At 43.6% G+C, this 144,179-nt stretch overlaps 1 protein-coding gene across 3 annotated transcripts; it reads right to left on the reverse strand.

The window, feature by feature from the left end:
- Positions 1-9,812: 9,812 nt before the first annotated feature.
- VLDLR (very low density lipoprotein receptor) lies at positions 9,813-106,927 on the reverse strand. Of its 3 annotated transcripts, XM_068235773.1 has the most exons (19): positions 106,282-106,927; positions 76,939-77,058; positions 69,959-70,081; positions 61,278-61,400; positions 52,198-52,566; positions 46,854-46,976; positions 46,622-46,744; positions 45,332-45,451; positions 44,358-44,483; positions 39,673-39,844; positions 33,045-33,269; positions 31,578-31,696; positions 30,129-30,268; positions 26,575-26,716; positions 18,379-18,525; positions 16,350-16,415; positions 12,712-12,792; positions 12,373-12,542; positions 9,813-10,516 (listed from the first exon to the last, which is right to left on the reverse strand). In XM_068235773.1, the coding sequence occupies exons 1-19, from the start codon at positions 106,361-106,363 to the stop codon at positions 10,481-10,483; spliced, it is 2,607 nt and encodes an 868-aa protein (XP_068091874.1). In that variant the 5' UTR covers positions 106,364-106,927; the 3' UTR covers positions 9,813-10,480. The 3 variants fall into 3 exon arrangements, with proteins under 3 accessions (XP_068091874.1, XP_068091892.1, XP_068091882.1); XM_068235791.1 differs by lacking the exon at positions 69,959-70,081; XM_068235781.1 differs by lacking the exon at positions 16,350-16,415.
- Positions 106,928-144,179: the final 37,252 nt, after the last annotated feature.

Consider the following 144,179-nt stretch of genomic DNA (forward strand, 5'->3'; position numbering starts at 1 on the left):
TCAATGTTTAATATGCAGCATTTGTGGTACTGCGATAAAAGGAGAATCTTTTTCAGACACCTATACTGGGGGGTGCTGTTGCAGTTTGCATAGGAGTCATTTCTTTTGACTAAGCGTTGGTTACAATAGTGTGGCTTTGTTGGGGAGGTAAGTCCATCCTTAAAGTGACTCTGTAACAAAAATTACAACGTTTTTTCTACCATCCTATAAGTTCCTAAACCTATTCTAATGTGTTCTGGCTCACTGCAGCACTTTGTACTATCACGGTCTCTGTAATAAATCAATGTATCTTTCCCCTGTCAGACTTGTCGGCCTGTGTCTGGAAGGCTGCCAACTCTTCCGTGCTGGTCTGTTCCTCTATGCACACTCCAGTGTGTGTTTTATTTACATAAGCCAGCAGCTTCTCTGCTATCTTATCAGTGATAGAAGAGCTGGATAAAAATCCTCTGTAATGCTGGGAATACACGTTACGTTTTTACTTTAGATAGATGGGTTCGATAGATAAATTCCAACCTGTTGGATCTGGTCGATTCTACTTTCGTTTCGATTCTCCTCATTCAAGTGAATGTAATTGATAAGAAAAGATAAGGAATCGAGAGGGGAATCGAGCAGTGAATCGAGAGTAGAATCGATCGAAAGCGACGGCAAAAACGAACGCAAAAACGCATCGTGTATTCCCAGCATTAGGCTGTGAAAGTAGCTGGCTGACACATACTGAGGGATTACAAACACAGGCACAAGCAGAGCTGTCTGCAGGAAGCCTGTAATGTTCAGTGCATGAGAGAAGAAGGGGACAGAAGGTAAACACACAAATGATCTTTTGAGATTCAAAAGGAAAGCTGTATATAGCCTGCTTGTGTATGGATGTATTTTCTATATGTGGACATATTGTACATCAATCTACTTCCTGTTTTGGTGGCCATTTTGTTTGTTTATAAACAAACTTTTTAAAACTGTTTTTGACTACTTTTAATGCGGCGGGGAGCGGCGAAATTGTGACAGAGGGTAATAGGAGATGTCCCCTAACACACTGGTATGTTTACTTTTGTGCAATTTTAACAATACAGATTCTCTTTAAAGTGCAACTAAACAGAGGGATATGGCTGTTTCCTTTTAAATAATACCAGTAGCCTGGCAGTCCTGCTGATCTTTGGCTGCAGTAGTGGCTGAATCACACCTGAAATAAGCACGCAGCTAATCCAGTCTGACTTCAGTCAGAGCACCTGATCTGCATGCTTGTTGAGGAGCTGTGGCTAAAAGTATTAGAGACAGGATCAGCAGGAGAGTCAGGCAACTGGTAATATTTAAAAGGAAAAATACATATCCTCAGTTCACTTTAAAGAGACACTGTAGTGATCTATAGTAAAATTGCAGAAAATAAGGATACCCCAGCACCACACAATATGTTGGCACTTTATAAGTCCAAAGTTAGACTTACCGGTAACTATTTCCATGTAGTACCACATGATGGGGGGCTGCAGATTACTTCCCCTTCCTGAAAGGCACAGGAAATGCAGTAAGGCTTTAAAAGCAGGTCACACCATGCAGACCTCAGTGCTTTCCCTGTCCCTCTTGGGATAAGGAGGCAGTAAGGCCAACTCCATCAGTGAGCTGAGGTCTGCATGGTGTGACGTGCTTTTAAAGCCTTACTGCATTTCCTGTCCCTTTCAGGAAGGGGAAGTAATCTCCAGCCTCAATCATGTGGGACTAATGGAAATCAATACTACCAATACCCACTTTAAACAGAAATTTTCCTGGTTTCAGCATCAGAAACCCTTCCTATATCTATTACTGTATAATGTTACACAACCTCAACCTCCCAGTGATGCTTAACCACTTCACCACTGAGGGGTTTTACCCCGAGCACCAGAGCAATTTTCACCTTTCAGCGCTCCTTCCATTCATTCGTCTATAACTTTATCAGTACTTATCGCAATGAAATGAACTATATCTTGTTTTTTCCACCACCAATTAGGCTTTTAGGTGGGACATTATGCCAAGAATTATTTTATTCTAAATGTGTTTTAATGGTAAAATAGGAAAAATGTGGGGAAAAAAAATAATTTCAATTTTCGGCCATTATAGTTTTTAAATAATGCATGCTACTGTGATTAAAACCCATGAAATTTTCCCTTTTGTCCCGGTTATAAAACTGTTTAAATTATGTCCCTATCACAATGTTTGGCGCCAATATTTTATTTGGAAATAAAGGTGCATTTTTTTCAGTTTTGCGTCCATCCCCAATTACAAGCCCATAGTTTATAAAGTAACAGTGTTATACCCTCTTGACATAAATATTTAAAAAGTTCAGTCCCTAAGGTAAAAATATTTAAAAAGTTCAGTCCCTAAGGTAACTATTTACGTATTTTTTTTAATTGTAAATTTTTTTATTTTTTTTTAATTACAAAAAAAAAAAATGGAGAGTGTGGGAGGTAATGAGTTATTTTGTGTTATCCTCATTTCTATGTGAAAAATGCTTAGGGTGTAGTTTTACTATTTGGCCACAAGATGGCAACAGTAACTGTATTGCGACCTGCGAGCGTCCTTCCGGACGCTCGCAGGAAGTATAAGGAGGCTGTGAGAGTTATTTTTCATAATGATCGCGCTGCCCATTGGAGAGCAGCGGATCATTGCGGGGCTTAGATCAACGAACGGGAATGGATTTTCCCGTTCATTGATCTCCGGGTGAGTGGCGGCGTGTTTACGAGCAGGAGAGCGGACAGCGTCGGGAACGCGGAAAGTACGGATTTCTCCGTCCCTGGGGATTAAAGGATGGAAAAAGGGACAGAGAAATCCGTACGGGCGGGGGTAAAGTGGTTAAGCCTGGTACAAACTTTCAATTAGGATTGGCCAAACAGTGACCAATTTTACCACCTTTTTGCAATGAGGGTTTACCTACACAATCTGACAACAGTATTCAATATCTGTTGACCCTCATACTATACGGAGGTCGTAACTTGGCCATTTATAATTGAATGTGTACCAGGCTTTAGTCTAGGCTGTTGAGATATGCAGAATTCTCCCAGAGCATTCTGGGAGACCAGGTATTGGTACTCTGTAAACAAACATTCTGCAGCGATCACCTGTGATTAAGTGTCAGAAAGTAAATTGGGATGTGGAAAGATTTTACACTGGGAAAAAACTGACATATAAAATGGATAAAAAAGGGCACTTTTAATCAAGTTATTTTCACCACAGTTCCTCTAGCTATCAGAAGCTTGCAGAAAAGTGGGAGTTAGACTGGAGTAGCGTACAGGTGGTGAATTCCTCTAATGGCCAGGCACCTGCTAGTGCTTAGAAAGTGCAGTAGACAAGCAGCAAGCCCCCCCCCTATAGAAGTTGCATCTGAGAATCGCAACTGAATGGTGCATGTGGCCAGCCGCCGATCTGCTCCTCCAGCCCCATCCGCCTGGATTGCTCCCACAGCTTCGGGAACCAGGTCCCGTCACATCATCACAGCCAGCCTACGCAGGAGACGTGCGCCCTCTACACATCTCCACAGCAGCTGCTGGAGGGATACGCAAACAGCGCACTTCTCTTACATTACACTGGCTCCGACTGATGGACGTGCGATGACCCAGTACCAGAGCTGCAGACAGGACGTCCAGGCGGATATGGTAGTGATCCAGGCAGATGGGGCTGGAGGAAGCCCCAGGTATGTATAATATTTTTCAGCTCTTGAGCACCTTAACAAATAAGCAGTTCAGTGGTCCCTGGGGGAGAAGAAAAAAAAAAAAACACACATGGATGGTTGTTCCCTAACCAAACTGATCTGTGTGCACAAATCCTGAAAGCTGAGCACACAAAGTAACCATTAAGTGAGTCACTTGGTGCGCACTACCTGCTCACTTGGTGTGCTCAACTCACTTGCTTTAGTGTAGCCCATCAACTGCCCTCTTAGGGCTTGTTCACATTACAAGAGTAAGCACTAGAGATTTTGAAAATCTCTTTATAATGCAACACTATGGGGATTTTTACTACATCACATTACTCCAGTGAGAACACACAGGATAACATTGGCAAGAGCTATAAAACGCAAATCGCTTAGAAAAGCTCTTGTGTGAACAAGCCTTTAGTGCGCATGGGGTGTGCACTTGGTGCACTCAACATGTTTATGTGCTTAACTTGGTGAGCACTTGATACTTTCAACTTGCTTAGTGCGCATGGGATATGCTTACTTGGCACACTGCTCAACCAATTTGGATTCTAAGGCCACATACAAACCTCAGACTATAGTCTTTGGAAAATGAAAGATCACAGACCAATCTTACCACCCTTACTGTAGAATAAGAGCCATACTCTACACAGTCTTTTCTATGGAGCTGAACTCCACATCAGGGAAAAAATCTTTGCAAGATGCTGCACACAGATGCTATACAGACACAAAAGATCAGTATCTGCAAAAGATCTGTTCCTGCCAAAAATCCATTCCTGCAAATTGCAATGATAGTCTATGAGATCTGCAGATCATCATACACATGATTTAACTGACAGTCATCTGCAGAGTGTAGCCACCAGGATGGATTTTCAGATCCACCAGGATGGATTTTCAGATCTGCAGATGAATGTCAGTTAAACCGTGTGTGATGATCTGCAGATCTCATAGACCATCATTGCAATTTGCAGGAATGGATTTTTGGCAGGAACAGATCTTTTGCAGATACTGATCTTTTGTGTCTGTACAGCATCTGTGTGTGCAGCATCTTGTCAAGATTTTTTCCTGATGTGGAGTTCAGCTCCATAGAAAAGACTGTGTAGAGTATGGCTCTTATACTACAGGAAGGGTGGTAAGATTGGTCTGTAATCTTTCATTTTCCAAAGACTATGGTCTGATGTCTGTGTGGCCTTATACTGAAAGTTTTAGAAGCCACTTGACTGCCATTGACAACCATTTAAAATTTATTACCAACCCTCTTGTAATAAATTTCAAATTTCTCACCTAAAACAAGAATGCAGATAAAGCATGATCATTAATTTCGAATGTTCTGCATTATTATAGCAGGCAACTCAACATTGCTGCTTGCCTTACTTCAAGAGCTAAACAGACTACAGAGGCCGTATCAAGGTTGAGTTAACCTTCCTGCCACGATCAGCTGTGCTTAAAATTCTTGTTCCAAATCATTCAGCACAGTGTTCCAATATGGAACCCTTATGCCTATTCCCAGGTACTCTGATCTACTAAAACTTGTGTTCATACCATTTGCCTTGCTGCCTACCCAGTCCCTCCTAAAGCCCCGTTCACATGCATGGCCATCTGCGTTTGTGATGTGAACGCACGCCATCCGCGTTTGTGTGCGTTGCGTGGCTGATCCCATCACTGAAAAGTGAATGGGACAGCCACGCGTTTTTTGCAAAAATGTATGCAGCATACGTTCCCAGACCACAGGTCCGGAACGCATGCAGTGTGAACATCAGACAGTGCACTCTATGCACTGTCTGATGTCGTATGTGTCGGCCTCCTGCACTAGTTTCCAAAACGCAGCTGGAAACACGTGCAGTGTGAACAGGGCCTAATAGTTATCCACAGGCTTCTATTGCAGCATTTGTAGTAATCAAGCCAGAGTACCTGAGAACATTCCAGAGGTTTCCCCATTGTCTATAGTGGAGTGAATCTGCCAAGAACACAGCTAACCCACACAGACCTTTACAGAATTTTCCTAACTCAAGACGCATGTGCCTCAGACTAGAACACTTACCTGGCCTACCTCCCCAATTAGTAGGATACTTTTAATGGCACTTTCAAGTACTGCAGTCTTGTGATATTTGACTTTGTGGACTGCATTATTCTGACATCAAGTTTTATCCAAGTTTCTTCTGCTAGGCAATACATGTGCCACTAAAGCAAGAAAATAAATAAAAATGTGACCTACCTCTCTGCTCAGCATCATGGCCAGATTTGTACTTTCCAGTACCCAAGGCTGTTGTCACCACTACATTCTGCATAACACCCTGACTAGTGATCACTGGTTTGAATGTGCTCCCCTCAGTTTTGCTGTTCTGCCCTCCTTTCAACAAAGCCATAAATGCTCTGTCCACATGTGCTCTCCCTGTAATTTTGCACCCTCGCCTGGATGTGCATAGCAGCCCATAGTGTTCTGGGCATGCATACTTGACAAGTGCTGCTAGTACATGAGCATAATGTCTTAAGTATGCAGTCATAATACTCCTGCCTGAATGTGAACAGCAGCCAAGGTAAGGAGTGTGAAACTACAGGGGGTGCAAGTGGACAGTGCAGCAAGTTGGGACAAAGAAGCTGTACATGCTGTCAGAGCCAAGACAGTAGCACATCCAAAACTGATAACAGTTAAGTAGAAGACTCCCAAACTACACATGCTGCCTAGATGAGTCAGCTGAGGTGTCCTTTAACCACTTCACATCCAGACTTTTTCCCCTTGTGGACCAGAGCAGTTTTGACACTCATGCCTGTTTAAATGGGGACAAGGCTAAACTTCATCCCTACTCACAACACCTAAATCAGTGTTTCTCAACAATTTATTGGTATGTACCCCTTTGAAAACCCTATACTTACCAAGTACTCCCTAATATAGTAATCACAAGTACCCATTGACAAATATATATTTAATCGTAGTACATAATTGGTTCTAAATTTCGAAGCATTGACTCTTTTAATTAGCTAAAACACCCAATTTAGAGTTTTTTTAGAAAATGATACATCTCATTTAAACACCAAATTTGTTATACTTGGTTAAGTATATCAAGCCTGAGTACCCCCTGGGGTATGCGTACCACACGTTGAGAACCTAGGACCTAAATGATCTAGGTATAGTTTTTTCAGGACATACTAGACTTTCATAGGGGGTATTTAGACCCAAGAAAAAAAAAAAAAATTCTATGCATTACTTCACCCCCACGGTACAGATTTCTCCGTCACTTTTTCCACCCTGTTACCACCAAGGGACGGAGAAATCCGTACCTGACGCCGCTCCCCAAACCCCCACGCACGCTGCCGCCTGCCCGGAGATCAATGAATGGGAAAAACCTTTCCTGTTTGTTGATCTAAGCCCCCTGCAATGATCAGCTGCTTCTACGAGAAGCAGTGCGATCATTGTGAAAAAAAATAAAAGTTGCCCAGCCTCCCTGAACTTCCTGCAAGTGTACTTCCTGTACGCTTGCAGGTCGCATAAACAAAAACTCACTGGGCAAATAGTAAAACACCCTAAAGAATTTTTCATATACAAATACATTAAACATTAAAAATTAACTCATTACCTCCCACACCAATTTTTTGTAATTAAAAACAATTAAAAAATTCCCCAAGGTCCCCATTTATGTCAAGAGGGCATAACACTTTATAAACTATGGGCTTGTAATTAGGGATGGACACAATTGAAAAAATGCACCTTTATTTCCAAATAGAATATTTGCGCCAAACATTGCGGTAGGGACATAATTTAAATGGTTTTATAACTGGGACAAAAGGGCAAATCAATTTCATGGGTTTTAATTACAGTAGCATGCATTATTTAAAAACCATAAAGGCCAAAGACAGGAAAAAATGTGGGAAATTTTTCAATTTTCCCATTAAAACAAATTTAGAATAAAATTGGCATAATGTCCCACCTAAAGAAAGCCTAATTGGTGGCGAAAAAAACAAGATCTAGTTCATTTAATTGCGATAAGGAATGATAAAGTTAGACGAATGAATGGAAGGAGCGCTGAAAGGTGAAAATTGCTCTGGTGCTCAAGCAGTAAATCCCCTCAGTGGTGAAGTGGTTAATGGGAAAAATGAAATATGCATTAAGCCTCAGGTTACACCAATTCTAGAAAAAAAAAAGCTACAGTAGATGCCACCCGTATTACATCCCCCAAGGATAGCCAGGCGTGTCCCCCAATATCAACCCCCCAGTATAGCCTGATCTGTCCCCCCCTATTTACTAGCCCCCTATAGACAGATGCACCCCCGGAACAGGGCCCATCATAGCAAGATGTGTCCCCAGGATCGATGTGTCCCATTGTAACCAGATGTGCCCCCAGGATTAGCGCTCCTCCCCACTATAGCCAAATGTACCCTGAGTATTAGGTTATGGCCTCCAGGACCATCAGATGTGCCCCCATTATTAATTCCCCACCCCATTACCTAGATGTGCCCCAAAATACATTTCAACCCCCTTTCAGAGCTCTGCCCCCCACCCCCTCTTATGGCTAGCCAGATGTGCCTGCCCCTTACCACTCAGCCCCCTCAGTGGCCAGATCGATAAAAAAGTGCCCCTGCAAGCAGAATCTCTCACCTTACCTGGTTCCTGCAATCATCCTTCAGCCCTAGCTTCCATTCACCACAGTGCACGCAGCCCTGCGATAACATCCAGGTCCCGGCTTGATGTAAAAAAAAAAAAAAAAAAAAAAAGCCAATCTGTCCCTTGCCAACCGCTGCTGCCTGGATCTTCTGATATTGGTCCCAGTAATTGCGGTAGTCAGGGCAGAGTGCATTGGACTGCACCTGTGCCCACTGGCCAAATTACCAAGATCAATAGAAGAAAATCCAGGTGGCGAATGATGGCAAGGGAGAGCTTAGCCTGAAGGGGGCTGGAGGGAGCCCCAGGTAGGGTTTTTTTTTTTAATTTAATATACTTCTCAGGTACACTTTAAATGGTCTGATACACACCCCACTAGGACAGTTTTGTAGATTTAAATAAAGGTCATTCAGATGTCATCTTGTTTCAAAACCTCCTTCCAATTATGGCCAACAGTACAATGCTCTACAGCTACTAAAATTAGTAAGGCAAGAGTTAAAATGTAGCAGAGAATTCTGCAGTCGTTTGATAGGGGGTGGGGAAAAAAAAGCTAGCCATAGATCAGGCCTGGGCAAACGACGCAGTCTGGACTGCATTCCTAGCAGCCTCCTTTCTCCCCCCTCCTTCTCTGCAGAGTTGCGGGCAGTTGGCAGGGGTTAACCCACCTACATAGCGCCTCCTGCGTCGCATCTCCATAGTAACAGGCAATCACTTGACGCACCAGCGTACCACATGCTGTTACGCGTGTATTATGCTGGCGTGTCACGTGACAGCCTTTAACTATAAAGACGCGACGCAGGAAGCGCTATGTTGGAGTTAACCCCCAATAATTGCAGGGAGGGAAGAGGAATCTGGACATCTGTGGGCTGGATGTACAGCGCACACAGGCCATAGTTTGCCCAGCGCTGGGTTAGCTAGATAAAGGATTCGATTCTTAGCAGTGTTGACTAGTAATGAACTGACAGCAGTGAGGGGGGAGAGAACTTAAATCAGACATTTTCTGTCAGTCAATGTGTACATAAAAACTCATGAGTTCTGTTCTTTACTGTACAACCCCTGGCACGTCTCACAGCAGCCTGTAAGTCTAACTCCTATGTGTTACTCCTATAGAGGACGGGATCATCAAGTGACAGCAGATGCTGTCTCCTCACACCAGGAAGGGCAATGCATGGAAACTGAAATTCAAGCAGCAGAGCAAAGCAGGGCAGCTGCAGACCAGGAGAGAGGGTTTACTTGGAGAGGCAAGCGGTTATGTCAAAGCCCTGTTATCCTGATTTACCTCCCAAAGCCATGGCCTTTTCTAGAAATCTGGCCTTGCTTAGTATTGACACCACATCACATGCTTAACCAAAAAGCTTTGCATTTAGAGCAACACAGGTAGACAATTTTGGATGGACACCTTTATACAGTATCTGAGCAAACAAAGGCCATCAGGGAATCTCCCATTCTAACTCATCAATACAACCAGTTTTGTTATGAGCAGAACAATCAAATCCTCAGGATTATTGCAGGGTATTCCATAATAAGGAGACTGAGGCAGAGATTCAGATTTTTTTTTTTATTCTGAAAAAATCTCCAGTGGTTCATTGACAGGGAATTCACCCCTCTGCATACTTTTAGAAAAAAGGGTCAGTCAAGACAAATTTACAGCTGCATTCACATATACAAAATTTCATAAGGTTAAGAAATTTGGCAATTTGGTATTAACCCGTTTTGTTTTCCAGTCTATTGTCATCGCCCCAACCATTTCAAAATAAACCCAGTGTACAGAAAAATATTTACAAAATCAACAAGAGATTTCAAAGTGCTTCAGAATAGTGATTGTGTTTTCCAAGATTATGTACAACTGTCTATACACAAGTATGTACATGTGAATTCACTATACATATATAGCACAAGGTTTCATTGCTTGGGTATGGCTTTTTATGGAAAGTGCTTTACAGTACTTGACCAGTGGGAGTGTAGTTTTCTAATACTGACAACAGAAAAGAAAAATAGAGTATAAATGGTAACCAAACCAAGAGCTGAACAAGCTTATTATGAAATATATACAATAGGTTTCCGTTTCATTGTCCTATAAAAAGTGGCATCACGCATACAAAATCTTTACACACAAGGGGCAGGAGGTGTTCAGCTGCTGGTATGGTTGCCATCCACAACTCAAAGCAATCCAGTTGAAGCAGTGTAGACTGAAGGGGATGGTGAATGCCAGCCATGTCAAGAAATATTTAGGATAGGTCGTCTTCTGTATTTACAACAGAGATCTGAAAAAAAAAAAAAACAAACAGTCATACAATCAGCTGACTAAACAAGACACGCTAAGCTAGAGGAGGAGTTCATCCAGTTAAACGGCAAGGTACACAGTGTGTACTAAGGAATGCGGTAAGGCTTAGTGAATTGAGCTCTAAGTGTCTTGCCAAAGTCAGTCTACATTACATTAGTCAGCAGGGATTGCAATATAATTTGAAAGTGAGAATTCTGCCAGTTATACTAGTTTTGAGAATAAAATTTTTCATATTTTGCAGTGATTGATCCATTTTCAAGATGCAAAGATTTGCAGTAACATTGGCATCAACTTGGAAAGGTTTTCATATCTCAAGTAGAAAATTGGCACAGAAAAAAAAACCAATTGGTTTGCCACACCACATGGCAAACCAAGGGCTATTGCAACAAGCTGTATTGCTACTTGAAAACTCGCAACTACTTTCAGATTAAGCCCTGAGGTACTGGCTGCTGCAACAGTTGTGTCCTGTGTTTTTGCATATCCAGGTGGGAGATTTGAAGTTATTATATCCTTTGAGACACTAGTCTACACTGCAAGTTTCCTTCAGACATCGGCCTGGTGCACACCAGAGGAGTTTAGCAGCAGATTTTAAAAACTCAAATGCGCAATGTTACCCTAGGTGTCTGTGCACACTGGAGCAATGAGGTTAACATTAGCAGCAGATTTAAAAACTCAAAACGCTCAGAAAAAACTCCTCTGGTGTGCACCAGGCCATAGTGGAGAGCTGTAGAGATGAAACCAATACTGATATGTAGCTCCATTGACAGTACTAATAAGTGTGTAAATTGTGGCGCTTCTGCTAAAATGCCACAACATTCTAGGCAGGCAACTTTAGTATAGCGTACAGGGAGCATCTGTATAAAATTAAAATCCTAGAAAGGATTGTGGCCTCATTTATCTTCCTCTCCTGGGGCTTATTCTTCAAGATAATCTTTTACTGTGACCCAGTTAGCTTGCTATAACCGGACATTTAATCTTTCAAGAATCTGTTGGTTGGGGCACACTATGGATTTTTGATAGAGCAACTGAAATAGATAAACATTCATTCTGAAACCTGGCTGAAATGGCTATGTTTCAGTGCAATTTTGATAAACTGAAGAACAGTTAAAGCGGAACCCAGGATTGAACTTTATCCCAATCCGTTGCCGATACCCACTTTTCCACGAGAAAGCTTTACCTTTCCTGAAATAGAACAGGGACATCTGTATGACTGATACTGCAGGTGAAACCCCTCCCATAGAGTGATGTCAGTTTGCTGTCTGTGTACCTCGTATTGTGGAAAAATTACAGCTTTTTTCAACTGCCAAGCAATAAATCTCCCTTTGTATATAACTTTTGGAAACTTTCCGCAAAGATCACCTGGCAGAACTAAAGCTGTCCCCACCAGTGATTATTTTCAGAATGTAAATCAGGGAGAGGCAATGGGCAAACATTGAATGTATAAATATAGTAAATAGTCATTTTCACTACATTCCCCTTTAAAGGCCAGTTCACACAGATGTTTACTGTCAGCTGCGGTGCTCGTCATTTGCGTTAAGAGTTTCAATGCAATCCAGATTTTTGTACGTAGGTTCAGCAGACTCTGGAAACATGCTGCTTCCAGAATCACTTACTACATTTTCATCTCATCTCCATTTGCACCTTGTTAAACATCCCTAGCATTTACTTACTGCATTTGGAAAGCTCTGGAGTCCTATCAGTAAGCCACACAGAGCAAGACTCCAAGCCTTACAGCTTTATATATGGCAGCTTAAAAATGTGTGCATGTTAACTGTTTACTACATTTTGTATACTCCTACATGATTTGATCATAAACAGTCTAGATGAAATACTCACTGCAGGGTATGTATGTCCCACATTGGCACCATGGCGTCCTATATCTATTGTTAGGTCCTCCTCCGTAGTTTTCAAGTAGACAGGATTATCAAAATTCATGCTCTTCATGTTTTTCCTCTGCCAGTTTCGCCACATTAAGTAAGCTCCCATAGCAACCATTACTAGTAGTACTGGTACAAAAACCAAACAAAAATTTCTAGTGAGCATCATTCTATATGGATTTAAAAGCTAGTGAAACTCCATAACACCAACTTCTGCTACAAGTGCAACATAAAACAATGGTTTTTACTTCAGACAACTAATTGTGAAGGGGATGCAAATTTCCCGAGTCATACTTACTAAGAGGAAGAATTGCCCATGCTGCAGATGAGCCTTTTGCAGGAGGAGCTGCTTCATGAATAGATGTATTACCATTCCCTTCTAGAAAGAAAAAGGAAAAGAACCCCATTGAGAAAATCTTTAGTAGCCAGTTCAGCCACAGAAGTGAATCTTCCAAATTTTACTTTTTAAACACTGCTCAAATTGGTACTTGTGTTGCACTTGTTTTGGAATTGTGCAGAGTCATATGGAACAGCATTAGGGGATAAAACAAAGCCTTCACCACAAGATACATTAGAAAGTAGTGTCAGAAAGAAAGGTTTAAATGAAACAAGCTAAAAATAAATGAAAATGCAAAAGCTTTTGTTGCACAGGTGTGCAGGTGCCAAAATGTACACAATTCCCAGAGCCCTGCAAAAGCCTAGAGTATAGAATTATCTGCAGGGGGAATAGCACAGAGGGGCCTTATATTTTGAATGGGACCAGACTACAAGCAACAGAATTTGCTTCTGAGGCATCGGAGCATTTTGAGAGCAATCAAGTCTGCTACAATATTCAAACTGCACAGGAGTCAGTAAAATTCAAATGCATGCATATAGTGCAATTTAGAGCATGTAAAACAAGTCCAAAATGCAGCAAGCTATAGCTAGTGTTTTTGTATCCTCCACAGACACCACTGCACTGAAGTTGGTATGTGAAAGAATCTGAGTCAGTTGCTGTCAGTTATAATGCAATGGATAAGACATGCAGTACATGTGCAGGAATTTTCCACATTCCCCCATGGGTCAGTTTACATCTATACATTAGAACTGAGCTTTTTCACAGCACACTGCATGTAGCATGTTTGTGTGCGCTGTGGACCCAATACATACAAAAGTGGATAAAAAAACCCCACAGCAACTGAAAAAGTAAAGTACCTCAAATTACCCTTCCACTATATACACATTTGGAAACATTTTTTTTACAGTTAAGGCTGTATCATTATTGGGTACCTTAAGACCATACAGATTGCCAGACTACTTCTGCAAACTACTCACTAAAGCCTAGAGCTACAAGACAAATTCTTAAAATCCCAGTTTACAAGAGCATCCAGTGAACTGAAGAAAATGGCTAAAGTGCAAGTTAGCTGATGATAAAAACACCATGCACAAAATGTCAGCAGTGGAAAGAATTTGTGAAAAGCTTCCGATTTACAGAGATTTGTATATACCCAGCAGCTGGACAGCAATTCACAAGCCTTGTTGGGCATCTTATAAGAATTTATGTTCAACACTATCATATTTTACTGTAAGGTAAAAGTTCAAAGTTCATTATCTAGATTAAAAACTCTTAATGTCAATAGTTTCAGTTTAACCCACACAGACATTAAAGATGTACATATAGTTACAGATGGGATACAGACAATGGGCTCTATTCACAAAACTTCTTATAAATGAAATGTATGGATCACCTAAATGAGTGATTTTTGCTTGTAAATATGCCAAAAGGTTATTTTTATGAAAGTATGTTCCTTGTTAACTTTATTTCAATATTACTTTTACCTTAATTACATTTTCAAGCTCTCCAAGAGCTACAATATATAACATTGATAAAGTGAAAACAAAGCTTTGTGAATCATGCCAATTGTGATGATGAACACTCAACTGCTCATTCATACATACATATATACAAGACCACGATAGGAGCAGCAAAACTGATGCTAGAAGACAGGCCAAAAACATTCCAACATTATTCAAACAAGCAGCTACAACATGCCTTTTCCAAATGGTTTATTAGATTATGTTGTTAAGAGACATTGAAGCGAAAAAACAATTATGATATTGTGATTTGTATGTGTAGTACAGCTAAGAAATAAAAACATTAAGATCAGATGCATCAGTCTAATTGTTTCCAGTACAGGAAGAGTTAAGAAACTACAGTTATCTCTATGCAATAAAGCCATTAAACTCTACGACTTTCAAAGTTGTGGAGAGGGCTGTTTTCTGACTTATTACCTCAAGTGTTAGTTAACCATTTACTTTTTCTCTGCCAGAGAGGAGAGGTCATTAGTTCAGACTGCTCTGAAAGAATCATTTTGAATGCTGTGTTGTGTAATCTGCACATATTAGAGAATGATGCAATGTTAGAAAAAAAAACACTATATACCTGAAAAAAAATATGAGAACATTTTCTTTGCTGCTAATCTAGTAATTATTCATAGTACACAACCAATCCATCATATTTATTTTTGCTTCAGTGTCTCTTTAAGAGGCAAGTGATCCAAAACCTGTCTGCCAAATACTTTGCTTTTATCGGCTGTAAACTAATCGAACTTCAGTACATTTGCCACCATTTCCAATCACTACCATCCACCATGCAGCATTTCCCTCTTTTCTGTACAAGCTGAAGTGGGAGGGGGCTCCAACTTGTTGCTGTACCTAGTGTTTGGCAATGGGGCAGCAAACTAAATCCACAAAATAGGGATTCAAGGAGGAAGAGGTAAATTCTCCAAAGGGAGAAAGCAATAAAACCCATGTAGGCATTTTGGAATGTGGGAAGGATCCTGGCGCAATAACTCACTTGACTACACAGTTATTTAGCAAGCCTTGCAATTGTATACCATGAATGTCAGTAGTGTACAGTACACACTTGCCAAGCTACAGTTTTTGCATGCATTTGTTAAATTAGATCAATGCAACCTCTGCTTGACCATTGCTTTTCATGTGGCCTTTACAACTTACCACCACAAACTGTTTAAACCATTTGGTAATTGCCAGGAGATTACGAGGCTACATCAGGCCAGTCAGGAAAAGAAAAACCATGCAACCCACCCCAAAAAGATATGCTGATCAAGCCTTAACCCTGAGTGGGACATGTGCTGCACTGGTTCCTTGTACAAACTCCAGTGGCAGCATTGTGAACTGGTTAAAATGTTTGCAGCAAGATAAGTATCAGTTCACTGGTTAAAGGCAAGCACAAAATTAGATCCAGTAAACCATTGATATCTACCCAGTTTAGAGTGTTGCAAGGTGAACTTACACAAAAAAAAACCCCAAGACCTCATCTGCAATGCTCAAGCGATGCAGCACTCAAGAACTCAAACTCAGGGAAGCCTTTCCTGATCTAACACTGATCAAGAGAGGCTTAAAGCCCCATACACATGCTAGATTAAATACTTGGCCAAGGTAGTTAACGACCGTCTCTGCCAAGAATCCAGCATGTGTACAGCAGCCTCTGACCCATCTTGGCCAGTGATCTGCCGGGCAGATTGCTTTGGGCAACTGACAGCCGAGAGCATGGCTTTCTCCACTTACCCCACCCACTGCTACCCCTGAGCCAATCTGCCCCTGCTACAGAAGTAGTTAGCCTGTAGGCCAACATGTGTCAGCTTTGACCAAACCATGTTGCAGGTCAGGTACTGATCAGAAATGCAACATGCCCTTTTTTAATCTATGTTGAAGCCATTCGTGCAAGCAGCAAGAGATCACTTCAAAGCATTGAACCTGCACACTCCCACAGATCACATTAAGCACAAAGTATTGAAATGGCTTAGGTTATATTTAGGGAGCGTTATTCCAATTTAGACATCAAACTACTGTCAGTTTATTTGGATTTAGCACCTAAAAGAACCAAACTATGACCTCAAAATGCTTATATACATACGCATTCCAAGCGCTTACCCCCTGGTAGTGGTTTTTCAGGATGTAACTCTGGTATAACGGGAGTAGATTCTTCAGCTGTACTACCTTGAAACAAACACAATATTTCTTTAAGTTTTCGCTGCAGATATTTTGTAATTCTGGGGCGCCAATTTTGCAATGAATGGCAGGATACTGAAGAGAACCTCCACTTTTTTAAACAGAAATAATCCATGCTTAGGACAATGAGAACATGGAAATCAGACAAATTACAACCTCTCAAACAAACAAAAATGAAAAAAGGGTTACATTACAGCTGATTGACCCGTTTATAAAGAGACAACATTCTTGGTAGTAAAGATGTACAATCATATGTAGAACATAGCCTGAACAAGGAATCTGCTGGCAAGCAGGACTGAGGAGCTGTGGTCCTGAATTTTCTGCAGCCAAGTACCTGTACCACTTAATAGGTGCTATGAGAACACTAACAGAAATACTAGTTTTTAAGTGGGCCAGATAGATACAGGAACAACTTTCCTATAAGGACCCCTTGTTCTACTAAATAACTCCTTGTGCACATGAATGGTCATCCATTGCACAAGCCCAGGTTCTGTCCTAGTATTTACTAACATGCTCTAATTTGCTGCACATCAGGAAGGTAGTTGCTGGCAAAGCGTCCGTTCATTAGAATGGAGGCCTCTGCTACAGGTGATCATTCCAGTTGCACAGGAAAAGTTAAAAATGGCAATTTTTTATGTGGGCTTAATCCAATTACCGGTTTTGAAATCCTGGAAAGGTTCACATTATGACCATTAAGACATATGACCTTTGGTTTAAATACTTTGTGTTCCACTCTAACAGCGATTTATGTAGGGATTCAAGTTAGTGAGGCAAGAGTGATATGGAGGCTTCCAAATTTATCTCATTTTAAAACAATATGAGTTGCCTGGCAGCCCAGATCCATTCGGTTCACTTTCATGTAGTGACAGGATCAGCCAAAAACTCTGCAGCTACACTAGAAATGGTTCAACTGGATTTAAACCGCATGCTAGGATTGTTCTAATTTTGTAGAGCAGTATGTTCCAACTGGCAAAGTAATGCTGTACAGTGAACCACACTTGGGCTTTCTCTCCTGTGTTTGTCCTAACTTGGGGGGATACTCAACTGTGGGAACATGTGATCATATGAGGCTAGGACAGGAAAGCCTGTACATGTTAGGAGAATTGGGATTTAATACATACTAAAAACTTTGTATAAGTGTTCTTGCAGAGTGTACCTTTGATTGGTTGAGCAGATTTCTCCTGGTTCCCTACATGAAGCACTGCATGGTCTTAAGTTTGTGAAATGGTTACTCAAATTACAGGCAGTCTTGCACAGCTCTGAATAGAGCACAAGCCTGATGCCTTAACCCATTTCCAAACCTATGTCGGACTACATCCAGCATTGGCATTTTCTTCCACAGGAAGAACAGTCTGCCACTAGATGGCGATGTTGCCAGATAAATCCGGCACGGCACAGCATCAGCCCCTCTAGATTAATATTTTGGATGAAGTCTGACATACATGGAGGATGGGACTGGCGGCAACCTAATTACATGGGCACATTTGGGCTGATCACTAAGGACGTGACTGCTGGATCCATTTTGATTCACATAGGACACTGCCAAATTTTGAGCCTCTCCAGCAACATGTAGCATCACACCAACAACATTACAGTGGCATGAGTGCAAGGTGGGAAGAAGTACAGCATGTGAGTTGGCCCCGCCGCTGAGGTTGGATCACCTTGCTCTACTGTGAGGAGATAGACCCTCTGGATCTCTGCCACACATCCCAGTCACCCACATGCAAGATTGATTTTTTGCACTGGCATTTAAAGTTAGTCATTATGCATCATGGAAGATTCAGAATAGCGTCCCCTTGTCATGACTCAGCCTTCCAACCTTTGCAGAATGCAGTCAATGCAGTCTGGATATTTAGCACAAACTACCTCTGAACTAAAAAAAAAAAAAAAAAAAAAAAAAAAAAAATTTTTCAAAAAAACACGACAAGTTACATGTGTATTAATACCTTACCTTTTCTGCAGTTTCTGTCATCATAAAGCTCCAAGCCAGCAGGGCATGTGCAAGTATACTTTGGCGAGCGCTCATTTATCTGTGGAGCTGGTAAACACAGATGCTGGCAGCCTCCATTTATTAGTCTCTCATGACACCAGTTCTTTCCTGTTAGCAAGATTAGTTTGCATTACATTAAGAAAAGCCAAACCACAATCTAGTCATGTTTCAGAGCATTATAATCACAAGATTCAAGTGCTACAAAAAAAAAAAAAAAAAAAAAAAAAAAAAAAAAAAAATTCACCTAGTCAGCAGCATCATCACAACCAAGTCAATGACATGCATACAGCCAATGAAATCCCAAGATTGACAAAGGACTATCCAAGAACCATTACAGCAAGAGAAGAAAAGAAAATTGCTTGGCAAGGAGCAACTACCACACTGCCTCTATTACTGTTGTGACAGGGAAACAAAGTTTAGACTAGTCCCTATGCTACAGCACATTTACATCCTTTGTGCCACTAGTGTTGAATGGAGTACTGGTTAAGGGCTCTGCCTTTGACATGGGAGACCAGGGTTCGAATCCTGTCTAGGGTCAGTACCTATTCAGGAAGGAGTTCAAAGCAAGACTCCCTAACACTGCAGGGTGGCCTCCTGAGCACGTCCCAGTGGCTGCAGCTCTTGATCGCTTTGAGTCCGACAGGAGAAAAGCGATATATAAATGTTCGATTATAGTGTTGGCACAAGGACAGATCTTTGCACACTAGCCAGGTAAACTATCTGGAGTCAGATACCCTACTCTGCAGAGCTCAGCAACCAAAGTAGGATTCCTGTGAGGACATCCAGGTCCCTAGACTAGCAGAGAAATCCCCAACAAGAAAGGACCACTAGGCCAAACTAAAGGGGAACCAGAATATATGAGCAGGCACTTCAGGCTTTGAAGTTTAAAGTGACACTGAAGCAGAAAGCCCAAAATTACTTACGGTAATTTCTTTTCCAGAAGTCGGAAGGACAGCAACCCTGAGACATGTCTCCCTCCACATTCACTGGACAGGAACTAGATTAAACAATTTGCAAAATTAGGTAGGCAGGGCACACACATGTATATATATATCGTTATGTCCTTACCCCCTCAGTTAATAAAAAAGACTCCGCACATAATGATGCTTCCAATAACTTTTAATAAGAATAGCGGTGGGTAGTAAGGGTGCTGTCCTTCCGACTTCTGGAAAAGAAATTACCGTAAGTAATTTTGGGCTTTCCCAGAACGTCTCAGGACAGCAACCCTGAGATGAAAAACAAGAAATAATATTTAGGGAGGGATTACAGCCTGCAACACTTTTCTGCCGAACGTTAAGTCGGCACTAGACAATACATCTAGCCTATAATGTCTCACAAAGGTGTTCTGACTTGACCAGGTGGCTGCCTTGCAAATTTGCTCAACTGATGCTCCTGCCCTCTCTGCCCAGGAAGTTGATACTGCTCTGGTAGAATGAGCCCTGACCGCCGAAGTCAGCTGTTTGCCTTGTTGAGCATAAGATAGAGATATAGCCTGCTTGATCCATCTGGCTATGGTTGATTTTGAGGCCTGTTTACCCCTGAACTTTCCGGCAAATAATACTAATAATGCATTCGAAGTCCTCCAGGACTTAGTGCGCTGAAGATACTCCAGAACACATCTTCTAACATCTAGGCAATGTAACTTCTGTTCCTTCTGATTGGAAGGGTTATTACAAAAGGAAGGCAGAAAAATTTCTTGAGATCTGTGGAATTTCGAAACAACCTTAGGTAGGAAGGAGGTATCTAGACGAAGTGTAATTCTGTCGTCACTTATAACACAATATGGTTCGAGAATTGACAATGCCTGCAATTCCCCCACTCTTCTGGCTGACGTTATTGCTAGAAGAAAAGCAGTTTTGATAGTTAAAAGTTTATCAGAACTATCCACTAATGGTTCAAAGGGTGGCTCACATAGCCCCTGTAGCACAGTGTTCAGATCCCAAGATGGCACTCTACTATGGATTGTAGGTCGAATCCTCCTGAGTGCTTTGAAGAATCTGATGATATCTTCTTCCTCTGCCAATTTTCTGTCAAGAAAGACTGTTAATGCTGAAACTTGTACCTTCAATGTACTACTACTTAGACCTTTCTGGAATCCATCTTGAAGAAATTCTAAAACTGAATTGGAATGACCAGTATCTCTAGAATTCGCCTCACACCAATTGTTGTATACCCTCCAGGCTTTAGAGTATATTTGGCGCGTCACCTTCTTCCTGCTTTGTAACAGTGTTTCCGATAACCTATTAGAAAATCCCTTACTTTTCAGTATTCGCCATTCAGGCTCCATGCTGAAAGATGAAGAAGGCTCAGATTGGGATGCACCGCTGGTCCCTGAGTTAACAGGTCCTCTTGATCTGGAAGGATCAGATGATCCGTAGCTAATCGTTGTAGCAGAGCAAACCACGGTCTTTTTGGCCAAAACGGGACAATCAAGATTGCTTCCGCCTGGTCTCGATAGATTTTGTTCAGTACTCTGGAAATCAAATGTAGAGGCGGAAAAATGTACATTCTGTGATGGCTCCAGCTGATCGAGAAGGCATCTACTACCCATGGTTCGTCTTGGGGACAAAGAGAGCAAAACATCCGGCATTTCGCATTGCTCTTTCTGGCGAATAAATCCACTTGAGGAACAATCCAGTGTTCTGTCAACTGATGAAACACCCGGTCGTTGAGACTCCATTCGTCCTGGGACAGACTGCATCTGCTCAGGTAATCTGCTAGGCAATTTAGTGTCCCCTTCAGGTGAACCGCTTTTATAGACTTGAGACTGCGCTCTGCCCAATGCAGAATCCTTGATGCCTGCTGTTGCAGTGACTTGCTTCTTGTGCCTCCCTGGTGATTTATGTATGCCACCACTGTACTGTTGTCTGTACGTATCGTCACGTGGGTTTTCCATATCTGTATCTTGAATGCTAGTATGGCTTCCCAGACTGCTTGCAGCTCTCTGCTGTTCGAAGACCTGTTGCTGATCCGGCTTGACCATTGTCCCTGAGCTGTCAGAGAGTCCAGATGCGCTCCCCATCCCCAAGAGCTCGCATCCGTTGTTATGATGTACTGGGTTGGAAACTCCCAAAGATTCCCTGTTGACAGATGTTGTGGCTCCGTCCACCACAGTAGTGACTGCTTGACACTCCAAGGAATCATCACTCTCTTGTCCAGGGAGGAGAGATGCTTGTCCCACTTTGATAGGATCCAACTCTGGAGACTTCTGGAGTGGAGTTGACCCCACTGTATTGCAGGGAAAGATGAGGTTATTGTGCCCAATAAGGCCATCGCTTTCCTCAAGGATATTGTTTTCAGACTCTGAAAAGAGAAAACAGACTTTAACAACAAGGAAGATTTTTTGTCAGGTAGAAAAAGTCTCTTATTTGTAGTACATATCTCAAACCCCAAAAATTCCATCTTTTGGAGAGGCTGAAAGGACGATTTTTCCCAATTAATTAACCACCCCAATGTCTGAAGGAAGTCTATGGTGGACTGAGTCTGGGATCCCACTAACTCAACAGAAGGTCCCCAGATAAGTAAATCATCCAGGTAAGATATTACTTGAACAGACTGAAGCCTAAGCCCTGCCAAGACTTCTGCCATGATTTTTGTGAATAGCCATGGAGCCGATGATAACCCAAAGGGAAGGGCGACAAACTGAAAGTGTCTTACCTCTCCTAACACCACCGCAAATCTCAGGAACTGTTGTGATTCCAGATGAATCGGCACATGCAAATACGCATCTTTTAGATCCAATGATGTCAGATAGGAGCTGTCTTGTAGTAGGTTCAATACTGAGCGGATGTTGTCCATCCGAAACTTTCTGTATCTTACTGCGGTGTTTAGCCTTTTTAGGTTTAAGATGAACCTGTAACTCCCTTGAGGTTTCTTTATTAGAAAGACTGGGGAGTAAAACCCCAGTGTTTCTTGACATTTTGGGACTCTCCGTATAACCCTTTTTTCCAATAGTAAGCTTACTTCTGACTGGAGGGCCTGGGCCTGAACTGGAGCTCTTGGGGAAGGGGTCACCCAGAATTGAGATGGTGGTGGGGCTATAAACTCTATCTTGTACCCCTGGAGAATAATGTTCAGTAACCACTTGTTTTCGAACTTTAACTGCCACTGTTCGAAAAAATGAGCTAGTCTGCCCCCCACTGGAATTCTGGCGTCATTGTTTTGTTGGTTGACCTGTAGAGGTATATGGAGTACTGGGTTTGGAACGCTGGGACTTGTTGGGAATCCATCTTCTTCTCTGGTTCCCCTTGTTTTCCTGTTCGCTTTTCCCTGAAACACGAAAGGAACGGTTAGGGCGGAAAATCTTTCTTTTATATGGGAAATTTTTCTTTTTATCAGCGGACCTCTCAAGTGTTTCTTCTAACTTGGTTCCAAATAACAAGCCCCCTTCACATGGAATACTACACAATTTTGATTTAGATGAGGTATCTCCCTGCCATGTTTTCACCCAGATTCCTCTTCTGGCAGAATTAACTAGGGCTGTGGTTCTTGCTGTGAGTCTGACTGAATCATCAGCTGCATCTGATAGATAGTTTGTTGCATGTAAAATTTTTGGGAAAAAATTCAAAAGTTCCTCCCTAGATACCCCTGAGGCTATCTGAGACTGGACTTCTACTAACCAAATTTTTAAAGATCTTGCTACCGCTGTAGATGCAATAGAGGGTTTGAAATTTAAAGATGCTGCTTCCCATGCCCTCCGCAAAATATTGTCCATTTTCTTATCGATAGGGTCTTTTAAACTACCAAAATCTTCGAATTGAAGATCTGATCTCCTGGATACTTTAGAAAGAGATGGGTCTAGTTTGGGTGCAGTCCCCCAAAACCTTTGGTCTTCAGGGCTATAAGGATATCTTTTATTTAGTGATTTAGGCCAGAAAGCCCTCCTATCTGGATTATCCCACTCTTTCCTGATAATCCCCTTAAGACTACTATGCACTGGGATGAAAGTCACTTGGGGTTCTGACAATGTTTCATACATCTGATCTAATGGAGATAAAGTCTTTTGCTCTATAGTAATACCCATGGCTTCATGCATGGCTGCCAATAACTCCTTCATAAAGTCAGTGGAAAAAGCAAATTTCTGATTCTTTACAGTTTTTTCAGCAGATTTTTCAGTCTGAGGGTATCTCTTCCAGAGATGAAATATCCAATTCCCCTTCTGACATTTCTGAATCTTCAGAATCGTCATCTTTCCTTTTCCTTTTTAAAGTAGGGTCCCCTATGGGAACTGAACCTGAAGGACCTGGGATATCTGATACTGCCGGGGCTGCAGAGACTGCTGCAGGCACTGAAGGCATTTGTACATTAGATACTGCAACCTCTGGAACCTTGATAGTCTGCACAGCAGACGAAATTTCAGATCTAATCCATCCTTTTAATTCCTTTAACATAGTGGGGGTTTCTTCTCTAACCACCTTTTTAGTACAATCTTGGCATACTACTTTTGAAGAGGATGACATATAATTTCCACATATAGCACATTTTTTCCCCGATTTATGTGTTGCTTTAGAACCAGCATGTGGTGTAGTCTTGTCAGTTTTATCAGGTTTATCAGGCTTGTCAGGCTTATCAGCTTTGTCTTGTCTTGACCCAGATTTGGAATCTGATCTTTCCATTTTAGGCTGTAATAAAACAAATAAATACCAGCCATTAGCTCAGCCAAGCCTAATAACCCTCCTAAGGGATATGTAAACAATTACCACAATGTTACATACCAGAGAGGGTACGGAACTTGTCTCCACAGAGCCCTGGGAGGAAGATCCACCGGCAGCCTCCATAGTCAAACACAAAGTGAGACTAGGACATCAGCTTAATAGCTGATTTAAATAATTGCTTAATGCCCAACCCTTCTTGCATTATGCAAACGTTAATTCCTACCTGCTGTAGTAATCCCCTTAGCGTTCCTCCAGGCAATCCCCTGCAGCTGAGTGTGATGTGTCAGCAGACGCTGACTTCCATGCTGCAATGGCCGCTGGAACGCACGCCGGGTCAGGAACTTCCTGCTTCCGGCTTTCCGACTTCCGGTCACGTGAGGCGCCAGTCACGTGACCCTGGGGCGGGCAACTTCCGGATTCAGACGCCGCTTGTCCTCCGAACACAGCACAGGGGGAGAGGCCAGTGCGTGTAGCATGACCCCGCGCTGAGACAACTAGCCAGCGCCGACAAAGGGGATCACACCAGCCGCGGCTCCTGTGGACTCACATGGGTGGCCAGCCTTACCCCCTACATCTAGCATCCTGCTGGACAGGAAAACAACTGAGGGGGTAAGGACATAACGATATATATATACATGTGTGTGCCCTGCCTACCTAATTATGCAAATTGTTTAATCTAGTTCCTGTCCAGTGAATGTGGAGGGAGACATGTCTCAGGGTTGCTGTCCTGAGACGTTCTGGGAAAGATAAGTTTTTATCTTTGCTATGAATGTTATATCATTTTCAGGTACAGTATATAGTTTTTAGAATTGTAGGGATAGAACACAGCATTTCAAACTGCAAATATTACAGAATGATGCAGAGTCTAGTATGTAAACTATGAAACAGCAGAGCTAATGACCCATTGAACTTATGTGCAGTAAAATCTTTTCTGAAGTGGTCTTTCAGTGTTTTATTCAGAGCAGTGCTATTCTCTGAAGCACTTCTACATCAATTAGTCGGAGAGCTCAGAGACGCTTTCTGCATAGATAACTGAAGTTCAACTATTCCTATAATGGAAGCTATATACGAGACTTAGACCATTAGTATCAACGGTATATTTTAGCGGTACTACACATACAATTCTTTATATAATACATTTTTCACTTCAGACCTTTAAGTCTGTAGCGCCTACTCACATTGGATTTTATGTTATTCAGGAGCTGAAGTGGAGGTTAACCATGAGGATTGCACACCAGCAACCTTTTTTTCCCACCCGAACTAGGAAGAGTGGCTGCATTGATACCTTTGGTTTATTGAATGAGAACTAATATCAGAATACTGTAGGGAGTTCCACTACATGGGGACAGCACAGTTGCAATCATAAGAGGGGCACAACTTAGGCCCCACTGTAGAGATTCTTCACTATAGAGGGTCATTAAAGTGAAATAAAATATAGATGTGCAACAGGAACATAGGGGCCATTATAGGGGAGGTGCAATAGTAATTATAAATAGTATGGTTTAACCATGCCCCCCCAAATAGAACTTACCAATGGCCTCAAACCTCACACCAATTTCACCATTCAAATATGCTCACAGTTCAAGGTGAAAGTGCACACAAACCAGTAAGCCTCCCAGTCTACTAGATTTTACTTCTATTGCACTTTTCAGCTGTGCCACACAAAAACCTAGGTCCTATATTTGTCCCAACCTGCTGCAACAGCAGACCATATGATTGAGGCCTTGTTCACACAAGTCACCAGTGCAATTGCAAACATTGAGCGATTTATGGAGGGCTTTTCAAAGGGCTTTTCTAAGTATTTGTGCAGCTTTTCTCACTTCCTGATGTCAGGAAGCGAACTCCTCTCCCCAGAAATGAATACATGTATTCATTAAACGCGCTCGGGAAATCACTTTTCAAAGCGCTTAGCGATTTCCCAAGCCTTTCTATTGAAGCGCACACGCTTTGAAAATAGTGCAGGAGCAGGAGCAGTGTTTATAGAAAGTGCATAGCTTATGTGAGAAAACTCACATAAGCGAACATTACACAAGCCCTTTTAAAAAGGAGATTTTTTTTAAAATCACCAGCGCTAAAACAAACAAAAACGCCCCTAATGTGAACAAGCCCTTATACTGAAACTTTAAGCCTTCCATGTCTGAGTTAATTTTAACATTTTAGTCAAAATCCCTAAAGCCCAAATGCCATGTACATCATGTCAGTAGATGCTACTGTTAATTTCAGGAGTCTGTGCATAATAGCACTGTAAAGACATGCTGTTTGGCTTCCATCAGAATGGAGATTTTTGCTCAGTGGAGAAGGTAGGGCAGACAAGCAAGTATTGCCTCTTGTGCTGCAGTCATACCTTTTCTCATAGCAACAGTATGCATCACTCAGCTGAGGCAGCAGGACATGTCTGAGTTTGTGGCCAGAACACCCTAGGGATAGCATCTCAATCCCTACAGGCCAGTTTATAGAGAGTATATGTAACTCAAGGTCTACAATTAAACACATTTCAAACTACCTGTAGGCTGTACAAGTTCATGATAGACTATAATATCCTGAGCATCATTTAAGTTGTTGACAACAGTTTCCAGGTCCTGTCCAGTAAACTTGTCCGCACCATAGATTGCTTCATTTTCACCATCGACCCAATAAACACGATCCTAGAAAAATAGAAAAAGGTTTCTAGTAGGCCATTCAATTTTAAGTATGCAACATTGTCTCATTGCATGCAAAGTATCTAAGGTGTAAACCATGGTTTATTGTGCATTATGAGCACTAGAGCTGACCAGCACTCCTGTTTGACGTAAAGAGTGGTATGTGCTGAAGATTAAAGTTATTGCAGTACAAGATGTGGCTAGGTTTTGTAAACAAAGCAAATTAAGGTGAGCCTACAGTCACAGCCCCCCAAAAAGTTTTGAGAAGGCACAAATCCTGTTTTTAAAGTCTGCTGCTTCAGTTTTTTATAATGGCAATTTGAAATTCATCTGATTCTTCATAACATGCTAGCATTAATGAAAAGGTTTTTGCCATGAAAATTAACTTAAGGGTGATTCTTCCTCTGTTCATCCTCTGTTACTCATGCTTGCCTGCAAGGAAATATGTGCAGTCATTGAACCATATATAAGGAAGAAAAAAAAAAAAAAAAAAAAAAAAAAAGCCTTGGCAGGCAAGGATATTGCTACTACCAAGTCCGCACCTGAGTCAACCACTTATCTGATCAAAAACTTCAAGAGGAGTTCAACAGGAGGCAGTATAATGAGTGGCAGTGTAATAGGAGATGGTGAAATTAGCAGCCTAACCTATTTAAAGACCATGCCTCCTGAAAACCATAGGGGTTCCTCAAGATCCAATATTTACAGGGTTCCTCCAAGGTAAAAAGGTCGAGAAAGACTGTACTAACCTCACCCTCCGTTCCTCAGAAGCTCACCATTTTCTTACAGTAATCCCTTCCACTTCTGACAATATTTTGTTATAACTGAGATATACCAGTTGCTGTCAGTTACAATTGAATGCGAAGTCCATGTTACAGTTTAACAGTGTGCTGAACAGGAAGCGGTTATGGGGTAATGGCCATTTTTAAAATGAAGGATGGTGAATTCCATTGATCAGTGGACAAATGGACACAGGAGAGGATAAAGATTGAGTAGTAGACTACACAGGAGGCAATTATAACCTGTGTACGGCTATTTTGACTTTATTTTCAGTTCAGACAGTTAACTCTGCAACAGTAGTTTCCTTCACACATTGCACTAACATATCTGCTGTATTGACACTAGCAGGCTCTGAGTGATTCAGCAGGTGGGGAGGAGCCCGTCACAAATCATGTCTAGCCTGAACTGCTGTATTCTATGTAGAACTGTTATTTATCTGCAGCTGTTTAGGAATTAATTTGCAACTTAACTAGTGCAGTTCTAGAAATTCATGTTAAAAAAACTGTCACAATTTGGATTGAAGATGTTTTACCATGCAGAACCCCCTGCAGGCTAGAACGGTTTAAAGGATACCCGAAGTGACATGTGACAGTATGTACAGTGCCTAGCACACCAACTATGCAGTGTTCCTTTTTTCCCTTTCTCTGCCTGAAAGTTAAATATCAGGTATGCAAGTGGCTGACTCAGTCAGGCAGTGACTACAGTGTGACCCTCACTGATCAGAAATTCCAACTATAAAACCCTTTCCTAGCAGAAAATGGCTTCTGAGAGCAAGAAAGAGGTAAAAATGGAAATTTGTCAGTGAGGGTCACACTGTAGCTACTTCCTGTCTGAGTCAGGACTGAACAACTTACATACCTGATATTTAACTCTTTCAGGCAGAGAAAGAAAAAAAAAAAGGAACGGCATAGTTATTTGTGTGCTAGGCACTGTACATACACGTCTATCTCATGTCACTTCGGGTATCCTTTAAGAACAAACAGTTGGTAATGCCTTGCTAAATCTGGCCCAAAGTCTTATTCTCTAATGCAGCCCCTTTCCAAATGTTTTGTGCATCTAGCAAAAGTATTGTCCAGTGAAGAAAAAAAGTGAGCACCATCAGTCCTGTCTTATGCCAACAGTAAAGCATCCTGAGACCATTCATCTGTGGGGTGGTTCCTCATCCGAGGGAGTGGACCAAGAACAAATTTTTGGGTACTATTCTCTATTAAGGGCTGACAGTAACTTCCAACCAGTCAAGAACAGTTCGGTGAACAACAAGCCATGATGGAGCACTGTGCCATTAGGCCAATGCGAGTCCATGGTCAGAAAGCTGCCCAGACTTTAAACCAATTGGAGGACTGGTAAAAAAAAAAAAAATTTGCAAAGACTGTACACACTTTTGGCAAGTAAAAAAGGAGAACAGCTCAATATAGTGTAGTAATTGACAATTGAATATGGTGAAACGAGTACAAGTTTTTTACTCACAAGCCAGGGTTACACCTTCAGGCAACCACTGTATAAGCAGGTGGGGAGATTAACCTGTCCCCACTCAGGATTAAGAAGTCACTCTGTAGAAAGAAGGGGTATACCCCTCCACCAGGGGTGGATATCAATTGTAACGTAATGTCAAACAGAGGTGCCAAGAGGATAAAACCGTTCTTAAGTTTTAAAGTTTAAGTGCTTAGGAGGCAGTGGTGGACTTCCCGCCTGCAAGCAGACACAAACCATGTATTCAAAACAAATTAAATTGGCAAACTCCAGGCTTTTGTTTTTTTTTTAAAGTGGTTCTGTGGGGGTTTCTGAGGAGAAAAACTGCCACTTACCTGGGGCTTCTATCAGCCCCCTTCAGCGGTAATGTCCCACACCGTCCTGCTCCCATCCGCCGTTCCCCGCAGCCGGCACCGGGCTATTATTAGTCTGTCACACAGATGACTAATGTGCGCCGCCGCTCCTCCGCTCGCAGGCGGAAGCGAGCGGGTGCGCGGCCACTGTAGCGCAGCCGCAGTTGGATCCCATGCCGCGCTAGACCGGGGCCGGAGAACAGCAGATGGGACGCCGTGGGACATTACCGCTGCAGAAGGCTGATAGAAGCCCAAGGTAAGTGTCTGTTTTTCTCCTAAGAATCCCCCCACAGAACTCCTTTGAGAAAAACCCCTGGAGTGTACCAATAAATTTAATTTGTTTTGAATACACGTTATTGTGTCTGCTTGCCGGAGGCAAATCCACCACTGCCTCCTAAGCACTTTTTAAGAACTGTTTTTATCCTTTTGGCGCCCCTGTTCGACATTACGTTACACTTTTGGCAAGGACTGTACAGAACAATTTCAAATCTCTGAAGATCTGGAAAGCTTAATCTCAGAATAAACTTGTTTGCAGGGCCGTTTTTTTGGTCTACTTGATATAAAGTAGTATTAGAAAAGCAATGTTAAAAACTGACTGTTGCAACCCCTGCACTTAAAAGGGGTGTAAACACTGGTACACATTAGTCACCCCAAATCATGCTACCTTACTGTTGGAAGCACTAGTAAAACTGCAATTTTACTGTAGGCATGTGCATGCAACCCAAAGTCTCATAGTACAAGTATAGCATATGTAGCTTTTTAGCACTGACAATGAACTAGTTCTATTCATGCATACTGAAGAAAAAAATAATGGATACCTGGAAAATTGTAAGAGCAAGAGGATAAGCCAAGAACTGTGGCGATTTTAGGATGATCCGACGATCCAGACCATTTAGGTCTGCACTATTAAGCTGGTGCAGCTTCACATCAAGCCAGTAGAGGCGACTTTTTACCAAGTCTACAATGAAAAAAAAAAATAAAAGAAGAAAACCATAAGCACATTGTGTGTGAGGCATCACCATTACCACATGCCAACAGGTGGTGAAATTCAGCACCACTGAGTTCTATATACAGTAATAGTTTCCACTGTTGAAAGCTGTCCCCAAATCCAAAAGCCTCCTGTCACTATGCTACTCAGGCTTCAGTACAAATCCACTCAGTGGCTGGGCACTTCTCAAGCTGCTTCCTGAAGCCGGATGTACAGAGCAGCTAACGAACTCAAACCACTGGATTCCAGATGTACAAGCATTCACTTATGCATATAGATCTGGCAGCAGTATGGAGCTGCTTATGACCTACTGCAATACATCCAATAGAGTGTCAGATGGTACCTGGCAGCTTGGCAAGTCACGTACTAAAGTTTGAAACCACAACAAGTTCACGTAGATGTCTCCTGCATGGAATTCAGTGGAAACTGCATTGCTTAAAGGACATCCGATGTGAAAAACTAATGAGAAAAAAAATTGCATCTATCCTCAGTCTCTTAAAAATTACTTTAGATATTGCAGTTTTATTTTAGATTTAAATTCAGTTAAGTTAATTTTCATAGTTTTTGCTCAAGGAGACCTTCAATGAAGTATGTCAGAGCTCAAATCTATGAATTGACCCTTTTATCCTTTTCCTGCTCAGAAGCCATTCATTGACAGGAAAGAGTTTTATGGCTGTAATTATCAGTGAGGGTTATGCTATAGTCTGACACAGCCCCACCCTAAGCAGAAACTAACTTGCATACCTGATTAACTTTCAGGCAGAAAAAAAATAAAATAAAATAACTGAATGTTATTTGTGTGCTTTGCACTGAACATACATGTCTATCTCATGTCACGTCAGTTGTCCTTTAAAGAGAGCTGTTGGGAGTAATTAAAGAGCGCATATTAAAAATTGCCTCGTCTTTAAAATTTAATGCATACTATATGCAGCTTTGTGTTGGGCCAAAGTCAGAACTGACAGCTCATTGAGTAGCTGAATTTGTAATTGAATTGTTCTTAACCATAAGAAAGTAATGTTACACATTTTGAATGAATAAGAGTGCAGCTGTTCAAAGGTTAATGAGCAGTAGAAATGTATACTTTTGATTTGAAAGTTACAATTATGCGAGATTGGTCAGGTGACTCAACTTGGAACTACAGCAGTCTTTTGGCTTTTTCAATAGTTCTCGGAATAGTGTGGTAGGATCTGAACTCTAAAGCTAAAGCTGAATAGTGAAAGCAGCAGGTCTCATGTGTAAGCACATTCTTGCACATTAAGTACTTCTATGCAACACAAACCTAAATAAATTCCACTTGGTCGCTGGATATCAGTTGTTACCAGTTGCTGTCTGTTCATTCCATTCATTCCAGCCTTCTCAATTTTAGCACTGTTTCCCCAGTCAGACCAATACATAAATCTGAAAAATATGAGTGAAGACTTAAGTACAAAACCAAACATACAGATTTAAATATCTAGGTGTAGTGACAAATCATTGTGTCCCCAGCAAATCTTTGTCAGGGTCCCTTAATATTCATAACCCTTCCTTTGGGGCCCCATAAAGCAAGTGTGGCCATCAGAACCTTCACACTCATAGCATGTGTAGCCACAAGTAGCAGAGAAAGGGAAGATGGGTTGGGTGGCCCCCCTCCCTCTAGTTGCACCACTGCATCTAGCTCAGTCAGGTGGTGCCTTAGTTTGTAAGTTGTCAAAATGTTAGAGTATTGGTCACAGAAGTCTAATTTCATTCATTGTATACCTGTATACAAGGATTTAGACTGCAAGGAGACAGTCCTTGTTCTAGGCTGCAGGGAGGGGTACTTTGCTTTGAAGTCAAATACCTTAGCTTCTACACATTTTGCATCTAATATAGTCTTTGCTCATGGTAAGCTGTGATCGAGGCATAAATGAGTTTATGCAAGTTATTGTAATTCCATGCAAGTTTTTAGGGCTTGTTTCCACTATTGCGGTGCGGAATCGCCTAAGATTCCACCGCTGATGAAATCGCACGCGGATGCGATTCCGCATGTGTTTTTTGCTGCGAATTTGCATAGGTGAGGGTATTTGCGATTTTAACCATGTCACTGCCTGTGTGAACTAACATTAGTACCTATGCGAATTCGCGGCAAAAACCGCATGGGGAACACGCAATTTCCCTAATACATTGTGTGCGATTCGCCTGCATTCCACATGCAGGCAAATTCTGAGGGCTCTGCCGTGCAGAAAAATCCTGCACAGAAAACTGTACAGCAAAACTAACAAGTGGAAACAGGCCCATCCACTTGTATTGGCTGTGTGAATCTGCATGCAGGAAACGCATGCAGATTCGCGATAGTGGAAACGGGCCCTTACAGCTCATAACAGGAGCAATCAAATGCAGTAGCTGACAATTGAACACTGGTCCACTTGTAAGCTGCATACAATTACATTTTTCATAAACAACTTGTCTCATTAACCATCTCTAGACCACAGCCAATGCAGTTTGTCCCCCTTTAGGCCACATTCCCAGTGCCACATTGCCGCAGACTGTATAAGCCAAGTTGGTACATTGCTTTAGCCCAAAATCAGGCATTGGCAAAAAAAAAAAAAAAACGACATTTTGCTTGATAAGCAAACTCCTCAAACCCAAAACCCAAGGCAAAAGCCACAAGTCACACAAGTTTGTTAACTTGATAAAGCACATCCCAGGTATCCATCCAGTCCAGCTGTTCACACCATTGGAATCACAGCATTAGGTTGCCCATTTAACATAAGACATGACAAATTACCCAGATATTGGATCAACCGCTATAGATGATGGGTCATCCAAGCCAGTGCTGAATAATACTTTCTTCTTTGAGCCATTCAAATTTGACACAGATATAGTCTTATAACCCAGATCTGTCCAATAAATGTTCTTATAGATCCAATCAACAGCAATGTTTGTAGGATTGCGCAGGCCTTCTACGATTCGGATGTGGTATCCTATTCTGTAACGGCTATCAACTGAAGCACTAAAAAAAGTAAAGAAAAAAAGGGAACATTAGTAAATTCTATACAGTGGGTTGCAAAAGTATTCAGCCCCCTTGAAGTTTTCCACATTTTGTCATATTACTGCCAAACATGAATCAATTTTATTGGAATTCCACACGAAAGACCAACACAAAGTGGTGTACACGTGAGAAGTGTAACAAAAATCATACAAGATTCCAAACATTTTTTTTTCAAATCAATAGCTGCAAAGTGGTATGCATAATTATTCGGCCCCCTTTGATTTGAGTGCAATCAGTTGCCTATAGACATTGCCTGATGAGTGCTAATGACTAAATAGAGTGCACCTGTGTGTAATCTGTCAGTACAAATACAGCTGCCCTGTGAGGGCCTCAAGGGTTGTCTAAGAGATTATTGGGAGCAACATAGTGAAGTCCAAAGAACACACCAGACAAGTCAGGGACAAAGCTATTGAGAAATTTTAAGGCGGCTTAGGCTACAAAAAGATTTCCAAAGCCTTGAACATCCCACGGAGCACTGTTCAAGCGATCAGAAATGGGAGTATGGCAGAACTGTACACCTACCAAGACAAGGCCACCCACCTAAACTCACATGCCGAACAAGGAGAGCGCTGATCAGAAATGCAGTCAAGAGGCCCATGGTGACTCTGGACGAGCTGCAGAAATCTACAGCTCAGGTGGGAGACTTCCATAAAGGCCAACTTTGTACAGTGCATGACTAATAGTTGTCCTATGGACAGAGTGGCAAGAAGAAAGGCATTGTTGAAGACCCGTTTGCAGTTTGCCACAAGCCATGTGGGGGACAGCAACCATGTGGAAGAAGGTGCTCTGGTCAGGAGACCAAAATGGAACTTGTTGGCCAAAATGCAAAATGTTATGTGTGGCGGGAAACTGACAGTGGGGATGGTATGTTCAGAGTGATGTGCAGTTAAATACGGTGGTGGCATCATGCTCGGGGGGGGGGGGGGGGGGGAAGGAGGGGGGGTGCATCTCTTCAGCAGAGACAGGGAAACTGGCTGTATTTGGCTCCATCCATCTTCCCATCAACTCTGACCAATCTTGGAAGAAAACCTCTGAGTCTGCAAAAGACTTGAGACTGGGGCGGAGGTTCACCTTCCAGCAGGACAATGACCCTAAACAAAACCAGGGCAACAATGGACTGGTTTAAAACAAAACATATGTGTTAGAATGGCCCAGTCAAAGTCCAGATCTAAATCCAATCGAGAGTCTGTGGCAAGATCTGAAAAACTGCTGTTCAAACGCTGTCCATCTAATCTGACTGAGCTGGAGCTGTTTTCAAAGAAGAATGGGCAAGGATTTCAGTCTCTAGATGTGCAAAGCTGGTAGAGACATCCTAAAAGACTGGCAGCTGTAATTGCAGCAAAAGGTGGTTCTACAAAGTATTGACTCAGGGGGGCCGAATAATTACGCACACCCCACTTTGCAGTTTTTGTAAAAAAAAATGTTTGTAACGTATGATTTTCGATCCACTTCACATGTACACCACTTTGTATTGGTCTTTCACATGGAATTCCAATAAAATTGATGCATGTTTGTGGCAGTAATGTGACAAAATGTGGAAAACTTCAAGGGGCCGAAAACTTTTGCAACCCACTGTACATACGGCTATTCACTGAGCAGTACCACATTCAATAATGCACAAAACAAAAATGATTTTACCCATCACCTTCCCAAATTACAATTCACTAAACCTATCACCACACAGAACAAACAATTAGTGAAGTAAATTACCAACTTGTGAGGTAATTACCTCAGGAAATGTCAATTCAAAGATTTCTGCATTTAATTTACTGGGCAAAAGTGTTCGGTATTTTTCTCCAGCTCACAGCAGCCAATAACTCGCTCTCCCCATGCTGTCTGTACAGATAAGGACATTGTATTCCTGTTCCTCACTTTTTTGAACCAGTCTTGTGGTATCAAAACTTTGTAGAAAAACTTTATTAACACAGAGACAAACATTAAGGGTTTTTTTCAATTCTATGTACCGTATATACTCGCAAGCAAGCCAAATTTTTGACCCCCCAAAAGTGGGCCAAAAGTTGGGGGGTCGGCTTGCTTGCGAGTCATGTGTGGGTGGGTGGATAGGTGCTGTCCCTCCCCGCTCCCCCTGCGGCCGCCGCTGCTGCTATTACCTCAGGCGGCGCCGCTGCCTCTATCCCCGTCCTCCTCCGGTAACTCATTCACACAGCAGCGCGCCCCCCGCTGCTGTGATGACGCAGGAAACCATAGAGAGCGGTTCCCATAGTAACGGCATCACGCTACAGGAAGCCGCTCTCTATGGTTTCCTCGTCATCACAGCAGCGAGAGGCGCGCTGCTGTGAATGAGTTACTACCGGAGGAGGACGGGGATAGAGGAAGCGGCGCCGCCTGAGGTAATAGCAGCAGCGGCGGCCGCAGGGGGAGCGGGGAGGGACAGCACCTACCCACCCATACTGGGGCATTATGCTAGCTATATGGGGCACTATACTAGCTATAATGGGGCACTATACTAGCTATACTGGGGGCACTATACTAGCTATACTGGGGGCACTATACTAGCTATACTGGGGGCACTATACTAGCTATACTGGGGGCACTATACTAGCTATACTGGGGGCACTATACTAGCTATACTGGGGGCACTATACTAGCTATACTGGGGGCACTATACTAGCTATACTGGGGGCACTATACTAGCTATACTGGGGGCACTATACTAGCTATACTGGGGGCACTATACTAGCTATACTGGGGGCACTATACTAGCTATACGGGGGGCACTATACTAACTATACTGAGCACTATACTAGCTAAACTGGGGCACTTCACTAGCTATACTGAGCACTATACTAGCTATACTGAGCACTATACTAGCTATACTGAGCACTATACTAGCTATACTGAGCACTATACTAGCTATACTGGGGCATTTTACTAGCTATACTGAGTACTACCTACCTATACTGAGCACTATACTAGCTAAACTGGGGCACTTCACTAGCTATAATGAGCACTATACTAGCTATACTGAGCACTATACTAGCTATAATGAGCACTATACTAGCTATACTGGGGCATTTTACTTGCTATACTGAGCACTACCTACCTATACTGGGCACTATACTAGCTATACTGGGACATACTGGGGGGATCACGCGGCCAGCGTTTCCTACCCCGGCTTACATGAGGGTCAATCATTTTTTCCTGTTTTTTGGGGTAAAAGTGGGGGGGTCGGCTTACATGCGGGTCGGCTTGCTTGCGAGTATATACGGTAATCAATCTTCATATGATCAATCATACATCAAAAAGTAGAAAAATGAAGCTGATTGAATTGACATTTTAATGTTTTTGTCTATGTGTTAAAGTTTTTCTACAAAGTTTTGATACCACAAGACTGTATTCCAGTTCCTCACTTTTTTGAACCAATGTCCTTTTCTGTAAAATAATCAAGGTCTGTATGGGCAGGGTGGATTGCCCCTAAAAGGACTGTTTTTGATCCTTCACTTCATAAAGAACTGTACCCAATTATACGTATATGTCTGTGCAGATAGACAGCCATTGGCGAGAGCCAGGAAGCCAATAGGGAGAGACAGCCTGCTTCTCACTGATTAGATGCGAAGGGGTATTGGGTGGGTCTTTCAGTGCATCGAAGCAGAGGAAGCTGACAACTGATGCTTTCCTGCATCCCTTTAGATGTGCAAGTCTATTCTAGCATACAGAAGAAAAAGTGTAAAATGCCAAATTGAGGTATTTTACTGACCAAAATCATTTTACTGAACTGCACATTGTAAGCCATGTAATGTGTTGGGACTACAGGGCACAAAAAAAAAAAGTCACTACATCTGAACTACAGACTTAATCACATGCTACTGTACCAAAGACTACTAAAATCAGATGACCATTTTCCTACATTTATTCTGAATGGTGGCTATAAGGCAACGTTCTTACTTTTGATAAGCCAGGAGCATTGCGCTTTGCATTCAGCCTACTCCATTTCTATGGATATTAAAGTACAGCTTTGGGACTGGCACACAACATTTTACAAGTCATTGGTACCAACTATAGCAGTATAGTCTGCAAACTGATATGAGAACTTAATACAAAACATTAAAGGGACACTGTGGGGGGGGGGGGGGGGGGGGTCAGGGGGAAATGAGTGCAAGTTACCGGGGGCTTCTAATGGTCCCCCAGACATCCTGTGCCCACGCAGCCACTCACCAATGCTCCGGCCCCGCCTCTGGGTAACTTCTGGAATTTCAGACTTTAAAGTCTGAAAACCACTGCGCCTGAGTTGCCGTGTCTTCACTCCTGCTGATGGCACCAGGAGCGTACTGTGCAGGCCCAGTATGGTCTGTGCCGTGCACTCCTGGTGACATCAGGGGGAGGACACCGCAACGCAAGCGCAGTGGTTTTCAGACTTTAAAGTGAAATTCCAGAAGTGAACTGGAGGCGGGGCCAGAGCATCGGTGAGTGGCTATGCGGGCACAGGATGCCTGCGGGGGACAGTTAGAAGCCCCGGGTAACTTTAACTCATTTTCCCCTGACCCCTGTACAGTATCCCTTTAAAAACAGTTTGGGGGCTGGTTGTTTGCAAAGATTTATGCTACACCTAGAAATCCTCCAGCACTAGTCTACTTTAGCTGAATTACCCTATAAGGTTTTCTGCTGCTTCCCCCTAAAGTAATGGGGTGGACAGCACCCTCAAACTGTAGTTTACTACAGTCTACTGGAAACCTAGCACTCACACCATTTGGCCAATCACAAGCTTTGTGCTGTAAGACTACTGTAATTGAACTGTTCCCTATGAGGTTTCCTGTAGGGTCCCTTAAAATGCACCCCCCCCCCCAAAAAAAAAAAAAACAACTATTTGGTGCAGATGGTATGAAAAGGTTCTGCTAGGATAATTGTGCCACTGTGTGCATTCATTGCGACAGTACTGTACTGGGCAAGTGAGCGTTGATTGGCAGAAGCGATGAGCGGAAAGCATGCATTGGCGGTGAAGTGAAGTCTACGCCCTGGCATTAATAATGGCCTCCAAACGGCATAGATTTCAGTCACCGCCGCTCAAACTGTTTACATCTTTGGATGGACCACGAGGTAGAAGTGAGAAGAAGTACATCTGCAACTGCTTTGTTACCCTTGTGAACCCTCTAGTCTAGGACTTGGAAGAGGTGTGCTATGACAGGGCCAAAGCTGGGTCATGTAGTCTACTGCCTGTTCTGAATATTGCAATAGTAATGGGTGCCACCCACCAGGAAAATGTCTGAGGTCTGACTAACTGGTTCAGTTCTGGAGGCAGAAACCAACCCAAGACGACAGGACAGAAGTGAACAAAAACCATGATATTCTCACCGGACAAGCATGGATTGACTAACAGTGCTGTTATGCGTTAGTGCACTTTCCTGATTTGCCATGCACAAAGCACATTGCACTTTACTGATGGGATTATTTTCTGGCATAAAGAAATAGCCAGGTGGGGCAGTCTTGTGGTCCCCCCCCCCCCCCCCAGCATTCCCTGGAGTTAACATGGGGAGGAAGGGGAAGCCACTAGCTTCCCAGGTGTCTGCATGTCCTATGCTCCCTCAGCCCAGTATATGCATAGCATCCCCTTCTCTGTGTGCCCCTTCTCTCCCCCCCTCCCCCCCCGGCTGTACTCCAGTGTTAATCCATTAAATGTTATCCTACATGTAACTTTAGTAATATCTAAAGTATTACATTAACAGAACAAAATGGATCTCTGCATATTGTATTTTACTGCCTGCAAACCTAGTAAATCAAGGTTTTTCAACCTGATCCTAGCCCACACTGCACGTTTTGCTGGAAACTGCACACCCACAGGTGGAGCAAATTGCCGATTAAACACCTCTGCATTTCCACAGAACAAGCACTGTTGGTGGGCCTTGAGGATTGGGTTGAGAAACAAAAGTGATAGCCTTGTCTTTTTGGTCTAGAAATTGAGTTATGGATCATCTCAGCTAAGTGCAGGCTGAGAGCATTGTACTTTACCCATCCTGCTCATCTTCCCTCCAACCTACTCTATAGCAACAGAACATCCTCTCCAAAGTGTGCATATTTAGACCTTAACATTTTTTTCCTGAAGTTAAAGCCATTTCATATATAGACAAGAGAGTTTGCACAAGATGGTGCTTAGTGCAGTACAGCGATGAGGCTTCAATGACAAAAACCATGCTAAAAACCATTTAACTGATTACATATGTATTGAATGCAAATTAGTTTTGAGAACAGTGGCTGGTTTTTAGATATGTAGCCATACCAATGGTATGGCTGACAACCTGCATTGTCAAGTTAGAATGTCAGGATATTAGTTTGGAGACAGTAGATCAAAAGAATCCAGGAGAATGCAGATTACAAAAAAAAAAAAAAATATTCTAAGTATTTGTCTTACCTAAATATGGCCTTTTCATTGGCATCTACCCAGAAAAGATTTTTCCCTCCAAAATCTGCATCCAGAGCAACGGTGTTTCGCAAATCTTCCACCAGATCGATATATTCCTTACTTACAAGGCAAAGTTTCCGTATGTCTCTGCGGTTTGTGAATAGGAGACAGGGTTCCTTTCCTGCAAATCAATTTAGACACAAATTTAATGGGAGCTTACTCTACATCTATACACGGGACATTTTTGTAGTGTTTTAGGGTAGAATTGCCAAACTACTGAATCTACTCCCTATTAAGACTTCCCTACTTGTTAAGGAAGGATTTTAGCCTTTCCACAAAGTTTTACTGAGCTGAAAATAAGTCTTATAAGCAGGTCAAGTCTAAAGTTCTTGAGCTCTATGTGACCATATCAGACTAAATGTATAAAATTGGAGGTCAGAAGGAATATTGGTGCATTCAAGTCTCAGCTCAGTGTGCATCAGTTGTATTGCAGAATAAGTCTGCATGCCAATTCACTGCCAATACCATTCTATGGGCCTGTTGAAACAGACTGCATTATTCTAACTTGCTGCCTGCATGCTTTGTATTCAGGTCTATGTCCAGTCTCCATTGCAGATCACATATAAAGCTGGGTTCAGTGTGTGCGTTGCATAAGTTCTATGTCCAAAACAGATTGCACACCATAGGCTGCTGCAATGAGCTTTAATGGAGCAGAGTTACACCCTTCACTCCAGTACAGCAGCTTTTGTGTTAAAATTTCCACATCCCCCTGTAATGCTATATGAGGGGTACCTTCATTTTAGTCACCTGGAAGTTATGGTACATCAATGAAATGGCCAGGTCATCATTGGTCTTTAACCATTTACCGCCATCCTAACGTATTAAAACGTCATGCTTACCTCTATTAACAGCAACATGACGTTTTAATACGTCGCGCATTCCCGCCGCTGCTACCGCCGTGTGTCCGCCGCTACCGCCGCCATTACCGTCGGGATCCCGTGCTGGGCGATTGGGGAAGAGGACTGAACAGTCCTCTACCCAATCGCAGTGCCTGGAGTGAATGGACGTGACCGCGAACAGCGGCTACGTCCATTCACATAAACAGGAAATGTAACAGTTTAATAAAGTGTGTAAAAAAAAAAAAAAAAAAAAGTGAACACGTCCTATGAGTGTTCACCAGCGCCATCTTGTGGCCAAAAAGTATATTACACTTACAAAATACATACATTTTCAAGTATATACACATCATTAATAAAATTACACTTCCAACCCTCCCCCCCAAAAAAAACACTTGTAAAAAAAAAATCAGCTTAAAAAAAATAAATAAATAGTTGCCTTAGGGACTCAGCTTTTTTTATTCTATATTTTATGGGGGGAAATTAATTTTAATTTATTACATAGGGGCTTGTAATTATGGCCAGAACAAACAGAAAAATAACCACTTATATTTCAAAATAATATACTGTCGCCATACATTGTGGTAGGGACATAATCTAAACGGTTTAATTATCGGGACCACTGGGCAAATAAAACGTGTTTGTTTTATCCACAGGAGAATGTTTAATTTTAAAACTATAAAGGCTGAACACTGAGAAATAATGATTTTTTTTCTTTTTTTTCTGTTTTTCTCATTAAAATGCATTTAGAATAAAAAAATTCTTAGAAAAATGTACTATCCACAGAAAGCCTAATTGGTGGCGAAAAAAACGAGGTATAGATCATTTTCTTGTGATAAGTAGTAATAAAGTTATTAGGGAATAAAAGGGAGGAGCGCTGACAACTGAAAATTGCTCTGGTCCGTTAGGATAAAAACCCTTGGGGGTGAACTGGTTAAGTGCATAAGGTTTGTTGGTTTCTTTCAATTGATCCATTTTCATGCTGCATGCCTTTGCATAATCCTGCAAGGAGCAATTATGCCCCTGGTTGGAATAGTTCAGCAATGTGTAATAAGCCATCATGGCACTACCTTTCAGAAGATTGCCAAATAATGTAAAAGCCATTACAAAGTGATTCTATGGATATCCTTATTGGTGTAGGTTTGGTGTTCCCAGAGCCGATAACTATACTGATCCAGTCCCAGTTTTCTGGGGGTGGGATACTTTTTTTCTCAATGCAAAAAAGTAAAATTCATGGAGTTCATTAACAAAACTACAAGTTGCAATATTTACTCTTCGGCTGCCTTCACATTAAGACGTTACAGGCGCACGTTAGTGCAGCTGTAACGCAGCCCACCACACAGTAAAGAAAATTCAATGGGCTGTTCGGTGCCCACGTTGCATTGTATTGTAACGCAGCACGTCCGTTGAGTGCTGCATGCTGTGCGTTATGTGCCGCTAAGCCACGTTAGACTGTGCGCACATGCTTAGTAGTGTTGGAGGCAGTCTTCCCTCCGCCTCCCCGGCCAGGCACATGGCTAATTAATATTGACTGCACGGTGTGACGTGCAGCGTTTACTTCCTGGAGTGCTGCTCTGTGTGGTGATTGGCAGTTTTCACTTTAGTTAAAATTTGCATGCAAATTTCCTTGTGCAATGTCTTTACTGCAGTCAATATAAGTAATGGGCGTGTGATGTGAAAAGTCATGCTGCAAGTAAATTTTCACACAAATGTGTACATTTTAGCAGACGTGAGCTTCTCAGTTTTAGATGTGAAGTGGAGGAGTTTAAAAACAACAAAAAGATTTTAAAATGTGGCCCCTTACATTTGCACAGTACTTTGCTCCACCCCAAAGGCTATGCAAGTGTATGGAAATTTGCACAGTTCACATGATGCGCCAAAAGTACCAAAGTTGCTGCATTCCTGAAGCAAAGACTACAGTGTGTTACTGCATGATCCAGACTATGCAGCAAGTAAATGGGTGACAAGTGTGCACAACAATCATGGGTGTGCAAATTTGGACAGAGGCGCCAGGCAGGTTAAAATGATCTAAAAACTAAAAAGGAGGAGTACAGGTGGACTTACCTCCTGAAATGATGGACAATCAAGATTGTTCAAATCGCAAACAATTTATTTTGGCACTCCGCAACGCGTTTCGCAGGTATAACCCGCTTCATCAGGCAAGGAGTGCAAGCTCAAAAAGGTCCAATAGTGGCAATGCGCCTCATAGAGGCGCATTGCCACTATTGGACCTTTTTGAGCTTGCACTCCTTGCCTGATGAAGCGGGTTATACCTGCGAAACGCGTTGCGGAGTGCCAAAATAAATTGTTATTTGCGATTTGAACAATCTTGATTGTCCATCATTTCAGGAGGTAAGTCCACCTGTACTCCTTTTTAGTTGTTTTTAGATCATTTTAACCTGCCTGGCGCCTCTGTCCAAATTTGCACAGTATATAGTCCACCTTGGGTGGAGGGGACTGTCCCCTTCTTTCTATCTACAGAGAGCGACTTCTTAAACCTGAGTGGGGTCAGGTTCTAATACTCCCCACCTGCAGTTCAAGTGGTTGCCTATGTGGTAACCCGTGTTTGTGAGTATATCCACATCTGTTAATTTCGCCAACAATTGTTAGACTTACTGCACTATATTGGGCTCTCGGTTTTTCTTTTTGTTTCAAGTGCAACAATCATGGGGCACAGCCCAGCGGGAATCCCAGTGACGCATTTCTTGCTCAGCAGGTAGAAAGTAACTAGCCTGGGAACGGTGCTATGCGCATGACCCGGTTGCTGCACAGAGGCGTGGTGTCATATGAAAGCCAATTATTGTAGTGCTTGCATTGCAAATCACAAGTGTAAAACCAGCCTGGCTGTGAATCCTGCCTGAAGTCCATCAGTCTTACAAGTTGCTTATAAATGTCTAGCAAGTGAAGCCCAACTGACACGAGGTATGGATATGAATGGGGTGCAGTACATACAATCTTAGATCTGACGCTTAAAGTTACTGTTCTAAGCTTGCATGTCCACATGTACATTCCTGACTCACAAGGGAGGGGGAGTACTCAATGTTTCTAGTTAAAACCATTTGCTAAAGCTACAATGGGCTCTATTCATAAATTTTATTTGTGGGGGAAAAAAAAAATTTTTGGGAGGGAAAATACTGCATCTGTATTTTAGACTTGGGTGTGCCCATTCATAAAAAGTATACTTGCGATAATAGGTTGGGGAATTCCCGCACTAAACTAACGGTACTAGCCGAGTTGATACATTTTCTCTGTGCAGAGACAGTTAGTATAAAGGAGGCAGCCCCAGCATCCCTTTACATGTGCAGTTTTTTTTAATTGTCTCTCCCTGAATCTGTCTAATAGCCTTTCTAAACAATCTAATTGCTGCAGCTTAGAACTTCAAGAAATGTTACACATGCAGGCTCTGATGTGAAATTTGTCTGAAAACAAGCCTTTGTTCTGCTCTCACTGCTGCTGCCTGGGAGGTCTGTCCACATTAGCTTGGCTGTTATCTTGCCCATTATCTCTGGCTCATCTCCTTTTCTAAAGAGTGTGTTCTCTGCTCCCATTCCGCTTGCTCTAATCTTCATGAATTAACCTTCAGTGACATGTGTTGTGATAACCACACAAGGCGGTAATTTCCTGCACTGCTCAGGAATTGTATCTTTTCATGCGGAAACAGCTTTTATGAATGGACACTTTGCTAAATGGTCGGGAAAGTCTGCTGTTTTGAGCATTACCGCATGCGGGAATGCTTTATGAATAGAGGCCAATCTAGGCTTACAAGTCTATTGGAACACTAAAAATTTCGAGTCTTACCTATTGCCTTGCACACGCCTGTCTTCTGGTCCATTTGATATCCTTTGCTACATTCACACTTGTAGCCGCCTTTAAGATTGACACATATTTGACTGCATATTCCTGGATTTATGCATTCGTTGATATCTACAAAACACTTCTAGATTAGAATACAGAACAGTTTATACCATTAAAGCAATTCAAGTTTCCAGGGAAGTGATTGATTTGTCAGAGGGTATACACTGAAAGCTTGCAGCTAAAACCCATACAATAAGGTGGCCACATATCCTGATTTTCCGGCCAACTCAGCCATCCAATCATACTGCCTGAAAATTTGGTGCTGCAACAAGCATGCCCGATTGACCCTTCAGCCAATTTTGGGACACATTTATCAAATTGCACATGCTGGGAAAATGAGCTGACATGGTAAATCAAGTCTGGAACATCCAGCCACTGTCCAAGTGTCCATGCATTTAAATATTTTACCTGTCCGAGCGCCGCAAGGCAGATTCCCAAAAGATCTCAGTTAGGAAAAACAAAAACACCACGAGGTAGCAGCAGAGATTTTCAGAAACCTATTTCACCTCCCCTTATTGCTGGCAGTGTCGTGCAAACAGCTAATGTCACACCAGACCAAGATCTGTCCAGCATGCTGAATGATTGTTGTGATCTATTCTAGCCAAAAAAGCAACAAAAAAAAGCCTAACAAAATATTTTGGAAGAGCCCAATGTAAAGAAATTTGGGGGGGGGGGGGGGGAATCCATCATAAATTGACAGAATTGCACTTCTGACCCAAATCAAAGCTACATATATTTAGCCCAAGCCAGAATAATGTAACCTCAAATTTGAGGTTACATTATTGCACTGACTATTCCAAATAATTTTCTGGAATTACTGCAGCAAGTGTTTAGATTGAGTACTGTCAGTCTTTCCTACACCTTTAAACCACCATTTTTTACCACTCCTTTTTTAATGTAGCAAGGAATCAACTCACCACCACAAGTCTTTCGGTCAGTTAGTTCATATCCAGCAGGGCATTCACATTGATATCCAATTGTCAAATCTCGGCATGTGTGAGAGCAGCCACCATTGTTAACCAGACATTCATCTAGCCCTAGGGAGGAAATTCAGATTTTTAGCTAAGACATTTTTGGAAACAAAAAACCCCCACAAATTGAGTATGGAGTGCAAACCCCCAAAGTTGTGTGGGACAGTCCTCAGTACCTCTAAGGTCGAAGATTCTTCTGGCCCACTCACGTTCCACTATTTATACTACCCCTATTCAAGGGGAAGCTTTTTAAACTATTCACCCCATTAAGAAGCTTAAGCCTCATATACACGCCTGACTAAAGTTGGCCGATAATTACCACCTCAGCCAATAGGTGTATTTACAGAAGCCCCCCCCCCCAACCAGCTACAGCAGCCTAGCAAATGATCCGCCCGGCGGATCAGCTTACCTAAGTGGCGGCCGGCTTTTGAAGATGCCGCTCACCCACACGGCGTCACATGCGCTGCTCCGTCAGCCCTTGACCCTTTATAGCAACACAGCTGACAATTCTGTACAGGCCAGCCCAGCGATACCACCCAAGGAGATCAGGTTCTGATCCGACAGGTGACATCAGTAGGTAAACAAACCCACATGAGATACCACTCAGGGAACATCTAGCATGTCTTCCTCTGACCTGCTCAATTCTTAAGAGGAAAGGTCCAGTGGCTTAGTATCCTGAATTGATATATAAAAACGCTGAATCTGCACAAGAAAATTTATGCCATTTCATGTTTTTCAAGTACCCCTGAACAATACATTTTCCGATAAAGCCCATCTGATTTGACTTTTTAAAGTAAATTTGAAGTGAACTTATGAAAAAGTCATATGGTAATTTCTTAGCAAGTCTAGTATCTGAAGTCCCTCAGGTTTTCCATTACAAGAAGAGTAAAGGAGGACGGACAGTCATTACTTCTGCAGTTCAGAAGAGTGTGGATTCTAAACCTCAATTGTGACGGTCTAACAGTGTTATAATTTCCATTATAGGATTGGATTTCTTGCCCTTACCATGTGAATATATTGCCGATTTGCCCTCTGCCCACACAGCCTTTCACTGACTATACCTTAAATAGGTCTAAGGTTAATTACCTTGGTGCTTGCATTATTACTAAAGAAGACTTGGGCATCTTTGGTGCTCCTGATTTGGGTTCTTTGTTTACTTGTCCAACCTATACCACAATGGAATATGAAGACTCCAAGATAGTTTGAATTTACTACCAGAGCAAGACATCTACTCACCACATTCTCTTGTGGGTTCATCACTGCCATCTTTGCAGTCACGGATCTTGTTGCAAACGTCTTCTATATCGATGCACTCGCCAGAGTTGCACTTGAATTTATCAGAGCCTGAACACTGAATGACTGAAGTCAGCCAGTAGAAGGGAAATGAGGAAGAACCATGAGACAGGCACGAATTGCTTTTTCTGCATAGACATACACCGCAAATAAAGCCATTTTACTGTGTGCCCACCATTTTTACAGCGAATTTCATCAGTGCCATCAAGGCAGTCTCTCATACCATCACACTGTCTAGTACCATGTATGCAGTGCCCATCTTCACATTTGAATTGGTCAGGTTGGCATGTATGGGACTCTAAAGGAGAGAAAAAAATAAAGTGGTTAGTGGAGTTCCATAAACCAGTGTTCTCCCCAAAAAAAATTCTTAGCCGGGTGGCATGAAAAAGTAGTCAGGTGGGCGAGATGAGAGCATGCAGGGCTTGTGCTTCTGTGAGCAACTCAGCTTACAGCAGAGGAGGTGTGCCAATGACAGCCGGGTGGTCACCAAAACTAGCCGGGTGGAGCACCCGGCTAAAAGAACCTGGGGAGAACACTGCATAAACCATGACAATTATGAAAGTGTGGCTTTGACAGTTTCCATATTGGACAAAAGTCACATATTTAAAGCTCAAATAGAAGGATCATTGCAGACATTTGACATTGTTGCCCAAGCCAGCATAGATCAGTCTGACACTTTGAAAGACAGATAAATCTAAAGATTAATTCTTGGAAGGGATGGATCTACCGTGTCCTATGAGAATGGAGACTTTAGATCACATTTTTTTGGAAGAATTACAATGGGAAGGAGGGGGGGGGGGGGAGAAGAATATGAGCAAGCTGTGCATGGCTGGAGTCATTTCTACATGCTTTCCATTGCAGACTAAGAATAATCAGCAGGCAAGAATAATCTGGCTATACAATGTTAACAATGGGCTGAAGTGGTCCACTGGCCACCATCCTTCACAAGCACTATGCTGGGCACATGTGCAGCCCACATCCATGTACTGCACAAAGGAATTTCACCCCTTGCTTGAAAAAGACCCATAGCCTGTTGGCTAGGCTCATGGGGCACAGGAGAGATTTGCTGTTGTGCAAAGAAGTTTTAGACTGAACCCTGGAAAGCCACTGTAAAGACTATGTCTCATTCACAAAGCATTACCACATGCGTGAGTGAGGGGAGGAAGTGGGAACCTAACTGAGAGTGTCTTAAAGTGAACCAGAGACGAAGCATCTTCATGTATTTTACCATATACAAGTGGGAACGTTAGAAAAACCTACTCTGCTTTGTTTCATCCTTCACTGCTTGTTATCAGCCCTAAAAAAAAAAAAAAAAAAAAAAAAGTTTTCCAGTAGTTTGTTACAGAAGCTGTTCAGTAACAGCTTTACTGTGGCGTGTTTTTGTGTAGCAGATTTCAAATACTAAACACTAGGCAGGTTTAGAAAACCTCTAAACAGGTCTAGAATCACTCTGAAATCTGCTTCAAAAACCTTTAGCGTTTTGCAGATCTGCTAGAGGTTTTTGGTGTGCACTAGGCCATAGATGTCTTATCGAGCCAAGTCTGCCCCCTTCTGGTTCTGCTATAATGACTCAGCTTTAATTATTCCTGAGCAAAGCCAGACTGAATGCTCAGTCGCAGATTTTATTGGAGCTGATAAGCAGGCTGAGCAGCTAAGGATGAAACTAGGCAGGGTAGGTGTCCTGGTTCACAGGAAAGGGGCGGGGGTAGGGGGAAGAGGGCGGCCACCGGAGGGGGGGGGGGAAGAGGGCAGCCACCGAAGAAAAACGTAGAGGGCGCACTTCTCTTGCGCAGACTGGATGAACTTGAAGAAAAGGCAGGTGAGGCACTATTCGTTGCAATAGAGAATACTTTTATCGGCTCTGGTATGGCACACAGGTGACACAGGGGAGGGGGGAGGGGGGGGGGGGGGGGGGGGTTAGAGTACACTCTAGCTAGCTATTATACTGTGAAGGAAGTGGGGGGCTGGGGGCACAGATCTAGCAGCTATTCCTGCCACCTCCAGTATAAGGTGATACTCCATGCCTGTACTGATAGTATACTAGCTGCAGTGTGTGCTTATCTCTGCTACCTCCGGTATGTACAGTATAAGCTGTTACTCTGTGCCTTATACCGATAGTAAACTAGCAACAACGTGTACTGATTTATCATTTGCTGATCTCTGCTACAGCCAGTATATATAGTATAGGTTGTTACTCTGCAGCTGGTTTACTATTGGTGTAGGCACAGTGTGCTGATCTCTGCTGCCTCCAGTATCTACACGTATAAGTGGTTACTCTGCAGGTAGTATACTATCAGTACAGGCACAGGGTAACTACTTATACTGTGTAGATACTGGAGGCAGCAGAGATCAGCACACACTGCAGCTGGTTTACTATTAGTATAGGCACAGACTAACAGCCTATACTGGCGGTAGAGATCAGCACACACTGCAGGTAGTATACTATCAGTACAGGCACATTGCGTGCTGATCTCTGCTACCTTCAGTATGTACAGCGTAAGTAGTTACTCTGTGCCTGTACGGATAGTAAACTAACGGCAGTGTGCTCTGATCTCGGCTTCCTCGAGTATGTACAGTACTGGGGAAGAAGGGGTGGGGCTTGCTATGCCCCTGACTGCAAAAAAAATTCATTGAAAGGACCCATCAGAATTAACGCTAATCTACACAATTTTCTGGCAATTTTGGTAGCAATTTTTCAAAACTGAGTTTTGCCAGCAAATTCCTATTAAAATGCTAGAGATCGTGATTGCACTTTGTAGTGGGTTCCAGACCTGAGAAGGGGGGGGGGGGGGGGGGGAAGTGGAAGAGGTTGTAAAGCTACAAACAGTAGTACACAGAGGCTATGCTCAGTGGTATATTGCAGCAATACAATGAACCACCAATGCAATGTTCATTGCGGTGGGTGTGTTGCAGTATAATGGCATGCATCATAATGTACTGTACACAGTTACTGCAAAACACAAGTTAGTGAGGCTTACTTTTTCATCAAGCCTGCATGAAGTCTCAAACAAACAATTATACATTCAAAGTCAATTTAAACAAGAAATCTTAACAGCACTAAAAACAAAACATCTCTTTGGACCCTACAGTTACTGTCCAGTCTCAATTCTTGCCTTTGCTTCCAAACTGCTGGAAAGCCACATCTATTCAGAACAGTCTGTGCTCCTCTCTCTCTCCCCCCCCCCCCCCCATGGACTTCCTTCAGTCTGGTTTCTGCTCTCAACATTCTACAGAAATCATCATCACTAAAGTTGCATTACAAAATGCAAAGGCAGATTCCCTGTACCTAGTATTCCAACCTTTCCTCTGCATTTGCCATGGTTTTTCATTCTCTGCTTCTCTGGACCCTCAGAGCTGGGGAACATTGTAGTGCAGTGGTTCTCAAACTTTTCTGAGTGAGGGTGCCCTGGATTACTCTGACTTTATCAAGGCACCCCCGCCACAGTTAGGCAGGCAATTCCTTATCCATCTAGGGAAAAGGCATCATCATTCCACCCCCTTCATCCTCACTCATCTTCAATCAACTTTTAGCGTAGCTTGCCATGACCTGCAACTGCACATCATGCCCAGTTCGATATTTCAGCTTTCTGAAATAACCATTTTCAGAAACTGCAGCAGGGGGACATTCTTCATCTTGTACTGCCAGAGGCCAAGAGCTACAGCAGTGGCCCTCAAACTAAACCCGCGGGCCGAATGTGGCCCCCTGAGGCTTTTTTACTGGCCCCCGCACACAAATTGTATTATAGATACAGTCAGCTACATCTTTAAATATTGGTGGTCTGCATATAGAATGAAGCCAGAAAGCAGTAATTCGCTGGTTTCCAATCAAATTCCACATCAGGTGACACTGTTGTCCAATTGGACTGAAGGTTGTCACCTTACTATACATCACTGTCTGGCCCACAAAAACTTCTATGTATACTCCGGCCCCCCAGCAGTCTGAAGTATGTTGACCTGGCCCTTGACCTAAAATGTTGGGGACCCTTGAGCTACAGGCACCACACTAAAGGCCCTTCTCCATGAGTAGTTGATCGGCAGTGAAAAGACTGTCAAACTCAACTGCTTGCTGTTGCCTGGCAATTGCTCACTGAGCGCCCATTTCAGCCGTCTCTGAAAAAGGGCTCCAAAGTAGCAACCCTCCCATTGGTTAAGTCTCCAGAAAATGCACTGCTCTGAAGCCAAACATCTTTGCAACCATGGCCCTTACGAACCCAAAGTTTGAAGTGCCTGATCCACATTGCGGACTATCAGCCTTTTTGGAGAATTCTAAGCGGTTTGCACAGGTCACAATAGACATTGCATCCACTAATGTCAGCTGTCATGTTATTGCAGCTGTATTACCTGACAAAAATGCAAGGGTACAGGGACAGTGGCACAGCACCCCTTTAAGGCATGCACATTGGTTCCCAGTTTAAAGCAGAATATAACCCTGCATGTCAACTTTGCACTTAAAAACATTTACAGCACATTATATGCAACCAGCATTTTTTTTTACTAGACCAGCATTGGAAGGGTTACACACAGAGCTTTAAAGTTCCATGGAGAGACATGCTGCCCAGCGAAGTTTAGATAGGTACATTTGAGTAAACCTTGTAAAAAAGTGATGAATGTGACTCACTCTCACTGTGCAGGAGCTGGACAGCCAAAGAGTGTAACATTCACCACTTGTTACATTGTGTTTACTTAAATGTATCTATCTAAACTTGGGGGGGGGGGGGGGGGTGGCAGCATGTCTCTCCACAGAACTTTAAAGCACTGTGTCTAACCCTTCCAATGCTGGTCTAGTGAAAAAAAAAAAAATGAAATGCAGGGTTATATTCCGCTTTAAGAAACCCTGGCCTAGCACATTACTTGAACCACTCTTACCCGTTTGGACATGGTATTGGCATAGAAGACAAAAAACAACTCCTCCACACCATTGTCTGCACAAGGCTCAGTCCTTGATTTTCTCCATTTACATGACCTGGGACAAGTGCTTTTGGTTTTCAATACCTCTATGCTGACGACAACCAAAGCTATTTCTCAGATTCCCCCCCCCCCCCCCCCTCCCTCGCCACTATCTTCAGTCCCCAACTGCTCTTCATGCATGACATCTTTTCCTTAAGCTTAACTTAAACAGATTGGGCTATTGCCACCAGTGCTCTACTGCCCCACCAATAGAGCCCATCAATTTACAAAGCACCCCAATAACCTCAACTCCTTATTAAATGCCCCCCCCCCCCCGGGTGCAATTGTGGCTCCTCTAGGAAAGGAGTATGCTTGGGGCATGGCTTTATGGGGAAGCTCCCATTACTTGCGTGGACTAACTTCTGCAGGGCATACCGAAGTTAGTTGCATATTCTGGCAAGTGGATGCAATTTGTACAACAGTACTGTGCATTTACAAGTTGAGAATTCAAAGGGCAGGTTATATGAAAGGATACAAAGCAGGAAGTGTAAACCTTTACATACACTGTCTGCAGTAACAATGGGTGCATTAGTCATCCTGACATTTTTGTTCAAAGAAATCAATAGACTTACGGCAGTTCATCTCATCACTCTTATCTTTGCAGTCTGCATCGCCATCACAGCGCCACTTCTTGTGAATGCACTCGCCAGAGCCGCACTGGATATCTCCAAGGGTACATTTTGGGGGCTTCAGTGGGCGGCCACATTGAGCTTCAGACTCATCTGTATGATCAGCACAGTCTGCATCATCGTCACACACCCAACTCATTGGGATGCAGCTGGAGTTTCTGCACTGAAACTCATGAGCTGCACATGTTGCAGGGACACAGCCCACTTCGTCACTCCCATCGGTACAGTCTCTGTGGCCATTACACTGAAAGTTGCGTGCAATACAATGACCATTGGAGCAAGAGAACTCAAGTGGACTGCAGGTCACATTCTCTGTTAAAAAAATAAAAAAAAAATAAGGCTATGAAAAACACTGCAAAGCACATGCAAATAAAACTTGCTCACAAAGCTAATGTCCAGCCAGACATCTATGAAAAATGCTCAAGTGCAATCAATGTGTTTTTCCTACTTATTACCCATAGTTACCATATTTGCTTTTGTGCACAAGTAATCTGTTTACAAATTACAAGGTACAAGAACCGCTCATCTGTTCTGAAAGCTGCCTCTGCATTTTATTCAAGCAGATTATTATATTATATATTAAAATGCTCTAGTAAGCTGTTCTGAACTGTGCATGCTTGAAGCAGAGGGCTTTACTGACAGCTCAATTTCAGTTACATACAATGCAACAACTGAGTAATGTAAACAAACAGATACAGTTCTCTACATCAGATCCTAAGCAGAAGAAGTGGCTTTCCATGGTAGGACAAAGTGCTGTGTTTAACTGTTTGAATGCTTTCTGCTACAATTTTTGAGATAGCTTTAAAGATGTAAGGAATCTTTTAGTGAACAAATGCTGAGTTTCAGACCACTTTAAGTGGCAGAAGTTAAGGTGTTAATACAGGCTCTCAATGGGTCTTCTTTGATTGCACCATTCTGCTGTTGTGGCTGCATAGGGGCAGCATGACTACTGCAATTCTGAAGCAGAAGTGGGTAGTGGCTAGGATCCTGACATGTTAAAGAGAATCATGTTAAACTGAAATGTTATGTACAGTAAAAAAAAAAAAAAAAAAAAAAAAAAAAAAAAAAACTGCTCGCCAACCAAGAGCCTAGCTGGTTTAGTTATGCTCTAGTCAAGAGTGGCCCTTTGAGGCCTAAGCACACTAAAGTATTGGTGTCTAATTTTGTCCACATTGTCCTGCTGAAAAAAAAAAGGGGCAGATGCAGGCTAGGTGCTCAGGTCCTTAAAGGGAATCTGAAGTAGTGAGGCTTCCATATTTCCTATTAAGCAATATCAGTTGCCTGGCTATCATGCTTGTCTCTGGCTACAATAGCATCTGAATCACAACTTAAACAAGCATGCAGCTAATCCAGTCAGAGCACCCAATAGGCATGCTTTTTCAGAGTATGGCTAAAAGTATTAAAGGCAGAGGATCATAAAGAGCCAGGCAGTATGCATTGTTTTAAGAGGAAATAAGGCAGCCTCTATATCCCTTTCGGTTTCCTTTAAACGCAGTGTTAACATAAGTCACAAAAATCAGATGGTACTTGTCAGAACTTTCTACAGTATCCAAGCTTTATATTTAAAAATGAGACTTATGAAGTGTACCATTGGTTTAGATTACAATACATTTGCATCAAAAAGCAATTACAGAGCATCAGATTGAGTGGCAGGACAACATCCAAAATAAACCACCACTTGTGTATTGCTTAGTTCCGAACAAAGCAGTGTGGCCAATGAGGTCTGCCACGCCCGGTCACCAATTTACTAGTGAGATCAAACATCTGATCAGTCAGCTTGCTGATTTGGAGTCCTCTAATCACTAAAGCTGGGAATGCACAATGAGTTTGTTTTTCATTCAGATCTATGAGAAAATCTATCAAATAAATCTTATTGAAATCAGATGGGACCTGTTGGAAATTTTCTAATGAGCCATCCATTTGCTGAAAAAGCCCATGGTGTATTTCCAGCATTAGTCAGTTAGCAAGCTTGATCACAACATTGCAAGAATGCATGGACAGAACAGGGTTTTACATCTATTTCAAGCAGAAATTCTATAGCTGCCGTATAAGTTTAACACTCCTAATTGCAGGTCCCTTGAACGTTACTTCAGAAAGTGTTTGTAACAATGTTCGTTTTATCTTATTTTTTGATGTTCCTTGATTTTGACTAAGACCCCACTGGGAAAGGGAGGAGTAGTGTGAAAAAAAGGTAAGCCTCAAGATCAGCCATCATATACATATGCATTTTCACCAGTAAACAACCTGTGTCAAGGTTTAATACATTAAAGGAGCTCAGCATGCATGAAATATCTAGGCCAGCAGGGATAGCATTAGGACACTTACTGCATGTCTCCTCCTAGCGGTATTGCCATGTATTCAATATTGATGCCAAGTCAGCTGAGGAGTCTAATACCATAATACCATTTTAAAACCCTGTCAGCAAATCATTTTCTGCTTCTCGACCATACTGTGACCCTAGTGGCAGTGCAGACGGCCAAATAGATGAGGTCCAGTAAAAAACAAAACCAAAAAAAAAACAAAAAAAAAAACAAAAAAAACTAATTTGCAGCCTAAAGGTGGCCACACTAACAAAAAGATCCAATTTTACAATAAAAGTGATTGGTTGCCCCTCCCCCCAAAAAAGGAAGTATTAGATTTTCATTTTATTCAACATAAGGAGATTGGGAAGGTTAGCTTTTTTGGATTAATTATGAAAATTGAATGGTGTAGGGTAGTTTTAAATTTTAAGATTTTCACAACCGTGGTCCCTTCAAGAAAATTGTCAATTACATGTAAACATACAAAGCCGGTTTCTTCCAGAGTAAAGAATTAGCCATACATTACTTTTCTCTTACGTTACTGTCACTTACAGCAAGTTGTACAACTCTGACACCAACAGGTTTTGGGCTAGTCCATCTATCCATAGAGGATCAGCATGACCTTCACACCAGGACGTTGCGTTTAGGGGACATTATAGGGCACATAACATGCCCCCAACGCAACGCCTGGTGCTCTCTGGTGTGGACGTCGGAGTGAGCCGCGTTGTGCAGCTCACTCTGGCGTCAGTGATGCGTACTCTTGGGACGCATGTGGCATCACGTGATCCCGCCCGGCCAATCGCTGCACAGAGCGGCCGCTCCAGGAAGTAAACACTGCACGTCACTGAGTGCAGTGAATATAAGCCATGTGCCCGGCCGCTCTCCCCTCCTCCCCAACATGACTGCGCATGTGCAAACAGTCTACGTGGCTCAGCCACGTAGAACGCACAGCATGCAGCACTTTGCTGCGTTACAATGTAATGCAACGTGGGCAGTGTGAACAGCCCACTTGTGTTACATTGCTGTGCGTTGGGGGGGGGGGGGGAGCATTACAGGCTGCACTGTGCGCCTGTAACGTCCCTGTGTGCAAGAAGCCTCATTCTCTAAAGACTCCTTGAAAGTTATAAAGAAAAGGATGCCAGCAGTCTTCGTGCTTGCGGTACACTTTTTGCTGCTGGTCGGAGCAACTGCCATTCACTGTGCTTTTAAAGGAAAAAAAAAAAATTATAAAAAGAACCGAGAATCCCCATGAGGATATGGGCTAGTCTAAAACCTGCCGGTCCTGTCAGATTACTACCTACTGTGACAGCAACAGAGAATATGTATGGCTCATTTTACTCTGGATGAAAAATGTGTCTGTATGTTTACTTCAAATTTAAGCTTGTCCTTTAAGCCAAGTACACATTTGAGATAAAATTTTGGAAAATAGAAGATCTGACCAATTTTACCACCTTCCATGTAGTATAAGCATATACCTACAAAATCTACTCTATTAATCTGAGTACCCCGAACAGAATCTTTGCTAGATGCTTTATGCTGAATACATGGTTCGTTCCAGCATCGAATGCACCGCTCGATTTCCGACGAATCGATTGTTCCCGAACATTTCCGAGCGCATTTTGATGATTTTTAGGTTCGATTGCCATGTTAACCCTCCTGGCGGTATAAAAAAAAAAAAAAAAAAAAAAAAAAAAAAAAAAACACACACGCCAGGAGGCAGGGCGGCAGTTTTTTTTAAAAACATTTTTTCTCTATCTCATGTAGCGAGCCCAGGGCTCGCTACATGATAGCCGCTGCTCAGCGGCATCCCCCCACCCTCTTTGATCGCCTTCGGCGATCTCCGATCAGGAAATCCGTTCAAAGAACGGGATTTCCTGGAGGGCTTCCCCCGTCGCCATGGCGACGGGCGGGACGACGTCAATGACTACGTTCGGGGTTACCGCCAAGAAGGTTAAGTATGGCAAATCAACCTAACGATTAAGCGGACATGTCGGAAATAAACTGACGGGTATTGAGCGGCGCATCTATGGGAATAGAGTGCGGGAACGACCCGTGTGTATCCAGCATTATAAAAAGATGCTGTACTCCTGCAAAGATAATTTCCTACAAAATGCATTTATATAAACTAACAAAGTGTATGAAATCTGAAGATGTCAGACATTTATCTGCATATCCATCCTAGTGGTTCTAATCTGCAGATTAACCATTTACCGTCAACCTAGCGTAGTAAAATGTCATGCTTTTGCCTGTTAATGGCAACATGACGTTTTAATATGTTGCACGTTCCCGCCGCTATGCACGTGTGCGCGCCACTACCGCCGCCGTTTGTCGGGTTCCCATGCTGGGTGATGGGGGGTTGGGAAGAGGACCGAGAGGTCCTCTACCCAATCGCACTGCCTGGAGTGAATGGACGCAACCGTGAACAGCGGCCGCGTCCATTCATAACAGGAAACGGAACTTTTTTTTTACTCTTAAAAAGTGATCACTTCCTATATGGGAGTGTTCACTAGCGCCATCGTGGCCAAAGAGTATATTACACATACAAAGCATATACATATGCAAGTACACACACTATTAATAAAATTACACTTGTCTATATAACTTGCAACGAGTCTTACAGCGCTGGAGGAATTTTGGCCCACTCTTTACAGAATTGTAATTCAACTTTGAGGGTTTTCTAGCATGAACCGCCTTTTTTAAGGTCATGCCACAACATCTCATAGGATTCAGGTCAGGACTTTGACTAGGCCACTCCAAGTCTTCATTTTGTTTTTCTTCAGCCATTTAGAGGTGGATTTGCTGGTGTGTTTTGGGTCATTGTCCTGCTGCAGCACCCAAGATCGCTTGAGTTGACGAACAGATGGCCGGACATTCTCCTTCAGGATTTTTTTGGTAGACAGTAGAATTCATGGTTCCATCACAGCAAGCCTTCCAGGTCCTAAAGCAGCAAAACAACCCTAGACCACCAACACCATATTTTACTGTTGGTATGATCTTTTGCTGAAATGCTTTGTTACTTCTACACCAGATGTAACGTGACATGAACCTTCCAAAAAGTTCAACTTTTGTCTCGTCGGTCCACAAGGTATTTTCCCCAAAGTCTTGGCAATCATTGAGATGTTTAGCAAAATTGAGACAAGCCTTAATGTTCTTTTTGCTTAAAAGTGGTTGGTGCCTTGGATATCTGCCATGCAGACTGTTTTTTGCCCAGTCTCTTTCTTATGGTGGAGTCGTGAACACTGACCTTAATTGAGGCCTGCAGTTCTTTAGATGTTGTCCTGGGGTCTTTTGTGGCCTCTGATGAGTTCTCTGCGCTCTTGGGGTAATTTTGGTCGGCCACTCCTGGGAAGTTTCACCACTGTTCCATGTTTTTACCATTTGTGGATAATGGCTCACTGTGGTTCGCTGGAGTCCCAAAGCTTTAGAAATGGCTTTATAACCTTTACCAGATCTCAATTACTTTTGTTCTCATTTGTTCCTGAATTTCTTTGGATCTTGGCATGATGTCTAGCTTTTGATGTGCTTTTGGTCTACTTCTGTGTCAGATCGCTCCTATTTAAGTGATTTGATTGAAACAGGTGTGGCGGTAATCAGGCCTGGGGGTGACTACAGAAATTGAACTCAGGCATGATAAATTAGTTAATTTTTTAACAAGGGGCAATCACTTTTTCACACAGGGCCATGTATTATGTTATCTTTGACTAATAGTTAACGGTTTTTGATGAGCAGAAACATTTAAGTGTGAAACATGCAAAATAAAATCAGGAAGGGGCAAATAGTTTTTCACATCACTGTATATACCTACCATAAGGCACCAGGTGTAGCCATGGCTAGTGATGCTGCTTTGTTCTTCCAACTGGGACCCCTTTTCATAGTTTGGTCAACATTCAGGAAAATAGCAGCAGGCAGTGCAGGGGACTATACTACTTTCTGCACTAGATGTACTATTGTCTGCAGCTGCAGAAGTTGCCTGTCATTAGTAGCCATGTGCACTGGCCGCTGTAATACCAGACTGCCCTAGACTTTAATTACTCTGATCAGCATAAATAATCAATACTACAGGGAAGTCTGCTGTTGCAGAAGTTAGTTAGTTATACAGGTGTTGACAGCAGACTTCTGTAGTGAGCAAAAAAAAGCTCCAGGCACAACACACAACCGTCAATAGAGATGTCAGAAACCTCTGATTTTGGGTCAGTGGATGTGAACTTTTGCAAAAGTCTGCGAACAGGCACCATAATGGCAGACAGCTTTAACAGTTAATAGCCAATCCCCCTTACATGCTAGAAACACAAAAATGTACAGGGGATGTGGAGGGGGGCCGTGACAAGATTTATTTTCCCTCTCAAAGACCTAATACTTTGAAAAATAGATTTTAAAGTTAAAACAAAAAACCCCACACTTAATGCAGTAAATGACAGTTCTAATGAAACAAAACAAAGCCCCCTTACATGGTAGAAACACCAAATTTTCAGGCCATGTTAAAGATAGGAAACAAAAACCACTTTCCCATTTCATTTTTATGAAAAGTGGGGTCCCCCTACCAAGCACATTTAACCCCTTTTTTCCCATGCAGGCTGGGAGGCTCTTCCCCACCTCCGGTGCTCTAGGAGGTGGGGCAACTACTCCCTCAGGGGTTCATGGTGGCATCTGGGAGTCCCCTTTAAGAAGGGGACCCCAGATGCCCACCCCCAGGATAAATGAGTATAAGTACCCATTTCCATGAAGGGTTAAATGAAATTAAACATGTTGAAAAAGTCCTTTATTAATCTTAGTTAACCAGAAACCCGTACAAAACAAACACTGCATTATATCTCATTTAAAATTATACTTTTAGAATTTCAAAGTAAAAAGAAAAAACCTGCAAGTTTGGCATTTAAGGATGCTTTGCTATTAACCTCTAAAGTCGGCTGCCATTTAATTTTCCCATGATCAGAAGGAGAACTTTAACTAGTTCAGCCTATCTGGACGACCATGTTCGTCCAGATAGGACGTGGTGCTGCAGTGGCACCGTGCTCCACTGCCTGCCGTTAGCCCCCCCCCCCCCCCGATCAGTGAATGGGAATATAGTTCCCATTCACTGATCTATGTCCCCCCCCCCCCGCATAAAAACCGATGCTCTTATCAGAGACCGCTGTCTTTTTTCCTCTTCAGAAAAAAAAAAAAGTCCTAGTTCCTAGTTGAGAGATCATTCACATCCAGGACTGACTGAGGCCATCTTGTGGCCAAATAGTAAAGTACACCCACATACATATTAAATTACATACAGTTTCCCTCACACCAAAAATTACCCAAATGTGATTAAAGTTTAAAAAAAAAAAGTTACCTATGGGTCTAAACTTTTTAAATGATGATAGATGGATTTTTTTTAATTATAACCTTGTAAATAGTGGACACAAATTGAAAAAGATGCACCTTTATTTCTAAATAAAATATCGGCGCCATAAATTGAGATCAGGACATCATTTAAACTGTAATAACCGGGACAAAAAAAGTGTTTTAGTTACGGTAGAATATTATATGAATTTCAAACTATAATGGCCAAAAACTGAGAAATTCTCTTCATTTCTTAATCTCCCTGATAAAATGGATTTAGAAACATTTTTAGCAAAATGTACCACCCAAAGAAAGCCCAGTTAGTGACGGAAAAAAACGATATAGATTTGTGATTAGTGATAAAGTTATTGGCGAATGAATGGGAGGTGAATGTTGCGCAGATGCATAAGGTTTGACACTGGGGCTGAATTGGTTAAAAAGAGATTCTCAAAAACTAAGGTCAGATTGTTACAAATCAAAGATTGTAAACCTTGGATTCAAAAGAAAATTAATGTAAAGATGGCCACACTTAAAGAGGAACTCCAGTGAAAATGTAGTAAAAAAAGTGCTTCATTTTTACAAGAATTATGTATAAATGATTGAGTCAGTGATTGCTCATTGTAAAATCTTTCCTCTCCCCGATTTACATTCATTACATGGCGACGATTTTACTGTGGGCAGGTTATGTAGCTGCTCCTAGCTGTTTTGGCAGTTAGAGACAGCTGTAAACAGATAATTCCTGTCTGAACATTGTTACATTGTGGCAGTTTGCCCAGAGTAGCTTCTTGTGGGAGGGATTTCAGCACAAAGTCATACAGCGCCCCCTGATGGTCTGTTTGTGAAAATTATTTTATTTCTCATGTAAAAGGGGGTATCAGCTACTGATTGAGATAAAGTTCAATTCTAGGTTGGAGTTTCTCTTTAAGGCTACTTGTGCAGCCTGACTACTGGTCAAGATTGTTTCATTGATTTTGCCTGGGTAGGATTGGTTAACGCAGGACAGATTGCAAACACTTGTGGTCAAGAGGAAAGCCTGAGGCTACATGCAGTGGGATATTGTATTGAGGTGTAAAAAAAAAAAAAAATTCTCCTGTACCTGGTAATTTGTGCATTTACAGGTAATGCACTGCGTTACCATAATGCTACACGTTACAATGCAATGCCAACTGTGTACTGTCAACGTCCCATAGGATCATCATTGTAGTGCAGCAAGCTGCATTATAACAGCTCTACAAAGTCCCACTGTGAACAAGCCCTGAATATATCACATCTGACTTACCTAATGGTCGTTCAAAATATATATTAAAGTGGTCTGATTGTAGCCTTTTACAATACATATGTTACCAGCTTTTAGGTCCACCTACAATAGGAGTTTCGCACAAACACAGCTATGTCAGCCTTAACACTTACCACAATTATCTTCATCCTCTCCATTTTCACAGTCATGTTCACCATCACAGCGCCATGAATTAGGGACACAGCGGTTAGAAGTAGGTCCACAGCTTACTTCATTAGGCTTGCAAGTTCTTGCATCTAAGGAGAAGATTTAGTTTTAGCATAGACCCTCCACTTGGTTATGCATGCCAGCAGCAAGGACTGCAATGAGCTGAAAATTTATACAACTAAAATTTGCATAAAGTTACCAAAAGTTTCTATCAACTTAAATTTGCATCTCAATGACCATCCCTAGCCACAGCTACAAAATGTATGGTGTAATAAAAATGTACTCTAGGATCAAAGTTTTGTGCAAGCCACACCTTGGTTTATAGTGTAAAGGCATCTCTGTAGTACGATTAGTACAAGTACACACTTGAGCTGGGATGGGGCCAATCTCCTTTCCTGCCTGTACAAACTACAGTAGTCATTCCCAGAGCACAATGTACAACAGAGCTGTATAGATTCACCAAGAGCCTCAGTATGTTCTAGTGCTGGCTTCACTGTGATTTGTTGGATCAGCTGATTTGCCAAGTTCTTATTTTCTGTGATGACAGCCTGCTTTAACACGACTAGCAAATCAACTTGCATATCCCATCACTATTAAATGTGCTCAAGCAATATTTCACACTGCATGTGTGCAGGTTGTGAAACAATGTTTGAACAACATTGTACACATGTGAAATCTTGCGCTTGCGGATGCAGTGTCGATCGATGGCTGGTAGTGGTTACACTCTAGCTGCTCCAGTGTAGCCCTGCTGTCATAAGGCTGAAGCAGAAAAAAAGAGAAAATGGAGAAAGGAGCGCTCTGTAGTGTAACGTTTTAATGGAACAAATCCGCAAAAAAAAAATCCACTTACTAGATTTAAGTAAAAACAGGCATGTAGTTAGGCATATAGCCCTTCAATCCTCTGGTTGGTGCAACCTCAAACTACTGTGGCCATCGGAGTTGAGTAGATCTGATGTTAAACGACCCTGGTTGCCTCACCATGTGGTAGCCTTGTGCTGGTGACTAGTTTCTGCGTTCCATGTCTTCGTCAAACAACTCCAATGGCCACGGTAGTTTCAGGTTGCAAAAACCAGGGAAGGCTTGAAGGGCTATATGCCCAACTACATGCCTGTTTTTACTTAAATCTAGTAAGGCCTAGTGCACATTGAGCGGTTTTGGTATCTTTTTAGAACTGCTTGCGTATGTGGAAACACTTGGGTTATGTATTTCAATGGGCTGGTGCACATCAGAGCACTAGGAATTTTGTAGAAATGCATACTCCCGGGCTGCAGCATTGTTTGGATTTCGGAGGAGTTTTCTGCCTCCAATGTTAAGTATAGGAAAAATGCAAAACGCTTGGACGCCAGATCAGAGCAGTTTTCCAGGCTTTTTTACAGTAGCTGTTCAATAACAGCTTTATATCAGTTATCTGCTGCACAAAACGCTTAAGAAAAAAGACGCTTCAAAAACTGCTAGCGTTTTGCAGATCTGCTAGTGGTTTTTGGTGTGCACTAGGCCTAAGTGAATTTTTTTATTACGCATTTGTTCCAATAAAAACGTTACACTACGGAGTGCTCCTCCATTTTAACATTGTACACATGGCTGACTGCGCAATATCTGCCCAACAGTGAGTTTATCAGCCAGTTGGCCCACACAAAATGGCCAATGTTGGCCACTAGTTTAATATATACAGGGTTCTATATGGTAAAATCCAATTCAGATGTTTCAAATGACTTGTATGGTGTGTCCTTAGCTTCAGGCCATCACTAGAAGTGTCTCAATATACAGATGCTTGAGGCAGTTTCAGACTGAAAATCAGCGTTAGCGACACGTCGAGCTCCAATGCACTGCATAAAAAAAAAAAAAAAAAAAAAAGCTTTCAGAGAACAGTGCACTATTGCAGTGTTCTCCCTCTGGCCACTGGGCAAGCAAGTAGTGACACACCCTTGCTGTCACTTCCTGCTATGGAGATGCGGAGGTGCATAGTTAATATAGGCTTTCCGTGCATGTGAGCTGCAACATGTTGGTGAATTTTTCCAAATCCATATGCGTTGCCATAGACTAACTTCCAGGCCAACGCAGATTGCCGCAATGTAGTTCTTGACCTGGAGATGCGGCGAAAGCACCACTTCCATTGCGCCGTAATGTTACAATATGAAAGTCTTCATTGCACGGTGGTGTGCGGTAGATATACCACACCGCCTCAGTGTGAAAGGGCCCTGAGGGTTCTTGGCAAAGATTTCTGGGGCCAAAATTCCAAACTGATACAGGATTATGCAAAGAGTATATAAAGCTAATAAAGATGAAAAAAGGGCTCATACTCCAGGTGGGAATGGATTGATCCATTTTCAAGCTGCACAAGTTTGCATAATCTGGCAACTCCTATCTGCATCTCATTGACTATCCCTAGTCAGTAGCGTGAAAGCCGCTGGCATCTATACTGCACTCTGCCCAAATCCCTACCACAGCAATTGTGTACAGAATGTTTATGCATACATTAGTGAACCATCACGGCTTTAGCTCAGATAGAAGTTTAGCATGACTGCCCAAACTGGAAAAATGTCAATTACAATACTGCTCACCTACTGACTAGGATGTTACTAACAAAGCAGTTAACAAATTTAGTAAATCCAGTGAAAACAATTTTCAGAGATATCAAATGGCATAAGTTACTGAAGTAAGTCTTGAATGCATACTAGATGAAACCCTGAGCTGGCTAAAGATCTAGCATGCGTACAAGTGTCCTGTCGCTTTAAAGTGGATCAGAGATGAAATTTCTCCATTGCATAATTTAGTTCCTTTCCTATTGTTTATAGGGCATTCAAGCCAAATACGTTTGTTTTAATACTCCAATTCCCTATAAACTTAACAAGCCTCGCCCACAGCATTTCAGAGAGCCTTGGCATTTTCAGACAGTAGCAAGATCTCACGGGAGCTCAGTCTGGGATAGAGGGGAGGTATTACTAGCTAGAGATTTCAGAGGCAGAGGGGAGGAGAGGAGGGGGGGGGGGTTAGGTTTTTCCTTACAGGCTGAGTGCTGAAGATTCAGATAAGCTTGCCTGTGTACAAACCTGGCTGCTGTCATTGTATCACAGGAAGAAATTTTCTATTGAAGCGGTTTGCAGCTGTCGTAACTTGTCTATAGATCTTATCTAAAGTTTGTTATAGTTTTTTTAATCTCAGATCTGATTTAAAGATCTGACATGCCAGATATCCTGGAAGCTCCCAGTAGCCTCCCAGTTCCTCTAACATCAGTCTGGTTAATGGGACAGCATAGTCCAGCTACCCACAGCCCATTAATGAAATGGGACTCCAAGATCAGTAAAATTACAGTTCATACATCTCTTCATGCTCCCAATCCTTAAAGGCCATCAAAAAAACTTACTATAGATAAAAACTTTTTTTAATACTCTTAGTGTACACATTACCACTAGTGCTAGGGGCACTTTATTCACCCAGGTCTCTCTCCCTGCTTAAAAATTCATTTCTCACACAGCTCACAAATATATTTCACTGTGTCACTCACAGCATACAGGAGACACGTGGAGAAAGGCTGATCTGAGGTGGTAACAGGTAACTAAATGAGTTGGAATATAACACTAGTCTGTTTACACTCAGACTGGTTGCCTGCTTGTGATGATGATTCACTCCAGGCTGCATCCACTTTACAAGCTGCTGAGAGGGGCAGACCACTGTTTACAATTAGCATCTTTATTATTTTTGCTTCTCTTGACTGAAAAACACATTGCTAGAATCTAACCCCTTACCACCATATCAATAAGATTCTTTCAGCAAGGTGATAATAAAACTATAAACTGAGGAGATTATAGCAACTCCCCTGTGCAGAGACATGGTCTTGCCCTTAAACTGACTGAGGATTTTACAGCTGAGGGGGAACAGCTGTGTGAGGAAACAAATTGCTTCTAGTACTTGTCCTAATGTGTGCTATAACATACAGCATTTAAAAATAAATGCATAGATCGATAGTATTCTAACTAAAAAAGTCTAATGCCACATACATTTCCAGCAATTTGTAAATGTCATTTTCTTCACAATAAACTATGAAGAAAAGCCTTTGTCTTGCTATTTCCTGAGAACAGTTCACTGTGGGCATTACTATGGAGGACTGTGTCCAGCACATCCAGCATACAGAAAATCTTCACTGGCTCTAATACTGTGAGTAAACTGTTCAGAACAGCAAGCAGAAATATAGCTGTGTGCTCCTGTGTCTCTGCCACAGGCTAAAGTAACAGTTTACAGCCGGGTCAGAGTTCAGCTCTGCCTCCCAACAAAAATTGTTACAAACAGCTGGTAAACTAGGCACCCCCCTCCCCCCACAGGCTGTGTGAGAGACATCTGAAAAGCTTTCTAGTGTTGCTAGCTAAAAGTGCTATAGGTATATAGGGTTTACAGAAGGACCAGTCTTATAGTACTTTAAAGGTTTATTACGCTTCAAGTTACCCCAACCAATTCTGATATATGCAACGCTCGATTCTGGATAACTGATAAAGCACAGACCTTCCAATGTTTGAATGGACTTTTCTCTGCACATAAAAATCTGAGGCATGCCACACCCATACCCCCAGACCTTGCATAACTACACCAGAAATAGGTAAAAGGCAAACTTACTAAAATGTAGGATTAATGGTTAGGCTGTTTGCAGTATATCGCTAGTGCTCATCCAATAGAATACAAGGTCTTAACTAGCAAGTAAATTCAGATCTCTAAGATGGCATGGGGCTTTTGACATTGAACTTCAATTGGCAACATGTCGTGGTCCTCTTCATGACTAATCTGGAGTGCAGTAGTCCATAAAACTCACTGACTAGACCACAGAACAAACTGGCCTTGGTTCTTGGCTGTCAAAAATAAATATAGCCCTGAGCTGGCGGAGGCCCACTGAATATAACTGAGCTTTAGCCTGTGCCCTCATTATCAAGCTTTAATAATGCACCATTTCACCCAGTCACTTATGTACCCTTGCAGGCTTCTTGAAGTTGGAACTGGAAAAAAAAAGTCAGACAAGAAACAGTCTCTCAAATGTACACCATTCCATCCATTTATCAATGTTGTCCTTCCTCCTGCTGCTTTCCTACACCAAGATTGTTAAAGAGACACAAGCGGAAAAAAAAAAAATAGATATGATTTGTATGTGTAGCACAGCTAAGAAATAAAACATTAAGATCAGATACATCAGTGTAATTGTTTCCAGTACAGGAAGAGTTGAGAAACTCCAGTTCTCTATGTAAAAAAGCTATTAAGCTCTCCGACTAACTTAGTCGTGGAGAGGGCTGTTATCTGACTATCTCAACTGTAATTGAACTGTTTACTTTTCCTCTGCCAGAGGAGAGTTCATTACTTCACAGACTGCTCTGAAAGACTCATTTTGAATGCTGAGTGTTGTGTAATCTGCACATATTATAGGATAATGCAATGTTAGAAAAAACACTATATACCTGAAAATAAAAATATGAGATTATTTTCTTTGCTGCTAATCTAGTAATTATTCATAGTACACAACCAATTCACTATATTTTTTTTCGCTTCAGTGTCTCTAAGGTTTCTAATCAGACTCCAGCTCGTCATTAAAGGTCGACAGTCTGGCTTCCCAATTATTCTTGTGGTAGAGTAGCTCTGTCCTCAGCCATTTCCACAAAAAGGCACCTTATTTATCCACTCTTTTTACACTATAGCTTTGAATGAATATTAGTGCATCGCAGCAGTATACAGCAGATACAGTAGACAGCAATTAAACCAAGAAAAAAAGTATACTGTTCACTCTAAATCACACATGTTAAACACCAGCCTGTGGGCCAAATCTGGCCCTCAGAGCCATTAAATTTAGCCCTCAAGTGGTTTCCCTACTTTACATTAGCTTTGGCCCACTGTAGACCAGGGAAGGATATATTTGAGTTGAAGCCCTAGAACACCAGGGAAGCAGTTTTGGAGAAAACACTAATCACTAGGCAACTGTATAGGGATAAGGTGGGGCCACTAGGGAACTGTATAGGGTTTGAAGGGAAGCCAATAGACACCAGCAAACTTTATAAGGGAGGAAGGTAGCCAGTAGACAGCTTGGCCAGCAACAAGGTCCTGGTGTTGACTTTCGGCCCACTTTGTATTTGAGTTTGACACCCCTGCTCTAAAATTAAGTCAGAAATGGCTTCCAAGGTCATGTACAAGATACTAAAAAGTCAGCAGAGAGAAAAAAAATCCACCACTCATTCTGGGTGTGTCCTGTAAAGTCACATTTGAGAAGATCTAGGAGCTACATTGGCAGAACTAGAAGGTTGGCCAAGGGGTACCCAACAATCCAAAGAGTCCCAAAATGGTTCTGACCCCTAAAGGGTTAGTTATATTTCCAGCTATTTTTAGTGTACCAACTTCCCCAAGTGCCTGTAGTTCTTTCCCAATTTTCCTGGGTCACAAGTAAAGCTTTTAGTGGTGTCTTTAATTAGCAGCTGCAATGTCAGTTTACATAGGTCTCAAACATTGAGTAATCCAGGCAAAGGCTGATTTAAGAGCCAATCTTCATTATAGCACATAATCTACTTTAGTCATTTGATTTCCAATCCAAATGTCAATTGTTGATACAATACTGAGACATGTCTGGAGCCACCCCTCCGTGTCTGACTCTGCAGTTTGTCTTAGCCCAGATAAAATCCTGAAATACCCAGTGCAAAACAGAAAAGACCAACTTTGACACATGCAGATTCAGAGCAGCATTTTCCTCTGAGCCCAAACTTACCTGGGGGATTCTACCACCATTCCATCCCTCTCCTTTCTTTTCTTTCCCCCCCCCCCCCCCCCCCTCCGACATCCTATGCCTGCACCAAGACAGAACCACCAGGGTCTAATATCACAGGCCACTGCACATCCTTGCCCATGTCACCAGGAGCATCCTGTGCAGGCTTACTACACCGCATGCTCACATGAGCGGGAGCGAGGACATGTGGCCAGGACTGCGCAGGTGCAGTGACCCACAACATTTAAGTTGCAAAAATAAAAAGTTAGCTGCAGCAGGTGACCAGAGGATCATTTTGTCCTGGCGTGGTCACAGGACATCTAGGGGAAGTGGGGGTTGTGGTAGAAGCCCCATTGTTTTTCTTTATAGAGCCTAGTTGTCTTAAGGTGGCCATACAGCCATCGACTTGGCAGCTGATCAGCCAGATTTGACAATTGGACAATGTGACCAGTTTTGGGCTGAGCATGGCAACTGACATACTGCAAGATGTTAGGCTGCCATGGTTGATCAGGTGCACACCATTGAGACTAGTGATGAATGCGATGAAACCCCAAATGCTGCCCCCCCCATGTTTAATGTGCCCCCTGATGCCCAGTTCACTTTACCTGCTCATGTCTGCCTCTTGTTCCAGGCTCTGTCCACACATGCTCCCCGTGGTTGCCAGAGTAACATGGGCAGGCATGGTGTCATGCCCATATGTACACCAGCAACCACATGGGGCATGTGTGGATGGAGCAGGCAGCAAACAAGGACAGGTAATGTATAGTGCACTGGGCACAGTGTCTAGCTGGCAAGTTGGCAGATGGTGTTGCAAGGCCAATTTCCAATAGATTTTTGAAATGATCAGGATTCAGCCTGTAGTGTATGTGCATTACCTGGAGCAGGTTGCACATGAAAAGTTCAAAGGTTAAACTGCTTGTGCAGAACACTCCCAGCTGGGACTGCACATGCAACACTGCTGAACTCCAGAGCCAAAGAATGGAGGGGACTGGGGAAAGTCAAGTATAAATCCTTGCACTTTTATTAAGAAAAACATTTAACTTACCTGGAGCCTCCTGCAGTCCTGCCAACTTACTGGCTGCAGTAGCGCCCAAGTCACACACCTGAAACAAGTATGCAGCTAATGCAGTCAGACTTGAGCTTGCTGTGTAAGTGAATGCTCAATGCCACCCCCCTCCTTCACAGCTGTATGTATGAAACACTGTAGCCTTAGATATGAGCAAAAGATGCTCTAAAATTGTAACAAAATCCCTTTATATGACATCAATTTTTTTTTTTTGAAGGTAAAAGTCTAGGTGTCCTAAAGACATTTGCCCGGGGACTTTGAGTTTAGATGTTAACATACCTTGTCCATGCTAATGGTACACAAAATGAGTGGAGACATTTCATGCAAGTGCCAAAAACCAAAGAAAGAAAAAAAAAAAAATTACAAAACAGCAAGTGATTAGAGTGGAAGCCCAAAACAAAGCCATCCACAGCAGGTGGTTAAAGAAAGACTGATTAAAAATCTCCGTGCCTAAACAGGTGAGAAACCTCTAAAGAATAGCTGTAGAAAAAGCTTAAAGTGGAGCTCAGCCAAAAACGTGCTACTTTTTAGACTGAAATTTGGTTAAAAAAAAAAAATTGACCATTGTCTTTTACTAGAGAAGGGAGAACTCTCCAGTGGAACAGACTTCCAAACCAAGCCCTGAGATGAAATCCCTCCAAGACTGGCCATTCAATACACAGTACTATAAAGTGAAGGAAGACAAAATTATAAGAGATCGAAACAATCTTTCAGAGTGCTGGTCACCACTAGGGCCAGCAGGAGGGAGAGAAAGTTTTAACCCTTCCTCATGCCATAAAAGAAAAAAGGTTTTGGCTGATGTTCCATTTTTTAAAGACCATTGAAATTGTGCTACTAAACCTTTAGAAGTTACTCACGGCACAGCTCTTTTGTTTCATCAGATGAATCTTCACAGTCTGGGTCTCCATCACAAAGCCACCGTACAGGAATACACGCGCCACTTTTGCAAACGAAATGATCCGCTTCACAGGTTTTCTTTGCTACAATTTTAAAGTGTCACATTTTGAATATAGAATTCTAAGCTTCATTGACAAACTCAACTCATGCATTTATCGCAGTAATGGGGTTATCTGATCACTTGCTGTTCTCTTTGCAACACAAATGCAAGGTGGAGATGGTGACACTAGTGTAAAAGGGAATGACATTGACTGTACTATAATAAGGTTTATTACTTCCTAGGAAGCACTATAGAACGGGTTTGTTAGCAGTAGATCTACTCCTACTTCATACCCTTAGCCTAGGCATTGTCATACCTGGCAAATTATAAAGGATTTTCATGTTTGTGCCCTGAATGTATAATTAGCCAGTTTGGCAAGCAGAATGCCTCCCAGAACTAAATATCTGCACCACCATTATGCTGGCTTCTAGGAACAGATAGTTAGCCAGGGCCTTGCTCAATAGAGGACTAACAAGGGGGGGGGGGGGGGGGGAACTAACCTGTAGGCCACCTTTCTCAATGGAGTACTAGCAGTTTTCAAAAGAGGCTGGATATACAGGAGTGGGAGAACCCCTGTAGGCCACCTCAAACTGGTAGTCATGACCAAGTTGTATTAAACATCTTATCCAGGCTTAAACTCCCAGCAATCCAAGAGTTAACCTGTCACAACTGTCTTGCTTGGTGTCGGAATGTTAAAGGGGCACTATGGCAAAGTAAAAAAAAAATAAAAAAAAAAATTGGCCATTTGGCCCGGTTATTGCAACGTTAAAGGGAATGTCCAAGCAAAATAAAAAAAAAAAAAGAGTTTCACTTACCTGGGGCTTCTACCAGCCCCATGCAGCCATCCTGTGCCCTTGTAGTCACTCACTGCTGCTCCAGTCCCCCGCTGGCAGCTTGCTTGCCGACCTTGGAGGTCGGCGGGCCGCATTGCGTACGTTATGCATTCCCGCTAGTGCAGGAACATTAACATACATTTTTACGCATTACTGGTTCAATGCGTAAAAATGTACGCATTAAACCAGTAACGCGTAAAAATGTATGTGTTAATGTTCCTGCACTAGCGGGAATGCGTAAAAACGTACACAATGCGCCCCGACGGCGGCAAGCTGCCAGCGGGGGACTGGAGCAGCAGTGAGTGACTACGAGGGCACAGGATGGCTGCATGGGGCTGGTAGAAGCCCCAGGTAAGTGAAACTCTTATTTTGCTTGAACCTTCCCTTTAAAATTATACCCTTAGTGTAATGTATGGTGACAATATTTGGAAATAAGGTGCATTTTTTCAGTTTTACATCACTAATTTTTAGCCCAATATTAATTGTATGTCCTCTTGACAATCATTTTTCTTCCCCAAAGTCAGGTGTGTTTTACCATTTGGCCAAAAGATGTCCCTACTGAGCAAAAATCCCATTAGTGTGCAATGTACGCTAATTGGGATACAATGTATCACTACATTGTAACCAGGGAAGTGACATAGGCTTCAAATCGGAAGCCTCCGATCCCAGTGGCAGCTGGGAGGTTATGAATGGAAACATTGTTTATATTCATAAATTTAACGATCGGGCAGCGGAGACCGCAGCGGAGGAAGCGTGGTGGCTCCATTTAGAGAACACCGTTTTTGAACAAAAACAGTGTTGCACAGCGAACATGTAAGGATTGGCACAGGGGACTTGTCCCCTGCAGCCAATCCCCCCGCTAGCAGCACAATCGTGGGCATCTGCCTGCAGGATTGCCTGCAGACTTCTCCCCTCCCCCCCCCCCCAAACTGCAGGAACGTGACTAGCACATCCCTGCGGCTCTAGCACCTTCCACTGCTGACAAAGCCCACGTCTACGCGGCTGAAATGGTCAATATCTGCAAACAGAATTTTTCCTCCACAGAGTAAAATGAGCCATAAATTACTTCTATGTTGCTGTCACTTACAGTAGGTAGTAATCTGACTGAAGTGACAAGTTTTGGGCTAGTCCATCTCTTCATAGGGGGATTATATAGTTTGGGTGGGGGGGGGAGGGAACATCCATCCATCGAGTTCAACCAGATAAGTACAACACCAGCCCGCTCCCTCACATATCCCTGTTGATCCAGAGGAAGGCAAAAAAAACCCTTACAAGGCATGGTCCAATTAGCCCCAAAAGGGAAAAATTCCTTCCCGACTCCAGATGGCAATCAGATAAAATCCCTGGAACATCATTAGGCATTACCTAGTAATTGTAGCCATGAATGTCTTTCAACACAAGGAAAGCATCTAAGCCCTCTTTAAATGCAGGTATAGAATTTGCCATAACTACTTCCTGTGGCAATGCATTCCACATCTTAATCACTCTTACTGTAAAGAACTCTTTCCCAAATAAATGGCTAAAACGTTTTTTTTTCTCCATGTCCTCTAGTCCTTTGAGAAGGCCTAAGGCTCATCTGCCAAGCTTTTATATTGCCCTCTGATGCATTTATACTTGTTAATTAGATCCCCTCTAAGGAGTCTTCTCTCTAGACTAAATAAACCCAGTTTATCTAACCTCTTGGTAAGTGAGACTTTCCATCCCATGTATCAATTTGTTGCTAGTCTCTGCACCTGCTCTAAGACTGCAATATCTTTCCTGTAATGTGGTGCCCAGAACTGAATTCCAGATGTGGCCTTACTAGAGAGTTAAACAGGGGCAATATTATTCTAGCATCTCAAGTTTTTATTTCCCTTTTAATGCATCCCAAAATTTCCCTCCGATCCTCCTATCCCTGCTGGCAGCCACTTCAGTTTTCGCCGTCCGTCAGGCTGGGAACGTGAGTGATTCTTCGTGTTCCCAGCCACAATATCCTCCCCCTATGCTGTTATTGCGGCAAGGAAGGCCGCAATAGCCTTGTTTGCACATTTTAACTTTTGCCATAGTGCCTCTTTAAAGACTTTAGCATATTGTTTTTGGGGTGCAGTGGCGCCACTCCTTGTACATCCCACTTTACAGCATATTCTTAAAACACTCAAGACCTAATGAATGTGTAGTACAGATAAAAGAAATCTGCAGTGAATAAAGTATGGATAATTAAAAAAAATTAAACAAATGCAGTGAGGGAGGATAGAGGCTCATCTACTGCCTTTAAAATGCAGATTGTCTGGCTGTCCTGCTGATTCTCTGCTTTGAGTACTTTTAGCCATAGACCCTGAACCACCATGCAGATCAGGTGTTTGACAAGACTAGCAACATGCAGGGCTATGGAGTAAGAGATGGAGCAATTTTGGGTACCAGGAGTCAGTCTGATTTCATAAACTGAGTCAGTATGGTTGTACCGACTCCACAGCCCTGGCTACATGCCCATTTCAGCTTTGTGATTCAGACACTACTGCAGCCAAAGAGATCAGAAGGATTGCCAGACAACTTGTATTGTTTAAAGCGGACCTAAACCTAGAACTTCTAAAATATAACAGCATAGCAAGTTAAAGAAAAACCATTTACAGCTTACAGAACTTTCTACATTAAATCTGCAGTGTATAATTTCTAGTTTCATGGGGGCACAGAAAATGTTGCCTCCTGTGTTTACACAATGGCACAGAAACCCTTGCCACAGAGCTGACATCTGCAATTTGAGCTAAGGGAGAATTATAGTAGTAGCAGTAGGGTATTGTACCGTGTTAGCCATCAGTAAAAGCAAGAAGTTTTAAATGGTATCATCCTGGTTTAAAACTTCTTGCTTTTAAGGGAGAATTAGAGTGTTCTCTCTAAATACATACAGGGTGGATTTCTCTGTCAGTGTAAGGTTTCGGTCCGCTTAATATAGCAGCCTCTAACTTGTTTAAAGGAATACTATCGATTGAAACAATTTTTAACACTCTATATTAGTGTACACATTACCACTAGTGCTAAGGGCACTTTATTCACCCAGGTCTCTCTCCCTGCTTAAAAATTCATTTCTCACACAGCTCATAGTAGTTTGGGTCACCCTGAGCTGCTTAGTTACTCTGTCACACAGCTCACAACTATATTTCACTGTGTCACTCACAGCATGCAGGAGACCTGAGAAGAAATAGGCTGATCTGAGGTGGTAACAGGTAACTAAATGAGCTGTAATATTGCTGGAATATAACTAGCTATAACACTAGTCTGTTTACACTCAGACTGGTTGCCTGCTTGTGATGATTCACTCCAGGCTGCATTCACTTTACAAGCTGCTGAGAGGGGCAGGCCACTGTCTACAATTAGCATTATTAGTATCTTTATCAGTCAAGAGCAGCAAAGATAATCACATTGCTAGAATCTTTAACCCATTACCACCATAACAAGATTCTTTCAGCAAGGTGATAATCTATCACCTGAGTATAGGATAGCAACTCCCCTGTGCAGAGACATGGTCTAGCCCTCTGGGAGCCCTCAGTATTTAGATACAAAACTGAGGGAGGATTTTACAGCTGAGGGGAACAGCTGTGTGAGGAATCAAATTGCTCCTAGTACTTATCCTGTGTGCTACAACATACAGCATTTATAAATAAATGCATACATAGATAGTATTCCTTTAAGTTTCCCTTTAAGCATAGAAGCATCATTGAGGCATTAATGCATAGCTGACAAGTGTACAACTAAAGGAAGCATGGGATTGAGTCAATTATGCATTTGCTTGACCCAATTCAAAGCGGCAAACAGTTACATTTGCATGCATGTTGGAATCATCTCATTGACTGCCTCTACATGTGGAAGTCCAACATATATCTTACAGCATTGGCAAAAGTATTACTACTAGGTGTGGCTACATAATTGTAGGTCATTTACAGTGGGAACTGCATTTTGTTTATAGGTGTAATATGCTGCATTTATATCACCCAAATTTACCTCAGGGTCACAACCCCATCTCTCAATGTTCAGAAAACCGATCACGTACAATATTTCATCTCTTCCTATCAGACTCATGCTGAAAGGACCACCTCCTTTAGCTGAAACTAGCAGGTCAGTCCACCTTTCAGGACTTAGGATTGCACAGGAGATAGGAGAAAAAAAATCCTGCATGCTGCTTTTTCCTGTGTTGCTAGCATCCAGTGAAAAGTGCAAGTCGGAATTGCAATTTCCAGTATAAAAAGCAACATGTCAGCAGCAATAGTGGCCTGATGTGGCCAACAGCCCCAATCAGAAGTCAGGAGGTAGTGATTGAGGAGCAACCTTGCTTGCTCCACTCTGGGAATCAGCTAAACCACCACCTCATCTAGTGGACTACATTATACAGCATAATGCCATGATCCTTATAACTCCTACGCCAAATATGGCCACCTACTGCTGTGGCTGGAGGTTAAATTTGTCACTCAGGGCTCTAGAGTCCGTACAAAAATCCACCAAGTTTATTATTCCACTGACTCCAACTCCTCTAATTTGTATAGAACAATTTTGTTGATTGGATGTATGCAACAAAAGGCTTCATCACTGCCAAAGGTTATGAATTTACAGCTACAGTATGTGAAGACATCTGCTTTTGGGAACAAATCTCCTGGCCAGGAAGAAGATGCTGTACTCTAGGCCGTCATAAGGGGTGTACACGCACTACGGCCACCAAAGACGGGTCCGTCAGACCCTACCGCTGGGCGGACGTTTAGGCGACAGTAGCATGTGTGTACACACTGTCGGCAGACTGATAGGCTGTTTCTGAACGATCTGCCCGGCGATCGTTCAGAAACAGCCTTATCAGTCCGCCGACAGTGCGTACATACTGTCGCCTGAAAGTCTGCCCAGCGGGAGGGTGTGACAGACCAGTCGTTTGTGGCCGTAGTGCGTGTGTATGCACCTTATGCCTGTCATCTATATGTTAAGATTCCCCAGGGCTCCATATATCTGGGTTCCAGCATGTAGCCCTGCCACCTTGAAGAAAAGGGCCTCTACCTTTACTGCATCAGATATAGAAAAGGTGAAGGCCATTGTGTGCAAGAGGCAGATCTATGCACTGTAATACAGCTGATAGTGTTCCAATCTTATTAAAGATAAGGTGGTGACATTTTAACTTTTAAAAGCATTAGTGCACTTTATGTACACTAGAGATGCACTTCAACTGAAATTAGAATATCTGTAGAGTTAAACAGAAATCAAAAGACTAGTCCTTGGTAAGTGTAGCAGGTACAGACAGAACAGCGATCGAGCCCTTGGCAATTTAACTGGGTACAATCTGAACCAGGTTTACGGGGGACAGACAACACCTGTGTTCAGTGTTCACAACATTCTCAGTGGATTCCCTGCAGCTCTGTTGATTCATTTGCAGTCACCAACCCAAAATTTAACAGCATATCAAATTAAATTGATATCACAAGCAAAGGGAATACATACAAAATGCGCATAAGCCTGCATTAATGCAGATTTGTGTCTTATTGCATATAAAAAGATTCCTGTGTACACTATTTTTGATTGTTTTATTTCATTTTTGTGGACTATGTACTGTTATTCCTGCATATACACATTCTGAGAAACAGAACATTTTATCATTTTCTATTTAATTACAGCTTATTAGGAAGAGTTGGAATATTCTTCCTGCTCTATAAATTGCTCCAGTGCTGACTGCACAGCCCCAGCCAAGACTGACTATGCTCCTCTGACACAAGGCACAGGTAATATGCAGCACCGATTCCCCCATCTGTTGCGTCACTGCAACAGCCACTGATTAGCATGAAAGTTTTCAGACTGGAAATTGATAGAATACAACAGCTGTTGCATTACTAATGCACACAATATTGAAGCAAGGATTCCCTTAACTGGCATACTTTATAATACCCAAGGTTCTGAAAGCGTGTCCTTTTCCATTACATCAAGTTAGCCAATAGATAGCATCTGTTCTCCAAAAATGAAGGCCAATACAATAGATGTTTTTCCTGATAACCTGGGAAGAGTATATTTGGGACCAACTTCTCACTCCTGGAAGGAGAGGATTCACATAGCCAGAGAAACTTACCACAAGAACGCTCATCTGATCCATCAGTACAATCTGAATCCCCATCACAGCGCCATAATTCAGAGATACAGCGGCCATCGCCACACTGAAAATGGGACTTTTCACACAAGTGTCTTGTTCCTATGAAAAAGGAAAATAAAATGAGTACCAATGTAGCATCTTCTACGCAACACCAACAGTACCTAGCCATTCTAGACAAGCCAGGAATTCACCCTAGATTTGCAGCAGATTTGTCTGATGTGTGCCACATGCTAGGAACAGAAGTTGATATAAATGCACTATTGGACCATTAGATCCAATGCAACTCTATGGTCCAGCAATCTGCTGCCAGCAGAAGATAGACCTAGATTTTCCATCCGGTCAGATAAAAGCAATCGAAATCGGCCACAAAATCGATTCCATCGATCAGCCAGTGTATGGGCCCCTTTAGTTGTAAGCCACCACAAAGTCTTAGCTGGATTGTCATTTTCAAGAAACACTACCATCTCTAGTTTTGCGTTTTTTGCACACCTGGAGCTTAGGGTTAAATCCACACACCCCGGAAAAGTGACATTACCAAGCAAAAAGTAAACTGCCAAGGGTGTTGTACACACTTATTACAAACCATTTCATTCAAATACTGTGCAGGTGTGACAAGCCAAAAGCATGCATTCTCTGGAACTGAAAATGCCATTGAACATCTGTATACACTGTCAGACTGACTACACTGTATGTACCCAATAAGTGAGAAACAATCTGCTGGTCAGTATGAAAAATGTAGTGAAAAGAGGGGGGGGTCAGAAGAGAATCTATTAATGACAACCAATCCAATTGAAATTTCGTATCAAACAACTTAACTGATGTTTTTAACAAGACCTCATCCTATTTACTCTTGAATTGGAATAAAAACAGGTGAGAGAATAAAACCCTACCTACAAAAACATTAGACCAGAGGCCTTCAGTCACAAAGTTTAACCACTTGAGGACCACAGTCTTTCTACCCCTTAAGGACCGGCCACTTTTTTTCCATTCAGACCACTGCAGCTTTCACGGTTTATTGCTCGCTCATACAACCTACCACCTAAATGAATTTTGGCTCCTTTTCTTGTCACTAATAAAGCTTTCTTTTGGTGCCATTTGATTGCTCCTGCGATTTTTACTTTTCATTATATTCATCAAAAAAGACATGAATTTTGGCAAAAAAATGATTTTTTTAACTTTCTGTGCTGACAATTTTCAAATAAAGTAAAATTTCTGTATACATGCAGTGCGAAAAATGTGGACAAACATGTTTGATTAAAAAAAAAAAAAAACATTCAGTGTATATTTATTGGTTTGGGTAAAAGTTATAGCGTTTACAAACTATGGTGCAAAAAGTGAATTTTGCCATTTTCAAGCATCTGACTTTTCTGACCCCCTGTCATGTTTCATGAGGGGCTAGAATTCCAGGATAGTATAAATACCCCCCAAATGACCCCATTTTGGAAAGAAGACATCCCAAAGTATTCACTGAGAGGCATAGTGAGTTCATAGAAGATATTTTTTGTCACAAGTGGAAAATGACACTTTGTGACAAAAAAGAAAAAAAAAAAAGTATCCATTTCTTCTAACTTGCAACAAAAAAAAAAAAATGAAATCTGCCACAGACTCACCATGCCCCTCTCTGAATACCTTGAAGTGTCTACTTTCCAAAATGGGGTCATTTGTGGGGTGTGTTTACTGTCCTCGCATTTTGGGGGGTGCTAACTTGTAAGCAACCCTGTAAAGCCTAAAGGTGCTCATTGGACTTTGGGCCCCTTAGCGCAGTTAGGCTGCAAAAAAGTGCCACACATGTGGTATTGCCGTACTCAAGAGAAGTAGTAGAATGTGTTTTGGGGTGTATTTTTACACATACCCATGCTGGGTGGGAGAAATCTCTGTAAATGACAATTTTTTCATTTTTTTTTACACACAATTGTCCATTTACAGAGTTATTTCTCCCACCCAGCATGGGTATGTGTAAAAATACACCCCAAAACACATTCTACTACTTCTCCCGAGTATGGCAATACCACATGTGTGGCACTTTTTTGCACCCCAACTGCGCTAAAGGGCCCAAAGTCCAATGAGTACCTTTAGGATTTCACAGGTCATTTTGCGAAATTTGATTTCCAGACTACTCCTCACGGTTTAGGGCCCCTAAAATGCCAGTTCAGTATAGGAACCCCACAAATGACCCCATTTTAGAAAGAAGACACCCCAAGGTATTCTGTTAGGAGTATGGTGAGTTCATAGAAGATTTTATTTTTTGTCACAAGTTAGTAGAAAATGACACTTTGTGAAAAAAATAATAAAAATCAATTTTCCGCTAACTTTTGACAAAAAATAAATTCTATGAACTCACCATACTCCTAACGGAATACCTTTGGGTGTCTTCTTTCTAGAATGGGGTCATTTGTGGGGTTACTACTGCCCTGGCATTTTAGGGGCCCTAAACCGTGAGGAGTAGTCTTGAAACCAAATGTCGCAAAATGACCTGTGAAATCCTAAAGGTACTCATTGGACTTTGGGACCCTTAGCGTACTTAGGGTGTAAAAAAGTGCCACACATGTGGTACCGCCGTACTCAGGAGAAGTAGTATAATGTGTTTTGTGGTGTATTTTTACACATACCCATGCTAAGTGGGAGAAATATCTCTGTAAATGACAATTGTTTGATTTGTTTTACACACAATTGACCATTTACAGAGTTATTTCTCCCACCCAGCATGGGTATGTGTAAAAATACACCCCAAAACACATTATACTACTTTTCCTGAGTACGGCGGTACCACATGTGTGACACTTTTTTGCAGCCTAGGTGCGCTAAGGGGCCCAACGTCCTATTCACGGGTCATTTTGAGGCATTTGTTTTCTAGACTACTCCTCGCGGTTTAGGGCCCCTAAAATGCCAGGGCAGTATAGGAACCCCACAAGTGACCCCATTTTAGAAAGAAGACACCCCAAGGTATTCCGTTAGGTGTATGGCGAGTTCATAGAAGATTTTATTTTTTGTCACAAGTTAGTGAAAAATGACACTTTGTGAAAAAAACCCAATAAAAATCAATTTCCGCTAACTTGACAAAAAATAAATTCTATGAACTAGTCATACACCTAACAGAATACCTTGGGGTGTCTTTTTTTCTAAAATGGGGTCACTTGTGGGGTTCCTATACCGCCCTGGCATTTTACGGGCCCAAAACCGTGAGTAGTCTGGAAACCAAATGTCTCAAAATGACTGTTCAGGGGTATAAGCATCTGCAAATTTTGACGACAGGTGGTCTATGAGGGGGCGAATTTTGTGGAACCGGTCATAAGCAGGGTGGCCTTTTAGATGACAGGTTGTATTGGGCCTGATCTGATGGATAGGAGTGCTAGGGGGGTGACAGGAGGTGATTGATGGGTGTCTCAGGGGGTGGTTAGAGGGGAAAATAGATGCAATCAATGCACTGGGGAGGTGATCGGAAGGGGGTCTGAGGGGGATCTGAGGGTTTGGCCGAGTGATCAGGAGCCCACACGGGGCAAATTAGGGCCTGATCTGATGGGTAGGTGTGCTAGGGGGTGACAGGAGGTGATTGATGGGTGTCTCAAGGTGTGATTAGAGGGGGGGGAATAGATGCAAGCAATGCACTGGCGAGGTGATCAGGGCTGGGGTCTGAGGGCATTCTGAGGGTGTGGGCGGGTGATTGAGTGCCCTAGGGGCAGATAGGGGTCTAATCTGATAGGTAGCAGTGACAGGGGGTGATTGATGGGTAATTAGTGGGTGTTTAGGGTAGAGAACAGATGTGAACACTGCACTTGAGAGGTGATCGGACGTCGGATCTGCGGGCGATCTATTGGTGTGGGTGGGTGATCAGTTTGCCCGCAAGGGGCAGGTTAGGGGCTGATTGATGGGTGGCAGTGACAGGGGGTGATTGATAGGTGATCAGTGGGTTATTACAGGGAAGGACAGATGTAAATAATGCCCTGGCGAATTGATAAGGGGGGGTCTGAGGGCAATCTGAGCGTGTAGGCGGGTGATTGGGTGCCCGCAAGGGGCAGATTAGGGTCTGATCTGATGGGTAACAGTGACAGGTGGTGATAGGGGGTGATTGATGGGTAATTAGTGGGTGTTTAGAGGAGAGAATAGATGGAAACACTGCGCTTGGGTGGTGATCTGATGTCGGATCTGCGGGCGATCTATTGGTGTGGGTGATCAGTTTGCCCGCAAGGGGCAGGTTAGGGGCTGATTGTTGGGTGGCAGTGACAGGGGGTGATTGATAGGTGATCAGTGGGTTATTACAGGGAAGAACAGATGTAATTAATGCACTGGCGAATTGATAAGGGGGGGTCTGAGGGCAATCTGAGCGTGTAGGCGGGTGATTGGGTGCCCGCAAGGGGCAGATTAGGGTCTGATCTGATAGGTAAAAGTGACAGGTGGTGATAGGGGGTGATTGATGGGTAATTAGTGGGTGTTTAGAGGAGAGAATAGATGTAAACAATGGATTTGGGAGGTGATCTGATGTCGAATCTGCGGGCGATCTATTGGTGTGGGAGGGTGATCAGATTGCCCGCAAGGGGCAGGTTAGGGGCTGATTGTTGGGTGGCAGTGACAGGGGGTGATTGACGGGTTATCAGGGAAGATAGATGCATACAGTACACAGGGGGGGGGGGGTGATCAGGAGGGGGCAGGGGGGGGGGGGATAAAAAAAATAGCGTTGACAGATAGTGACAGGGAGTGATTGATGGGTTATTAGGGGGGTGATTGTGTGCAAACAGGGGTCTGGGGGGTGGGCGATCAGTGGGCGGGGGGGGGGCAGATCAGTGTGTTTGGGTGCAGACTAGGGTGGCTGCAGCCTGCCCTGGTGGTCCCTCGGACACTGGGACCACCAGGGCAGGAGGCAGCCTGTATAATACTTTGTATACATTACAAAGTGTATTATACACTTTGTAGCGGCGATCGCGGGGTTAACATCCCGCCGGCGCTTCCGTATGGCCGGCGGGATGTTACGGCGGGTGGGTGGAGCCAGTTGCCGGGGGAAGCGTGCGTCATCAATGACGCGATCGCTCCCCCGGCATGCCTAAAGGACGCGCCGCCTGAAGGCGTATTGCGGTCCTTTAGGCGTCCACTTTGCCGCTGCCCATGGGCTGTGGGCGGTCGGCAAGTGGTTAATATAAAACAGGCACACAGTTTTAAAGTGAACCTCCGGCATAAAAATCTACTCAGCAGAACTGAAAAGGCTTTGTGTGTAACAGCATCAGAACTTTGTTTTTCTTAACAAAGCATAATTTTTAGCCAAGCTCCACCCATCAAAGAAAACTGCACAGCATCAGGGGGAAAAGCCCGGGCAAAGCATGATGGGATTTCCTATGTTATTCACATTGCCTAGCAACTGAGAGGGGTGATCAGCACACAGGACAGTTGGAACTTTGTCATGCTCCCCGTCACCACCTTTCAACCCAAAAAAAAAAAGCCTGCCCTCATGAAATCAAACATTTGCCTGTTCTTTTAAAACAGGGTGGGTAAGAGGAGATTATATTCCCCATTTTAATTAACATAACTAATGTAACTTAATGACAGTATGTTTAGGCTGAAGTTCCTCTTTAAACAATCGAGATCCACGGAAATTTGTCTTAATACTTCGGATAGCATGTATGCATGGTTCTCATCTTGTGCAATATGTCACGTGCTTATTTGCATTACTGGGCTTATTTTGGAAAGGTGTTTGCCTGTGGCCATAGCTGTGAATACATCCCATCAAGCTACAAGGAGTATATAGTCTATGCAGATCTAGTTACATTTACCTACCCCCCCCCCCCCCCCCCCCCACTAGCCACCAGCCTTATGTACCCATCTACCCCAGTAGCCAGCAGCCTGACCTACCTAACACTAGACCACCTCACTAGTCACCAGCCTGACCTACATTTGACATTAGGGTAATAGTTTTTACATTTGACATTTTGAGTAATGGTTTATGCAAGGGAAATTTGGCTATTGCTGGAGGCTGAATTAGTGTTTAAAAGTAACTTCAGCTCTGTCTGATGGCGCTGAAGTTACTCCCTGTGTGCTGCTATAGCTGTAATTCCTATTATGGAATATGGTGGCACCAGCTGCGCCCAAGTCTCATATGCTGGATTCGGAGTGTTCGCCTAGCTACTTTTTCATGCCACCTGGCTGGAAAAAAAATTCTGGTGATAACACTGCTGCATGAAGGTAAAATAAAAAAATTGGACAATCAAAACTGAAGGCATGTACCAGGTTTTAGGCTTTATAGACAACTGATCCAGGGTGAAAGCACTAATATAATAGCAATACAGCCGAGGATCTACTAAAGCTTTTGCTTCCTAAAGCCCTGATACAATTCAATTACGATAGTATTAACAATCGATTAAAGTGGACATATCTGATTCTATTTGATTTGCCATTGTTTGTCAATGGCAAATAGATTCTCAATTGGACGTGTCTGATCATAAATAGAGTCACACAAAGAATCGTATCGTGTAGATGGGGCTTACCACCAGTTCTCCCCTTAGCTAGCACGATGCCCAATACTGCATGTCCCTTCAGTAATGTACTTTGTGCTTAAAGCCCAATCTACATGATTTTGATTACAAGCCAATTAAATCTGTCATGTCCGATCGGGATTTGATTTGCCATTGCAAAACAATGGTGAATCGAATCCCAATCGGAAATGTTGGATTTTATCGGATCGTAAATAGAATCGTAATCGAATCGCACAAAGAATCGTATTGTGTAAATGGGGCTTTAGCTATGTCTGACAGCCAAATTAACCACCATGTGCTGCAGTTACGGCTGTGCCAAAGTTACCAGGTGCCACCCAAATTACACATCTTGCACACTTCAGTCCTGGTTTCAGCAACACATCTGTGTCATACTGGAAGTAACAGTTTTGGTTGGGAAAATAAAATAGTTTGTCCATCAAGGTCAGGCAGTCATACTCCTACACCAGGCTCTCAACCAGGGTTCCCTGAGGACTCTGCAGTGTTTCCTTGGCATTTTCCCCCATCGGGGGGGGGGGGGGGGGGGAAGTATAATAGAGCACACTAATAGGTGGTACTGTAACAAGAAGCACCAAATTGGGGGGGGGGTCAGGAGACAGTATAATGAGTGGCAGTGTAATAGGAGTTAGTGAAATTAGCAGCCTAGCCTTTAAGACCATGCTTCTTGAAAAATGTAGGGGTTCCTCGAGACCAAAAAATTGTTTGCAGGGGTTTGAGATCCAAAAGTTATTTACAGGGTTCCTCCAAGGTAAAAAAGGTTGAGAAAGGCTGTCCTACACATTGTACAGAAATGCACAAGTGTGCTCAGGCCCTTACTATTGACTGAGGTAATCAATTGACTGAAGAGGCTACCTACAGAAGACTGGCCAAGCCAGTCAAAAACTTGTCAAGAGAATAGAACATAAAAAAAAAAGTCTTTTAGACTGCCAGTAGGTACATAGAATGTTAAATTACCAGTTTAAAAACTTTGCAAGAGGGAATTGTCAAAGGAGAGTTCCAACAGACACTAACTACTCTTAGGCAATACTGAAGCTTAAACATTTATCTTTTTAGCGGCAAGGTTGTGGAGTCGGAGCAATTTTGGGTACCTGGAGTCAGGGGAAAAAAAAAATGCAACGACTCCGAATGAATTTAAACTAATTGAAAATAAAAATGTAAAATGTTCTAAGCACAACTTTAATACGGTGACTGTGACTGCTTTATTGAAGCAGCACATGTAACTATTTTTTGATTGGTTTATGTCATTTTTGTGGACTATAGGCCACAAAAATGACATAAACCAATCAAAAAATAGTTACATGTGCTGCTTCAATAAAGCAGTCACAGTCACCGTATTTTTAAAGTCAGATATACAACACACTAAGAATAAAGCCTGATGTGTAGCTGTGTCACTAATAGAGATAGTCAATGAGATGGAAATAATTCTGTGCTAGTTTATGCAAATATATGCACTCCCTTTGCTCATGAATTCAAATAATTTGATAGGTTAAAATTTGGTTTGTTGACCACGAATTAAAGTTTTATACATACCTGGTGCTTCCTCCAGCCCCCTTCAGGCCAATCAGTCCCTTACTGTTCACCATCTGGATCTTCTGCTACGAGTCCCAGTAAATCAGCCAGTCAGCGCAGTCTGGCCGCATGCCACTCCCACACATTCTGCACCTGCACAATAGTGCTGCAGTGGTCTAGTACGCTCCCGGCGGCAGAGTGTTTGCATGCACACTACGCCAGACTAGCTCAAGTACCTGGACCCATAGTAGAAGATCCAGGAGGTGGAGGACAGCAAGGGACTGATTAGCCTGAAGGGGGCTGGAGGAAGCCCCATTAAAAAAAAAAAGTCCTATTTCATCTGTCTCAGGTTTACTTTGTTACACAGTAGTACTATACTCTACATATGCACTCCCCACAGAGCTGCTGGGAATCCACTGAGAATGTTGTGCACATTGAACAGATGTGTTGTCCATCATCCATAAACCTGGTTCAGATTGTGCATGAAGAATGTGTAATAGAGGAAGAATCCCCCCATTCCCCTGCAGAGTACCTGCACATCACTCTTACATGTACCCACAGTTACATTGCCTAGGGCCTGATAGATGTTCTTTGTTCCTGCCTGTGCCTTCTACAAGTACTTTTACCAAGGACTAGTTTTAGTCTATGACTAAAGGGAATAAATATGGCAGTCTACCTATCCTCACTTCAATTCTTAAAATTCCTAAGCATTGGCAGTTAGATGCCTTTTGTGACATACTTTTAATCAACAAGATTGTAATATGCAAATTAGAGGAGTCAGGAATCCTAAACTGAGGAGGAGTCGGAGGATTTTTGTACTGACGCCACAGCCCTAGTTAGTGGGCAGCTTCTGGACAGTCCAGAGGAATCCCAGATCTTACACATTACAGTTACAGCACAGGGTCTCTTAGTTGCTTTAGTGTGTGAATGTAGCTATGGATGAGCATGGCACATTAAAAAAAAAAAACACACATGCATACTAGAACCCACTTTCAATCCAGCGAGGGACTCCTTGCTGAAACAGTTCAGCATTTTACAGCTATGAAATTCAAATCAACTAGTTTTAGTGGAAGCTTTCAAGCAAGCCCAGTGGCTGCTAGCGAGTTAGCTGACAGCTAGTCATTACTTCATTTTTAAGTCCATGGAAATTTGCACTCATTCCAGCTCATTTACCAGTAGCTAGTGTTAGTAAGCAGTTGCTGCAACTCAGACTGAGATTACTCAATATAGTAATGGAGCAGTAGGTCATCCCTGCAGAGCCTTGAAAGAGATGGGTTACTGTATCTGCAGCCTACAGAAATGTATGCAGCTGTATGTTCACTGCAGCACCAACATGCCTTATATACAAATGTCAAGATTCAGCTTCGCATAAAAGTAAAAAACTGCTAATATATACAATTTGCATTAAAAATTGAAAGTTGTAGCCAAATGATCACAATATCTAGTGACCGTTGGTGGGAAGATACTGCCCATGTCAGCTGCATAGGCAGCTCAGACGACTTAGTTTATGAAACCAAAGCCTACACCTTCAGGTGCCTAAAATTGCTCTGGCTCAGACTCCACAGCCCTGGTCAGCCGATATGCTGCACCACAAGAATGAGTTCTCAGCCTTAAAAACTACAGTAATCCATAGGCATCTCTTGTCAAGTATAATTTAGCCATCATGACCTGCCTGGCATCTGGCTCACCTCACAGCTGCATCAACACACCAATAGCCAATGTTGGCTGGCTAACAAGTTTCAATAACCACTGCTCTGTACAGTCTAACTAGTGACCTCCGACTGACCAGAGTATTTACAACCCCCTAAAGTTTATCAGAAGTATCACATGCAATGCTCAAACCATGACTGCACAGATGACTGGCATGGACAACATCACTTGGTCTCAGCCAGCCATGTGCAGGTGGATCAGAAAGGGACAGATGAGTATGATTTTTACTTCTTATAAGTACCACTAAACACAGGTGTATGGGAACCCAGACAAATTCCAATTTTAGGCATGTCAACTACAGTAATAACTTCCAGGTCATTGACTGCATAAAAGCAAAAGACACCCTCAATGCTAAAATCAAGCAAATTCCAATGGTGTGCACATATGTTATACTGGTCATTTGGTCCCACAACCCATTTCTGTTCTGTATATTCTCTAGTCTGTGTACAGTAGGGTGACAATGACTGAATGTTAAATGGCATGTGATTTGATGGTACAAACATCACACTGTTCCTAGGGGTGGTCAACAGAAGTAATGTGTAATTTCACAGCAGTATAGCCCTCCAGTCGAGAAAAAAAAAAAAAAAAAAAAAAAAAAAAAAAAAAAAAGTTTGTGGCCACCTTTTTAAGCTGTTCATTTCAAGAATAGCAATCAATTTTTCTGACTGATGGTTAATCCAAAAATCTGACCAATGTACCACACCCATGTTCACATGCAGTGTGAAGGAGTTCAAACTCAAGACAGCAGACAGATAAGTGGACTAGTTTATTAGAAGGTGCCTGCACATGACTGCCTGTTCACCACTTCCTGATATGATCCAGGCAATGACTGCGGTGAGCAAATGGCAGCAATGCTGTACTAGGCTGTATTCACATACTGCAATATTCTCGCATTAGGATGAGTGCACTGCAATGGAGACTGGACGTAATTTGGCTTCAATTCACTAAGCTCATCCCCTGTCTAACAATGTTAGAGCTGTTAGTTGTGTTATCACCATGGCGATAAGAAAGTATTCACTAAACCATTTACCTCATGCAGGCCTAAGTTAACTTTTTAAAAATACAAAGACCATGCTAGCCTGGAAATTAAAAAAAGCCAAGCTTACCTCGGGTAATGTCTTTTCCAGTAGTCCGAGTGACAGCACCCCTCCTATGAGACTTGTCTCCCTCCTAAACTTTGGACAGGAAGCTAGAAGATACAAATTTGCATAACAGGCAGGCAGGAGTAGTATATAAAGATGTTACCCACCAAAGGTATCCAGTTATAAAAAAAGACACGGACAACATATGCTGCTGAAACAATACTTTAATTATCCCCTCTAATAGGGTGGGCCGGAGGGGTGCTGTCACTCGGACTACTGGAAAAGACATTACCCGAGGTAAGCTTGGCTTTCCCAGAACGTCCTCCTGACAGCACCCCTCCTATGAGACGATAAACAAGAACATTATACACTAGGGAGGGACTACTGCCTGCAACACTTTTCTTCCAAATGACAGATCAGTATTGGCTAATAAGTTTAGTCTATAATGTTTCACAAACGTATTTTGGCTGGACCAGGTGGCCGCTCTGCAAATCTGCTCTATCGAGGCGCCTGCCCTCTCTGCCCAAGATGTTGATACGCCTCTTGTGGAGTGAGCTTTAATTGAGGTTGGTAAAGGTCTCCCTTGAGCCCGATAAGCCGCAGTGATAGCTTGTCTGATCCATCTTGCAATTGATGGTTTAGAGGCTTGCCTTCCTTTGAATTTCCCCGCAAACAGCACCAACAAGGCATCTGATTTTCTCAAAGATACAGTCCTTTCCAGATAATGAAGGATACACCTTCTAACATCCAAACAATGAAGTTTCTTCTCCTTCTCATTCGTTGGTTTATCACAGAATGATGGCAGAAAGATCTCCTGAGATCGATGAAATTTTGAAGACACTTTAGGAAGGAATGCAAAGTCTGGACGCAGAGTAATCCTATCCTCTGAGATAGTACAATAAGGTTGCTTAATGGATAAGGCCTGAAGTTCGCTGACTCTCCTGGCTGTGGTGATTGCCAGAAGAAAGGCCGTTTTCAACGTCAGAAGTTTATCCGGAATCTGATCCAGAGGCTCAAAGGGATGTTCACAAAGACTCTGCAACACGATATTCAAGTCCCAAGGAGGCACCTTAGATATCACCACCGGCCTGAGACGTTTAATTCCCTGAAAAAAACGAAGAAAAAACTCTTCCTGAGCTAATCTTCTTTCTAAATATACACTTAAAGCTGCTGTCTGAACCTTAAGAGTACTGGCACTTAATCCCATGTGAAATCCATCCTGAAGAAACTCCAGAGCTGAGGCGGAAAGTGTAGGATCATTATCCTTTCTAGTACACCATTCACAGTAAATGTTCCATGTTTTTTGATAAATCTGCCTCGTAACCTTCTTGCGGGATTGTATTAACGTCTCAGAAAGTCCATCCGAAAACCCCTTTGATTTCAGGATTCCCCACTCAACCTCCATGCTGAAAGGTGAAGGCGCTTGAGGTCCGGGTGAAGAACTGGGCCCTGCGACAACAGATCTGTTCTGAGTGGAAACAATATTGGTTGACATATTGCTAACTTCTGTAACAGAGCAAACCATGGTCTTTTCGGCCAGAAAGGTACTATGAGGATTACTTGTGCTCTGTCCTGCATAATTTTGTTCAGAACCCTTGATATTAGAGGTATTGGAGGAAATGCATACACCAGGTTCAACCTCCACTCTATGGAGAAGGCGTCTATCTGCCACGGATTGTCCTTTGGATACAGGGAGCAAAAGTTTTGACACTTTGAATTTTGCCTCCTTGCGAATAAGTCTACTGCAGGAATGCCCCATGCCTGACTGATCTGAACAAATACTTCTGGATTCAGAGACCACTCGTCCTGTAATATCGCTGACCTGCTGAGATAGTCTGCTACAACATTGCAAGTCCCCTTCAGATGAATCGCCCTGATGGAAGATAAGCTGTTCTCTGCCCAATGCAGAATTCTTGCTGTCTGAGACCACAACCGAGGACTTCTTGTCCCTCCCTGATGATTCAGGTAAGCCACTACACTGCTGTTGTCGGACCTGATCAGGACGTGACAGTGCTTGATCTGATCCTTGAAGAATTGAAGGCCTCTCCATACTGCTTCCAGTTCTCTGCTGTTGGAGGATCGTCTTGCCATTGTACTGGACCACTGACCCTGTGCTGGGAGAGAGTCCATGTGAGCGCCCCACCCCCATGTACTGGCATCCGTCGTTATGATTCTTTGAACTGGAAAAAACCACATGCGACCTTCTGACAGGTGAGACAGTTCCTGCCACCAGTTTAATGACACTTTTACACTGTATGGGATCAGAATCTTCCTTTCTAGGGCTGAAATAGTCCTGTTCCAGCTCCTTAATATCCACAACTGCAGGGTCCTGGCATGGAATTGACCCCATTGTACTGCAGGGAAGACTGAGCTTAACAGACCGAGTAATGCCATGGCTTTTCTTATACTGATGGCTCTTGATTCCTGAAAAGAAAGAACAGAATTAAGTACTGCCGAAATTTTCCTTTCTGGGAGAAAAACTCTTTCTTGGCGGGAGGAAAAAATAAATCCCAGATATTCCATAGACTGGCTGGGTATTAGTGCAGATTTTGACCAGTTAATTAACCAGCCTAAAGACTCTAGACTGTCAATGCATAATTTAACCTGATCACTTACAGACTGTAAAGAATTACCCCAAATTAGTAAATCATCTAGGTAAGCAATGATGTTAATGGATCTACACCTTAAGACTGCCAATACTTCTGCCATCACCTTTGTGAACAGCCAAGGGGATGAAGCTAGCCCAAAAGGTAACACATTAAATTGGAAATGTCTTACCTCTTCTTGAAGGTGAATTGCAAATCTTAGGAACTGCTGGGACTCTAGATGGACTGGCACATGCAGGTAGGCATCTTTGAGGTCCAGAGAAGCTAGAAAACAGTCTTTTTGCAACAGGGTTATTACAGAATTCACATTGTCCATTCGAAACTTCCTGTATTTTACGGCCTTGTTCAACCCCTTTAAATTTAGAATAAATCTGAAGGCTCCCTGAGGCTTTTTTATCAGAAAAACTGGTGAGTAGAACCCTTGGCCTCTCTGGCAGGATGGTACTTCTCTGATCACTCTTTTCTCCAGAAGGGAAACCACTTCCTCCTGTAACGCCTCTCTTTGGTCTGTTGACCTTGGTTGCGGAGTTACCACATACTGCTGGGGTGGGGGATATTCGAATTCTATTCTGTACCCTTCCAATATTATTTTCAAGAGCCACTGACTTGTGAACCGCTGGCACCACGTTTCGTAGTAGTGGGAAAGCCTTCCCCCTACTGGAATACTGGCGTCATTGCTTATTGGGTTGGTTGGGCCGGGGAAAAAGAGCCTTCCCTTTTTGGTTTCTACTTGGAATCCACTTTTTCCTAGGTGGGATCTTTGCCTCAGGTTCCCTGTTGCCACTGCGAGCTGGGCCCTTGTACTGAAAAGCTCTCTTTTTTGTCGGAAAATTTTTCTTATAGTCTGAGGTTCTTTCTAGCGTCTGGTCTAGCTTTGAACCAAATAACAGCTCACCTTCACAGGGTAAACCACATAACTTGGAGCGAGACGAATTGTCCCCCTGCCAAGTCTTCACCCATATGCCTCTCCTTGCCGAGTTAACAAGGGCAGTTGTTCTGGCTGTTAATTTAACCGTATCATCCGCTGCATCTGTTAAGTAATTAGTAGCATTAAATAAATTTGGAAAGTCCTCTAAAATCTCTTCTCTGGGCACCCCCGAAGCTATCTTAGACTGAGTCTGCGTGAGCCAAGCTTTAAGGGATCGTCCCACTGCCGTGGATGCCACTGCTGGCTTAAATGTTAAAGATGCTGACTCCCATGCCCTACGCAACAGATTGTCCATCTTCTTATCAATCGGGTCTTTTAAATTGCCAAAGTTCTCAAACTGCAAATCGGATCTTCTGGACACCCTTGAAAACGATGGGTCCAGTTTGGGAACCGGACCCCAGAATTTTTGATCATCAGGACTGAAAGGATAACGACGAGAAAGAGACTTGGGCCAAAACGCCCTCCTTTCAGGGTCATCCCACTCCTTCCCAATCATTGACTTTAGAGAGGAATGGACTGGGATGAAGCAATTCTGGGGTTCCGCCAAACTCACGTACATCTGATCCAAGGGGGTCAAGGATTTTCGCTCCACTGTTATACCCATAGTGCTCTGCATAGCAGACAACAAGTCCTTCATTAAGTTAGGTGCAAAAGCGAACTTCTGAGGAACCTCTGGGTTCTCCTCCTCTTCTCCAGAAATTTCCTCTAAAGATGAAATTTCTCCTTCCTCTCCTGATAATTCTGAATCCCCTGACTCATTATCCTTCCTTTTACGTTTAGCTGCAATTTTATGCGGTGAAGTGGGAACCTGTAAGGCTTCCCCCACCTCAATCACCAGGGCTGGAGGATTTCCGTCTAAAGGAGCAGGTATAGCACCAGTAACAGAGGCTGAAGTAGAAGGAACTGCAGACTCCGCCAATGTAGAATCCTTTATCTCTTTAATGGCCGAGGCCATCTCAGACCGCATCCACCCCATCAAGTCCTTAAACACCACTGGGGATTCCTCTTTGACTACTTTCTCTCTACATGACTGGCAAAGTTTCTTTGTAGAGGAAGAATAGAAGCGTGAGTTACACATAACACAGCGTTTCTCAGTTCTGCCCGAAGCTTGTCCACCTTGAGTTTGCTGAGACACCGATTTCTCCTTATCACTTTTTGAGGGTTTAGGCTAAAAAAGAAATAAAGAGACTATCAGCCTTACAAGGTGGACCCAGACACTTACAAACAGCCCTCTCAAAGCCTGATAACCTCTAGCTCACCAGAGAGGGGATAGCGCCAGACTCCGCAGAAGTCAGAGGAGAAGGGCCTACAGCGTCCTCCATGATCACCGACAGCAATGGTGATCGTGGCTCAACATATACATATATATACCTCTCGGAATTACCTGCAGCTGAAGTCAATTTTCTTTCCCCGCCGCGGCCCCTGCCGCTGCCGTCAGCTGACACGTCATGCGGGACGCATGCGCATGACGTCACATCCGCCCGGAACTTCCGGTATGCGCTCCTGCCGCCATAAAGCTTCTGCATCTCTGGGAGAAGCCTCCTCCACGCTGTGCGCTGGACCAGCCGAGTCCCCTGCTCAGCCTTAGTATGCCCGCGCTGCACCGCTGCCCTCGCCGCCTGACGTAGTAGCACTGGAGACCTCTCAAAGCGTCCCGTCCGGGACAGGAAAAACAACTGGATACCTTTGGTGGGTAACATCTTTATATACTACTCCTGCCTGCCTGTTATGCAAATTTGTATCTTCTAGCTTCCTGTCCAAAGTTTAGGAGGGAGACAAGTCTCATAGGAGGGGTGCTGTCAGGAGGACGTTCTGGGAAATTATAATTAGATAAATACTACTATTTACATAACAGATGTATTGTGCTATCCATGTAATGATGCCTGTGAATTTTATAAAGGAAAAGCAGAAAAACCTATTCTAGGCAGTGGCCATCTTGCCAAGCTAATGCTGACATATCCTTCCTGACCCTCCCTTCTCTTGCTCATTGTGTATTCATTAGCTGCCCTCCTCCCAGATTCTTCAGACACTCCCACTGAGGTGTATACTAACAACTGCACTGTTTTTTATTTACGCATCCAATCACTGAGTCACCTCCGCCTTGCTTGTAAACACAAGTAATCAGAGGGTGTTTCTGATAAGCTAGGCAGGGAAATAAAAGAAAGGAGTAATATATTATAGATAAAACAACTCCCAGCATTCAACTGTTTGGCACTAGGGCCAGTGCTCCTAAAGTATGTGATAACTACCATAACAGCAGAATTTTTTTTTGCAAGTTTTGAATGCAGAATGAGCATCTTTATCACTTAATACACTCAGACCAGTTGCTGTTGAAATTTGATTTTTATGGCAACAATCCCGCCAAGTTAAGGCGAGGTGTCTAAAGTCAGCTATTCAATCCTTAAAATAACTACAGAATTCTAGAGTTAACAGGATGTTAATTCACAGAGGAATGCAAGGGTTAAGTAGTCTCCTGAGCTGTCAAGTGGAGAGTTATTAGAGACAGCAAATTGAAACATTCTGAGCCATCTGCTTTATTTACTGATTTATGCAGAAGACTGTATAGAGAAATACACAGCAGGAACACAGAGGGAGGGAGTCTCATCCTGGCTGTGTACACAGGCTAGCTGTAATTGTCCTGACAGAGGCGGCAGCAGGAGGGGTGGAGCTACATTCTGCCCACAACTGCTCCTCCCCTTCCTATATACTGCACATGAAATTCACTACCCAGGTGATAAACTTACTCATTGCATAATGGTGTTCCCTTCATATAGTTTATAGGGCATTCCTCAAGCCAAAAACTTTTGTTTTAATACATACTCCAATTACCTATAAACTGGAAAAGCCTTGCCCTCAGCTTCTCCAGAGTGCCTTGGCACTTTGAGAGCGATGTAGCAAGGGCTTAATGGGAGCTCAGTCTGGGCAGGAGGAGATTACTAGCCTGAGATTTCAGAGGCAGAGGGGAGGAGGGAGTGAAGTTTTCACAGGCTGAGGGCTAGAGAGATACAGATCAGCTTGCCTGTGAGTAATGTGACAAACAGAACATAGCCACTCATTGTATCTCAGGAATAAAATCATAAACATTTGAAGCTGTTTACAGCTAGATATGCTGTGTATCTAAACTTTAGATAAGATATACAGACCAGTTACTTGTTATAGTTACTTTTTCATCTCAGATCCGCTTTGAGGACAGAAATGATAACTCACTGAAAACTTCTCTACACCTTGACTCATTGGGGACTGGCTGCCTAACCCCCCCTCCCGCCCTTAATGACCAGGTGAATTTGCATGTGAGGGGCAGAGGCAGCCAGATCCCCACTTGGTATCTGAGCATTGTGTCCCCCCTGTAGCCAGCAGCATTTACTCACCTACCAGGCTCCAGCGATGAGCCACAGTGGACCTCTGCTCTGGCCAGCATCCCCACTCGTACTGCAGCTCAGTTCTGTTGTCAAGCCAGGACCCGGCACTGACAGAGCAAGTGGGATGCTGGCCGGGGATCGTTGTGGCAACGGCAGGAAGGTGAGTGGATGGCTGGATAGTGTAATGGTTAAGGGTTCTGCCTCTGACACAGATGACCTGGGTTCAAATCCCAGCTCTGCCTGTACAGTAAGCCAGCACCTATGCAGTAGGAGACCTTGGGCAAGACTCCCTAACACTGCTACTGCCTATAGAGCCAATCCTAGTGGCTGCAGCTCTGGCGCTTTGAGTCCGCTAGGAGAAAAGCGTGATATAAATGTTCTGTGTCTCTTCTCCCCCACCCCTCCTACTGCTGCAACAGTAACTGGGATCACTATGATCTGCCACTGATTGCAGTGATGAAAAGCCATACACTATTGTTTCTGATCACTGAGGTGATATATGAGCTGTCATGACAGCTTACTCTTGGGTGTGAGATCACGTCCGGAGCAGAAACGTCGGGCAGTGCAAATCCTACACTGCATCAGAGTTAGGTGGCCACAAGGGCAGCGTAGGATTTATGCCAGTGGTCCTCAAAAGGTTAATAAGGCAAGCTTTAGTGAATTAACACTGAAAATAAAGAGAGATGTGTGGTGGCAAGTTCTTGCCTTATCACCAGCATGATTTTAGTGAACTGTGGCCAATAGCCTCAATTCATTAGGCTTATCTCCCGTCTTTAACCACTTGAGAACTGGAGTGTTAACCCCCCTAGTGACCAGGCCATTTTTAGTTAAATAGGCCACTGCAGCTTTAAGGCCAAGCTGCAGGGCCATGCAACTCAGCACACTAGTGATCCCCCCCCCCCCCCCTTTATCCCCACCAACAGAGCTCTGTTGGTGAGGTCTGATCGCCCCCCAGGGTTTGTTTTTTTTATAAATATTTGGTTTTTTTTTTATCACTTCCTGCTTTTTTTTTTAAAATTAACTTTATTACCCTCCCTTCGCCAATCAGCACGATTGGCTGTGATTAGGCTTCAGCCTATCACAGCGGATTGCTTCCCTGTGTCCCAGGGGTCACTTACTGCTGCTCCAGTCCCTCCACACTAGCTAGTTTTGTTTTTTGCCGACCTCTAGGTCGGCAGGCAGCATGCTTACATTTACGCATTCCCCGCTAGTACAGGAACATTAATGCATACATTTTTTACGCGTTAGCAGTGCAAATGTTCCTGCACTAGTGGGAATGTGTAAAAATGTATGCAATGTGGCACAACACTAGTTAGTGGCAGGGGACTGGAGCAGCAGTGAGGGACTAAGGGCACAGAATGCCCCAGGTAAGTGATTTTTTTGCCTGACTATTCCCTTAATAAAGGGGCCCATACACTGGTTGATTTCAGCCACCGATCAGAAATCAATTCTATCGACTTATCCAATTGATCTGATAGGATGTAAAATCTAGGTCGATCTGCTGCTGGCAGCAGATCGATGGTCCATATGGATGCATTGGATCTGATGGTGCAATAATGCATTTAGAGCGATTTCCAATAGATGTCATACTGAAATCTGTTCCTAGTGTGTAGCACACAGCTTCCTGTCAGATGCGACTTGACAGGCATCTGACAGAAATCTGATGATTGAAACTGCTGCAAATCTATAAGTGTGTGGCTGCCTCAAGGCAAGAGTGATGTGTGGCGATAAGTTTTCTCTTGCTTTATCACCAGCATGATCTCAGTGAATTGAGGCTAATTGTTACAATGCAGAGGTGGGGGCTCAGAGAATTGTCTAGGCAGTTGGCATGCAGAGTAAGCCCTTTTCCACTGCAAAATGCAAAAGCATGCATTTACTCATTTTGATTTGAATTTGCGTTTTTCTAATTACCGAGCGTTTGATTTTTTTTTAAATGGATACTAGTGGTTAAATCAAAAACATTTCGAATGCATTTTTTCATGCATTCCTATACTTTACATTGAAGCACAAAATGCATCATAATGGCAGACATGAGTGAGATAGATAGATATAGGGGGGGGGGGGGGGGAGAGAAGAACAGCAGTGGAAAAGCCACCCAAGATTCTCATTTTAAACAGGCTGCACTTAATCAGCAAGCACATGTGTTTTTGGCAAGAATGCAGCTAATGGAAAAGGCCCCTTATTACAAAGCACAACAGGAGTAGAGTGAAAGGATTCTATGGGCTCTATTCACAATAAGCAGTTTGTGAAAATACCTCATGCGCTATTTTACACTTTACCTAAATTCACAAGCTTACTCCCCAGGAGTCAAAAGTTCAGTAATTTACTGAACAAACATGCCTCAATTCACTAAGGGCTCTTTCACATCAGAGCTTGCGTTGGAGAACGCTCAAAGCATACGTTTTGTTGTATGCCTTTTACTGCGTTTTGATATGCGTTGCACTGCAGTGAGTGTGCGTTTTTAATCCGTTTTCAATGCGTTACTGCACATAGAAAGACGCAGGTAATTTTTTTTCTTTTCGTTGTCAACTTTCTACATTGTTCCTCTGTTGCATTCTGGGACTGATTGCCTGCGTTAACAGATTAAAAACGCGCGTAGTGTGCGTTTTACATTGACTAACATTGTAACGCATAAAGCTAGCGTTGGCCGAAAAACTGCGCCTGGGTGCAGTGTAACGCAACGCACAAAAACGCAGCGTTATATGTGAAAGCTAAAATGAAAGTCTATGGACTTTCATTTCACCTTGGGTAACGCAAACTTTACCCTTTGTGTTGAAACGCAGAAAATCTGCCCTAATGTGAAAGAGCCCTAAGCCCTGGTAGGCAAGTGTCACTTACAGCCTACTTGCAGGGCAGCAGGCAGCTGTGTGACGGAGGTTTTCCATCCTGTGCATAGTCATCCTTTAGATGTGCTGCAGCCACTTGTCAGTTCACAGATTTCTGCATGTCATTTAGCAAGGTAATTACCGCACAAGTCTGTAATTTACCTAACTAGTCAGGAACTGTGATTTTCTGTTTTGAGATAGGTTTAGTGAATTGTAACTTGGGAAGGCATTCAGTAAAATCATCCGTTTTCAGCATTACCGAATGCGGTAATGCTTTGTGAATAGAGCCCTAAGGGTACTTACACTATGTAGTAATGTAAACTGATTGGCACACTAATGTTTTGTAATAAAAATTATTAATAGTACACCTCAGTTGTGATGCAACTGATTTAATTGTAACAATGCAGAACAAGCAGTGCATTGCTTACTACAATCACATGTGGATGCCCATTTGCCCTTTGCCAGTGTGACATCACATACCACTGCAATTATACTACACCATGTCATAACATGCGCACAACACCCCAGCGTTAAACTAGCCTTAGCAATTCAATTTGTATGGACAAATTTCTTTTAGGGCCAATTCACACTAGAGCATTTGGCCGCCAATTTCAGCAAAGCGCTCAAGTGATTTTTTAAATACAATAGTATCCTATGGGCCTGTTCTCACCTGGGTGATTTGTCAAAATGCGCAGCCTGCACCATTTTCAGGTGACCTCCCAACGATCGCGTTTCAGTGCTATAGGTAAACAGATCATTTACCACCTGGGAAGATACATTCTGGGGGGGGTCTTAACCCCCCCCCCCCCCCCCCCCCCCCTTCTGCACACCAGGGCAGAACCACAGCCAGTCAGATTTCACATCAATGAAAACATCCAGGCAATCATGAAAAGTTAGTGTATCAATCCCTTCAGGGTCAGCAAGTGAATACAATGTTTCAATCCCTTCAGCATCAGTGTTTTTTTATTACAGCCTGGAATTCTCAATAGAGGTGCTGCGGTTAGGTGTAGAAGGAACATTTTACTTAACAGAAAAAAAAAAAAAAAAAAAAAAAAAAAAAAAAAAACACACAATATATACATTTGGGCTCATTCACACTACAGAGTGCATACCCGAATGTGATTTTGTGCATGCGTTCCCATCATGCGGCCATTGCACAGAAAACACGTGGTGTGCTAGGAGCACAGATGTTGGCAGCCAATCCTATAGGAGAATGTGCGATTATATAGTCCCAGAAGCGTTACATTGTAACGCATGGGTACGCACACCTGTAATGTGAAAGTCTATGGACTTTCATGTTGCCATGTAGATCGTACACTATGTGCGTTGCGTCAGAACTGACAGCGCAGCACATAGTGTGAATGAGCCCTTAGGCCTGAAAGATTTTAGGAAAAGATTGAATTGCACAATTTCTGCTAGAAATTGCGATTTCAATTCACGATTTTTAATGCACAACAATGGATCAGCAAACTGATGGCAAGTAGGAGTTCCTCCAGTATAGTTTAGCCAACTACAGGTGCCCTAAGAAAGGTTTGCTATCTATAGGTAAGCCAGCTATAGGTTCCACACTACAGTTAGCAATGTATAGGTGCCCCAGTACAGGTTAGCCAGTGTATAGGTGTTGCAGTACAGGTTAGCCATCCAAATACCTGCCGCCCCCAGTGTATATAGCCAGATCCCCTCCCCCTTGCTACCTCTTCTCCCAGTCTCCTTCTCTGCTGCCGGCCCCCCTCCTTCAGTAAAGTTGCAATTTTTCATTCGGCCTCACGACTTTGCAATGCCGCGGTGAAGAGGGAACGAGTACATTGTACTCATAGATACGCAGGGCCTGTACAAGGAAGCATGACATCAATTCCTGGTGGCCAGCTTTACTAGGAAACGCTCGCTGTGTCCACTGCAGCATTGCAATGCGGTGAGGCATGTGAACTTTAAACTTTACTAGTGGAGGGGAAGAGAACAGATAGTGGTGAAAACTGCCGCTTTGACGAGCTGAAGATAGCCTTGGGCCTGATCACGATTTTCAGTTTAAAACTGAAAACCGTTCAGCCCTTACATACGTATAGTTAATTTGTAACCCTTAACCATAAACCAACAACCGCATCACGCCGATAGGCATGAATGTGGCGGCTCCCCAGGACTGCATTACAGCAATTGGCAGTAAGTCCTGGGGGTGTGATTTGCAGGGGGAACAAGCATGCCAATGCGCATGAATCCCCACTTGAATGACAGTTCTACTCCAGTCTACTAGCGGTGATTGCAGAGTTGAGGTGGCATTAAGGGTGAGGTTTAAGGTTAGGTGTTAAGGGTTAGGAAATGAGGGGCAAGGAGGTAAAGGTTAGGGTAAAGGGGAAGGTTGAGGGTTAAGTATGGGGAGGTTAAAGTTAGGAGGTGAAGGATTGGTGTTAAGGAAGGAGGGAGGTTAAGGTTAGGTGCTGAGGGGGAAGGGGAGGAAGTTGAGGGTTACTAATTTTACTGAACTTTCCTGTTACTTTAGAAATGTATTGTAATTAAGTGAATATGTTCAATCTGCACAGTCACAGCACCTCCATTGAAATATTCCAGGCTGTAATCTGAGACTCTGAAGGGATTGAAACATTGGTCTCAATTCACTAAGCAGTTTGGTGTAGTGTTTTAGACCTGGTCTAAAACATTTGGTAATTAGGTCTGTAAAGCAGGGGAAATCAAAAGATGCAACTCACAAAGGCAAAGTAGTAACCATGCCCACTTTTTCTGACAGATTAGACAAGCTGATTTCTGTCAGTAAAGTAAATGAGGTACTTTAGATGAATTATGCAGGCGTTAATTGTATCCAGGAGGAGAAGGATGTCAGTCATAGCTACTCGTTTGTGAATTGCATCCTTTAATCGTTTCCCCTGCTTTACTGACCCAATTACCGAATGTTAGACCAGGAAAAAAAAAAAAAAAAAAAAAAAAAAAAAAAAAGGGGCTATGCCGCCGGGAGGCACCGCTCATGCCCCGCTGGGCCGATCTGCATATTTTTTTTGCTACATGCAGCTAGCACTTTGCTAGCTGCGTGTAGCATCTGGTCGCCACTGCTACTTGTCGCGTCGCAGCCCCCCCCCCCCCAGACCCCGTGCGCTGCCTGGCCAATCAGTGCTGTGGGGTGGATGGGAGTCCCCTTTGACATCGGTGACGTCATCCCGCCCGTCGCCATGGCGACGGGGGAAACCCTACAGGAGATCCCGTTCTTTGAACGGGATCGCCGGCGGCGATCGGAGAGGCTGGGGGGATGCCGCTGAGCAGCGGCTATCATGTAGCGAGACTGTCTCGCTACATGAAAAAAAAAAAATTTAAACACTACTTTGCTGCCCCTGGCAGATTTTTTTTAAACCGCCAGGAGGGTTAAACTGCCACTTAAGGACCACCTAACGCCGATAGGCGGCGGGTTTAAGTGGTTATTACATGGAAACGGCCGCTCGAGTGGCCTTTCCATGTCAGTTCACGGAGACTGTCTCCGTGAACAGTGTGCGAGCCGCCGATCGCGGCTCGCACGCCTAATGTAAACACGCGGGGAAGAAATCCCTGCTGTTTACATCAATATGGCGCTGCTGCGCAGCAGCGCTGTAAAGGAGATCGGCGATCCCCGGCCTCCAATTGGCTGGAGATTGCCGTCATTTGATAGGCTGAAGCCTATCCTACAACGCACAGGATGGATATCCGTCCTGCGCAACTCTATGAGGGAGAGGGAGGGACGGGGAAGGAAGGAGCACGGAAACAGCTGCGGAGGGGGGCTTTGAAGAGCCCCCTCCGCTTGGCCACACGGAGCAGCGGCGATCAGACCCCCCCCCCCCCCCAGCAGGTCATCCCCAGTGGGGAAAAAAGGGGGGGTGGAAGTCGCCCTGCACATGCAAGAACAGCCCCGGTGCTTAAGTGGTTAATTGAGGCAAATTGAATACACATTTCCTGAGTGTGTAACTGCCTGAACAGCATAATAATAAGTACCCAACTGCCATTCTCACAGATAGGGCCTGAGCACACCAACAGTTGTATCTGCTTCTGTCCGTATTTCAGCATCTCTAAAGCTGGCCACTAACTGTCCAATTTCTAGCGAAAAATCGTTCGAGCGATCAGAAATTCTGATCGGATTGGTTGTAAATAATCTCCATTGGTGGACACAATCGATTGTGAACGAGTGAAAAAAATGTCGCCCGAATTAATTTTCGGCGAACGAAAATTTGGATTTTCTTGGTGGTCGTGATAGATAGGAAGCAATGATTGGTTAGTTGATGGTGTAGTGAACGATTTTTCGTCCAATCAGAATTTCTGATCGCTCTAACGATTTTGCTAGAAATTGGACAGTTAGTGGTCAGCTTTACATTGATGTGTAACTGAAAAGCAGACAGGACTGTCAGTAGGCTCAGACCCCAACAGAGCCGTAGCACCTAAACTTGGCACAGTTTGTCACCTGTGGCAGAGGTTTCAAATTCAGCGAAAGTGGGCAGAGCATAAAACAGCCACATTTCAACAGTAAGTGTGTGTGGGGGGGAAGAAAAAAGTGGCTCTTGCTCTCCCCCCCCCAAAAAAAAAAACAGCAATCACAACAATCAGCTCATAGGCATCAGCTGATTGCTCTGTGACCCTCTAGAGGACAGCAGAGTGTCATGGCTTTCCCCAGTTCAGCACTGCTATAGATCACAGTGATGTACAATGTAAATAGTCAGCGGTTTCGCCGTTAAAAGTCTGATAGCGGCAATCACCACTGGGGGACGGTTGATGGACAGTAGCTCTGTCAATCAATTGGGGATTCATGTGCATCAGGGCGCATGATCCCCTGCACTCCCCATCCCCAGGACTTGACGCCAATAGGAGGTACACGGTCCTGGGGGAGCCACCTTGCGGCTGCTGATTGGAGTTAGGCAATCATAAGGTGGTTAAAAGATCCAAGTTTTCACCAAATCAATGTTGAGCGGTTATCCCAAACAAAAAACAAAAAAACAAAAAACAAAGCATTTGTTTGATAAATCCTGATTTTTGGAGATTAGACATGTTGGAAATTTCAGACCAACTTTATCAAGAATTGTATGGTGTGTGATTGTCTATTTGATGTACAGTCCAAATCAATTTTTTGCACTCATTTCATTCATTGTTGGGAAAAATTGAACATAGGTGTGGTACATTGGTCAGGTTTAACTGTTAGTCAGAAAAACTGATCAGATTGTATGGTGTGTGGGCACCTTTAGGGCTCATTTCCATATGCATTTGAACTGTGTGCTCAGCAAGTAGTTACCAGGCAGCAGCAAGCAGTAGTGAGGGTTTGAGAGTCTTCACTGTCTACGGCCCAGTGCACACCGAGCGGTGATCCGCTGGCCGCATCTGCCTGTCAAACTGCTCGGTTAATGTATCTCAATGGGATGGTGCACACCGCAATTGTGCCTCCTGCTGCACGTTTGCAGAAGCGTTTCTGCCTCAATGTAAAGTATAGGAAAAACAAACCGCTCTGAAAGACGCTAGATCAGAGCGGTTTGCCAGGCGTTTGTTACCGAAGCTGTTCAGTAACAGCTTTTACTGTAACAGTATTAGTAATCTGCTACACAAAAACGCTCCCAAAACAGTTAGGCCAGTTCAGAAAACCTCTAAACATGCCTAGAATCGCTCTGAAATTCACTCAAAAACCAGCGTTGTGGATCTGCTAGCGGTTTTGGTGTGCACTGGGCCTATGAACTGCTTGTGGAAAAGGGGCCTTAGAGCCCTTTCACATGGGCAGTTGATCTGTGTGCTCACCAAGCAGCAACTAGCAGTTACCAAGCAGTTGTGAGCGTTTGATAGTCTTCACTGCCCATCAACTGCTCATGTGAAAGGGCAGGTTAATTGCAGGATTTTCAAATTTGGCACAGTTGGTACCAGGTAACTGGGATTAATAGTCAGGAAACTGGGGCCTACAACAGCCAAACAAAATTCACTGATTTTCAAGGAGAATATTTAAATTGCTGCCATTTACACTTAAATAGAGTCCTCAAACCCAGTAGTTGGGCATTGGGTGACTGGGGCTCAAATTCAGAAGGGGGGGTGTAGTGTACTGGTCAAGGGCACCGCCTTTGACATCGGAAACCAGGGTTCAAATCCTGGCTAGGGTCAGTACCTATGCAGTAAGGAGTTCAAGGCAAGACTCCCTAACACTGCTGGGTGGCCTCTTGAGCACATCCCAGTGGCTGCAGCTTTTGAGTCTGACAGGAGAAAATTATTTTTATTATTGTCAAGGTAAGAAAAAGCAGGCAGAGCCAGTCAAATAAAGAGTTTGAAAAAAAAAAAAAAAAAACACTGCCATAAAAGTGGGAATCCTGAATACTAACTGTTTTCTGCTATACATCACTACAGTGCCTTTTTATAGAGTACAACTGAGCACGTGTGCAAAGTTTCTTTTCCAGTTCCCAACAACAGACAGCTTCAGTCTCAGCATGTCCTAGTGTCTACAAAAAAAAAAAAAAAAAATCTGACAGAAGTTTAGAACCAGTCCATCTCTTCATTGGGGATTCTCAGGGTTTTCTTTGGTTTTCAACAGCAGTTTAACTGCCAAACTAGCAAGATACCAGCCAACCTCCCAACATCTGCACACTATTTTGTCAGTTACACTTTGCAATTGATACAGACTAACCAGCAAGCTCATGGTGACCCAGAACTCATTGGAGTGTGTAAGGGACTACAATGGTCCTAAAAGCCCCCTTACTAAGATGTTAAGAAAAACAAAGTTTGCTTTCTTAAAACAGAAATAATTTGCGATAATTCAGCTTGGAGTGAGCTTGAGATGTCTCCCAGGGCATCATTGCTAAATATATGCAAATTAACCATTGTACCCAATAATACTTTGCAATTGCTGTTCAGGAAATGCTGTTGAAAACAGAAAACCCTGAAAATACCCTATGAGGAGATGCACTGACCCAAAGCCTGTCAGTTATGGCAGATTTTAACTGCCTACTTTTTTGCAACAGTGGTTCTTTAACAGATTGAATTATGACCAGCAAGCAAGGTTTCTGTGTACAAAAGTCCCCTGACTGCAAAGTCAAATGGGGAGAGAAATAGTCAAGTGATTGATCCTTCAGAGTGCTGGGTGATACGCCAGTATAGGTTTAGGGTACTGTGTTTAATTCATTGACAGGAAAGGGCAAAAAAAATAAAAATAAAAAAAGACTTTTCAGGCTGCTGCAAATGATTTTTGCCAATGGTCTGATTTAACAGCAGCATGTTATGTTCCATTACAAAGTGGCAGCGTATTTGTCTTCCCACGAGAAGCCATGCCAACACCACTGCCAGAGATAAGATGGCACAGTATTCTGGGATAGAAATGGGGGGGCTTTCTTGTTAAACATGTGTATTAAACAATTTAACTAGAAACCACTAATATAAGAACCACCATAAAACCCACCAGTCATTCTCAAGTTGATAAAGAGGCCTCACCCACAAATAAGCACCTAGGTGATGCAACAACCAAATGACTGGCTTTTGACCCTGAAGAGAGAAACAAAAGCGTCTGCTTAGTAATTGACAGCGTAATAACTCTATATCCCAACAGATGACAGTGCTACTCAATAGCCATGCTGCTTCATGCGTACGTACGAAAAGGGCGTCGGGAAAAAAGGGCGCGTGGTATAAACGATAAATGGAAATATCGTTTATAGAAATTATTGTGTAGAATTTCGTTTATAAATAGTGATTTAAAAATGTATAAATCACTAAATAATGTGTATGAGATCGGCAATTCTTAAAACGTTAATCTTCCCTGTTTGTAAAGTGAAACTTATATTTTCGTTTATTAAAAACCCTCCCTGTACCTATCCCTAACCCCTAGACCCCCTGTTGGTGCCTAAACCTAAGACCCCCCTGTTGGTGCCTAACCCTAAGACCCCCCTGTTGGTGCCTAACCCTAAGACCCCCCTGTTGGTGCCTAACCCTAAGACCCCCCTGTTGGTGCCTAACCCTAAGACCCCCCTGTTGGTGCCTAAACCTAAGACCCCCCTGTAGGTGCCTAACCCTAAGACCCCCCTGTTGGTGCCTAAACCTAAGACCCCCCTGTAGGTGCCTAAACCTAAGACCCCCCTGTTGGTGCCTAAACCTAAAACCCCCTATGGATAATAATGTTTTACAGACATGAATAAATAAAGAATGTAAAGAAAAAAAATGTAAATTATTTTTTTGGGTGGATAATAATGTGTTAGAAATGTTTTAGAAATAGTGATTTATTATCTTCATAAACGTTATTCGTCACGGGCTCATTTTGTAAACTTAAATCATCACAAACATAGTTATAAATCCTTAAAAATCTCCGGGCGCCGTTATAAATCCTTAAAAATCTCCGGCGCCTTATTTTCCCCGTTCAGCGCCCATTAAACGATATTTATAATGAAAGTGAATGGGGCGCCCTTTTTGTCCACTTGTCTCATGCGCCCAAATCTACTGCTTCCCTGCTTCATTACTGATACTAACATAACAAAGGAAAGCTTCCACTGCTTGACGAGGGGATGGATGATCCAATACTGAGCGTCTGTAGGATTAGTACTACAGTAGCAGGAGAACAACATACACTGCCTAGACAGGTCAGCGCGACCTACAGGGTGAAGCAGCCTGACGGCAGCACGGAGCGGAGCCAAGCAGAAGCGGTGGCCATGAATATGGATAGGCACCCCTCGCATCACCAGATACAGGCATCAGCCATACGGACATCGGCTGCCCGCACTCACTGACTGAGGCGAATGAATGGGATAACCCTCTCTAGCCCGAGCGGTCAGTCCCCGTGCTCCGCAGCAGACATGAATCATGACAGCGAGGCGAATAATCGGTGACACATGACAGCCCCCCTCAGTCACATACTCACCATAGACCCCGCCGAGTTCCCGGCGCAGACAGCAGGCGCATAGCACTAGCAGTAGTCCAATCCACCGGCAGGAGCTGATCATCTCGCTGCACCCCGCAGCAGCAGCCAGCCCCCCAGAGAAGCAGCTGGAGGGGAGGGAGGACACACGGAGAAACGCCACCCTCTGCCTGGAAGCCCGGATTACTGCAGCCTGCCGCTCCTCACACCTCAAGCAGCAGATCACAGGGAAGATGGAGACCCCGAGCAATGACGAGAGGCCCGGCTGCAGGTGATTCCAACACAATGCTGCTCCCTGGCAGGGGGGCTGCTGAGGGATACAGGAGACGTGCAATTCCAGGCAACTCCACACACGCTCCTCTTATAGCAGCAGGCAGGCGGCGTGAAGATGAGGAGCTGGAGCAGCAGGCGGCGCCCCTGAGCGCTCTCTCACACTACACGCGTCTCTGTGATCCTGCGCGCCGGCGGATTGTGCGATCCGGGAATACGTTCAGCCCGGATTGTGGGCAGTGTGTGTGTACATCACCTGACCGGAGGAAGTTATGTCATGGGAGGGCAGCACATGGCTGCATGGAGCGGCTGCATGGACTGCGTGACGTGAGTGACACCGGGGCACGTGTGCATGGAGGCAGCATGGCAGCCCACTGTATATGACACTGTACTGTCACCCAGCGCTGGCTGCATATCTACTGCACCAGCTACGTGGGAGGCGTTGTACATCGCGGCCAATCACATCGCAGCTGTCAGTTTTCCTTCAGGAGCGGGTTCAACAAGTCTTGTCAATGTGACCCGTGGTCTGTCTGTGCATATGGAGCACTCATCCGTGCCTCTGAGTGGGGTATGGGGAGAGGAGTGTAAAAAGATGCAGGTTTACACCAGCATCTTCTACTTGTTCTAGTTCTTACAGGAGACTGCAGCTGTACTTGTCATTTTCTAGACATAAATGGACACTGTCTTTGGCATCTGACATTGTCCAAGGGCAAAGGGTTGTGTTTGTCTGTTTATGTGTGTGTGCCTGTTTATGTGTGTGTGTGCCTGTTTATGTGTGTGTAATTCTAATGCACACACACACACACACAGATATATATATATATTGTACATTCAGGAAAATAACTGTGTACTTTTGCATACTATTAGGTATGTTATTATGCAAGATTTCAGCTTCCACACTAGCTGATGTAACCAGGACACGCGACACGCGAATGGCATTACTTTGCGTAAAGACAAGTAGGAAACAACTATACAGACAATGAAGAGTTGGTTGACAGGTTTTTAATTGCATGGATTGCTGCTTTGTAAGTATGAATAAAAATAGAATCTGTTGTGTCATTTTACGTGAGCATTAATCAGCTTACGCAGAAAGCATTATACTCCATACATCCCATCTTATGTCCTTGTTCACCATCCTGGATTTTGTATTGTAAGCAGAATTAAGTAGAGATGTCGCGAACCTCCGATTTTCGGTTCACGAACTTCCGTGGAATGTTCGGTTCGCGTAAAAGTTCGCGAACCGCAATAGACTTCAATGGGGAGGCGAACTTTGAAAAATAGAAAAAATTATGCTGGCCAGAAAAGTGATGGAAAACATGTTTTAAGGGGTATAACACCTGGAGGGGGGCATGGATGAGTGGGATAGACACCAAATGCCCCGGGGAAAAATCTGGATTTGACGCAAAGCAGCGTTTTAAGGGCAGAAATCACATTGAATGCTAAATTGCAGGCCAAAAGTGCTTTCAAACATCTTGCATGTGTATACATCAATCAGGGAGTGTAATTAGAGTTCTGCTTCACACTGACACACCAAACTCACTGTGTAACACACCGCAAACAGCTGTTTGTGTAGTGACGGCCGTGCTGGACTGGTGCGCAGGTGCGCACTATGGCCAGAGTGCAGGCCGTGGCAGTTTTCCAGCCCATATGGTCGCCGGGCTGTGGTAGCTCAATGATAGAACAACAGTGACTGTCCAGCTGATCGAATTTGGTCTGTCCACAATGAAGCAACGACCTTATTATCTTCTTGTATGTAGGTAGACATAGGTAGGAGTCCCAGTATAGGTAGGTAGGCATAGGTAGGAGTCCCAGTATAGGTAGGTAGAGATAGGTAGGTGCCTCAGTAGTTAGCTAGGCATAGGTAGGAGTCCCAGTATAGGTAGGTGTCCCAGTAGTTAGCTAGGCATAGGTAGGAGACCCAGTATAGGTAGGTAGGCATAGGTTGGAGTCCCAGTATAGGTAGGTGTCCTAGTAGTTAGCTAGGCATAGGGAGGAGACCCAGTATAGGTAGGTAGGAGACCCAGTATAGGTAGGTAGGCATAGGTAGGTGTCCCAGTAGTTAGCTAGGCATAGGTAGGAGTCCCAGTATAGGTAGGTAGGCATAGGTAGGTCCCCTAGTATAGGTAGGTAGGTAGGTGTCCCCGTATAGGTAAGTAGGTGCCCCAGTAGTTAGGTAGGTGTCCCAGTATAGATTGTTAGGCAGGGCCTGGCTGGCTCAGTAATAACAATTACCAAGGTCCAGCTGCAACAGATAGGGCTGTATAATGTCAGTGAGCAACACTCACAAAAAAAAACACATCAGGAAAATATTAGCTCTCAAAAGAGAGCTGAGGGGTGCTATTTTAGCAATAACAATCATCCAGGAGCAAGCCAAGAGCCTAACTAATCTTTCCCTAGTAGAAAAAATCTGCAGCAGCTCTCCCTAGTCTGTCTATTTGCAGCAGGCACACGAGTGAGTGTCATGGCCAGCGAGCCTGCCTTCTATAAGGGGGGGTGGGGCTCCAGGGCTTAGTGTAGCCTGAATGGCTACAATGTGCCTGCTGACTGTGATGCAGAGGGTCAAAGTTGACCCTCATAGTGCATTATGGGGCGAATTGAACTTCCGCAAAAGTTCGCCTGGTCCAGGTGAACGCGAACCCCCAAAGTTCGCCTGGAACCATTCGCCGGCGAACCGTTCGCTACATCTCTAGGATTGAGTAGGTGAATATGGCATCAGGTAACTGAGTCCATCAGTACACCAGTTTAGTGGTGACTACACATTTTATTGTGCTCAGGAACCACAATTAAAGAACCACTATCCCGAAAATCGTAACATTTAAAATGCATGTGAACACATTCAAATAAGAAGTACATTTCTTCCAGAGTAAAATGAGCCATAAATTACTTTTCTCCTATGTTGCTCTCACTTACAGTAGGTAGTAAACATCTGAAAGAACCAACAGGTTTTGGAGTAGCCCATCTCCACATGAGAAGTTCTCAAGTTTTTCTTTATTATTAAAAGCACTTAGCAAATGACAGTCGCTCCCTCTAACTGCCAAAGATGTGTGCAGGGAGGCTGGCCAGCATCGTTGTGTAAATCCCTTTCAGGGAGTGTCTTTATAAAAAATAATGGCCATGCTGAGAATCCCCCATGCAGAGATGGACTAGCCCAAAACCTGTCGGTAATGTCAGATTTCTAATACCTACTGTAAGTGACAGCAACATAGAAGAAAAGTAAGATATGTCTCATTTTACTCTGGAAGAAACATACTTCTTATTTGTATGTGTTTACAAGTATTTAAAATTTTTCGCAATAGTGGTCCTTTAACCTCCTTAGCGGTATGGACGACTATATACGTCCATTACCGCCGGAGGTCGCCGCTCAGGCCCTGCTGGGCCGATTTTTATCAAATAAAAAGCAGCACACGCAGCCGGCACTTTGCCAGCCGCGTGTGCTGCCTGATCGCCGCCGCGAGCAGCGGCGAAAGGGTCCCCCCAGCCGCCCGAGCCCTGCGCAGCCGGAACAAATAGTTCCGGCCAGCGCTAAGGGCTGGATCGGAGGCGGGACGTCGGCTGACGTCCATGACGTCACTCCGCTCGTCGCTATGGCGACGAGGTAAGCAAAACAAGGGAGGCTGCTCATTGCGGCCTTCCTTGTTAATTCTGATCGCCGGAGGCGATCGGAATTACGATTCAGGAGCGCCCTCTAGTGGGCTTTCATGCAGCCAACTTTCAGTTTACTGCATGAAATAGTTTTTTTTTAATAAAAAAAAAACCCTCCCGCAGCCGCCCTGGCGATCTTAATAGAACGCCAGGGAGGTTAATCCGACAATTGTTTCAGAAGCTACGCAGACTCTGCATAGCTCCTGAAACAATTGTCGGATTAATTGTAGTTCCTGAGCACAATAAAAATGTGTAATCACCACTAACATATACAGTAATTAGACACATCATTTTCATATTTGATGCAGTTATTCCTGCTGGCCCATGTGACTGGAAAAGTCATGACCCAGAGATCTGTGCTCAACGTATGGAGCTGCCAGCAGAGTGGCAGTTTCTTGCTTTGCACAGAGCCATCTCCTAACCTTCCCTGTAAGCAGGACATTTGAAAACCCACATCCAGCAGAAGTTTGGGTGCCTCCATAGGCACCTATTGAAATACTGGCTATGGGGAGATACAGAGATGCCTGATAAATATTGTGTGCCTGGTCCACCCGCAATAAAAAATACGGCTAAAAATAGCAGGCCCGGTTATTAGTTTGACATATTGTGCATGCACAGAGTGCTCCCAGCCAGAGGGCTGGGACTGCAGAAACTAACAGGGCCTTTTTTATTCAGAGGGAAACAGTGGTAAATGGGAGGAGCGGTAAGTGTAAGGACATCTGCACCGACATGCATGTAGCCTCCATTTTTGATGCACACTTCACCTCTGGTATCCTTTACAAAAATATACAACCTGCATTATTATTTTGTACAATGCATGCGATTCCTCATTCTAAATGCCTGCCTTCAATCCCAGACAAATGCACATTTTATGCGGAAAACCACCTGCAAAGAATCATCTGCATTTCCCACAGAAGTGTGATCCCTCTCTCATGGAAAGTTAGCCTCAGGCTGGTTTCACAGTGAGACGTTAAAGTCCCACGTTACAGCAGCCAGTAACGCAGCCTAACTCACAGCACTGTAAAATCAATGTGCACACATTGGGCCTGATTCACAAAGCGGTGCAAACTTTTTCGCGGACTTTTGCGTGTGCAATTTGCCGCGATTCGCGCGATCGCGAATCACGGCAAATTGCGCGCGCAAAAGTCCGCGAACGCGAGAATCGCGGCAAATTGCGCGCGAAAAAGTCCGCGAAAAAGTTTGCACCGCTTTGTGAATCACGTTTAAACAAAGTGCTGCATGCTGTACGTCATACTGAGCTAAGGCACGTTAGACTATTTGCACATGCTCAGTAATGTTGGAGGAGGAGGTCTCTCCTCCTCCTCTGCAGCCAGCCACATGGCTAATTAATATTCACTGCACTGAGGAGACTCTTTGGTGGGATTGTAGTGTTGTCCTGATCATGAACGAATCGTTCATTTGATCTGGATCTTTTTTGTGAGTCGAATCATCCGGATCATCACAATGAAAGATTCGGTAAACAGTGGATGTCTGTCTGGAAGAAACAGGAACATACAGGAATGTACAGTGCAGGGAAAGTCCTGTCCTGCTAATCATTTCACCCAGTCTGCTTCCCTAGTAAAATTATTCAAATGATTCGGTTCCAAGTTCCGGATCTTTTCAATGATCCGATTCAAATGATCCGAATCCTTAAGAAAATCCGGACTTCCTGTCACTAACCTGGAGCTGCTGCTTTGAGAGCTGCATAACGCAGCTCAATCTGACGTCCAACTTCAACACCACCATGCGTTGCGTTAGGGGCACGTTATGCAACCATAACATCCCCTAAAACACAACGTCTTGGTGGGAAAGTAGCCTCAAGGTAACTTGGACTAACTGTAAGCAGACCCAGCATATTAAATGAATTCATGTTGTACAGAGCTTAATATTTCTTGTTTCCCAGTTTTTAAACATACATTATCCTGTGTAAGAAACCATGAGTTAAGTCATTTAAAGAAAATCTGTAATGAAAAAAACTCCCCTGGGGGGGTACTCACCTCGGGTGGGGGAAGCCTCCAGATCCTATTGAGGCTTCCCCCGTCCTCCTCGGACCCACGGCGGCGGCGAAAATCCTCCCAGAGCGGCGGCGATGTAAATATTTACCTCCATGGCTCCAGCGCAGGTGCAGTATCCGCTCTCTGCACGGAGATTGGCGAAAATAGCCGATCTCCGTCGGACTGCTCTGCTGCGCAGGCGCAAGTCGCCTGCGCAGTAGAGCGGACCCGACTGAGTTCGGCTATTTTCGCCTATCTCCGTGGGAAAAGCCGCAACAGCGCCCCTGCTGGAGCCAGAGAAGGTAAATATTACACAGCCCGACAATTGTCACCTGTGCGTTCCGTGGGCTGCAGCGAGACCGCCGTGGGACACAGGAGGATGGGGGAAGCCTCAATAGGGTCCAGAGGCTTCCCCCTACTGAGGTGAGTACCCCCCAGGGGAACTTTTTTTCAGTACAGGTTTTCTTTAAGGAGAGAGAAATTGTGAGTTAATAAATACGGTGAGATAATTTAACAGAGAAGCTTTGTGAATCAGGCCCCTAGTCACTTGGGCTTAAAGTGAATCTACCTGTTTACATGCTTTAATACAGGCTGTTGCTTAGCCTTTTGTGTTCCATCTCCATTCTTTCCAATGTGCATACCATTGCAGGAGTGTTGTATCTGCAGGAGCCTGGCACTGGCTAACTGTGTTCGGCATAGTGGACCAGTGAGATGGGACTCTTCATTTGAATACCTCTATCAGAATTAATATAGCAAGTTGAATAGGTTTCTTCTGGCAATGAGCGCACTTGTGGACGAGTGTATCTGCATTGGGGATGTGCAACTATGGTCCATATAGGCCTAGAAGAGGGATGCGCTCGTGCAGTGAGGGAAAACCCTGCATGTGAGTGTTTCCTTCTACTAGGCATGGACTGACTATACTTGCTCATGCACAGTGCATATGCGCTTGTCCATGTGCAGCTCAAGACGGAACTTGGCTGTAGGAGTACCTGGGAAGCTTCTGGAATATCAAGGGCAGGGGTGTACATTGTCTTGCCTGCGGGCCATCTGCAGCTCACCAAGCTTTTTCTAGTGGCCCCCAAAGCTCTTTTTAGATTGTATCACTTGCAGCTTGTAGTGCCACTCAAGATGTTACAAAAGTCTATATCAGTCTCTATAATGTAGTTCAGACACAGTTTTCCTAAATTCACTATCAGTATCTCCTATGGCAGCTTCATATCATTTCTTCATCAACACTTCAGAGAAAAATATTCAGGATAGCAGAATGCCTCCATCTCACCCTTTGTGCCAGACTCACAGTCTGCTAAGACCCTCTGGTGGGTCAGATGTAGCTTTGGGACCGTTACCTGGTCGTCCCCCACCTCTCTGGCAATTCCTGGAACACACCTGGATCATTCACCAGCAAGCAGTGTATCTTCCTTATATATTGCACTTTTCTTCAGTAAACCTCAATAAAACAGGCAGGCTTGTTCCCGTAGTCCCTCCGTGCGTATCGCTGCTAGTGCGCGCTTCTACCCGGCTTCACTCCACGTGGGCTGCCCACCGCTCCGTATCCACTTCCTACTCGTGTGGTTAGGCTCCGCCCGACATGTTTCGTCAGCATATGACTCATCAGGAATTGCGGGTGAGGTGGAGGCATTCTGCTATCCTGAAGATTTTTCTCTGAAGTGTTGATGAAGATATCATATGAAGCTGCCATAGGAGATACTGATAGTGAATTTAGGAAAACTGTGTCTGAACTGCATTATAGAGACTGATACAGACTTTTGTAGCATCTTGAGTGGCGCTACCTCTTTTGTATAAATTTTAGCTGTTAAGTAGAGGAGGCAAACCAAGATTGCTTTTATACTGTGGGGGGTTTTCTTTATAGGTGTCAGCGCGATTGTGTTTCCTGTATTGTACTTGCAGCTTGTAGGCCTGAAGTCCAAGTGATGTTGCATCATTATGATCAGATGTTGATATCTGCATCACTGTAGAATAGAATAGTGAGGAAGAGCACAGGGGGGAAGCAGAACTTCAGACATGGTGAGGGAAGGAGCAGGGGGCCGCTATAGCAGCAGCCACCATTGTGCCAGAAGCAGCCACCTGTTGACAACCACTACTCAGCAACTAATTAGCAGTTTCCACTCTGCCAGCAACAACCAACACTATGCCAGCAACACTAAAAGCCACTGATTAGCAGCTGCCACTATGCCAGCAACACTAAAAGCCACTGATTAGCAGCCACCACTGTGCCAGCAGCAGCCACTGATTTGCAGCTGCCAGCAGCAGCTATCACTATGCCAACAACACCAAAAGCCACTGATTAGCAGCCACCACTGTGCTAGCAGCAGCCACCACTATGTCAGCAACACTAAAAGCCACTGATTAGCAGCATCCACTCTGCCAGCAGGCACTGATTAGCAGACGCCGCTATGCCAGGAGCACTAACAGCCACTGATTAGCAGTGGAGGTGGGGTTGGGGGGGGGGGTGCTCGGGGGTGGGGGTCAGGTGATACACACAGAGAAACTGGCTGCTGCAACCTGCCAAAGTAAGGGCCCTTTTACACTTAATGCTTTGGTATGCGTTACTACGCGTTGGTACACGTTTTTTTTCCATAGCAGTGCATTGTGAAAAAGATTTCAGTTAAAACGCGTATAGTGGGAACTGGACATTACATTGAAAATCAGTTTTCTTTCTGTTTTAACTGAGAGCAACTGATTAAAGAGGAACTTCAGCTTAAACAAACATACTGTCATTAAGTTACATTAGTTATGTTAATTAAAATAGATAGGTAATATAATCTCTTACCCACCCTGTTTTAAAAGAACAGGCAAGTGTTTGATTTCATGAGGGCAGCCATCTTTTTGATTTAAAAGGAGGTGACAGGGAGCATGAGACACAGTTCCAACTGTCCTGTGTGCTGATCACCCCACCCAGTTGCTAGGTAACGTGAATAACAGCATAGGAAATCCCACCATGCTTTGCACAGCATCAGGGAAAAAAGCCTGGGCAGTTTTCTTTGATGGGTGAAGCTTAGCTAAAAATGCAGCTAAAAATGATGGTTTGGTAAGAAAAACAAAGTTCTGATGCTGTGAAACTGTTAAAGAAACATCAAGTCTTTTCAGTTCTGCTGAGTAGATTTTTAGCCCGGGGGTTCTCTTTAAGTGTAAATGGGGCTTTAGGGTCCTTTCACATGGGAAGCTGACAAGCTGTGAATTCACCCCCTGTCATCTGCTCTCCTGCACCGTCCGTGCGTTTGTTAAGGCTCAATATCAGCACTGTATAAAAATCAGACTTGACATGTCACGGTTCTCTGCCACCCAATAACACCACCATGTATCAACGCTTGACATGCGTGCTGTTACAACCGCTGCAATTCAGCTGCATTTAAATTGCACCCACGTTGCACTGGCAGGCGGCAGAATGGGCGCTGAACTGCTCAGCAAGCGCACAGTTCAGTCGTTCAACTGAAAGAGGCCTAACATGGGTGATGATGAGATTTAGGTAGTAGTTTAGACAGCTGTTTCTCCAATAAAATTTGAAAATTAGTTTGGAGTCAGTTATTCTAAATAAACATATTGCAAAAAGTACAGAGGTGCAATACTAAAGTTTGTGCATTGCCGACTAATGCAATCTTTCTATCATATGCATTTCAAGAAAGTTTTCTTAGCAGAATACTGAATTATTTAACCTGTCTAGGACTGCACAGTATTGTCAATATAAAAATGTCTGCATTGTACTGGCTTACACAACATGCACACTTATGAATTAGACGAGGGAAGAGCTGTGTGCTGTGCTCTTTATAGTGAAGAACTGTTTGTGTACACAGCAGTGCATGATGTCTGACCGCCTGTAAGGGAAGCATTGTATGAAGGTCTGCCTGTTTAAACACTGCACTGCATGGTAATGAAGGGCTGTTTTCGTCCTGGTTTTTGAATGGGGACTGAGCTGCTTTGTATAGACGCGATATATGAGACAAAGATCTGCACAGCACGGCCTGATATGGATTAGATGTAATGTACAGGTGTGGGCTATCAGACACATACTAGCATGAATTAGTTTACATATTGGGATATTACAAAGAGATTCCTGTAGTCACTGAGCACTTTTCACTTGCATGCCATATATTTTGAACTGAAAGTTTGACACATTGGAACGTGTTTAATAAACAGGCATACAATGAGAGCTTGGAACATTAGGACTCAGTCTTATCCTTTTTATTGTTATACATTTTTTATTATTATTGTTCATTTGTACACATTCGTCGCATATGCTTTACAGAGTACAGTGCACAGTCATGTCTCTAACCGCTCCACAGTGGAGCTTACAGGCTAATCCCTACCATGGTCATATAGTCTTAGGCTAGGTTCACAGTGGACTACTGCGCTGCGTCGTAACGGCCGCATTGTAACGCAGGATGTTGCATTGCAATACAAAAGCATTTACAGTGCAGCCTCTGTGATGCGTTCTGATAGAGTGGGGTATCCTAATGCCCTGCATGCTGGCTGTTTACCGCATAACGCTAGCGTTAGCAGTACAGTGAAGCATACTTTTCATTGAACTGTTGGGATAAAATCCAAACCTGGGACTCCAGCGCTGAAAGATGAGAGCGCTATCTAATAATTCAGTCTTTGATTTAACATATGATATTTTCTGTTACCATAACAGGCACAGTTTTGCTATGGTAGCACTATTCAATACTGGCTTCTCACCCATTTCCAGTGTGTGAGCATACATGAAGGGCCAGGTTCAATACACTGATAGCTGCTATCAAATTCTTGTATGGATGTTTTGCATGCAGTTAAGCTGCCTACACACATGCGATAAAAGTATTTTGAAACAAACGATGAAATTCACTTAACCTAAAAAGATAAAAACAAGTGTTTATCTCTTAATCGGTCAAATTCATCCTTGCGGAATTTTCTGACGTAATTGGTCCTTTCCACAAGGTGTGTATGAGATGGGCAGATATTTCTTAACCCTTGTGAAAACAGTGCCAGGGAGAAGAAGAAGGGAGTAAATACAAAAACATTTCTTGGGGCTTTTGCATGAACTTATTGTTTGCATGTGTACAACATCGTTAGAACAATGTGTCATTCAAAACTTCATGCTAAACTTATGCAGCAGATTAAATCCTTGTTTTCCAAAGAGTTATATTTGACATACTGTAGGTATGCAGCTTTATGGTTATTATCAACTTGCAGGCTTTATGTTTTTCTTGCAAAGGGAGAAATCCAACTAGGATCACTGTCATCACAATTGCTCCACTTCGCATCCAGACCTTGTTTCCCACTTATTGACCAGAGCAGTTTGACAGTTTAGCTATGTCCTTATTTAATCAAAAATAACTTTGTCCCTACTTATGACACAGAAATGAAATATATATTGTTTTTTTCAAGACAAACTAGGCTTTCATTGTATGCCATTTTGTTCCCTCAAAAATTTTGTTTTCTATGAATTTTAATGGGAAAACAAAGAAAAAATAGAAAAAAACATGTATTTCTCAGTTTTACCAATTCCAGTTTAAAATAAAAAAGTGCTACTGTAGATAAAAAAAAATTGTTTGGCTATTCTTACTGCTTATCACAAAACTTAGATTATGTTCCGGTCACAATTTATGGTGAAGATATTTGATTCTGAAATAATGCTACAGAGTGTGTTTTTCACTATGAAATGAGAAAATAAAAGTATTTTTAATAGTAAAAATCAATCTCATTAGCTCAGGAAACTTATATTCCCGTTCACCAATTAGTCCTGCATCAGATAATGCCAGAAATGTGCACAGGAGCAAGCCCAATCCTGCACAGCACTGCTTTTATACAAGTCAGTAGATCTACTGACCTGTGGCTTAGATGAAGTCCCAGAGGACGTATATCTACTGACCTGTGGACAAAGTAGATGTGTGCCACAAACTATTCCCTGTACCTCAGGAAAGCAACAATCACCAGAGGTCAGCACTACAGGGTAAAATATAGCTCTTTTATTAGCTTCAACAAGTGTCAAACATAATGGACAAGAACAGTGACAGAACGCTGTTTCGGGATCAACCCTTTGACAAGCTGCTTTTACAGCTTTACAAAGGCTTGATCCTGAAACAGTGGTCTATCGCTACTGTTGTCCATTATGTTTGACACTGGTTGGCATGAAAATCAATGCCTTGTTTAACTAGGGCCACATTTTAGAAGTAATATTTCTTTAGCAAGCAAAAAAAGTTTTAAAAATAAGTAAAGTTATATCAAACGTTAGTTAAAGTAAACCTGAGACATTTTAAAACAGGTACTTAGGAAGACTGAAGCCTGTGCATCCTCCAGAGGCTTCCTCCGCCCTCCTCAATTGGGCGGTTCCAACACTAAGCACCACAAAGCGTGGCTGCACTGCACAGTAGCACAGATCCGCTCGGGCTTTGGTGGAAAAAGCCAAGCCTAATCAGGTCCGTATTACTGCACAGCCGTAAACCATCTTCAAGCCCTTGACAATGATGTTGCGCCACAAACTGTCCTGGAAGTGCTTGGCAGAGGAGGAGGGGAAAAGCCTTTGGAGGACCCGGGGGTTTTACTCTCCCAGGTTTAGTAGCCTTTTGAGGCACTTTTCTTCTCACAGGATTCCTTTAAACGGAGACACTAGACACTTGGGGGGGAGTGGTACAGTAGTAAAGGTAGGAAACATGTAACTATTTAAAAATGTATAACAAAAGCTTAGCCTCAAGGGTGGTATGTTAAGCGACTATTATATGTATAATTCTTGACATAATAACCTAGAAGAAAAACATTGATGCTTTACTTAGATGTTTAAATAGTGCGAATATTCCAAGTTTGCTTTCTCATACGGTAGCATGCAAGGCAACCAGGGCCAATCAAACGTAGTAGCTGCTGAGTTTGATTAGCTCAGTTTCGAGAAGCATGCTATTGATCATCTCTAGTAAACAGCCTGCTAGGGGAATGTCAGTAAAGACTAGTTCACAGTGGTCTGTTGTGTTGCGTAACATTCACATTGGATGCAGTGCGGTGGGTCTTGCCGGGGTAATGCATAGCATACTGAGCGTTTACTGCACTATGTGCACATTTACAGTGGCTGTGAAGCTTACTTTCTTTGTACTGTATGGTCGCACGTGCAATGCGATTTTTCAGCACTGTAATGCTACCTGCACAGTGTTAACGCAACCTGCACAGGACCCTTAATATTCCCACTGCCTTATTAAATAAAGCCTTGCAGAGCATTTCAGTAGTACCTAGTGTTTATCAGAAGGTTAGATAATGAATGGGTAATATCATGCCAGCTGTTTGATTAGGGCTTGTAAAATGCTGCATTCACTGTACTGAATGGCTCAACACATCCTTATCTGTATCTGCAAATGCCAGTACACTCCTTATGAATTAATCTAGCCTTTGATAAAGGTTAACTTTGAATCAGTGTGTTTTCAAGTCGGTAGTCCTTTGTGCTTCATAGAGTTGCTAAAAGTGTAGGACTAAAGCCTCAGACACACATTAGACTGAACTTAGCTGAGGAGGCAGTTCAAGGCCATCTCGGCTGGAAATGTAATGTGTACAGGAGTCACGCAGCTGCTTCGCTGCAAGGGGCCTGATTAACAAAGCTTTTCTGTTAAATTATCTCACCTTACTTATTAACTCACAATTTATCTCTCCTTAAATGACTTAAAGAGACTCTGTAACAAAATTTGGAGCCTTATTTTTTCTATCCTATAAGTTCCTATGCCTGTTCTAATATGGTCTGTCTTACTGCAGCCTTTCCTACTTGCACTGTCTCTGTAATAAATCTTATCTCCTTTCCTCTGTCGTGTCTGTCGGGCTGAGGCTGGAATGTGTGGAATGTGCAGCACTGCTTGTCATTGGCAGAAGCTTTACACACCCCCTCCAATCTCTGCATGAGTCACACAGTAAGCTGTTCACAGCCTATGATACTCTGGTTAGAAGTCAGTCTTTTGTTTGTAAACACTGCCTAAAACTGTTAATTACAAACCAGGATTGCAGCAGGGAGTGGAAGAACCAGCACAGAGGGGCACAGGAGAACATAAGGAATAGAATGGTATGCTTTTTATTGTAAGAATATTAGAGTACAGATTCTCTTTAATGCATGATTTACCTCTCCTTATCTAACTTAACTCATTAATTACCTCTCCTTATCTAAATTAATTATTTACCTCTCCTTATCTAACTTAACTCATGGTTTAGCTCTCCTTATCTAACTTAAATCATGGCTTAGATCTCCTTATTTGACGTAACTCATGGTTTAGCTCTCCTTATTTGACATAACTCATGGTTTAGCTCTCCTTATTTGACATAACTCATGGTTTAGCTCTCCTTATTTGACATAACTCATGGTTTAGCTCTCCTTATTTGACATAACTCATGGTTTAGCTCTCCTTATCTCTTTATCTCATGAATTATCTCTCCTTATTTGTTTATCTCATGCATTAGCACTCCTTACAGTTAAGGTGCGTACACATTCACTACTATAAGGAACAACGGGACCGTCAGACCCTCCCGCTGGGCAGGCGTTCCAGCGATAGTAGAGCGCATGTACAGTCTGTCGGCAGACTGATAACACTGTTTCTGACAGACCCGTCGTTCCTTATAGTAGTGCGTGTGTACGCACCTTTAGGCCTCTTTCGCAGTGGGACGTTGCGTTTGATGCAACGTTAAAGTCACACAACGTGCCCCTAACGCAGCGCATGTAGGTTATGAAATTGGACGTTATTTTGCACTGCGTTATGTGTCTCTTGGTGCGCCGTTTTCGTTGCATACTGATGGAACGAAAATGGCGCATGCGTTACATTTAAAAAACATTACTGAGCATGTGCAACACACATAACGCAACAGATACATTGCTAAACGCACAGCATGCAGCACTTTTTAATTACGCTACATGTTACACACTAACGCAATATTTGCACTGTGAATGTCGCACAGACTTTGCATTGCTGTGCGTTACTCTGCGTTAAAGTATTTTATAACGTGTGACTTTAATGTCGCACTGTGAAAGAGCCCTTAAGGTGAAAAATAAATAACCTTTGTGAATCAACTCCAGTACATGTCATTCAGCTGTACCTGTGAAAAGCAGGGCTGTGGAGTCGGAGTCGAGGAGTCAGAGCAATTTTTGGGTACCCGGAGTCGTAGTCGGGAAAAAATGCTCCGACTCCTAATGAATTTAAACTGTAATTAAAATAGAAAATATGATAAAATGTTCTATTTCTTAGATAATAGTCATCATAAATTACAGTATATATACAGTAATAGCTGTGCTTAGCCCACAAAAATGAAATAAACCAATCAAAAATAGTTGTGCTGCATCAATGAATGCTGCTTCGTATTTTTAAAGTCAGATATACATATCTGATTGTGAATGTATGCTTCCACAGCCAGGAGCACACTGCATCTGCGCAATAGTTCTGTGCAGGTGTAGTACGTTCCTGGCAGCAGAGTGTGTGCATGGATAGAGCGCAGATGGCCATGCGATTGGAACGCAACGCGTACGATCACACGCCATCTGCGCTGCTACCCGCTGCACTGCTGATCCCATCAATTGACAGTGAATGGGTCAGCAGAATGCATGCAGCAGTACGCAAGCGCATCGTAGCGCATCTTACTGCTGCACAGCGCATTTGATGTGAACGGCAGAAGGGCTGTCTATACCCTTCTGCAGTTCTTGCATGTTACCACATCATACGTGCTTCCAAATGCGCACAGAAGCGTGTATGATGTGAACGAGGCCTGAGTCTATGACCAAAAGTATTAGAGGCAGAAGATCAGCTTGGATAGCCAGGTAACTGGTATTGTTTAAAAGGGAATAAATATGGCAGCCTCCATATCCCACTTAGTTCAGTTGTCTTTTAAAATTCCTAAGCATTGGCAGCTAAGAGATGCATTTTATGTTACATACTTTCAATTAACAAGATTTTAATATGCAAATTAGAGGAGTCGGAGTCGGTGGAATCCTAACCTGAGGAGTCGGAAGTCAGAAGAGGATTTTTGTACCGACTCCGCAGCCCTGGTGAAAAGTGTCTCTATGGGCTCCTGCCCAGAACTGTCATTATAGGGATAAGGCCCAAATCCCTACAGACAACAGTTCTTGCCAATGTGTAGATGCTAAAAGTTTAAGATGCCTCTTAATTGATATCCTAATTCTGCGTGATCGCTGGGGAATTCAGCCAGTTTAGCTCACTTACGTCTTTGAAGTACACCCTAAAAAGCACACATTCACAGTGGGATGTTGCATTTTGTTCCCTGTATGCAACGCAATGAAAAAATCATACCGCACATTACAGCTGTGTTGTGTCGCCTACAGTGAAGCGTACAGGCAATGATAAGTATGTTTCACTGCATACTTAGCGGTCCATATTGTATCTTGTTCTATCTAACGCTAGCACTACACTGTGAAGCAAGGCCTAAGGCTAAGTTCAAAATACGGCATTGAATTGAACATCCTACAAAAGCAGGATCGCAACACAACTGAAGGTAAAACTCACATTGTGCGTTGTACGTGTAATGTTACGATTACAGTGAAGCATACCATACATCCAAGCATGCTTCAATGCCACTGCTAACACACACGTTGGGGTTGATTCACTAAAGCGTGATAACTGCTATCACAGCAGTTATCACACGATCTGTCGTGCACGGCGCTTTGCGTGCGTAAAAGATTAATCCGCGTGATAACCAAAGGTTTGCGCGCGATCACGCGCTTGTTTCACCTTCGTTTATCACGCGGAGTAATCTTTTACGAGCGCAAAGCGCCGTGCTGGCAGGTTGCAGGATAACTGCTGTGATAGCAGTTATCACGCTTTAGTGAATCAACCCCATTATGTGGTACCGCACTACATGCAACAGACTCTGTCACACTGCTAATGTGCCGATGTGAACATACCATTAGAATATAATTGCATTGTACGTGATATATTGTACAACACAACACACCGCAATGCTCCATTGTGAACATAGCCTTAAAGTTTAGATTTCATTTTAGAAAAAAAATTACTGTTTGTACTTCAAGGCCCTTTGGGGCATAAACAACAGGCTATAAATTTAAATTGAAAGATGATTTTTAATAATGTGTTAACAATATGTATTAACAACGGCGGAACTTCTTTGAAAGTTATGGAGGGTAAAACCAAGTGGGGGGGGGTGGGGGGGTGTTAGTAGTAACGTACAATACTACCTGTTTAAATGTGAAAAATACAAATTTGTATTAGCAGTTTGGCAAAAGATAGACTTCTTATTGTTGCACTACAATTTGTTTCTTTACTAGAAGTACAAAAACCCTTTGAATGAATTGGCCATAGTGTTGCATTTTTGTTAACTGCTAGAGTAACCAGCATGAACATGCCATGGCTGCTAATGCTGCTGCTTACAGGGAAACTTGTAATGTTTCCAGAAATCTAACTGGATGCCTGCCATCTTTGTCTAATACATTCCTGCCACACATGCTCATACGTATAAAGCAAATGGTCTGAAATCTAGTAAGTTGTGGAAAATGATCATCTCCAGTATTTGGGTAACATTAAAGTGGGGATCTTGAAGTGCACAAACACCATCTTGAGCCGTAAGTTGGTTCCATTATTCTGTTTCTAAGGCCTCGGTTCCCATACACGCTGCTGTGCGCATTTTGGCAGCGCGTATAGTATGCGACACGCAAGAATGGTAAAAGTGCATAGACAGCACTTCTGCCATTCCCATCATATGCGCTGCGCAACAGTGTGATACGCTATCACACTGCTGCATGCATTTTTTTGGGGAATCGCAGCGCTGACCCATTCACTGTAGTGAATGGAATCAGCAGTGCAGTGCATAGCAGCACAGATGGCGTGCGATCGTACACATTGCTAACCAATCACATGGCCATCTGCTCTAAATGATGTGAATGAGGACCAAGATACAAAGCTTGTAAAGATCAGAAGTGAATACAAGATAGTAGACATGGTTTACTAAGCCTTAGGGTTCCATCGATCGATAGAGGCGCTCCCTGCTTGGAAATCGCTAGTATTGAGACACTTTTGTTATTTGATCTGAGGAAGCGGACTGTGATCCGCTAAATGCGTTATCATTCAAGTGTCTGGTTTCTATTAAACATTTTATTACTTTTTTGGGGGCTACCCCCTTCTTTTAGAGGTAAGCCTATTTATGTATGTTTTATCCAGCTGACATCCATTCCACACATCACATCTTGGGGTGCCTCCTTCCTCCCAGTAATATTTGTGAGGTTGGTTCGCCTGGGCCAAGCAGTGGTTCTACCCACATTGCTTGTATGTATGGGGCTTCCGTGCAACTGTGGGAGTAAATCCTACCTTAAAGCGAACCTGTACTGAGTAAAACTATTTAAAATAAACACATGAGGTAACTTGAAATGAACATTACATAGCTACCTTGCCATCAGTTCCTCTCAGAAGCTCACCATTTTCTTCTGACAATGATCCCTTTCAAATCTGACAACATTTTGTCAGAACTGAAATATATCAGTTGCTGTCAGTTATATATCGGTTGCTGTCAGTTACAGCTGAGAGGAGAACTGATGTGTCCATGTTTCCCTATGGCTCAAGTGGGCGATATTACAGTTTAACTGTGTGCTGACCAGGAAGCTGTTATGGGGTAATGGCCATTTTCAAAATGGAGGACGGAGAATTCCATTGATCACAGTGGACAAACAGGACACAGGAGAGGAGAAAGAGATTGAGGAGTAGACTACACAGCAGGTAAGTATGATTTGTGTACGGTTATTTTGACTTTTAATTTTCAGTACAGGTTTTCTTTAAGTCTCTAAGCACTCTTGTCCCAGTGTCAGGAGACAAGGGACATCAGTGTCCCCATAACAGAATGTGGGAGCTTATGTTGGCAAATCTTACCAGGGACCTAAATAGGAAAGAAAAACCCTAGGAGTGGTTCTATATCTTCATCATGCTATCCAGAACTAAAATACAATTGTTGAACAAAGTTTTACATTTAATGAAAACTTGATTGCCAGATTTTTTTTTGATAATCATCTTTTTTTCTTTTGTAATCAGCATAGGCTGTATACATCTATAAATTAGAAGTCTGAATTCCTTATAAAATTATTATAAAGCTGCTTTTCCAAATAAGTAATAAGCTGCACAAGGCAGAACCCATTGTTACTTATTTCCAGCACCTACACTAATCCATTGAATGGCAACCAAATTAGACATGCCTATCTGTTTCTGTTACTAGCAGTGTGAAGTGTCGGTATGTGTACTATGTGCATTTATAAATATATCCAGGTATAATAGTTTGACTTTAATCTTTGCAGTATATAACGCTGAGATTAATGCATTGCTTGTTTATTTTAGGGTGTTTTTTAAACAAAAGTGCAATTTCTTTTGTTTATATATTTGTTTATATATTTTGCAAAATTTGTTTTGTGCGAGAGTTTGTACTTGTCTTCATTTTAAGTAGGAATAGGTGACAGCCCTGATATACAGAATAGAATGGAAATACTTTGTCAAAATTCATTGACTTCAGAAAACATTGTACTTTGACTTGTTATACTGTTGTTCATTTCAGTTTTCTTCTAGATTTGAAGTTTGTATATCTTATCTGCCTTGTTATGATGTCCCATGTACAAAGAAACAATGAGATTTCTTTGAAAACAACCATATTTGATGGTACATGCTTAAAAAGTTAAATTTAGTTAGAAAGATTGAGACTGTGCACATATGGTTTACCACTAGTGGGAGCTTGACTTGGATAATCTGAAGTAAATGTCATTGATCACTTTACAAGTTTTTTGTATGTGCGGTCTCTGGAGAGGCTGCAATGTAGGTCATAGTAATGTAGGTCTCAGTAAAGCCTTTGAGTAAAACGAATGAATTTGACAAAGCAGGATAGAGTACTATAGAATACCAGAGGCCATTAGAGGACTGAAAACTGTGCTATCTTAGTTCAGAGCCATGATCAGATAGTACACATGGTTCACCCTAGAGCAAAAGTCACTTGTCATCCAATGTATGTTGTCTGGGTTACTTTGCCTATGACACAGAACCATACTTCCTAGCTAGGTTCAGGGACGACTGTGTAATTTTTATTTTAACATAATTATTACTGATTTAAAAATGCAAGTACAGTATAATAAAACACATTTTATCCATGTCATTGAGCATATAATATAAGTTCATATGGACCTCTTATCTTGAGTGTTTCATTTAATTGTAAGTACCATGTTTCCCTGAAAATAACACTGTAAGGTCTGCGGTGTTTGTACGGTGGCGTAATGCGAGCTGCTGACATCAGTGGAATGCAAGGTGGTTCTCAGAGGCCATTGGATAAGCGAAGGACGCGTTCCCAGTACGCGCTTCGCAGATGTAAACAATAACTCACGTGTGCCCTGCGTGTCAGCTGATTAGCTGACACGCTAAATGATGATTGGTTTGTTTTCAATTCCGTTTATGTTTATTGGTTAGCTCTTGTATTTAAACCCAGTGAACACCTCCAGTCATCGCCCGTGATAGCATTAGCTTTGGCTTGTTGCTGGGTGGCGTTCAGTAACGATCGGTGTCAGCACGCAGAGAGAATCTGATTATTGGTGATCAGGGGATGACGCAAGATTGCGAAACCGGTCGGGAAGGCGACAGGCGGCACCATTTTATTTGAGGTCTTCTATTGACCATTTTATGTGCGCTACTTTTTCGGGGTTCCCAGTGCACGGGCCCCGTATGTGAGTTTCTTTTATCCTTGTTTTTAAATTGTTTTACTTGTTATGTAATAAAGACGGTTTACACTTAGATGTGCCGTACATCTCTTTCATGTCACTATCCTACTGGACTCCTCTTTGGCGAGTCTCTGCGACCTCAGGATATCTAATATATTCCGGAGGAATCTGTGGTGTGCAACATCGCTGGTGAAACGACACCATTTGAAAGTTCTGCGGACCATCTATCAAACTCGTTTACAACCTTATAATGTGGGTTGTTGGAATCTGGTAAGCCTTGCTTCTTTACCTTTTTGTTCGAAGATCCTGTATACCAGAAAATGACGAAAGCTGTATTACTATAGACCTGCGCTGACTTTATATATTCATTGCTTGTGTGGACTTTTGGACATTGTCCTTCTCGGCTGCGGTCGCCTTCTGCCTTGGCGCTGACACTTGTTGTTTAATACAGATATATTGCTAACCTCTGGACACCTGGATAATGTGAGTGCTTGGTGTAACGGTAGTACTTTGAGTATAGCACAGGAAATTAGAGACAGTATGGGCAATACTGCTCTAGAGATAAGGAAACCTTCCAGGCTCCCCAAGGGGCTCTGAGGCTCCCCAAGGGGCGGAGTCATGCTGGAAGAAGGAAGGTCCAGAGAGTGAGTGACAATCAAGACAAATGTCACTGAGTGATCTGGAGACTATCTCTTAATAGTAGAGATAGCTCTCGAGGTCGGGCAAGCCAGGTCGGCAACACACGGTAAGATAAGGTACATAGACAGAAGGCTGATTCGGTATCCTAGGCAAGCAGGGTTTGGCAACAGAGTATCAGATGTGCGAGGTACCGAATCAGAGATCATAGGAGTAGTCAGGAAAGCAATAAGTCATAACAGATATCAAACAATGCCTAGTCTGGGTGTGAGGTCCTTGGTCTCTACACCCTGGAACTAGTCTGATGTATAACAAATGGTAACACAAGTTCCCTAGTCTGGGTGTGAGGTCTTTGGTCTCTACACCCTGGAACTAGTCTGATGTATAACAAAATGGTAACACAAGTTCCCTAGTCTGGGTGTGAGGTCCGTGGTCTCTACACCCTGGAACTAGTCTGATGTATAACAGATTGATAACACAGGTTCCCTAGTCTGGGTGTGAGGTCCGTGGTCTCTACACCCTGGAACTGGTCTTAGCATAAACAGAATACAATACAAGTAATCTGGGTCAGTGTGAATTCCCAGGTCCACCTGGTTCAAACACACTGCAGTATCTGACTAAGGTCTGAGTGCTTCCACGTAGTGTTCGCAACGGCAGACAACTTGTGACTGGCCAGCAGCAACTATATATAGTGTAGCGCTCTCTGGCGCCACCTCTAAGTGATGGACCAATAGAAACTTGCTCTGGCGTCAGCTGACCAGCCTGGTCAGCTGGTCCCCTCTTGGCCGTCATAAAAGTTCTGCCTCTCAGCACGCGCACGCGTATTCCTAAACCTGTGTGAACTAACAGACTCAGCCACACCAGACGCACACTGCTGCGTGCAAACCGCCACGCTGGACGTGGAACCAGCCGCCTCGCTGTCAGTACATGCGGCGGCTTTTCCACGTTCTGCGATGTTACTAGACGCACGCCTCCGCGTGCAAACCGCCGCATTGGACGCGGAATCAGCTGCCTTGCTGTCAGAACGCTCGGCGGCTTTTCCGCGTTTTCTCACATGTTCACTGTCTGATTGATTCATGTTGCTGACTATTGCTTTGTATCCTGACCATGCTTAACCTCTGATTGATTCCTGTTGCCGACTATTGCTTTGTATACTGACCGCGCTTAACGCCTGATTGATTCCTGTTGCCGAACTATTGCCTTGTACCTCGACTACGCTGTCTTGCCGCCTGGATTGACCTCTGCTTGGATACAGATTTGCATGAACTCTGCCTGGACTGACTTTGGCCTGCCTTGACTATGCTATCTCTGGTAAGTGTCTATCTGGACTCCCTCACCACCATCAGGAACTCCTGACATTTCTGCTACTTGGTTCCCTCGTCTGTATAGCCTCCTCTACTAGGCCTCAGGTGACTATCTTGTATATTCATATCTACTGTGCCCAGTATTGCATTGCCTTGAATATTCAGGTTGTCTGGTGATTAGCTACCTGTCAATCTGTATGCTACATCTAGCTGCAGGGTGTATTGTGTTAAGGTGCGTACACACATGCGACTATAGTCGTTTGTAACGATTGTTCCCCGATCTTTACCAACGACGATCGTTACAAAAAACGAACCACCGACTATTAAGGCAAACGACGAACGAGCCAAATCGCTACAAAAGATAGTTATGTCTCGGTGGATTTTAACCAACGACGATCGTTTGCAAAAGTAGTACATCGTTGGAAACGATCGTTCGTACTAGGCTTGACATGCGCATTTCACTATTTCTCCATGGAACTTCTCATTTTTATGCGCAGGCGCAATAGTTGCTTTCTGTGATGTAACGTTCGTTCTAACGATCAGATCGTTACACACATTTTAAAACTACCTTTACTTAGGTCGTTCTTTCATCAATTAAAAGTTCGTTCGTCGTTCTTAACGAACGATCGTTGTCGCATGTGTGTACGTAGCATTAGGCAGGAGTTTGCGCAGGTGTTACGGGCTGGGCTCTGGGTCAGCCGCATGAGCATACAGCTTGACCTGTGGTTATTGACCAGACAAGCCTGACAAACACAAGATTTTTCAGAGAAAAAATCATGAAAAATCATGCCAGGGCAACTTCCATTGGCTGACTTCACCCTGTATCCATTGCAATGATTTCAAAGTTGGCATGATGTAGCAACATGCGCATTGCAACACTGAGTACCTCATCCACAGTCATTTTTAAACCGGTTGTAATATGCGCATTGTTCGGGAGAACACAGCTCAGCAAACATTATTATGACAATACGTGACGCACAGTGGATCCCACAGAATGATGTAAATGGGGCCATTGAAGGACCATTGCAGCATGTTGCTGTGCGATTATAATTGACATTATAACGCAATGCAATACGCATAGTATGAATGCACCCTCAAAGCAAGCCTGAACTGAAAATTAAAAGTCAAAATAAACATACACACGCCATACTTACCTCCCTGTCATCTACTCATCAATTTCTTTTTCCTCCCCCGTGTCCTGTTTGTCCAGTGTTATCGATGGAATTCTTCATCCTCCATTTTAAAAGTGCAAATGACCCTGTAACAGCTTCCAGGTCAGCACACTGTTAAACTGTAATATCACCCACTGGAGCCATAGGGAAACATGGACATTACCTTGTACATCATTTGTCTTTTCAGTTATAACTGACAGCAACTGATGTATAACTGACATCAACTAATATATTTCAGTTCTGACAAAATCTTGTCAGAATTGTAAGGAATCATTGCAAGAAGAAAATGGTGAGCCTCTGAGAGGATCTGACAGCAAGGTAAGTATGTAATATTAATTTACAGGTATATCATGTGATTATTTTAACTAGGGATGGGACGAATCCACAATTTCTTCGAATCCGAATCCGGATCCGAATCTAAAAAGGTTCTCGAATATCTCGAACCTTTCGAATCCCGAATCTAACGAATCCTGCACATAAAAATTGTGCGATCCGTGGTATAGTTGCCCGCAGTATAGGTACCCAGGCATAGGTAGCGAGGTAAAGGTGCCTTCAGTATAGCTAGCTAGGTATGGGTGCCTTCAATATTGGTAGCTTTCAGTATAGGTAGCAAGGTATAGGGGCCTTCAGTATAGGTAACAGGGTTTATGGGCCTTCAGTATAGGTAGCAGGGTATATGGGCCTTCAGTATAGGTGTCAGGGAATATGGGCCTTCAGTATAGGTAGCAGGGTATATGGGCCTTCAGTATAGGTAGCAGGGTATATGGGCCTTCAGTATAGGTAGCAGGGTATATGGGCCTTCAGCATAGGTAGCAGGGTATATGGGCCTTCAGTATAGGTAGCAGGGTATATGGGCCTTCAGTATAGGTAGCAGCGTATATGTGCCTTCAGTATAGGTAGGTAGCAGGGTATAGAGGCCTTCAGTATCGGTAGCAAGGTACATGTGCCTTCAGTATCGGTAGCAAGGTATAGGGGCCTTCAGTATAGGTAGCACAGTACATGTGCTTTCAGTATTGGTAGGTAACTAGGTATAGGGGCCTTCAGTATAGGTAGCAGGGTATATGTGCCTTCAGTATAGGTAGGTAGCTAGGTATAGGGGCCTTCAGTATAGGTAGTAAGGTACATGTGCCTTCAGTGTAGGTAGGTAGGTAGGTAAAGGGACCTTCAGTATAGGTAGCAGGGTATAGGGCCTTAAGTATAGGTAGGTATGTAGGTAGGTAGGTATAGGGGCCTTTAGGTAGGTAGGTAAAGGGACCTTCAGTATAGGTAGCAGGGTATAGGGCCTTAAGTATAGGTAGGTATGTAGGTAGGCAGGTATAGGTGCCTTTAGGTAGGTAGGTACGTATAGGGGGCCTGTAGGTAGGTAGGTATTGAGGCCTGTAGGTAGGTATAGTGGCCTGTAGGTAGGTAGCTAGGTATAGGGGCCTTTAGGTAGGTAGGTAGGTATAGGGGCCTTTAGGTAGGTAGGTACGTATAGGGGGCCTTTAGGTAGGTATAGGGGGCCTTTAGGTAGGTGGGTATAGCGGCCTGTAGGTAGGTAGGTATAGCAGCCTGTAGGTAGGTAGGTAAGGATAGTGGCCGGTAGGTAGGTAGGTAGGTATAGTGGCCTGTAGATAGGTATAGTTGCCTGTAGGTAGGTAGGTATAGTAGGTATTGAGGCCTGTAGGTAGGTATAGTGGCCTGTAGGTAGGTAGGTATAGGGGCCTTTAGGTAGGTAGGTAGGTATAGGGGCCTTTAGGTAGGTATAGGGGCCTTTAGGTAGGCAGGTAGGTGCGTATAGGGGGCCTTTAGGTAGGTATAGGGGCCTTTAGGTAGGCAGGTAGGTGCGTATAGGGGGCCTTTAGGTAGGTATAGGGGCCTGTAGGTAGGTAGGTATAACGGCCTGTAGGTAGGTAGGGATAGTGTTAGGTAGGTAGGTAGGTAGATACAACCCCCCTCCCACGGCCCCCTCCGTCCGCCGTGCCTCCTCCGCTCACCCCTGCATAATAATCTACTCACCTTTCCCGTGGAGCGCAGAGCGGCAGACCTCTTCGTTACTTCCCTGTTCCCTCTAGTGGCTGGACCGGCTCTTACTGATGACGTCATTGTAAGAGCCGGTCACTAGGGGGAACCAGGAAGTCGGCGAGAGGTCTGCCGCTCTGCGCTCCGCTATGGATAGGTGAGTGGATAGTAACTATGCGGGCAGGGGGGGCGAGCGGAGGAGGCACGGGGGGGGTCGGAGGAGGACGAGTGCGAGCGGCGGATGCGCGGCGATGCGGCGTCGGGATTCGGCGGATTCGTATAGTGGAAAATGCCGTCGGGATACGAATCTCGAATATTTCCTAATATTCGAGGGATTCGCCGGATTCGTCGTCCCACCCCTAATTTTAACCACTTGAGGACCGCGGTTGTTTATTTATTTTTTATAAATATTTATTTTATAATTTTTTATTACATTTTCTTATTTTTTTTAATTAATTTTGTTTTCCCTCCTCCCTCCATCCCAGTCAGCCTATTACACGCAAAGGTGCGCGCGATCTCCTGCTAGCCCCATAGAAGGCCATTCACGCCAATCGGCGTGGAGCAGTCCTGGGGCTGCCACCGCGTTCACCAGGCGCGGAGTGGTCGGCTTGTAGTTAAATAATTTTACTCGGTTCAGGTTCACTTTAAAGATGCAATCTCAAGCAGAAATATGAAAATTTGGAGGCCTTCCATTCACAGTAGACTGTTGCCATGGTTGCAGAAACGGACAATTTAAGTAACTAGCCTAAATACAATAAATAATAATAATAATTCCAAATGGCTTTTGTATCAATAATACCAGTACATATGAAATCTATTCATTCTGCAGGATTTCTTTGATAGGAAAGGCTTGGTATTAACAGTAAACTCCAGAGTTTAATGAATGTAAGTGAAGAAACCCTCTTGTTTATTCATGTAGTAATCTACAAACAGTGTTCCCCAACCCTGTCCTCAAGGCCCACCAACAGTGCATGTTTTGTGGAAATCCAGAGGTAGTTAATCAGCTCTGCTGAGACACTAATTACTTCACCTGTGCATGTTTATGGTTTTCTGCAAAACATATACTGTTGGTGGGCCTTGAGGATAGGGTTGGGGAACTCTGATCTACAAGACTTGTGACGTGTTGCTAGAAACCTGATACATCAGTAACCTAGTAATGAAATTGCATCAGCAAACTCATTCACTTTATAGTGTACTATAGCTTGTCTCAGTATCAGCAGATCATGCAATTACGCAGGACGTTATTTGCTTTTAAACTTCTCTGTTAGCGTCCGTCCGTAAAAGAGTGGATGATTTGCAAGTAAATAAAGGGCAGGCTACAGTGGAGATATGAGTTTACAGATCTGTATGACATAAGCAGGCCTCAAGTTAGCATCTAAAAAAAAAACACTCACTACTAATGATGAGTGACTAGACTATTTGCTAGAGAACAGAGGCGCCAACAGGATAAAAAGTGATAAAAACTTGAAAATTGCTAGGGAGGCAGTGGTGGACTTACCTCCGGAAAGCAGACACGAACAACAGTCTGAATCAAACACGAATAGCGCCTCCGAGCTACTGTTTTTTGTCCCCTATTCTATTGCCTAATGAAGCGGGCTGTGCATGAGAAATGCGTTGCATTTCTTGGGGTACTCTTAATAAATTCAATTGTTTGATTCAGACAGTTGTTCGTGTCTGCTTTCTGGAGGTAAGTCCACCACTGCATTCCTAGCTATTTTAACGTTTTTATCACTTTTTATCCTGTTGGCGCCTCTGTTGTCTAGCAAATACACTGTGTCCACCCCTGGTGGAGGGGTGACCTACCCCTACCTTTCCGATCCACAGAGAGCAACATCTTAATCCTGAGTGAGGACAGGTCCAATCTCCTCACCTGCATTTACAGTGGTTGCCTGAGTGGTAACCCTTGTTTGTGAGTATATATATCTCACTGTTTATCATTTACACGTTATCCTGTACATACTACACTATATTGGGCTCTCGGTGTCTCCCTTTTATATTTAGTGACTAGACTATGGTCATTTTGCTTCGCTGGTATATGCACAAAAAGTCGTATTTTGTTGAGAAGTTTTGAGAAACAGTGCTTTTGTAGTGTTGCTGTTTTTGCAAAATGCATTAAATTCAGTGGGGCATGAGGAACCATTGTGCCAAAATACCATTTTTGACAGAAATTCTTGTTTTGCAAATTTAACTTCTCTGTTGATACCAATTTCACAAATTTTGCTTTGTTGGGGTTTTTTTTTTTAAAGAGTATTTCTTAAAGTCAGTTATGCTTGAGAGAGTATTGTTCTGTTGGAGGGACATGAGGAAACAGGAGATTCCTGGTTATAAGCAGTGTTGTAGCAATAAGGGATGCAGAGGTTGCAACCGCACTGAGGCCCTTGGAACAGAGGGGCCCACTAGGGGCCCTCCCTCAACCACAGTATTAGCTCTTTAAAGTGGACCCAAACCAAACATTTTTTTTAATTAAAAATATTTAGTTGCACCACTCTGACACATACAAAGATAAATAAACACTCCTTCAAACCTACCGTATTTTCCGCCGTATAAGACGCACTTTTTCTCCCCAAAAAATGGGGAGAAAAAGTCACTGCGTCTTATACGGCAAAGGCAGGGAATCCCCGAGGTACGATCGCCCGCCGTTACAAACCGCCGACCCGCCACATCATCGGGGATTCCCTGCATGATACCAGCCGCATGTCTGTCACTCTGGTGTGCCGCGTCCCCCCTCCTGACACCTGTGTGGCCGCTCTGACAAGCCCCGTATTCTGTCTCAGTACCTGTGTAAAGTCTTTCATGTCCACCCCGCATGGCCGCTTTGTCCCGCCCCCTAGTCGGTGTCCGTCTCCCGGTGCCTGTTAAAATTAGTGCCAGCCAGCGTATCTTACTGCGTCCATGCCGCCCGGGGATCGCCGATGTCCTCACTTCTCGCTCTAGTGGCCGGCGCTTGTGTAGATGACGTCATCTCCACAAGCGCCGGCCACTAGAGCGAGAAGTGAGGACATCGGCGATCCCCGGGCGGCGTGGTCGCAGTAAGATACGCTGGCTGGCACTAATTTTAACAGGCACCGGGAGACGGACACTGACTAGGGGGCGGGACAAAGCGGCCATGCGGGGTGGACATGAAAGACTTTACACAGGTACTGAGACAGAATACGGGGCTTGTCAGAGCGGCCACACAGGTGTCAGGAGGGGGGACATAGAATATGGGGCTTGTCAGAGCGGCCACACAGGTGTCAGGAGGGGGGACATAGAATATGGGGCTTGTCAGAGCGGCCACACAGGTGTCAGGAGCAGGGACATAGAATATGGGGCTTGTCAGAGCGGCCACACAGGTGTCAGGAGGGGGGACATAGAATACGGGGCTTGTCAGAGCGGTGGGACATGTAATATGCAGGGAGATACAGACAAGAGGGCTGGACAGAGGTTACACAGGGGTCAGGAGGGGGGGCAGTCACAGAAGAAAACACCACAGGGGACACCTGGGGACAGAAGCTGGACAGAAGCCACACAGAGGGCAGAAGGAAGGTGGGGGGCACCCAGCGACAGAAGAAGACACCTGGGGATACACAGGGGACACTTGGGGGCAGAAAGTGACACACAGGAGGTCAAAGAGGACAGAAGGGGACTTCTGGGGACACCATTATAAGACGCTCCTGGAATATGGACACACCAGGATTAGTATATATTTTTTTCCCTGGTTTTTGCCCTCTAAACCTGGGTGCGTCTTATATTCCGGAGCGTCTTATACGGCGCGAAATACGGTATAAGCATTTCAGTGCATGCTTTTCACCCTGCTTTTTTCATAACTAGGGTTATACTGGAGGCAGCCATTAGCAATTCTTCCATTGCCAGACACCACTTACTCCACCAGTTTGCCGGATCCTGTCCCGGCAATTTGAAAGGAAGGGAGGATTTCCTCCAATAAATGTAAAATATTTTATATTTGTCATCATGCAGCTGAAAAAAGGCTGCTATTTATTATTATAATTTAGAAAATAGATTTCATTTCTGAAATCTTGTATTTTTAATTTGGGTCCACTTTAACGGTGCTATTCTGGTTATGATCACTTCTATATATGCTTTGAATAATGGTTATCATTAACAATCTGTTCCCCTACTCTGCTTATACCAGAATCAATTTCAGAATCAATTTTATTTCGCCAAGTAAGTTTGCACTTACAAGGAATTTGTCTAGGCAGTTGCTTAACAAACACAAACAAAAACAATACAAGGACAGACAGTGTGTATATTACAAGTCAAGGACATTATAAGTATAGTGGCAGTAAGCAATGTGAGAATTGTTCATTTACAGTTCTGTGCTGATTACTTTCAGTCCTAGCAGCTCTAACGTGGTTCAGCATTAAGTATGGCTACCGCTTGAGGAAAAAAGCTGTTCCTGTGTCTGGAGGTTTTGGTAGCGATTGACCGGAATCTTACTCCTGAAGGCATGCGCTGGAAGATGGAGTGAGCTGGGTGAGAGGGTCAGAGGCAATTTTGGTTGCTCTTTTTCTGCACCTGCTAGCGTAAAGATCCTGCAGGGAAGGTAAGCTACAGCCAATTATCCTTTCTGCTGTTCGGATGATGCACTGCAGCCTCCCCTTTTCTAATGCTGAGCAGGAGCTGAACCATACAGTCATAGATGATGTTATGGTGGATTCAATAATTGCAGTGTAGAACTGCACCATTAAATTTTGAGGTAGACCAAACTTTTTCAGCTGCCGTAGATGGTACATTCTCTGTTGCGCTTTCTTGACAATAGTGGCCGTATTGTTATCCCATTTTAGGTTGTGTGAGATCGTGGACCCAAGAAACTTGAATGACTCTACCTGGGTTATTGTGGATCCATTTATGGTTAAGGGGAGGTGCTGGGGGGAAGATCTCCTAAAGTCTATTATCATCTCCATGGTTTTGAGAGCATTTAGTTCCAAGTTGTTGCTGCTGCACCAGGAGGAAAGCTGTCCCACCACATGCCTGTATGCAGATTCGTCCCCGTTTTGTATGAGACCAACTACTGTTGTGTCATCTGCAAACTTCAGAACCTTAACAGATGGATCTGTGGAGATGCAGTCATTGATGTACAGTGAGTAGAGCAGTGGGGAAAGCACACAGCCCTGGAGTGCCCCAGTACTGATGGTCAGAGAGCTTGATGTGTGTTTACCAAGTCTAACACGCTGTCTCCTATCGGTTAGGAAATCGGTTATCCATTTGCAGATGGATTCAGGTATGTGTAGCTGGGAGAGCTTGCTGTGTAGCAGAGGTGGCATTATGGTATTAAATGCAGAGCTGTAATCTATAAATAAATCCTGGTGTAGGTTCCTGGGGTGTCTAGATGCTGTAGTACATAATGCATACACATGTTCACTGCATCATCTGCGGATCTATTAGGCCTGTAGGCAAATTGCAGAGAGTCCAGCAGGGGATCTGTGATAGATTTCAGATAAGCCATTAACGGTTTTTCGAATGCTTTCATGACCAATGATGTCAGGGCAACAGGCCTGTAATCATTTAAACATGTAGGTTTGAATTTTTTGGGATTGGTACAATAGTTGAGCTTTTAAAACAGGCCGGAACAATTGAGAGTTCGAGAGATGCTTTGAATATGTCTGTGAATACAGGAGCTAATTGATCGGCACAGAGTTTCAGGCATTTCGCAGAGACAGAGTATGGCCCCATTGCTTTCCTAGTGTTTTGTCTTTTGAACAGTCTGTTTACATCTGATTGAAATTATTGTTAGAGCATGCACATCTGGGGACAGGTCAATAGATTGTGTCTGGCCTCCTGTGTTGTGTAGATGCTGAGGCACCGCAGGGGGTGGAGACGTTGGCTGGCAGGAAGAGTGTTCAGTTTGCCTGCTGCAGAGATGGAAATTATGCGAATTGACTTGGTGTGTTTGGCTTTTGTTGCTAGTGTCAAACCTGCAATAAAATGTATTCAGTTCATTTGCAAGCTGCAGATTGTGTAGTGAGGGCGGAGATTTCTTCCTGTAGCTGGTAATTTCATGCAGAGATTTCCATATTGTGAATGAGTCGGCGTTTGAACATACCTCTTATACTGTGGATGTCCTTGGCAGATTTTGTTTCACCCTATGAATTATTATGTATAGAATGTTTGGGGGAGGGCCCAATGTAAAACTTACACAGGAGCCCAAAGGTCTTTAGCTATGCCACTGGCTATAAATGACAACGAAGCAGTATGTCAAAGAAAAGGAAAAAAAATCTGAATTGAACAGTCCTTATGCACTTGCATTATGTCAGTTACAGTTATGTCAGCCTGCTGGCTCCCTGTACTGTGTAAATTTAAAAGTAAAACACTCAAGAAGCAAATGCTCACTCCCAGCCACCAATCCGCCATTTAAATATGGTGAGCAGACAGCCTGAATGTTGATGAACTTATGCAATTCCTGCTAGATTTGGTACTGCAGGCATGGGTGTATACCATTGCACTCGTTTGGCTGATGGGCTGTTTGCTCACCATATTAAAATGGCGGATTGCTGGCTGGGAGTGAGCATTTGCTTCTCGTTTGTTTTGCATTCAGAATTATATAGAGGCAGTGTGGGTGAATCCCCTGGCAGTGGCAGTACCGGGGCTCGCCTGCACTCTCCCTATTGATGTTTCATGGCGATTAGGGGGTCCCGGGCAGTGGCAGAGCTTGGGGCCCCTGCCATGTGCACCAGTGTTTGTGTTTTAAAATTTCAAAGTGCTGCATGTTAATTTGGGTGCAAGATATTGCCGATAGTAGAACATCTGTAACATTACTGATATTATACTATCACCAGTTATTGATAGTATAATATCGATAATGTTACTAATATTCTACAATCAACTCTTCTCTTGCACTAACCTCTCCCCCATCTATGCCTAACACTAACCTACTTCCTACCTATGCCTAACACTAACACCGACGCTACCCAGAGTGGGGTTACGCTGTAGCCATACTCTACCGTTGCTACCTGGTGTTCTTGTCATTACATGGAGTTCATCCATCAAGGGTGCCCACACTTTTTCGGCTCACGAGCTATTTTAAAAATCGCAGAGTCCATAAAATCTACCAACTCTTCTCGCCCGCACAGTGTAACGACCCCCCTCCCCATCCCAGCATACATAGGCAGTCACCCATTCACAGAATTCTTCTCCCCCCTCCAAGCCTAACGAATAGCTGCAAAACCCCTCTCTCCCATACAGTGTCATTGATCCCCATGAACGAGCAATTGGTCCATCACTAGTGACAAGTGCACAGCAATATGGGCAAATAGCTTAAGAAGCATTCTGAAGCTATTTGCTATGTTTGAAGGGATTATGTGTAACGGTTGGGCATTATAACTCAGACGTCTGATTATATGGTGATCTGAAGAATCACCAATAATACAGACACTATACCCGATTATTAGGTGATCTGCAGAATCACCAATAATACCAGTATAGCTTACACAGACTGAGTGAGTAGTGATTGGTGCAACCGTAACTTAATAGTTTGGCGAGACCTCACCAGAGGGGCTGATGAGGTACAATCAGTACACTGACTGTATAATAACGTACAAGCCCCAGCAAGCTGGAGATACTGATACTGAAGAGATAGAATCTCCCGAGGAGCGGGTGATTCAGACTGTACTGCAGCCTAGTGATCACCTGAGGAGCAGGTGATACAAACAATACTGCAACTAATGATCCCCTGAGGAGCAGGTGATTAAGACTATACTGCAGGCTAGTGGACACCTGAGGAGCAGGTGTTACAAACAGTACTGCAACTAAAGATCACCTGAGGAGCAGGTGATTAAGCCTGTACTGCAGGCTAGTGGACACCTGAGGAGCAGGTGTTACAAACAGTCCTGCAACTAATGATCACCTGAGGAGCAGGCGATTCTATACTAAGAATCCCTCACCAGAGGCTAGGCCCACTGGTGAGGACAGAGTGGTCAGACAGGCTAAATTCGGCAACAGAGAGGTAAGTATCAGTACAGAATCGTGAGGCAAAAGGATAACGGGTAAACAGGCAGAGGTTCAGCAACAAGTCAGATAGGCGGAAGTACAGAATAAGTGAGCAAATGCAAGGTCAGAGTATAGCCAGAATCATACACAGATAATCAATAACAATATAACTATCTCCTAGTCTAGGTGTGAAGTCCTTGGTTTCAGCACCTGGGATCTTGTCTAAGGTCTGAGCGCTAACACGTAAGTATTCACGACAGCAGACAGTGCCTGAATGAAGCCCAGAGGCTTAAGAAGCAGAGGAGACCTCACTGGCACGCCCCCTGCAGTCAGCCAATCCTGGGCGCCGTGAGACTCCTCTGACGTCAGCCGACCAGCAGGTCAGCTGATGAGCCTCCTCCCAGCATAAAGGTCCCGTCTGTGTGCGCACCCGCGCGAGACGGCAACCCCTTGAGAAAACGAATGTTTCGCCCTCGGCGTCCTAGACGCCAGGAAGACGGACAGAGGCAGCTGCGGCGGCGGTTCTTTCACCCTTTTCCAGATCCCCCTCATGGTTTCTTGCCACATTTCCAAAACTGGAAACGGTGATGCCACCACCGGCAGTGGTGAGAACCTTGGTGATCTCCCCGTAACAATCTGGAAAGGGGAGAACCCCGAGGAGGTACATCTCAAATTATTGTGGGCGAATTCGGCGTAGGGTAAAAATTTAACCCAGTCGTTCTGAGCATCTGCCACATAACATCTGAGGAACTGCTCCAGCGACTGATTTACCCTTTCCGTCTGACCGTTAGTCTGTGGGTGGTAGCCGGAGGAAAACGATAACTTCATCCCCAATTGATGGCAAAAGGCCTTCCAGAGCCGAGAAATGAACTGGACTCCCCTATCTGACACCACATCTTCGGGAATTCCATGCAGTCTGAAGATGTGGAGTATAAAAAGTTCTGCCAATTCTTGTGCAGTGGGGAGTCCGTTCAAGGGGATGAAGTGGGCCATCTTACTAAACCTGTCGACTACCACCCATATGACCATTTTACCCTCAGAAGCAGGCAGTTCGCCCATGAAATCCATGGACACATGGGTCCATGGTTGTTCGGGCACTGGGAGTGCCTGTAAGGTATCTGCAGGAGCCTGCCTAGATGTTTTGCTCCTGGCACAAACAGAGCAGCTCCCCACGAACTCCTTACAGTCAGAGATGATTGAGGGCCACCATACACAACGGTCTAACAACTCCTGGGTGCGAGCAACCCCGGGATGACCAGCATTCTTGTGAGCATGAAAAGCCTGTAGAATCTTAAACCTGTACTGGATGGGTACAAAGAGAACCCATTCTGATTTCCCTTCTGGAATTTCCTGTTGGAATGGGGCTAACATAGCTGCCCAATCCATCCAGGTATCCTCCCCAGAGGGTTCTGAACAGTTTCCTCCACTTGTAATTCGGTAGCCGCGAGGGCAACCCGTTCCAGACAATGCACCTGGCAGTATGGAGACCAGCTCAGCAATTGTCTGGTACTCCAATCAATGTCAGGGGAATGCTTCTTTAACCATGGAATACCCAGAATGACAGTGGAGGTGGACATCTCAAGCACCAAAAATTGTATCTGTTCTTTATGTAATATCCCGAGCTGACATGACAATACAGGAGTTTGAGTGATACTCCGCTTAATGGGCAGTGGAGAATCATCTACTGCTGTGCTGTAATCATGACCTGTTGTCCCACAGAAGTCAACGGAAAGCCAAACTTATTGGCGAAGTCTTGTGACATAACGTTAACTGCTGAACCCGAATCTATAAACGCCTGAGTGGAATGCATTTGTCCCCCCAAGAGATAGAGCACGGGAGCAATAAACGCTTGTTGCTTAGAGGTATGACTGTATCGCCTCGGGTAGTACCTCCCGCTACTCCTAGGCGATAGAGTTTTCCGCCTTCTTGGGACAAGCAGAGACCATGTGTCCTTTGTCAGCACAGTACAGACATAAATTTTCTTTACGTCTCCTATTCCTCTCAACCTCAGAAAGCTTGGCGTGCCCAATCTGCTTTGGCTCGTCAGGCGGTGGAGAGGAAGGCGCAGGCGCGGAAAACGTACATGAAGCAAATCTCCCTGAAGGCTTCGCTCGAGTTTGTTTCTGATAGCGAACCCGTCTATCAATTTTAATTGCCAAAGATATGGCCTCATCCAATGTTTTGGGTTCAGGATGACACAACATGAGATCAGCTACAGCATCGGATAACCCTGACAAAAAGCAATCAAGTAGTGCATAATGCCCCCATCTGGCTGACACTGCCCATCTCCTAATCTCAGCTGCGTAAGTTTAGACAGAATTGTGTCCCTGCCTGAGGGTCATCAATTTCCTCTCAGCGGTTACTGCCAAATCAGGGTCGTCGTATATTATTGCCATAGCTTTAAAGAATTCCGCCACTGAGACCAAGGCCTCATGCCCTTTAGGGAGACTATAGGCCCAAGACTGTGAATCTCCAGACAATAATGTCTTAACCTGCCTGGCGTTCTATTAAGATCGCCAGGCAGGCTGCGGGAGGGTTTTTTTTTAATACAAAAAAAACTATTTCATGCAGCCAACTGAAAGTTGGCTGCATGAAAGCCCACTAGAGGGCGCTCCGGAGGCGATCTTCCGATCGCCTCCGGCGCCCAGAATAAACAAGGAAGGCCGCAATGAGCGGCCTTCCTTGTTTTGCTTACATCGTCGCCATAGCGACGAGCGGAGTGACGTCATCGACGTCAGCCGACGTCCTGACGTCAGCCGCCTCCGATCCAGCCCTTAGCGCTGGCCGGAACTTTTTGTTCCGGCTACGCTGGGCTCAGGCGGCTAGGGGGGCCCTCTTTCGCCGCTGCTCGCGGCGGATCGCCGCAGAGCGGCGGCGATCAGGCAGCACACGCGGCTGGCAAAGTGCCGGCTGCGTGTGCTGCTTTTTATTTGAGCCAAATCGGCCCAGCAGGGCCTGAGCGGCAGGCTCCGGCGGTACTGGACGAGCTGAGCTCGTCCAGACCGCCCAGCAGGTTAATAAAAGTGACCCTCTGACCCTCTGTACCTGAAGAAACGGGCCGTAATTCAAAATAGGATAAACATCTGTGTTTAAAATTACGGAAATCCGAGCGATGCCCCGAAAGCTTCTCAGGTGGGGACATCCCGTGTTCAATCACAGGAGGGGGTGACACTGATGCAACAGGATCCTTCAAGCGGCTCACCGTCTGAAGTAGCTGGTCTATTTGGGTCTGCTGAACGTTGACCGTTTAAACAAGCTCCCTAACGGTGGTGGTCAACAGATCAACCCATTCACATAGTGCCTCCATTTTAAAATTTCTGGTCTGCTGTTCTGTAACGGTTGGGCATTATAACTCAGACGTCTGATTATATGGTGACATGGGCGTAGGGCCCGAGGTCGCAGCAGTCGCACGTGCGACTGGGCCCGGCTCCTGAAGCCTTGATGGGGGGCCCGGGCGGTCGGTTCCCCCCCTTCTGTGCGTGTGTGCTGAGGTGACAGCTAAGCAGTGCAGGCAGCCACTCTTTTTTAACTTACTGTTGGCCACACTGTTGTTTCTCCCTCCGCTCTAGCCCGGCCCCTCTTAATGGTAATGAGAAAGACGTCAGGCGTGCACACGCTGACCTGACGTCTCTCTGCAATGCGTGGCTCGGCGGGAAACAGCTGAGAGGGAGAGGAGAGAGAGGAGCTGACAGGAGATCCTGTCCTGACGAGACCAGGAGACTGGAGATGTGTGCAGCAGCCAGTTGCAGGTCCAGCGCTCTTATCTCCCCCTTCATAGGATTGATTGATCTCTGGACACTTCTTCCTCCCTGAGACAAATAACGGAGGCTGCTGGTGATGGATGAGAGCAAGGTCAAGCTGTGACTTCCAGGATTCAGGACAGGACAGGAGACTGAGTGGAGGTGAGATTCAGCCTGTGTGGGTGATGGCTTCTCAGAGTCAGGCAAGTGTCTAGATGTGGGGGGAAGGGGAGAGCTGGCATAAGTTTATGTCTGTGTAGCCTGGGAGGGGGAGATGGACATCTCTGTGTGCAGAGGGATTTAGTTGTGGGGGACAGGTGAGAGATCTAGGATCTGGCTATGGGGATGAGAGAAACTTTACCTGTAGTGGTAAGGGTGGGTGCTAGTAAGGATGAGAATTGGCTGTAGCTAGATGTAGTTGGAGGGAGATGTCACTGACACTGAATTGTGTAATCCGCTGGCATTTGTTTATGAGTATTGGAAAAATTAGCAGTTTATCTTTTGGGAAGTTTATTACCTATGGAGAGTTTTATTTATTGTTCTTCAGTGAATTTGGGAGCACT

The sequence above is a fragment of the Hyperolius riggenbachi genome, chromosome 1, assembly GCF_040937935.1.
Source record: "Hyperolius riggenbachi isolate aHypRig1 chromosome 1, aHypRig1.pri, whole genome shotgun sequence".
NCBI classification, from domain to species: Eukaryota; Metazoa; Chordata; class Amphibia; order Anura; family Hyperoliidae; genus Hyperolius; species Hyperolius riggenbachi.

Bases quoted from the DNA above. Each gene is read 5' to 3' on its own strand.
- VLDLR (XM_068235773.1), bottom strand. From the start codon at position 106,363: ATGATCAGCTCCTGCCGGTGGATTGGACTACTGCTAGTGCTATGCGCC. The intron at 77,059-106,281 runs GTGAGTATGTGA...CCTTTTTCATAG, and splicing joins GGAACTCGGCGGGGTCTATG to GAACAAGACACTTGTGTGAA. The intron at 46,745-46,853 runs GTGGGCACACAG...GGCTGACTTCAG, and splicing joins TGAAATTCGCTGTAAAAATG to TCATTCAGTGTTCAGGCTCT.